The following is a 144,179-nucleotide window of genomic DNA, read 5'->3' as shown; positions in this document are numbered from 1 at the left end:
TGGGTTTAAACAGTGGTATAATCAACAAAATGAAGTTGATCGAGTGACAGAGTGTCGGAGAAACTCGAAAGCTCAAGTTCACAAAGTCGCACAGTGCTCGAAATAAAAATAGAAATCACATATCAAAGTCGCCATGAAAAGGCGAGTTGTAGCCCACCGTCTGAGTGTCATATGAAAGCTTATTAGGGTACAGACAAAAAAAATAGGCACACAGTGGGAAAAAAACAATGGGAAATTCACAATTTGGCTAATTCGCTTCACACACATAAATATACTATATTTAAAAGGAAATGCCATAATTGGTAGTTTATCCTAAGATTAGCTGTAAATCAAATAAAGAGGCTTTTCACCTAGTTGTCATGACTGGTATGATAATGCAGCAGACCTCCCTAACACTTCAAGGCTACATGACTGTGTTGGGTTACTCCAGCACCTCTATAACTTCCTTCTGTCTCTTTTTGCCAAACAGACTTCCGGCTAATCATACACAATTCAGTTTCTGGATATTAAACACCATACGCCTGTGCTTGCTTTTTTCATTGAAGAAAAAAAAGGGGGAAAAAAATCAATGTGTTTTTCATGAAATGGATTACAGGAGTGACCTTCTTCACTTTAGCAAGCAAGCCAAACTTTTTTTCTTGGTATTTAGAATGCAGAGACATCAGGCTTTGCATTACTGCTGCCTCATTTACTTTTAAGGCTTTTGACTGTAAAATTAATGCTCAAAATAGTGTTGACCATTTGAGTCTTCATGCTCCTTAATTTGTTAACCCCTACTATTCCATATTTTTTCATGCCACGTATGTTGGTTGGAGCTGGACTGATTTGGACAGACTGCATGCCATCGATCATCTATTGCTTTGCATTTCTGGTTGGCACTGAAGTCTGGCAACATCACAGCCTGGATAGAAACCAACCCTGGATGAACCACCAGACCTCTTTAATTACACTGAACAAAATCGATGACATAAGAGATACTGGAGAAAATCCAGACAGACATTGGAAAATGGGCAAAATCCAAATGTAGGATTTGAATTAATGTCCCTCAAGAACTACATTAAAAATATAGCTTGCTGTGTAAAATTTAAGTACATAAAACACAATAATATTCAGAAAAACACAAAGTTCCTCCTGAGTGACTTAAAACTTATTATGGTTAAGGTAAAAAGCATGGTTATGTGACAGCTAAACTGTGTTCAGTGTCTTGGGTTTGATTCTCAAGCAGGCTGTTGTATGTATTTTGTTCCCCTTGTCTCCATGGGTTTTGTTTCAGGTGGTCAATTTTTCACCCTACATCCTTAAGGACAGGCAGGTCAAGATAACTGGTGATTCCAAACTCTCCCAATGTGAATGGAGAAGTGGAAAAATTGGTGATTGGTCCAGGGTCATTTCCTGCCTTGGGCCAAATTCTGCCATGATAGGCTCCAGTACCCTATGATCCTGCATTGAAATGGGTACTTTGGAGAATGTTAAGTAATGTTATGTTAACTAAAGATGATGTGACAAATAGGCAGATTTATAGGAGACACAAGGGGAAGGGGGATGGCTGACCTTGACCAACGTCTCGAAGGGACACCAACTTCTACAACTAGCCTTTATATATAATACACTACCATGGCTGTCTGTTTGTCTGTCCAGGATTTTAAATCACCTGTAGCTCGCAAACCGTTTAAACTATTTGGTACACATGTAATACATGACGTCTACTATTCAATTTTGGGGTGATGATTGACCTCCAAAGTTAGTCCTCTTTTTATTTTTATTTTATTTTATTGTGAATCAACTCTTGCCAGTGACCAGAAGGTAGGCCATATGGCACATGTCTACGGGCGGCGTTCTCATCCCTACCACCTTCGCCATCACTTCCCCTACCTCTTCATATCTTAAATCATCCTTGAGGCAGATTGAAGACTTAAGTGCCAGCTTAAGTTAAAAATAAAAGGAAAACTTACTAAGTAATTGCAACACAAACACTGACTTAATCAGTTTTAACGCGAAAAGTTGATGACGAAAGAAGAGAAGAAGTGGGCCACTAGGGTGAAGAAAAGAAGAGCTGCTCAGAAAGCAGCAAGTACATCAACCTCTGAGCAAATGAATGCTAAACGTACAGAGAAAAAGGATGAAAACTATGAATGCTCAAGTCAAGTGTATTCACTGCACGTCATCGTGCAGTGCGCCATTACTGGTAGTCATAATAATGGTAGTAGTATTGTCAATAGCAAATGAGATGGAGGAAGTCCGCACTCTACTTTGAAACCAGGAGGAGGCAACTCAGCATTGCAGAGTGCTTGATCTTTGTTTTCCATGCAGACCACAAACAAAAGAAAAAAAACTGAGGTCTCTAGAGGGTACACATGGTTCTCGACTAGAACACTTGGGGCACTTCTCTTCCTAATATGGAGAGATAAACCTAAGCATTACATTTGCTAAGGGGCTTTTGAAGAACATTGAGCAGCTCTAGGATGTGGGGGCAAGAGAAGGTAAACTAGTTTGTTGTCCATTCGTTATAATGAAATTGTAAGCTAGGGTGTGTAAGTAAGACAGACGTTTTGAGGTAAGGTTGTTATAGTAACGAATCAGGGTAACTATGATTGATGCAAGTTGATTAGCACATGTAAGGAAGAATTTCTCTGTACATGTGACAATACTGACCCTATAAACCAAAAACAAACTCAGAATGACCTTTGGATCTACAGTACATCTGTGACAGCAAGTAATGGGGTGTGTTTTGCTGTGGGATTGTCTTAGGGAAACTTCATTTCCCATCTTTATTCTCTTTATTATGAAGGCCTTAACAGAGGACCTCAAATCTCTTACTCTTAGCACATTGTCAGGTAATGTAGTTCAGCACCTCTCCCTTGCTGTAACCTCAGATAATTAGACAGAATTAAATAACAGGCAAGAGAAAAGTTACCTATACCGTGTTTATTCGTGTGTTATAGATAAAATAGATAGTGCCATAAAAGAAAAGCAAAATAAAGTGGGACAGTAAACACTAATGTAGCCTGGTACTGCGAGATGTTAAGTTTTTTTCCAGGTGCCAGAAGTCTGTCAAAGCATTCCTGTACTGACGTACCCCCTTCCTGTCTTCTCTCTGATCGGCATTTTGCTGATCTATTTCCTCACTAATTAGTCAACTGTTTCACTGATCTTTTAAAGCCCTTTGCCATTTTCCAAGGCTCATAAAACTAACATCATGTTTCCAAAATCAGCTCCTTCAACTCATGCTTCTGCCATCATAAATGTGTGCCAGCAGTGCAGTGTGCTTGTATAATTTAATAAGAGCTTATGAAACCATACATATCTTATAGTATCTGTTTTTTATTATAGATAGCAGCAAAAGCAAGCATAGCTAGATTTACAGTGCATCCGGAAAGTATTCCCAGCGCATCACTTTTTCCACATTTTGTTATGTTACAGCCTTATTCCAAAATGGATGAAATTAATTTTTTTCCTCAGAATTCTACACACAGAACCTCATAATGACAACGTGAAAAAAGTTTACTTGAGATTTTTGCAAATTTATTAAAAATAAAAAAATTGAGAAAGCACATGTACATAAGTATTCACAGGCTTTCCCATGAAGCTCAAAATTGAGCTGAGGTGCATCCTGTTTCCCCTGATCATCCTTGAGATATTTCTGCAGCTTCACCTGTCCACCTGTGGTAAATTCAGTTGATTGGACATGATTTGGAAAGGTACACACCTGTCTATATAAGGTCCCACAGTTGACAGTTCATGTCAGAGCATAAACCAAGCATGAAGTCAAAGGAATTGTCTGTAGACCTCCGAGACAGGATTGTCTCAAGGCACAAATCTGGGGAAGGTTACAGAAAAATTTCTGCTGCTTTGAAGGTCCCAATGAGCACAGTGGCCTCCATCATCCGTAAGTGGAAGAAGTTCGAAACCACCAGGACTCTTCCGAGAGCTGGCCGGCCATCTAAACTGAGCAATCGGGGGAGGAGGGCCTTAGTCAGGGAGGTGACCAAGAACCCAGTGATCACTCTGTCAGAGCTCCAGAGGTCCTCTGTGGAGAGAGGAGAACCTTCCAGAAGGACAACCATCTCTGCAGCAATCCACCAATCAGGCCTGTATGGTAGAGTGGCCAGATGGAAGCCACTCCTTAGTAAAAGGCAAATGGCAGCCAGCCTGGAGTTTGCCAAAAGGCACCTGAAGGACTCTCAGACCATGAGAAACAAAATTCTCTGGTCTGATGAGACAAAGATTGAACTCTTTGGTGTGAATGCCAGGCGTCACATTTGGAGGAAACCAGGCACCACTCATCACCAGGCCAATACCATCCCTACAGTGAAGCATGGTGGTGGCAGCATCATGCTGTGGGGATGTTTTTTAGCAACAGGGACTGGGAGACTAGTCAGGATAAAGGGAAAGATGACAGCAGCAATGAACAGAGACATCCTGGATGAAAACCTGCTCCAGTGTGCTCTTGACCTCAGACTGGGGCGACGGTTCATCTTTCTGCAGGACAACGACCCTAAGCACACAGCCAAGATATCAAAGGAGTGGCTTCAGGACAACTCTGTGAATGTCTTTGAGTGGCCCAGCCAGAGCCCAGACTTGAATCTGATTGAACATCCCTGGAGAGATCTTAAAATGGCTGTGCACCGACGCTTCCCATCCAACCTGATGGAGCTTGAGAGGTGCTGCAAAGAGGAATGGGCCAAACTGGCCAAGGATAGGTGTGCCAAGCTTGTGGCATCATATTCAAAAAGACTTGAGGCTGTAATTGCTGCCAAACGTGCATCGACAAAGTATTGAGCAAAGGCTGTGAATACTTATGTACATGTGATTTCTCAGTTTTTTTATTTTTAATAAATTTGCAAAAATCTCAAGTAAACTTTTTTCACGTTGTCATTATGAGGTGCTGTGTGTAGAATTCTGAGGAAAAAAATGAATTTCATCCATTTTGGAATAAGGCTGTAACATAACAAAATGTGGAAAAAGTGATGCGCTGGGAATACTTTCCGGATGCACTGTACAATCCTACAAAGCTTTCACATTTTAAAGTAATTATTAAGCAATCACAAAAATATTAACAAAGTAGTCAAGTAACAAGCCACTTTAACATAGCACGATGCTTCAACATTACAAGAAAAATCCTTTCAGAAAATTTTTTCTGTCTTTTAAATATCTCATATGACGTTATAATATATAATTATCATATATATTACAAATACATAACAAAGTGAAACAAGAGCAAGTACATTAACAAAGCAATGTTTCAGAAAACAAATGCAGTGTTGCGCAGTCCTTTAATTTGTTTAATTTCTTTTTTGCATATTTTCATTTTGGAGCATATTTCAATTCCCAATACAGAGTGTGCAGTTGGGAAAAAACAGGGAACATAAGCTCAAACACTGGGAGGAAAAGAAGCCTGAAGATATGGAGAGAGAAGGGATGCAATATAAAAAGTGCTTTTGTGGTGGGTAAGTGGGCAAGTCATCTGACTGGTAGACCAAAGTTCAAGATCCATAGCCGCAGAGTGTAGTTATGAGGATTATTGTGAATGCAACATGGACCAGGAGATGAAAACACGTGCTATAATTCATAGTGAGGGACAGGCATATATTCAGAAACAGATGCTCAAAGCATTAGATAACCAAAACCAAAGGGTTGAAGTCAAGGACAAAAATAGGTTCAACAACAAATCAAAACCTGGTGTAATGACCTACACAAAATAAAGCTGTCACTAATTTAGATTTGCATAAAGCATAGTGTATCCTCCAAAGGATAAAGAATAAATGTAATGTCATCATATTTATATCATCTGTCATACACACATGCATGGGGGGGCATCTTTTACCATGGGTTAGCGCAGTCTCTCATATCTTTTCCTCTTGTGTCCTTGGATCAGTAGAACTCAGGCTGGACGGCAACTGACGTCACTCCCACTCATCCTCTGGAGGCCCCAACTCTTTTGGTTGGGACTTCCATAACTTGAAGCTCAACCGGAAGTAGGCAGTCATATCAGACTCAAGTCTGAACAAGACAATTCATCAGACTAGTGCGATGGCACTACTCATTTTCTTTTGTGCTTATTTTTGTGGCGCAATACCTGCCATTAGATATAATAATAATAATAATAATAATAATAATAATTCATTACATTTATATAGCGCTTTTCCCAGTACTCAAAGCGCTATCCACACAGGGAGATATGATTCACCCTGTGGTGCTCCAACCCTTTATATGTTTCCTTGTCTTCTCTTACACATCACTTTTTGTGACATAATTGTGTAGTTATATGAAAAAGCAATCGTGTTGTGTAAATAAAATAAAAATGTGATGCAATCAAAATAACATAATTCAGAATAAGTTGAAAATCAAAAAACTACAATCTACAAGGTAAAAAAAGTTAACTAAACCAAAGTACACATATAAAACATGTCAATTATTATAGATTTATTATTTTCATGTGTTTGTTTTGTAGGTTGTTTGCTCTTGTCATAGTTTGCCAACAGCCTCTTTTGGTGTATGGTTTTCTTCCTTGACATCATTCTTGATATACTTACTGTACCTCAGTGCCACTCCTTCCTGAGTGAAACCATACACATCTTATAGTATCTGTTTTGTATTATAGATAGCAGCAAAAGCATGCATAGCTAGATTTACAATCCTACAAAGTTTTCACATTTTAAAGTAATTATTAAGCAATCACAAAAATATTAACAAAGTAGTCAAGTTAACAAGCCACTTTAACATAGCATGATGAGTGGGCCTGTCACTTTGAAATGTCCTTTTTAAAGTCACTATTAATTCCTGTGCATCTTATGCATCTTTGTATTTCTTGTCAGTATAAAGCTAGCGTAAAGAAACACAAAGACCACTGTAAAGGTTTGGGGTTTTTAAGCCCCCTATACTATGAAATAATAAAGGTTTTGTCAGTAAATTCCAGTACAGACATCAACAACAGAAAAAAGGCTGGCAGACAATTTATAGCAACGGACAGGAAGTGATGAAATTGATGGGGTAGTCGTGATGGTAGATGGGAAATTGACGTCATCAGGAAGGGACCAGAGGAAAGAATGGAACCCAGAAGGGGGTGGGCTCAATTGTCTTCCGGGTATGGTCATGGCAGCGGTGCTTCGTTTTTTCTGGAGAGATAGAAAGAGAGGTTTGTACACCGCCATTGTCCCCCGGCACGACTCGTAGTGGCGCCCGTCGGGTCTTTAAGCCTCTCCCCATGCACTCGTGCGTGACACTAGCTATAACATTGTGATGAGCACTGTAAAAACATAAAATGATGTAATTGAACAAAATGTATGTGTGTAAGTACAGAAAATAGAACAGAATGATCAAACTTGTTTGTGTTTTGCGTACGTGACAAAAAGCATGTATACTTTCTGGAAGTTTTCTTTCAATGATGTGTGTGACAAGAAAATATACCTTTAGGGTAAGGACTTTACCAATTGGAATAATACAAAATGAGTCAGGACGCTATTTTTATTGCTTACGTGGTCAACGATCAGGAGACTAGAAAGGTATAAAAGAGCAAGGATATCTGCGCTCGAGGCAGATGAAGTGCGGTGTCCTAGGACTGTGTTTCTCTGTCATTTTACCCTTGTCTGGTATGTATCAATAAAAGGTTTTTACTTATTTTAATTTTCTTCTCTGTCTTCAGTCACAAAAAGTGTCCACAGTTTTTTGGCGCCCGGACGTGGGGCAAGAGACGGCCGGTCGACTCTTCCAGCGAGACCATTTCAGTGATCCGTCTTACCAGCGGACTGCCGTCAACTTGAGTACTCCGGCAGCAGAGCATGCAGCTCCGGCAAAAGTTAGGACTGCCCTGTCCTGAAACAGTTCTTGCGTGAGGAGTCCCTGGTCTCCTCTTTGCTACATCCACGGTGACTGAACGGATTTCCAGACAGAGCTTGCACACTTCCAGGCTGGGGTAAGCACCGGGGAATTTCCGAACATTTTTTTTATTTTCTAAATTACGGGAGGGCGAGTTTCCTGTTGACCGTCTAGTCATATTCATATCTCAACGGGTTGCTTAAGGTGATGGAGACTTGACCCAAGCAGTTTGACGCATACGAAAGGTCTGACGAAAGGATACTGGCCTCACCCATATCCTAGACTCGGCTGGACGTATTGATGTAGTATTCTGCTGAACCGAATCGGACACGAAGTCACCTGAGCTGGAATCCGGGGATGTGAGCGGACAGGCTAACGGGACGAGTAACGGGGTGGTATATATATATATATGGAAACATAAACAGAAAAAGAGCACAGATTGCAGGTTTGCTGTTAGGACGGAATAAATAAATCTACATACTAATAGGAATACCGTGTTCTCCTGGGAACTGGGACAGGACCGATAGTTAGGTGTCTCCCCTTGGGACTAAAGAAGGGAACAGTAAGGAAATAGTGAGTGGCACACTTAATACCTCGCTGATTCATACGTACAAGGGATTAGGCGAATCAGTATATAGTTGGAAAATTAAATACAGGACCCGGGAAGAGCAAGGGGACATAATGGGAACTTATAACAGTAAGCCTGTTAATCGCCGCACAGGGGGATCAAAATCATTAATGCTGGAAGAATTATTTTTGGAGGATCAACAGATGCCCCGTAAAAATGGGTCTCCTAGGAAATTTATAGAAAAGAAGACAGGTTTAGATTTCAAGAAGGCATGTAGGAAATGGAATAGACAGAGTGGTGGGCGTTGGCCGATAGAGGGGACAGGAGATGTAAGTGAAATACAGGAAGCTAGGAAGATCCTGTGTAGGAATAAGCAGGGTTGTTATAATAGTGGACCATATCGAATGGATAATGTTCGATAGATGGGAATTAGTAATAAAAGACAGAAATTTAGAAGCAGTACAGAAACAGAATGAATTGTTGCGGGCAAATGAGGGAAAGGCTAAAAAGGAGAAAGAGGAATTACTAATTACATTACAGAAAGTTCAGACAGGCACTGAACCGCAGGCAGACAGGAGGAAAAGGAAGAATAATCCAAATAAAGACCCCCTTTATTCCTATTATTATTTTTTTTCTCTCCTCAGTACCAACCTCAGGCACCTCCATTATCCCCTCCTCTATCCCCCATTCCGACTGCCCCCCCTGCACTACAACTGGCAGAAGTTTCCCCTGATGATCCCCCAGGCACAGATCACTATGACCCCTCTACCCATCGTGATGACCCACCCTGTACTAGACAAACCCCCGTCTCCAAATGCACTCGAAGTCAAACCTCCACTCACAAACCAGCTCCAACTTTTTTCTCTTCTGATCCTTCACCTTTACTTACTTGCCCTTTAATAGAAGTTCCCAATCCTCATTATAACCCTGCCCATCCAGCCGGACCCCAAAATCCCACAACAGTTATGATAAATCGGAACTGGGACATCCAAGAACTAAAGGATGTCGTGAATGCACTTCCAGATCCAAAGGAAGTAGGAGGACTAAAATTTGTTGAACAACTTGATCAGCTAGATAGCATGTATAAGCCTAACGCTGCTGAATGGACCCAGGTACTTCGTCGAAAGTTTGGGACCACATGGGCCACTGTTAGCAGGGGTGTCCGCAATGACGTTCCATGGGTATGGAACCCAGCTTTAACTCGAGGACAGGGGATTGGTGGAGAAGGCGAATTTAACCCACAATGGGAGGCGTTGAGACAAAATATTGCAGAAAAATATAAAAAAGGAACGGACTGGTCCCTAATTTCTGCTGCAAAACAAAAGAGAGACGAGACGGTTGATGAATGGGCACATAGGATTCAAGACCTTATGGCTAATCACTCGGGCTTGGAAAATGTTGATGACCGCACCCGAGCTGCAGTTCCACCTTTTGTTTCCGGTTTGCGCCTTGATATACAAAACAAGGTCCGCACTTCCTGTATTGAGTGGGAAAGTGCCGCGTTTGATGAAGTCAAACGACATGCTGAACATGCCGAAAAACAAACTAAGCAGAAGGAATCGGACTCTCATGCCAAATTATTGGCAGCACAGATGAACTATTATACCAGGAATACTCCTGACCGAGGCCGAGGATATGGCCTTAGAGGAAGGGGACGAGGACGAGGAAGAGGACGAGGTGGTTTTAGAGCTCCTCCTGATGACCACAATAAGAATCCTTTTATTCCCTCTCCCTTTAATCCCAATGTTAATTCCTACTCTTGCTACGCCTGTGGTGAAACTGGACATTTTCGTCGGGAGTGCCCTCACAGACAGCAACAGCCCCCACCTCCCCCTATTCCACCTGTTTTTTCTGACACCCCTGACCAACAGTACTGGCCATAGGAAAACGCAGGGACCTCCAGCCACTCTTTTCAACTACCTTTGCTCACCCATAATTCAGAGACTGATCCTTTACTGACATTGTTCGTTGATGGCACTGAGACTATTTTCTTAATCGACACTGGTGCCACTCGATCTACCCTCTCGCTGGCAAAGGTCCCTGCCTCGAACGAGACTGTTACTGTGCTTACTGCTTCTGGACAACCTCACCTTCTTCAAGTATCAAAACCTCTTCAAGTCCAGTCACGTCCTGGCGGACATACCTTACTGCATCGTTTTCTTTTAAATCAGCTCTGTCCAGTTAACCTTTTAGGAAGAGATCTCATGACAAAACTTTCTCTTTCTATTTCTATGACTGACAAAGGTTTTTTCTGTTCTACCCCCAAGTTGTTGTGTCAAATTGCCCCTTACCCCAAACCCTCTTTTGCAGCTTGGACTTTAGATATTTCCCCACACACCATTCTCCTCAAAGCCCTACACTCTTTTTCCCCTTGTCTCTTTCCCAATTTACAGGCCCCTGACATTTTACACTGTACTGCCCAGTACTTCCCTATAGAAGTAGACACCCCCTGGCTAGAATCTTTCCTTACTTCTGGTACTCGCCCCGAAACCCTTCACATCTCCTGTGTTTTTATTTCATCCACAAAGGCAGCTGCTTCTGTTCATCTTACATGCTTACAGCATATATATTATCTTGGCGGCTCAGTGCCTCATATTTCCTTAGCTAAATCACGCACTGTTAAATGGGGGGAAATAGGACCATGGGTAGAAAAATGCCTTGAAAGAACAGACTGGTTACAAGTTACTCCAGGTATTTTTGATACTCCTGACCGTTTAATAACTAAAGTGGTGCTTCAAACTGATTTTTTAGTACATCGCGCTTTGTGCCGTCCTTCCTCTTTTGCTTGTTCATTGCAAACCACTTTCCCTTCTTGGCTCTCTATGCTCCCTGATTCACTATGGTCCCAGGGAAAGAATGATTATGGAAGGATAGCCCATTGTGAGCCTCTGGTGATCCACCCGAAATCCTCCTTCCGCCCGCACCGTGCCCAATATCCTCTGTCTCCCGAAGCAGAGGCTGGCATCTCCGCCGTACATTCCGATCTCATCAAACGCAGTACCGCCGTTGGACATGGACCGTCATGCCTCAGGGATACACTGAAGCCCCTTGTGTATATGAACAAGCTCTTGCCCAAAATTTTAGAAGGCTTTTGGCCGGACGGGATACAGTATGTAGATGATATGTAGCGCTACGGAAGAAGATTGTACAAAAGATACCCAGAAATTGTTGCTGTTTTTGGGGGACAATGGCCATAAAGTTTCTGAAGTTAAGCTGCAGCTAATCAAAACAACTGTAAAATATCTAGGTCATGACATTACGTATGGAACAAGAGCTCTCTCTAGCGATCGCATTACAGCCATCCAAAATCTTCCTAGACCGGTCACAAAACAACAGGTTATGTCTGTTTTAGGTATTCTGGGCTACTGCAGACAGTGGGTTCTAAATTTTACTGAAAGAGCACAGCCGTTGCAACAATTGGCTAATACTCCTGGCATCCCCCTTTCTGGCCAGGTCCAATGGAATGAACAGGCTGAGAAGGCTCTCTGTAACCTAAAAACTGCTCTTCTATCTGCGCCCGCGCTTAGTTTGCCTGATCATTCTCGTCCATTCACTTTGTTCGTGGACGAAAAGCAGGGATTTATGAATGCAGTACTGACGCAACAACATGGAGATAAACAAAGACCGGTGGCTTATTTTTCTAAAAAAACTGGATCCAGTGGCCGCAGCACTTCCTCCGTGTCTTCGTGCTGTGGCTGCAACAACAGAAGCTGTATTAGCAAGCACGGATGTAGTTCTCATGAGCCCCCTAACAGTTAAAGTGCCTCACGCTGTACATTCTATCCTAGTACAAGCCAAAACTTCACATCTCAACCAGTTACGCAGTGGTCCAAGGGGACCGCCTGCTGGAAGCAAATCGAATTTCATCAAGCTTGAGTGCACAAGCAGCTGAACTCGTAGCACTCACTCGAGCATGTCAGATGTCCGAAGGGAAGATCGTAACAATTTATACGGATTCCAGGTATGCTTTTGGAGTCTGCCATGATCATGGAGCACTATGGAAACTAAGGGGATTTAAGACCAGTACTGGCAAACCCATCCAACATCAGAAATTGATCGAATCCCTTTTAGAAGCTATAACCAAACCATCGAAGCTAGCGATTGTTAAATGTCAAGCTCACACAGGAAAACAGGATCCTGTTAGCAAAGGAAATGAATTAGCTGACCACTTTGCTAAAGAGGTTGCATATAATAACACACCAATTTCTTTATTCCAACAGAGAAAATGACCAGGACCCTGATAATCAAATTATTTCTTTACAGAGTGCAGCCACGGATATCGAAAGGAGAAAATGGTCCAAAGAAGGGTCCCTCTCTGATGGAGTCTGGACTCATAAACACACTAACAAACCTTTTCTCCCAAAAGCCTCTTTCCCAGGAATGGCAAAAATCGCCCATGGCCTCGATCACGCAGGTAGAGATGCCATGGTTCGAGATGTTGAAAAACATTGGGAAGCTGTAGGTTTCTCTACATATGCAGAGCAATTATGCAGACGCTGTGCAATATGTCAAAAGTTTAATGTGGGAAAAGGTACCCAGGTAAGTCCCGCCATTACCCCTAATCCAATGGGTCCGTTTGAACACCTCCAAATGGATTTCATTGAACTAACCCCGTCTAAAGGGTACCGATATTGTCTTGTGATTGTCGATGTGTTCTCCCGATGGGTAGAGGCTTTCCCTTCAAAACACAACGATGCCAAAACAGTAGCTAAAGCACTAATTAAAGAGATTATTCCAAGATGGGGTATCCCTCAAAAGTTACAAACAGATAATGGCACTCATTTTGTGAACTCCGTTATAAATGAATTAACCACCTGGCTCCAAATTAATGTGCACCATTATTGTAAATACCATCCCCAAAGCGGAGGCATCGTAGAACGATGCAATGGCACTTTAAAAGCTAAACTCGCAAAAATTTGTGAACAAACTAATTTATCATGGCCAGATGCACTACCCTTAGCTTTAATGGGACTAAGGGGACGGACACACCGACAACTGGGACTATCGCCGTTTGAGATTCTGACCGGACGTCCCATGCCCATTGGCATGGTTGTAGGAAATGTGAATTTGCATACTGTGGACAATGATCTTCTCTCTAGTCTTGCAGGTCTCCGAACCTCATTGAAGGAAGTCCACCAGCAGGTTAATCAAGCCTGGAGGACCAGCCCACCTTCTAAGGATTTACCAATTCCCTTGGGCACCTGGATCCTGGTTCGAGATACTCGGAGGAAACACTGGCATCAGCCTAGGTGGAGAGGACCATTCCAAATTCTTCTATCCACACCACACGCCGTGAAAGTTGAAGGACTGCCTGCCTGGATCCACGCATCGCATTGCAAGAAATGGCTATCTTAAAAATACTTTTTCTGTTGACTGTTACCCGCACCCTCTCGGGCTACCCAAGGATGGGTGGTGATCTTTATCTTTATAAGGTAAAACAGAACCAGAATCAGAGATACCCGAATATCACAGTCACACAGGGACTCACCACTTCAGTGCAAATTGATTTCTGCTCAATTGTGGACTGTGGAGTCGGACGACAAGAACAATGGACCTGGTCTGATAAATATGTTTGTGTTTCAGCTCCTACGGATTACGAAGACTGGTGCAGTCGGTGGGGTTTAGTCTTTGCAAATACAGGGTCAGATGACTGGGGATATTCTCCTTATAAAAGCCTGCAATACAGCTTGAAGACCCGATTCTCTATAATTAAGGGGCATGCCGTTACTAAATGTGATGAGAATCAATGTAACCCTCTAATTATTACGCTTAAAAACCCTACTGTTCATGATACTGGCACTTATATTCTTGGGGCTTATGTCTCAGGAACTGACCCCTTAGGAAAATTTAATATTAGAGTACAGGACCCCCTTCCTTCGCCCTCCAACGTTTCCTTTGAAACCTCCACCCCCACCACCATTCCTTTACCTGACGATTCGGCCCCTATAGTTCGCGTGTTAAATCTAACCACTTTAACAAGCACCTTTTCAGTAGAAACTGGTTATGGGGATCAGAATAGATGGTTGCAGTGGGTTCTCTATTCAGCTAAGCAAGTTAATCGTTCTCATTGTTACGCGTGCGCTGCAGCCCGTTCCCATTTAGCTACAGTCCCTTTCCCATTATCTAACATTTCTGACCCCGCGGGGTTGCCCTGCCTTCTGTACTTATTCACTACTTCTAAGAAACCCCTCTCTGGTTCAAAGTGTTCTAATCTATCTATTCTTTTTCCCCCCACCCGTCACATGACTACCCCTATGTTTCAAACTCACGAAGGAAATTATACATGTTTCAAATCTAATGGAACGACATGGGTAGGAGAATTACCATTTTCTTTCTGTTCTCAAACTTTTCAGGTCAACTTTTCTCTGAATACCGTTCTGTCTTCCTTTCTCCTCTCCCAAACCACTCCTAGATCAGATATTTGGTGGATGTGCCGTAGGTCCAAATTATTTGCCACCCTTCCCCCTAACTGGTCTGGTACCTGTGCTCCAGTCCAATTAGTTATGCCTTTTAGACTTCTATCCTTACCTCCCTCTCACTCCCCATATTATTCCACCCCATCTTTTTATTTACTTCTATCCTTACCTCCCTCTCACTCCCCATATTATTCCACCCCTCCTTTTTATTTCCGACATACCCGCTCCCTTTTCCATATGCCTACTAATATCTCTTTACATGGCCCTGGAGTATACATAGATGCTATTGGAGTCCCCAGGGGTGTCCCAGACAGATTTAAAGCTAGGGATCAAGTTGCTGCCGGTTTTGAATCTATTATACCCCAAATTACTATTAATAAGAATGTTGACTGGATTAATTACCTTTATTATAACCAACAACGTTTCCTTAACTTCACCAAAGACGCTATTGAAGGCATACATGAACAGCTTGACCGTACTTCTCTGATGACTTGGCAAAATCGTCTAGCCTTGGACTTGCGGAAAAGGGAGGCGTCTGTGCTATGTTTGGCGATGCTTGTTGTACATATATTCCTAATAATACCGCGCCAGATGGATCAATAACTCGTGCATTGGCAGGCCTCACTGCTCTCTCTAATGAACTTACCACTAATTCTGGCATTACAAATCCCTGGGATCAGTGGTTTACATCCTCCTTCGGATCCTGGGGACAATGGATAAGATCTGTTTTCATTTCTTTGGTTGTGGCATTTTGCCTCCTCCTCCTGGTTGGTTGTTGTATTATCCCTTTGTTTCGCTATATAATATCTAAGTACTTTACCGCCTCTATGGAAAGGGCATATATGCTACATGAGGAGCACATGTCTCGTATAGCTTCTTCCATTTTCTCCTCCCCATCCCCTTCCCCCCCCCCCCCCTTCCCCTTCATCAACCATTTCAATTTAATTATATTGCCCACATCATTTTGTTCAAAAAGGGAGGAGTGTAAAAACATAAAATGATGTAATTGAACAAAATGTATGTGTGTAAGTACAGAAAATAGAACAGAATGATCAAACTTGTTTGTGTTTTGCGTACGTGACAAAAAGCATGTATACTTTCTGGAAGTTTTCTTTCAATGATGTGTGTGACAAGAAAATATACCTTTAGGGTAAGGACTTTACCAATTGGAATAATACAAAATGAGTCAGGACGCTATTTTTATTGCTTACGTGGTCAACGATCAGGAGACTAGAAAGGTATAAAAGAGCAAGGATATCTGCGCTCGAGGCAGATGAAGTGCGGTGTCCTAGGACTGTGTTTCTCTGTCATTTTACCCTTGTCTGGTATGTATCAATAAAAGGTTTTTACTTATTTTAATTTTCTTCTCTGTCTTCAGTCACAAAAAGTGTCCACAGCACAATAATAAAGCAAGTGATATATTGTATACTGTAGCCTAGGTAAGGCAGTTCGCACTTGAATTTTCTTACCTGTATAGTCCTTAACTGTTTTACACCCTCCTGACACCTTGCTGTTAGGACCATGGAAATGTGACTAAAGTAATCAACTACTGAAGTGCTGTAACCTGTTCTTGCTTTGTCTCCATTAGCTCCCTTTCTGTCCTCAACAATTGTTCTCAGCCTCCTCACTTAGACTCTCCACATTTGTCCAACTCATCCTAATCAAGCCTGGAAACTTTGCTTCTAGCAGCCATTTCTGCTTACCCACTCATCCTCCTGGCACTCCATGTGTTCTTTTTCAAGCAGGGTGTATTCCCTGGCTTTGGTATATTTTCATTATGTTTGTTTTTTTGTCATGTAGTTTTTGTTGCTATGCACTTTTGCTAATATTTTTGTTTATTTATGGTTTAGTATTTATGCATTATGTATTTGTATTGTTTGATCTATGTTCCTTGTTTTTGTGGCTGGGTCACCATTATGTTACTCCAGAGGGAACACCTCTGACTTTATATATCAGCTTGAGGTGTATTCCCTCACAAGTTCATTGATCCTGATAAAGGAGAGGACACCTGGTTTAGTAAAAATAGATATAAAAATAATTTGGGCTATACACCAGATTTTAGGAAGTTAGTGTGGTGTAGTGGTTAAGGCTTTGGACTTCAAGCCCTGAGGATTAGGGTTCAAATCCTGCTGCTGACACTGTGTGACCATGAGCAAGTCACTTGCCCTGCTTATTCTATAATTGGAAACCAAAAGAAATGTAACCTGTTGTATCATAAATGTTGTAAGTCGTCTTTGCATAAAAGCATCAGCTAAGAATGTAAATGAATGTGGTGGAGAGTGTTTTTTTAGTATGTACTGTTGAAGTTTTTAATTTTTTTCTTCTTATTCTTGGATTTTGATTAGATTTCAGATATGGTCCTGTTTGCATTGAGGTGCCTTTTTAGGCATACCCATTTTGATCATTTTTCTTCATTTTAATAAAGATTCATGGTATATCATAGTCTTATTAGACCAGAGGTTTATTGGTATCCTCTCTCTTCAAAGTTATTTCTTTGTATTTTTGAATATTTAGTCTTTTTTGAAATTGCCTCTCGAGTTTTGGGGTTTGGCTACTTGGGATTGAAGGGGTATTTCAGGGTCAGACCCCATGAAGTCCTGATCTGGCTGGTGGTATCTGAAAGCCTCATCTTTTTTTTGCCATTTTGTGTTGCTGCATCACTACATTGTGTGGGCACTGAGCTGAAGCACTTGTGCTATGGTGGAGCTCTTCTTTGCTGGATGCAGGGCGCATTATGAAATGAAGAGCTTCTACTTTGTGAAAGCCTTTGGTATATTATGTATTTTGGTATCTTGCCACTTTTGAGGGCAGTTAACAGATTTGTATATGGTAATCTGTTTAGCACACTGAGCCATTTCGCTATGTGAAACCTTGCAACTATCCTTGTACTATAACTAATTATACTATAGGGGTAGTATGAAAAATAAGATTAGGACTCTTGTGAGGGGCTTGATCTGCACACCATTGTTTGATTTAAAAAAAAGTACTAAAGGTGTTTGAAATATTAAAACTGATTTTCAATGACAAGTATGTTATTAAAAGCAGAACATGAAATTTAGCCTGATTGCTTTGTAAATGGCATTAAACGTCTGTTTGGTACAAATGTTGTTTATATGAACTCAACTGAGATTATGTTGTAAAAAGGCTTTGTGATGGGAATCATGACAAAAAAAGTTAACATGAAATAAGAACCAATGGCTTCTCAAAGTGCTTCACCGTCTTGAGAGTAAAAATGAAGATCTATAGCATTTTATTTCATTCTATGATTGTAAGGCACTATACAAAATTAAGATAGATTGACCTTTTGAGCATGTGAGTTCACTGTAGCAGCACAATTTAGAATAAAATGAAGATGGAGTATCTTTTCATGGCTTTTAGTGTAAGAGGCTATATACAATAAGAGTAGCTTCTTTTATGGAGTTATCTAGGATATCACTCACTATGAAAGACGCAAAATAAAATGAAAACACATTGCTTTGCAAATTTCCCTTCCATGGAGAGTGCTTCTTTAAATATTATACAATATAAAGATTGATTAAGTGAAACTTTGGATTGCTACCACTGAGATTCTGTTGGCTGTAAAAACAAACTGTTGGTTTATCTACAGCTGCAAAGAAGTCATTTTCATCAGCATCTTCTTCAGCTAGCTGCTGTTTTTGATTAACAATGAAAGCTTTCGATACATTCAATGACTTGTGAATGCAGTCTCGGAAAATATGAGGGGCAATCAAAAGCACTTCACATCAAGTCCCTGCGCTAAAAAGACAGCAAGTCGTCTTTTGTTTATCATGTCTTAGCAAGGTTAGCGGCAACTAAAGTTGCAAAAACACAAACAATCTGGGCCGCAGATGTGCTCCTCATCCATGAAATTAGGGTCATCCTTGATGTCTTGCCTCCATCTGTATGATTAAGGCAGTAGACCAGAATACTGTGAAATGTATTCTTAAACAGTAGGCTCCTGTGCTGAAGGAAAATTTGTTGAAGATCCCTCTCCATCATGCTGGAGCAGAATGCAGTTCCTCAGCAGGTTACACACCAATGCTGTTAAGCTTTCTCATTTTTAAACAGGGAAGCCAGCCGTGGCGTTAAATGAAGAAATCAGAAGTTCACTGGATTGTCTCAGTACAAAGACAAATCAGCCTTCAGAGTGCCTTTAAACGTTTAACCTAAATACCCCGTTTTAAAAAATAATAATAATAAAATAAAAACCCTTTCAGGCGAGTTGGTGTCTCTAGATATTTGACTTCCACTTTAATAATTCTATGTTGCATTTTCTATTGTCATCTACAGACAAACTAGAGGTTTTCATTTTCTTTCTTCCCTTCTTATTTTGGAAACAGCTTTCACTTTCAGGGCACAGAGAAACTGAGCTGTGAATTTGGTAAAGTGCCTCTCTGAAAACATAATGATGATCGCTGATGCAACATTAGATTTATGGAGAAGAGCAAATCTATCCATCCATCTTCTCAATCCATTAACTCCATACTGGGTTCTGGAGTGATAAAGCCTATCCTGGAAGAATAAGGCATAGGGCTGGAGACCATACCTAGAAGGGAAACAAGCCTGTTGGAAACCACACTTATGTATGCACTCACACCCAGTCTGGAGTCGCTTATCAACCTAACCTGTATGGGATGTAGAAAGCATCCAGAGAAAACTCACAAGGACATGCAGACAATGTGCAGGCTCGCTGTGGATGTAATTATTCTGAAACTTTGGAGAAGGAATACCAACCACTGCACTAATATAACATCCATAAGAATAAACAAAGGAAATCGCCAAAACAGAAACAGTTTCACATGGTTTAATCTAGCATTGCTTCTTTGTTATAATGTGTGTAATCATTACTGTGGCTTACATTCTCTGTGCCTTACTACTTTCAAGGTAAATGCAGCACTTCATCTTCTGCCTTTCTCCACCAGAATATATTTTTACACCAAAAAAGTATTGTGAATACAATATGGCAAATATGCAATTCATGTACATAGTGTAAAGCTCAGATGTTAATGACAAAGTATAGAGCTGGAGAAACAGCTTTGTCTGTACTGGGTCTTCATATCCTTGTGTGTACCCAGCATTTCATTTCACTTGGGCAGTAATGCCTGCATGCTGAGATGAGAGTCACGAGTGCTGTTTTGAAAGGGGATTTGAGTTCATGAGTTAAATGACAAGTGGACAAAAAAACAAGGTGGAATAGGAAAAGGACAGCATGCATTGGAACGAAGCAGTAGTAGAAGGCACACAAAAAATAGAAACACTTACCCTGAAAGACTGTGCAAAAACAAAGCCAAGTGGCTAAAAACAATTTGGTCAGAAAACAGAGAAAGCAAGGAAGGGCCCAAAGAAAAATAAGGAAAAGCACTGTTTCAGCCAATGGTTCCAACTGATTGTAAGGATTCTCCTTAAAATAACTCAATTGATGTGCTCTGGATGGTCTCAGATGTTGTCACCATACAATAGCAAACCTTGAGACTTAGTGATGAGAGTGGTTGAGGGCATGGCATTGCAATCAAAATGACATGTTTCTTCCTCACTGGAGGCAATTAATTCAGAGTTTCATGTGGAAAATTCCTTGGCAACCAATAACATCAGCTCCACTCACCCTCATTACTCGAGTCTGTCACAATCATGCCATATCAGATACTTCAGAGGAACTTATCTCTTACAAAGGTCCACGCAAGAGCTCTTTTTTGCACTTCAGCTCACAGGTACAATTCAGGAACAAGTCTTGTGGCTTTTGAGTTTTAAAGTATACTAGCTGAAATACCCGGCATTGCCCGAGAGGAAAATAAAGTGTTTTTTTTTTATTGTTTGAGAAAAATATAATAAAAAAAAAACACAACAACATAACAAACAATGAATACTCGCTAATGTGCTTGCATTGTTTACTTAAGTGCCTCGTTATTTATGTTTTAGTCTTTCCATCTTTTGCCAATATGTAAAGGTTGTTAGGACTTTGTACCCTTGAACATGCCACATAAAGTGTCCAAATTGATTCCAGCAATTTTCAATGATTGTGCAAATGTTCCGAGCATCAAGTGGATAATAATAGACATACAAGACTGAATGTCAAATTAGTCTCTTCCAATTGAAATTACTTTTACAATCAATTAAATGTTACATATTTTACCTATATAAATAAATATTATAAGTTTAATATCATAGCTATATTTGTTTTATACTTTACTTTTGATTTTGATAAGTTAATTAAATTAGATTTTTGATTATGAACGTATTAAAAAAAATTGATATTTGTTTTGTATGAAAAAATTGTAACACAAACACATTAGCTATGATGTTGTGAAACAAATGACATTTAGTTCTTAAATGAATAAACAAAATCACAAAGACAGCCACTGAATCCACAAATTAATATAGGATGTTTATGGTAGATAAAAATAAAGTTGCTTACTTATCTTATATATAATATAATAGACAGCCTATTTTACTCAAACTATAATCACAGAATACGTTCAAAGAAGTGTAAAAATGATGGGAAAAGTGAAGCCTTTTTAAAAGTTCTTTGACAGGTTAATTTTTGTTTTATGGTGTAGTAATAAGTTTTTACATGCAGAATTTTTGACGACGTAAAACATAAGTCAATTAAATTAATATTATTATTAGGTTGATTTAATTCTATTACCACTGCAACATTGTTAAAATAAGAATAATGCAAGATGAAACTATAGTTAACAAAAACAAACATTAAATGGCAAACAAATAATACTACGGATTTTTCATGATAAAACTGCCAGTTGCTTTTACGGAGCACAGCAGAAACATTCCGAGCATCAACTGGATGATAACATACATACAACACCGCAAGGTTGTTACAGTCTGCTTTATATATATATATATATATATGTATATATATGGCTGTTTGGGTCACAAAGACAGAATGAGTCCCAAAAATAGTTGGGATGCCAACCCGGCCAACTGTATTTAATTTCAAAAGCAATAGGGGCACGGTGGTGCTCAAACATAAGGAATGCTGGCAGTCACCTCCAGTTTGCCCTCTGGTGGTTATGCCGAGTGTCAACTGGATGATAACATGCATACAAGACCGCAAGACTAACCCCCACCCTATCCAGAAGGGGGTGGGTTACGGTTGATTTCACCCTGCAGTATTTTTAGTCGAACAATCAGAAACATGTGTACCAAGTTTCATGAAAATCGCTCCAGCCGTTTGGAAGTGATTCACACATACATTGACTTTTATATATATAGATACTGGCCTGACACCTGCCAAATAGTACAACATTTACACTGGAAGGTATTGGGAGCACACCAAAAACAAAGCACACTGAGTGCTGACCAGGAAATTGAGATTAGGGACAGACAAAAGAACAGATTTTAAACAGAAAAATGGAAAAGACTAAAGCAAAACTGTTTGCTAAAACCAAACAGGCAAAACATAATCTGAAGTTGAAAATAGCATCATAAAAGGTCCATTAACTAATTTTTATAATTTCCCCAAACTGACAGTAATGTTTTGTCATTTTTCTTTTAAAACGTATTCAATGCTCAGATAACAAGCAATTGTGTGTGTTCAAGGATGAAGTTACTCATACTGATGACATCCAATCACATACCTCACAATGAACGTCATGGTTCTAAACAACACTACCGATAACCACCAAAATGGCACCGTGACAATGTCACTGTTAAAATGAAAAAGAAATAAAATATACAAAAACACTGTAATTAGGAGAAATCAGTTGCTGTAGACTTTCAACAGAAGGAATCTCTTATGAAGATCACATTTGCTACATTATTAACCATTTTAACAAGTGTTCAATAATTTATAACATAAAAGTACAAAAATTAACTGAAGAATTAGTGATTAGACAGTATTAGACATCTAAGTGAACCAAATGGAACTTGTAATGGTGACTAAAAGTTACGAATGTTATGAGTCTTGCACTTTTAAAATATTGTTCAGGGCAGCGTTTCTCAACCTTTAAGTATCTGCGACCGAGTTTAAATAACAGTTTTAATCGCGCCCCCCTAACGTTTTTTTTTAAAAGAGCCCACTAATACCAATTTGTTCTTTTTTAATTAATGATATATCATAGATGCATATTTTATTATACCTACTTAACTTTTATCGACATTTATCTAACTCTATATTTATTTTTCTAGTATCAGAATGTAGTTTAAGTTAATTTGTTTTGGTTTCAATAGAAGTATTTTTCATATTTTCGATTCTTGTTTTCTTTTTTTCACATCTTCGCGCCCCCTTTTTTGTTACTTCGTGCCCCCCTAGGGGAGCGTGCCCCACAGTTTGAGAACAGCTGGTTTAGGGTATATTTTTTTCTGTCAAATATAGAGATGTACTTGGGGGTTTTGATATCAAGAAACATTTTTGGCTATTTATTTTTAGTCTTTACTTCTAGAACAAAGTGTACTTCATTGTTATTTCACACTATCCCAATGCCGTTTTATTTTATTTATAGGTGCTGCCATATCCTAGGTCCCATTGTCAGAACACAAGTTGACGGGAGATGTTGGTTTGAACATCACAGAATCAGGTATTATAGAGGCAATGCTTTAAATGTTGGTGTGGTGATCATTTATTATTCGTGATTAAGGTTAATAACAAAGCACTTTGTGTGTGTTTCTTTGTGAATTTTGTTTTTTTTTTCTTTAGCATTCTGATTGGACTATGTCTTTCAGTTATTTTTTAGGCTGTTTGGCAACAGATTTAGTGCCTGTTTCTGACTTTTCACTAAGGTTCCGCTCTCTGGTCCATTGTATTCATTCTTTTTTTTTTTCCTCAGCCTCCAGGCAGAACAATGACGTTGGCAGAAGCTCATCTGAACAAAGCAACTATGATTTTATGGGCTGCAGGCATATAAACAAACTGATAAAAGGTCGTCAAGGCTAAAATTTAGTCTTTAGCCATAATTTGTTTTTTAATTTAAATATTTTTCAGTGTGTTTATAATTGTGTGTTTACTTATTGAGTGACCTTTTCACATAAACCACCACAGAGGATGTTTAAATGTATTTTTTTCAGTAATCTTAAGCTAACTCTCTTAATTTGTTTAGTTTTGTAACTGAGAACTTTATCCACTGTTGAATCTGTACTCCAGGATCTGGAGACACCCAAGCAGCATGGCATAGTATGGTATCCAGTCTTAAGACATTTTACTGTATGTGTGTTAATGCTTGTTTTCTTCCCTCAGTTTACTTTCATTTTCATGTTATTAAAGGATTCACATGATTTGTAATCACATTTGTAACGTCATGGGCACCATTTGATTACAAGAAGTGAAGAACGGAGCATCCTTGGTGATCCTTTGTCTGCATTTCTGAGAAAAACTTTATGGAAAATGTTCTTTTTGGTGTTATTTAGTGTATGTGTTTTGGGGTCTGATTTACAGGGTAGGATGATCTTAATAAGCAGAAATAAGTCCGTGTTTTGGTGTGTTTGTAATTTAGAGCCAGGTTGTCCTTCACCTTTGACATTCCAATTAAAACAAAATGTCTGTGAATTTCAGTTTAGTCTTAGCTGTTTAGGTTATCCTTTGTGGCTCAAAACAAAGCATTTTTATAAATGTCTAGACCACGGGTGGGTAGATTCAGTCCTGGAGGGCCGCAGTGGCTGCAAGTATTTGTTCCAACCTAGTTGCTTAATTAAAAAACAATCCTTGTCAATAATTTAATTTCATGACTTGTTAGTGCTTTAACTCTGCCATGTCAAGTTATTCTCATATCCTAGATTTTTTTTCCTTTCTAAGGATATCATCCAAATGATTTGAAGTCTAAAACAGACGACTTATTCTCAGTGCATCACTTTTTTCTCTTCACTTTCCTTCCAAGTATTTAATTAAACCCAATAGTGCATGATAAACACACACAGGTGTAAATGGAAACAAGCTAAATGGAGAAATGGTGGTCTCTTTTGTAATTTCTATTTTATTGCTAATTAGGAACAATTAAAAACCAAGACTACAGCTGTTTAAGACTAAAATAAGCAATAAGGGTTCAAAATCTTAATGAACGAGACAACTAAAGTGAAGCAGAAGTGTTACTTGAGCAATAAGTGGTTCTTATTAAGCAATTGGATTGGAACAAAAACCTGCAGCCACTGCGGCCCTCCAGGGCGGAGTGGTGGCTCTGAAGCTAAGGATCTGCGCTGGTATCCCGAAGGTTGCCGGTTCGAATCCGGTTCGAATCCCCGTCAGTGCCAAAAGAGATCCTACTCTGCTGGGCCCTTGAGCAAGGCCCTTAACCTGTAATTGCTCCAGGGGGCGCTGTACAATGGCTGACCCTGCGCTCTGACCCCAAGGGGTATGCGGAAAAAAAAACTAACAAACACTGTTGTAAGTCGCTCTGGATAAGAGCGTCTGCTAAATGATGTAAATGTAGGACTGAATCTGCCCACCCCTGGACTCTAGACCATGATGTTCTTTAAGAAACCTTTTCAAAACTGCTAAATACTCTTCTCCGCGAACCTCAATGCTTTAACACTTTAAACACGGAATATGAGTTACGTTGTATCTCACTGAGCCTGTCAAGGCGCGACAGCTTGTTTGCAAGCTTTGCTGCAGCTTCTCAGTTATCTACTTTAGTGCTGCCTTCTAGTGGACAGTCATAGAAATTTTTTTTGGTGACAACAGCTTACGGAAAATAGTGCTATAAATAGACAATTCTTAGTTATGTCCTCGCAACAGTGGTATAAAGCTTCTGATGTTTTGAAACAACTATATTTATTGCAAGATGAATATTTTGATAATATTGACTGTGATGAAGATAGTGACAATCAATTGGATGATGTGGAACCTGATGTGGAACCTGTAGTCTCTGGCACTGATGTCAATAGCTACTCCAAAGGTGTTTCTTCATCACAATGCATCTGACTTGTCATGACTGTCAAGACAGAAGTATATGGACATTCTGTTGCCCACTGAGTGCAAACAATCACCAACTACCAAAAGTATTGTGTGCAATAAGTGTGGACAGTGCATAGAAACACGTTATAATTGTAGCACACTGCGTAGTGCCATGCTTCAAGTGCTCTCTTTCAAATGTAGACAGTTGCTGTTGAAAATAAAATAATTAACAGTTTCTTTACATTTTAGAGAGAGTTACTGTTGATAATAAAAACCGTTGCTTTCTAATACATTTCTTTATATTTTTTACAAATTTTGATAGAGCTACTGTATACTGCAGCATCCTGGTAATATATGGTTCAGCACTCAATGTGTCAAATAATGCAAGACTTCATAACAAGGCAACAATGAATGTCTCGGTTTTATGCTGCCATACTCGCAGTATGAGTGTAGTTCTCCTGAAATGACCTCCTGCCAAAGCTAAGAGAAGTGTGTGTTGAGCTGATGCTCCCATTTCATTTCTTGTCTGAAGTTCCTTGCTTCTACAAATCTATGAAGAAAGATGGAGCTCAAGTCAGAGCATACTTATATATAATGCAGGGCAGTGTATATCACACGTAATGAGTCCAATAATTCAAATAGTTCATTTAATGTCTTTAATGTACAGTAGTTTAATAAAAGATTGGTGATAACTGCCATTATGCTTAAACAGACGTTCTTTGATTTTCTGTGGCAGTTAGCAGGTCACATTTAGTGTAGTGTGTCTTACTACTGGTCAGATATTAGGTACACTCATAGATACTACAAATGCAGCTCTTTCTGGGGCATTTTTACTTTCCAATTTTTCAAGATATCCACATTAGGCTTTAACATCATATTTTGAGAGAAGTATTATAAAAAAAATGAAACAAATTCCTTACTTCCTCTTCTTCAATAGTGCACGTTGAACTTGGTCACCAGATGCTACCTCTCTGGCATGCTCTCTGCTTGTTTGTCAGGAGATTTTACATTAGTAGCTTCAAGAATGCCATCTAGCCATGAGCCCCAGTCTTCTTAATGCTATTTTCACATCACCCTGGAGACTGTTTCTCTGGAAACCTGGGATAATTTTCACTTACAAGTAAAGGCACCTGCCTGAAACGCTTTAACTGAGCTGCAAGTTTTGAAAGCCTCAGAGATCAGCTCCTTTACCCAGTTTGGCACTGTTTCACTTTCTAGAGCTTGAATTTATAACCTTCTTGGCAAAATATGTGTAGAGTATTCTGAAATGTGGTAGTATAAACCTAATAATCTACCTTTCTACAACCTTATCCTAGTTTTGCCAATTCATAATCATGGTGAACTAGAGTTTAACTAGTAGCATTAGGCGGAAGATGGGAACTGACCCTTGTATCAAAAAGGCACTATATCAACACCTGACCCAACACAGACAGACGTGAGAGGCACACTTATAAAACAAATAAATGATTTTTATTTATTCTTTACCACGTGGGAAACGTCTTCCCCATTTCCCAAAGGCACAACAGAGTCCCAATAAGCACTGAAACACATACTTTTCTTCTTTTCCTTTCTTCTCTACTCCTCTCCGGCAAGTTTAGTCCCTCTCCTCCTGACTCTGGCTCCCGGAGTGGTGCCTGCTGGTCCCTTATATAGTTCACCCGGAAGTGCTCCAGGTGTTTGATTACACATTCCCGGCAACACTTTTGGGTGTGACAGAAGAACTGCCCATAAGGGCTCAGCAACTCTTGCTGCAGCACCCCCTGGCGACACCTGCAAATCCCAACAGGGCTGTATCAAACTCCAAGTCCCATTAAGCCCTTCAGGAGGCACCGCTACAACCCAGGGGGGTTGTCATCTAGTGTCCTGAGGGAGGTAACGTTCCATCCACGCTTGCTCCCCCGGTCCTCCCAGCGTGGAGGCATCCTGCAGGCTACACCCTGGATGGGTCAATCACAAAGCTCACTCATGCACATACAATCACATCCACAATCTTTCGTCTCCTCGATGTCCTTTGGATGAGGGTGAAAAGCGAAATATCCAGAAGGTGTTCACACAGACATGGGGAGTATGATCAAACTCCACAGTGCCTATCCTGAATTAAACAGATGACCCTGGAGCTGAGGCAACAATGTTATTTGCAGCTCAATCATGCCAACCGAAGACAAATAATCAAAGACAAAATTGTCATTCATGAGTGAAGAAAAATGGAAGTTAAAGCATATAATGCAAAGTCACAAACTACTGCCAGGACATCTTGTGCTTTATTAAAGTATTGCCTCTTGGGAGGGCAACTAGACTGCCACATTATATAAACTTAGAAGCTCTCATTTACTGTTTAATGAACTCCTTTCTGGCTTTGGCTTTATTTCTCGTGTTACAATCATGTTTTGTTTGCCTGATCATTTAGCCTCTTTCAGAACTGACTTGTTTACCCTCTTTAGTCACTTCTAAGCTCTTATACTCATCTCCTGTTTATTTTCCCTTCTCACAATAATCCTTGGACATGGAGTCATATAAAAACCAGGACAAAACAGGCTCAATGTCTGAGCCAATCAAAGATCCAGAAGCTGCTTGTGAATGCTAGTAATATGGTTGGAACAGGCTCAGGTGACAGTGACATAAATGCAGTTGGCAGCAAACTTCATGCAGGGAACTTGGCTTTAGACAAAGTGTCTGTCTGCCCCCTTTATTAGAATTTAAAGAAGGAAAATTTCCTCTGTATCAGTTTTTTAATGTGAGAACCTTATTAGTTGAAGGAATGCTAAATATTAAATTGGTGCCTGGGCCCGGTGTTTCATTAACCCCCAATGATAAACCAACATAGACACATCCAGCCTGTCCTACTTAGAGTCTACTTGATTGAATTTTAATTAGATGTACAGTAATCCCTCGCTACTTCGCGGTTCACTTTTCGCGGATTCACGACTTTGCGGATTTTATATGTAAGCATATCTAAATATATAACGCGGATTTTTCACTGCTTCGGGGGTTTCTGGTATTTGCTTCCTCAGTTGGTTTGCCCAGTTGATTTCATACAAGAGATGCTATTAGCGGATGGCTGAGAAGCTACCCAATCAGAGCACGCAGTTAAGTTCCTGTGTGCTGCTGATTGGCTCAGCGACGGAGTGTTGCATTAACCAGGAAGTCTCATCTCACTCATTCAGAATTAACGTGCTCTTGCTACTGCATTCAGGGGATTATCACCTTCATCGTCATCATTTTTACTGCGCAGCATATTCATCACAATCATCACGTCATATATAGCTACGTGTACTTCGCTATACAGTAAGTGTAAACTTATCTACCGATTTCATATTGCTTAGCAGTTGTCCCTGTTATTAATAGAGTAAAGGGTGGGTTGTAAACAATACAGGGAGGGTTTAAAAACATCCAAATACACGTTAGATAATTAAATAAATATGGTGTCCCTACTTCGCGGAAATTCAGTTATCGCGGTCGGCCTTGGAACCTATCTCCCGCGATAAGTGAGGGATTACTGTATATCACTTTATGATCCCAACTTGGATTCTTTGACATAAACAGAAGTTCAAAATAGGGGTACTGTATTTTATTTGCCAAAATGAAACACCGTTATGGAGGGTATATTGAGAGTACCTTTGCAAGCTCTTTCTTTTAGAACAATAGAACAGTCTAGATGAGAACAAGCCAGTCAGTCCAGTCCTATCCATTTAATTCTTCCAAAATAACCTCGTTGAGTTTGGAAAGTCCCTAAAATCCTACTGCCTACCACACTTCTTGGTAGCTTATTCCAAATGGCTGTGGTTGTCTGTGTGAAGAAAAACTTCCTAATGTTTGTGCGAAATTTACACTTAATTAGTTTCCAGTTACGTCCTTGAGTTCTTGATAAACTCATTTTAAAATAACAGTCTCAATCCACTATACTAATTCCCTTCATAATTTTAAACACTTCAATTATGTCTCCACTTAATCCACTTTTGTTTAAACTGAAAAGGCTCAGCTCTTTTAATCTTTCCTTATAACTCATCCTCTGTAGCCCTGGAATCAGCCTAGTCACTCTTCTCTGTACTTTTTCTAGCACTGCTATGTCCTTTTTGTAGCCCAGAGACCAAAACTGCACACAGTGCTCTACATTAGGCCTTTGCAATGCGTTATAAAGGTTGAGCATAATATAATGGACTTGTACTCCACACATTTCAACATCTGCAATAAGATGCTGCAGATGTTCTATCAGACAGTTGTGGCGAGTGCCCTCTTCTATGCAGTGGTGTGCTGGGGAGGCAGCATAAAGAAGAAGGACGCCTCACGCCTGGACAAACTGGTGAGGAAGGCAGGCTCTATTGTAGGCATGGAGCTGGACAGTTTGACATCCGTGGCAGAGCGACGGGCACTCAGCAGGCTCCTATCAATTATGGAGAATCCACTGCATCCACTAAACAGTGTCATCTCCAGACAGAGGAGCAGCTTGAGCGACAGACTGTTGTCACTGTCCTGCTCCAGTGACAGACTGAGGAGATCGTTCCTCCCCCAAACTATGCGACTCTTCAATTCCACCCAGGGGGGTAAACGTTAACATTATTCAAAGTTATTGTCTGTTTTTACCTACATTTTTATTACTTTTTAATTTAATATTGTTTTTTGTATCAGTATGCTGTTGCTGGAGTATGTGAATTTCCCCTTGGGATTAATAAAGTATCTATCTATCTATCTATCTATCTATCTATCTATCTATCTATCTATCTATCTATCTATCTATCTATCTATCTATCTATCTATCTATCTATCTATCTATCTATCTATCTATCTATCTATCTATCTATCTATCTATCTATCTATCTATCGCTATATAACCTAACATTCTGTTAACCTTCTTAATGGCTACTGAACACTGTCTGCCAGCTGATAGTGACGAGTCTACTATGAATCCTAAATCCTTCTCATAAGGAGAACTTTTGATTATCAGACATTCCATTGTGTATTCAAAACTAATACTTTTAATTCCTACATGTAATACTTTCTGTCACAGATCTGCCCAAGGCAGTATATTGTCCAAGTCTCTCTTTAATGATTCAACAGATTCCAGATTATCCATCAATCTACCTATTTTGGTAACATCTGCAGATTTAATCAGATTGTTGCTTATTTTCCTATCCAAATCATTTATATATATTAAAAATAGTGAAGGCCCTAGCAGTCACACCTGAGGGACACCACTTGTAACATCAGCCAGTTCTGAAAAAGTTCCTTGCACCATAACTCTCTGCTTCCTGTATATGAGCCAGTTTTGCACCCATCAACACACTACACCATGAACTGACACTTTTTTTACTTTGATACTCAGCCTCTCATGTGGGACCTTAACAAATGCTTTTGTTTCACTCTCTATTCCCATTTTTCCTCTCTGTTGTCTCCTGTGCCTGGAAACACTTTCCAAAAGTTGTCCTTTTCTTCCCAAGTCTGGGCTCTGGTGACTGTGGTAGTGGTGGCCATTTTAATACCCTATAGACAGGTTCATATCACATTTCAGCACTGTCTGAGAATTGTGGTGGCTCTGTTCCCTTGAGAGCTGGTATCTTAATGAACACGCCTTTATAGCCATCTCACCAGGCCAGGCCAATAAAAATGGAGCTCTTCTTTCTGGTCTCCCTCTCACCAAAAGTCTTGGTTTTCAATGCACCTCTATACATTATCCAGGCCATTTCTATGGATCACCCTCTCCATCCACAAACTGTGTATGCTATAAAGGGAATGGTCCCTCATGAACTTAAACCTGCAAACTGGTACCATGTTACAGAGAAAATAAAATATGTTAAATAATCCTGCTGAGCTAATAAAATTGCTTAAAATGTTTTACTTGAATGCAGGTGTGATAATTTTGAGATAGTATAATAACTAACTATAGCCTTTCTGTTTTTGTATAGTTTAGTTATAAGAAGTGCACTTACATTACCTGTGTGGTAGGTGAAGAGACTCCATGAGAAATGGCTGAGGTAAAGTTATGAAGACATGGCAAAGGTGAAAGTGCTGCTGGTGGTTCAGCACAGGTGAGTAGGCCTGTCACCTATTTGGCTCCTCGAGCGTTACTTTGTGCCATACCGGTGAAGGACTGCATGAGTCGTGGCAGGGTAACTGATTGATAAAAGTGTCAAATAAGTTGGGTATGCAGTGGAGCCGTGAGTTTTGAAGTCCTGGAGAAAGTGTTGTGAAAAGATCAGACTCAACACACTTGAAAAGTTTTGGGGCAGCCACCTGTATATTATCCCTGGCTGCAATTAGTTGATTTTTCAAGACAAGTGTCTTGGTTGGAGTCTAGACATGAACTGCTGAAGGTTTGGCAAGATGGTGGTTTTAAGTGATCAAAGTGGAAGTGACATAGGGGAACCGAAAGTGACCTTCTTCTGATATTAGTCTGGGAGTCGGAACCGGAAGTGATGTCATCCTAGGCACCGGAACCAGAAGTGACATCATTCTGGGCGCTGGAACCGGCAGAGACATCATCCTGGGTGCCAGAACCAGAAGTGACGTCTTCAATGTTGAGTCAGATAGGTTTTCCCGCAGCTGGTCTGTAGAGATAACAGGAGAAGGTTTAGTGCACCCCGCCACCCCCTGGCCAGGGGTGGAATTACCTTCACTTGGTCCATACAACTTCCTCCTACTCGCATGTGCATGACAGTGTAAGAATGAAAGCATGCATGCATGTAATGTGTGTGCCAGAAGCCAAGCACATGCATGTGAGTAGTAGTGACGCCTGACAATTACCATATATACTTACATATAAGTCGGGTCTTGAAACCCGAAAAATTGATCATAAAATCAGTCCCCAACTTGTACGCCTGTTCAAAAATGCGACATTTATTTATTTATTTATTTTTTACATCTTCTTGCCTCCTCCAATCTTGCAGCAGTTTCTCAGACGCATCAAATTGTGTTGCAGTAGCGCAGTTACCAATTTCTTTTGCTACTTCAATGACATTTAATTTAAAACCAGCTTCATATTTTCTTCTGATCGAACGCTCCATCGTAGATAATGGATGCTCTTACGATAAAGGTGTATGAGGGTGTGAGATACAAAAAACACAAATCAGTGCAAACGTTACTTCGGAATGGTTTGGGTATTACCGTGTGGTCATGTAGGCACAACAGAGAGAGAGAAAGGTTAGGAGCACACACTGATACAGCGCATTGCCGCACCCACATAGAAAAAAAAGGTAGTGTGCTCCATGGTTACTCTCTCAGGTGGGCGTTAGCATATCCATTTTCTGCATTCAACTTATACAACCAACATTGTAAAATACAAGAAATTATATTGTAAAATCAAGTCCTGACTTATCCACGGGAGAATTTATCCGTGAGTATATACGGTAAAAAGATTGAAGCTGCAGGGGTGGAAGGTCAGTCACAAACTGAGGGAGCCCAGCAGGGGTCACCTTTTGACCATCTGGGGATAAAGAGGGAAGGTTAGCTGGGCAAATTCAATAGGGATTCTTACTGATCATTCCTGTATACTGTATAGAGTTATTTATATATATTTTTTCTGTATCTTTGTGCTTGTGCCATTTTATTCACTTTTTAATTTTGATAACTGTTTTTTCAGTCCTCTTGATTTTTGTTTGGTGAAAAGGAGGAGGAAGAGAAGTTGCCTTATCATTTATTTTTGCTATTTTTTTCATCACCATTGACTTGAGTCATTGTAAATACTATATGTATTTACTGCATATAAATTATGTGTCATTGGAGAGGACTGCATTTATTGTGAAGTGCATGACATCAGAATTGTTGGTCTTGCTGGCACAATAATGAAGAATTATTTTCTTTGATTCTGTGGTTTCACTTTTCCAATACTGGTCCGTTCAGTTATGTTACAGGGAAAGTTTGAGAATGTACAGAGGTGCCAATGCATGGGGCGTCACAGCAGGTCATGGCTTTACTTAACTGCATAGGTTCACTCCATAATTTTGTTATTCTATACACAGCACCAAACAGAAAATACCAATAAATAAAGCTCAATAACTTGCACCAAAGGCCGATTCTGGTAGCAGAGGTTAATCTTCATTTGTCTGGAGGTTCATTTCCTAATCACGAATGGAACTCAGCTGCTTGTTATTGAATATTGTGCTACACTTAGGCACACTTAAGCACCTTAAAATCTCATCATAATAATTAAGATTGTATTCACAGGAGTGAAAGATAGGCTAGCATAGTGCTTTATGAAGATACTCAAAGTACTTAAAGGCATAGGAACTGACCATATCAGCTGGGCTTACACCACAATTGCATGATGAATGACATGTTTTAAGTTTTATTCCAGCATTAGGAGCAGGTGGAGATGATTTTCCATGAGCAGCAGGCCAGCATTTAGTCATATCTCATTACTTTTAAGTATGCCTGTAGGACAATATTAGCATTTGTTTTCTTTGGATTTGAAAAAGCACTTTGGTCACTTACTTACAAGAGTTATTTTTCTTTAATAATATGTCAGCTTCTCTTAGCAGTGTATTTATTTTGTATAGAGACTTTCGTAACCTCACACTATTACGTTTCTGTGATATGTAAACAACATTTGCATTTATAAGCATATTTTTGTAAGTATATGGACTCTTTATATTGCACTAATGCATTCACTGAAGGTTGATATTTTTGCTTTTATTTCAAATGTTACATTAATAATGACTGAAAACACTACTCTGAATGGAGCTGCATTATGAAAAAAGGACTTAGGGGCAGTTTCTCAATAATGAGAGGTGATAGGAAACATCCATTATCCAACCTGCTATATCCTAACTGCAGGGTCGCGGGGAGCCAATCCCAGCCAACACAGGGTGCAAGGCAGGAAACAAACCCTGGGCAGGGTGCCAGCCCACCGCAGGGTGCACACACACACTAGGGACGATTTAGAATTGCCAATGCACCTAACCTGCATGTCTTTGGACTGTGGGAGGAAACCGGAGCCCCTCGAGGAAATCCACACAGACACGGGGAGAACATGCAACTTCCAAACAGGGAGGACCTGGGAAGCGAACCTGGGTCTCCTAACTGCAAGGCAGCAGCGCTACCCACTGCTCCACCATGCCACCCCAATGTAAAACAATGCAAATTAAATAATGAAATAATGAAGATATTCAAAATATCAATGTAGAAAATACTATAATAAATATTATCAATGCACTTGTGAGATGTACGAGAAAATTCATGCCTTATCTCTAGACACAAGACTGAAAGGAATCAAAACATAAAAATATAAATCACCACCTTGATGAAATTACTGACACCTGAAACATATTGTTAAAAAACATAAATGCATTCCAGTAAAGGAGAAGAGAGATACTACAAAGAACAAACTTTATGGTGAATGTGGAATTCCTGTATCGGTGACAGAAGTGGAAATATCCTGCGATATCTCACTGATAAGCAATTTTTGCAAAAGACAACACTGATGATAACCAGAATATTCTCATTCATTTTGCAGTACCAATCAACAATAAAAAACATTAAAAAAAAATTAAAAACGCAAATTAACTGATGGGGCCAATGCATGATGTACCAGAATAAAGTGCGATTATTTCTATAGCTGATGGAGATGCTGTTTTTCAGAATGTGGTTGAAAGAGAACAGGACTGTGCTTTTTAGTAATTAAAAGTATATTTGATTGCTTTTTTGTTGGTAGACATTTATTTAAATCAATTATAGACCGAGACAGTACTAATGTTAAGCATTGATGCTAATCGGGAGTCAAGAGGTTCAGCAGTTTTTAGCTTCAAAATAATCAAGTTTAAATCACCTTTACAATATACCAGTATTGGTGATGTCCTATAATATGAGGTTCTGCTGCCATTGCTTCCACATCAATCCCCATCTGCCCCTCTTGCTGTTCCTTTCAGCCCCCAACTGTAGATGTTTTTTTGCAGTGCATGCTGTACTTGTTCACAATGTTATTTCTTTTCACCTATTCTTTTCTATAAAATGTTTAAAAAGTTAACTTTGTTGCATGAGCCACTTAAATTTACCCCTTGTAAATATTTTTACTATTTGTAATAAGTTAAAAGTAAAATATGATTCAGTGTTCGAAAAATAATAATAATGCTATAGTACTGCATTCCCCCCCTGTGAACATATGGCTGGAAATAAATTCTTGAGTGTACAAAATAAAAATCCACATCTGAAGCCGAATTTAGTTCAGTTCAGTTTCTATAGTTGTGCGAAGCGTAGCATTGTGTACATTGCTTAGTTTTGCAGTTTCCTTAAATTTTTATTTCACTTTTTTAATCTTTTATTGAATTTATTAAAAGCATGTAAGAGGAAAAGAGGAAGGCCTAAGAAGAAGTTTATGGATGTGTTGAGAAAGGACATGCAGGTGATGGGTGTGACAGAGAAAGACACAGAGGACAGAAAGATATGTAAAAAGATGATCCGCTGTGGCAACCCCTAACAGGAGCAGCCGAAAGAAGAAGAAGAAGATGTAATGTTCCATACAATCAAGTCAAACTTAACAAAACTAAATTCAATTCAACCCCCACCCATGATTTCACTTTTGATCATTTTAAATTTTGAAACTTTTTTTGGGGTTCATTTCAGTTCTTACTTATTTTGAATTTTTAGTTCCCCACTTTCTCTGAGGTAGACTTTTGTTTCCCATACACTAGGCCTGTTTCAAAGTGTTTATTGTTTTACCCCTTCAAAACTTTGTAACAGAACAAGATTACAGATTGAAGCATTACATTCAAATCTGATTGAAGCTATCAATGTTACAAATTATGCTACATGTGAAATTATTTTTAGAACTCAAATTATTATTATTATTTTACCTATTTGAATTCAAAAGAATACAGTTTGGTATAAAATTGTGTTTTCCAGTGAACATCAACAGAATCCAAGGTCATTCACTAGAAAAAACAAGAATTCATCTGCAGCAGAAATGTTTTACACATGAACAATTGTGCATAGCTGGTTCAAGAGTGACGACATCCATCGAACTAACTCCTGGTTTAAAAAACTACAAATATTGTATACGGAAAAGTGCTCAGTTACTTACATAGTACTTCTGATACATCTGATTAACCCTCAGCACTATAACTGAAGTCCCATTGTCTTAGAAAATGTACACAGCTCCCTGAATCCAGCAGGGAAGGAGAGTCGAGTGCTCAGCTTGATGGATTCTTTTTTGGAGGACAATGTCACAGTGTTGATTGCATCTTTGACTGAACTGTGCTTCACTGCTTGTGTTGTTTTGATCCCTTAATAAAAAAATGTGTTTACACTACTATTTTCTTTATAATCTAGGAAAGCCATTTTAATTCCATCAGTTGTGTATATTGTGTTTATTTTTTTACTTTTAATTGTAGTATGTGTTTTAAATTAGCATGTACTACATTGTACAGCACAGAATTGCAGTATTGGTTTGTCTATCTGACACCTACAGGCTTATGAAAACAATTGCTCACTTTCTTTGTTGATCTAGTAAATGTCAGTAGCATGAAATATTAAAATAATACTGCCGTAAATTAGAACACAGGCAGACTTGTACATCATTGATCTGCTTATTCAGCTTTGGCTCTTGTTTGTTCTGTGAATTACATATTAACATACATTATTACATACAGATGAAATTGGCACATTAAAAAATATCACCAATATTTCAGTTTGAGAATGAAGAATTGTAGAGCTCAAAGTTTACAGTAATCTGAACACATATTGCATAGAGCAGAAGTGCACATTTAATGCCATGAACAAAATAAATCATCACTGTCACAGTATGGATTATATGTTGTAAGTAAATACTATCAATTGAAAATATTTTGCAATTCAAATAAGAGCTGCCTTACTTCACCTGTGATTTTGGATTGCCTTAACATTCATGAACTTGGATAAACCAGTTTGATTACATTTTTTATTGTGCATGCTATTAATCCAGTAAAATATGTTCTATTATTTCCATGACAATAGATAGATAGATAGATAGATAGATAGATAGATAGATAGATAGATAGATAGATAGATAGATAGATAGATAGATAGATAGATAGATAGATAGATAGATAGATAGATAGATAGATAGATAGATAGATAGATAGATAGATAGAAAAGGAACTAAATTAGATAGTTAGTGTCATGCATGGGCGTCTGTGAATCACCTTCTGGACTCTATAAAGGTGTGTATTACCACCGCAGAATGAGAGGGGGCATGGTCGATAATCATGCATCTCTTTTTGTTTCTGCTGTGTCAAGAAACTACCTCATGATGGAAACTGCACTGCACCCAAAACATCCCAGAGGCCCCCTCCATGTGGTTTGAGATGCCATAAAATCGAGACATTCTCAGAGGAGGGCATCTCACTTTGGGGTGAAGTCTCTGCATGTCGAAAGTCCCCCTGACTGATCCCCTCAGATGAGAGGGGTTGACTACAGAGGCATATTGGTTGTGCCAACAAGCTTTTGTTTCTGTTAATTTTTTTGGACAATAACTTGGCTCTCCAACTTTTCTTTGGGACTCCAGTCATCCTTCCCTTTATCACAAAAAATAGATAGATAGATAGATAGATAGATAGATAGATAGATAGATAGATAGATAGATAGATAGATAGATAGATAGATAGATAGATAGATAGATGTGGCCTGGATTTCTGGGATTGATGAAGGAGAAAATCACATATGCAGTGTGTAAGATGTAAACCATGATTATCCAACTCTGATCCCGGAGGGCTGTAGTGGCTGCAGGTTTTCATTTTAATTGCTTATTTAACTAGTGACCAGTCTTCACAGTTGATTAATTTCTTTTGCCTTAATTTTAATTAACTTGCTTTTTAAGACTCAGACCACTTATTTGTTTCTTTTTTTCCTTAATTAGCAGCCAAACAATAATGAGATACAAAACGAGCCAACACATAACCTATGTCTTTCATACAATATCTGAAAATAAAGAAAGGCAAAGTTCTTCATAATAATGATCTGCTGAGGTCTATAAAACATTTTGGCAGTGCTCTTAGAAAAAAGAAAATCAGCAGTTTTGCAAATGTCTGCTGAGGCAGAATGAGAGCAGCAACAAGCTACGGAATTAAATAAAAGGTTAAATGAACAACAAGAATCACCTTCTAATTAAGAAACTGGTTGGAGTGAAGTTGGCTGGAATTTGAGGCCTGTGACTTAGCTGATCATCTGTTGGCTCACTTCACATCTTATTTTTGTTGGCTGCCATTTAAGGAATAAGGAAATAACACAAAGAACTGAGTGTTAAAAAAAATGACACAATTAAAAAAAAAAGGGAAAATAATTCAATTAACCGCAGAAAGTGGTCAGTGATTAAGAAAGTGCCAGGAAGGAAATACACAATTGGTTGAACACCCTGATGTAATCTGACTATTTCCATGTCATATACTCTATCAAAAAATGTACAGGTATGTGTGTGGTACCTCATCAGGTTTTCATTTTGCCAAATTAGCTTTTCAGTATTTGGTTCATGCCCTTTTATTAAAAGATTTTTAATGGTGGCTATGACGACAAGAGAAACTGAACAAAATGATTAAAAAATGCTTAAAGCACTACACCTTCATTCTTCACAAATTCACTTGGCACCTTATGCAGTTTTATCTATGAACCAAGTAAAACGACAAAAAATACTTTTAATCTCATTTTAAATTATAGAAAAAAATAACTTTCCTTATTTTTGAGACATGCGAACACTTTTTTAGTGTGATCTCAGAAGACAGGAAGCTTTTTTCTTTTCTGAAATGCGTGACTAAATATATGTTCAACTGAAATGAATATTTTCTCACCTTCAATTTTTTGTTACTATAATCTTGCATAGATGAGCAGTTTTCTATAACAGTGTGATCTCTCGGTTTGGAGGTCTGTAAAGAGCCTCAGTGTGTGAGCGTGCGTTTGTGTGTGTGGTGTGCTGAGACATGTCTGTGTTTAATGCAAGGATGGGTTATTCAATGCCTCCCTGAATTAGGATTGACAGGCATGTAAATCTTTGGATGAATGTGCTTACTAATTTATTATCTCCATTTACAAGCAGGCAATAACAGTAGCAGAATTTTGAATGTACAGTTTAAACCTTTGCAACAATTTGGTAAGTTCTTATTTAATCTTTTGACTATTGCTACTGGATCTTGTTCCTTTAGTCAGTATGTGAGGATCCATCCGTTGTCACATTTAAAGAATGCTTTAAACACCACCATTTATGTTTTAATCAGTTTTACCTGTTACATTGTTGTCTTAGTTGGCTCTTCTGTACTGACTGTGCTGATCAAGATACTAGCTTTTTATAATCACGCTTGCTTGTGCCAGTTCATGTGACATCCTTCACATCTTCTACAACCCTGTGACAGCCAGTGCAGTTTTTTACAATGTGTTGTACAGGACAGGTAACATCACGTCAAGAGAGGCCCACTGAATCTACAAGCTTAATTGAAAAGGCAAGCTCAGTTATAGGGAGCACAGTGCATTATCTGTCTACAGCAGGGGTGTTGAACTCCAGGCCTGGTGGGCCACAGTGGCTACAGGTTTTCATTCTAACCCTTTTCCTAATCAGTGGCCAATTTTCACTGCCAATTAACTTCTTTTCCCTTAATTTTAATAACCTGTTTTTAAGGATTCAGTCCTCGGAACTGATTCTTTTCATCATTAAAAGACAGCCAAACTGAAATGAGATGTGAAATGAGCCAACAGATGACCAGCTAAATTGGGGCTTCAAACTCCAGCCAATTTCACTCCAACCACTTTCTTAATGAGAAGCTGATTTTTGCTCTTCATTAAACCCATTATTTCATTCCATGGTTTGTTGTTGCTCTCATTCTGCCACAGCAGACATTTCCAAAAATGTTTTTTTTTCTGAGAACACCATCAAAATTAGAGATCAATCTTACTGAGACCTTTCTTTATTTTCAGATATTGTGTGATGGGTGCAAGTGAACTGGGGGGTATTTTCCGTACGTCGCTTAAACCATCCGAAATCAGATCCCTTATCTTGGATGAGTTAATGCCAGTGAAACTCATCTGGGATAAGTCAGTTTTTCAAACGCAGCTGTGTAGTAGATTAATTTAGCTGGATCTAATCATCCGAGAAAAGCCCATATATATTGAGTCTTGAAAACATGATCAGCAAGTCTTTGATAGGCTGTAACAAAATGACGAAAGAATGGGCGCATTTTTTTTCACACAAGTGGTGCAGGACCTTTTATTCGAAGGACATGAAGAATTTCAAGATTTAATATGCACAAGGGGTAACATTGCAAAAGCAGCCCAAATTAGAAAAGACGGCTGGCAAAAAGTGGCCGACAAATTAAACGCTAAGTAGTGTGCAATGTACTTACTGAATGCAGTGTTTCATTTCCTATGTGTCAGATTAATTATTATTTATTATGTCATAATTCCAAACGTGAGCACAAGGAGAACATGGGAACAGGTTAAAGTGAAGTACAAGAATATACTTCAAACTGGTAAATATTGGTATATAACTATTTAAAGAATTGTTGACATAAAGAATCATATATAATATAAAAAACAACAATTTTAAAGCTAATAAGAAGGCAGAAAAGCAAAAAACAGGTGGAGGTCCACGCGGTCCAGACCTAACCCCTGCAGAAGAGTTGGCTCTCCAGCAAAATGCCCATCGCCCTGTTTCTGAGGGCATTCCAGGGGGAAGCTCCTCCTCAGAACCAGTGGCTGGATGCAGTGGTCACTTCATTTCAGGTAAAGGATGGTCATTGCATATATTTGTCCTCAATGTGTGCCATAGGTAGGCTCTATATAGCCCTCTTATTTTTTGTTGGGTCAGTTGCAGGGAATGTCATATCCCTAGAACCTGTGTCTGACCAGCGAGATATTGACAAAGGTCAAATATTTGATGAAGATACTGTCTGATTATTCATCAGGAGGAGAGGTACATTTTCCAAATGTTTGATCAAACTCCACTGTGATCAGTCCCGTGTGCCCCAATCACATTTGGAAACTCTGGGTAATGAGAATGTTAGGCTGATTGTGAGATTCTTTATGGAATTGTGGATATTTTTGCCTGTATATTACAGTACATACCTGCAATGGCAAACACCTCTTTTATTGTCTGCACACTCAGGTGTCCAGGAAACACTATGAAAACCCGAAGGAAATATTTCAGAGCCAAACAGACTTTACGAATTGCCTGGCAAACTGCACTTTTAGATAGATTTTCTGCATCGCCTACAGTATATAAAAAAGTACCGCTTGCAAAAAACCTCAAAGCAATGCATACTGTCTGTGTGGTTGTGAGAGCCCGACTTCGCCGAGTTTGACTTCGAATATAAGGTGCTAATAAATCTTTTAGGTACAATATTCCCCCCCCCCCCAACCCCCCGGCTAAAATCTGTATCTTTCGAAAAGAATTTCCTCCGGGAGCAATAAAGGATCTTGCTGATCTAGCAAAACCCTCCCTATATGAAATTCTCTTCTAATAATTTGCGCACCGATATCAATTGGTCGCTCATTCATGAACGGCGAAGTCATGACTGAATGAATTCCATGCACGGACACTGATTAAGTGTGTGAGCCAATTCTTGTTTACATCGAACAAACCTGCTCCGAGCAGGTTTGAGGATTTGGATGTGCTGCTATGACAACACATCCAGCAAGAGTTTTGAAAAACCAACAGATCCAGGATCAGGCCAAATCGTCAACAATTACATCCGGCTAAACGAGTAATCCACGTACGAAAAATAATCCCCTGGTCATGTATCCTCTTGTTTTGTGTCTTATTGTTGTTTGGCTGCTAATTGAGGAAAAAGAAACAACTAAGGGGCCTGAGTCAACTTAATTATAACGAAGGCAAAAGAAGTTAATTAGCAGCAAAAACTGGCCACTAATTAAGAAGATGGTTAGAATAAAAACCTGCAGCCCCTGAGGCCCTCCAGAACCAGAGTTCAACACTTCTGATTTACAGTTTTGATAATTTAACCTGTACTTTTCTTTGTCAAAGTATCAGACATTTACATTGTCAAGTATGGGCACTGTAACTCACCCAGCGAGTTGAATTTGTACACCACAGCCAACCACACAAGCGGTTTTCATCCACCTCCGCTCTTAATGCTTTGCTGCATTGGTCTTGTTGGTATATAGCAGCATAATGATACAGCCACAAATTGATTATCCATCTTTTGAGATCCAGGACTCCTTGAGAAGACCCCAGCTTGCCAACTCGAGTTCAGGACTGGGAGGCCTGGTGTTTGCGGATGATTCCATCATTTATGGTCAGCCAATCCATGCTGGGGATCAAAAGCTGGCTGGGAAGATGGCACAATTCATCAGTAAAGGTGTCATCTGGCTCATTAGGATGGTTTTTATCATGCAAGCAGAGATAGAGATTGGTGAGCAGGCAAAAGTGCAGAGACATGCTGTCCTGGATGCCAGAAGTGACTGCTGTTGTATAGAAATGGGCACCGTACTGCAATTGGTAGCCCTGCCACTTTGCAATGATTTAAACCCAGTTCCCAGTAGGACTGGCTTTAATGTGGCAGTTTTCACAGTACTCCCATGATTACATGTGGGGATGGGACCTTCCTTGTGCTCATAGCTTCTGATTTCTTGACCTCGTATTGAATATATTGTAATAAAAATTAGATAAATAGATGGTGTGATACACAATGTGAGATTAAGCCTGTTAAGATAAGAGTCTGATCTTTCCTCAGCAAAAGAATAAGAACATGAAGCTGAGTGAATGGTTTTCAAATTTAAGCTTGCTTTAGATATCTGTATAAGCTGATACTGTCACAACATATTATTTTAATGTGAAAACAGTTCTGATAGAAAACTTCATGTGCATTGAAACAGAAAGTCACCAGTCAGGGTAAGTCTTCCGGGGAACAAAGAGCACATTAGAAAGAAATAGGAGCACACAGGAAAAGAGTGTTTCACATCTCTTTTGTCCGAGCCCAGGCTCATTGCAGGAAGGTTTGAGAGACTAAATGTCTAGTATTATTCCACACAATGTAATCTTCCTTTGCTGTTTTGAACTCACACTTCTGTGCTTGGATACACAAGCAGTACATTTCTGTCAGTATATTGTGCTGGTGTGAATAAATAATCAGAAAGCAAAAGCTGTTTTAACCTGATATTAACTGTGGATAACATGTAGGAAATTATAATATATAAGCAATGTATCTACATGTGAGCTGTTACACAGCTGCCAAAAGACTACCAAAAGCGGTAGTACCACCAAGTTGGCAAAGGGCATGAGGATAACCTAAAAGGGGTCCTCTTGAAAAGAGAAAGAAACACAGGAGAAGTCTGCCTGTCAAGTCATGACTCAGCAGTTGGCAACAATCTTAGGCAGCATGTCTGGTGCCTAGAAAGGGAAACTTCCCAGGTCACCAGAGTGACAAAGAGGCAAGACAGATGGCACAGCATGCTTGCTGTTAAGGACAGCTAGGTGTCTAAAATTTCTGGGGAAGGACCCAGAAATTCTATTTGGAAATTCAGCACACAGTACAACGTAGGCACAAGCAGTACATCATACCTACACAGCATAAATCACATACCTAAAACAGACAGCATACATCTAAAAGAAAATTCAGCCTAACAAGGCTAGTAAGACAACATAGACACTAAGAGGTAAATTAGAGACACTAAGAGGTAAAAACACATTTATATTCAAAAAAACAGCTATATATAATACTTAAATAATCATAATAATAATGGGATAAGTACCAATTATACTAAACAAAACCCTTATTGTTGAATAAGATGAAAGAAATAGACAAAACTTTAAATTAAATTTTCCAATCATGAAATTATCAGAGAATTTCCAACAGACTATCATACAATACAATTTATTTTTGTATAGCCCAAAATCACACAAGAAGTGCCGCAATGGGCTTTAACAGGCCCTGCCTCTTGACAGCCCCCCAGCCTTGACTCTCTTAGAAGACAAGGAAAAACTCCCAAAAAACCTAGTAGGGAAAAATGGAAGAAACCTTGGGAAAGGCAGTTCAAAGAGAGACCCCTTTCCAGGTAGGTTGGGCGTGCAGTGGGTGTCAAAAGAAGGGGGTCAATACAATATAATACAATACACAGAACAGAACAAATCCTCAATACTGTATAAAAATAAAAATTTTAGAAGTACGGAGCAGAATTTAACAGAAGATCACATAAGAAGATTTGGATATATTTAGAGTCCTGGAGACCTCATCCATCAAGCTGCCTCCCCCATTTGGCCATTCCATGGCTCAAACAGCGCTGGGCCAGCCAATCCGATGAATCCTTCCCACGATTCCTGCGATCCTCCATCAGGGATGACTTTACCTTAGGTAGGCAAAACAACTTGACAGGTGGGTCGTGGCACCAAGTGGTTCCAATCATAGGTTGGAGTGGTGGCTCTGAGGCTAGGGATCTGCATGGGCAATCGGAAAGTTGCTGATTCGAATCCTGTAAACGACAAAAGTGACTCTACTTTGTTGGGCTCTTGAGCAAGGCCCTTAATCTGCAATTGCTCTGTCCTGGGTATGATGTTAATCTGCGTCCAGCCCTGCATGTAGGCCCTCCAATCTGCAGAGAAAAACCTGGGGTTTGGTGGCTTGGCACTCCAGTCACCATAAGAAACCTCACACTGTTCCTTTCCATCTGAACTAGTGTGGTGGGGAGTTGTCACCCGTTGTATGTCTGCATTCAGGTCCTAATCTGGGATCCTGACTTGGTTTGTCATGTGGTGGGTGCAGCAATGCGCAGTATTAGTGCATGCTCCTAACCTCTCTCTCTCTATCATACTCAGTATATCTTTTTTTTTAAAACATATTATTGAATTTATTAAAATCAAACAACATTCCATACAAGCAAGTCAAATTTTACAAAACTAGGTTCAAGTCAAGTCAACCCCCACCCATGAGAAAGAGAGCTAGGCCAACATAATGAAACTTTAATAGTAGAAAAGATAAGTAAGTAAATAAATAGAATAAAAAGAGGAAGAGTATCTGATTCCTCAACTTAAATGCTTATTCTAAAATGTTATTAATTAGATCCTGCCAGGTTTTAAAAAAAGTTTTGCACAGATCCTGTAAGTGAGTGTTGCTTATTTTCCAATTTCAAGTAGTATATAACATTGTTTGCCCACTGACTTAAAAGAGGAGAGTTAGAATTCTTCCAGTTGAGCAACGTAAGTCTATGTGCCAATAGTGTAGTAAAGGCAATTATAGTGTCCTTCTCTACTTTAAGCCTATATGGGAGTATACAAAACACAGATATTAATGGATTAGGTAGGATTGTAACACCAAGGCTGTCTGAAAGGCAGTTAAAGATTTTGGACCAGAATGATGTTAATTTGGTGCAGGCCCGAAACATGTGGCCAAGTGAGGCTGGAACTTGATTGCAATGTTCGCAGGTTGGATTTTGCCCTGGAAACATTTTGGACAACAGATGTGCTCGATGGATGATTTTAAGTTTAATGATTGAATGCTTTGCGCATATGGCATACTTGGTATATCTTCATAATGAGACAGAACCTCTGTGAATTATTGTGAGAGAACAAAAAAAACCAGGAGGAAAGAAACATAAAACAAAATGATTATTGAGGCCAGTCCAGGTCAAAACCAGATCACAAAGGTAGGGAGCAAAAAAAAAAACAAAGCAAAGCAAAAACCAAAGTCAAAGGTCAAAACTAATACCGAATTCAAACAAAACCTAGCACCTTGCCTACTTATAATAAAGTTAACTGTCACTAAATATTAAAAGTAAAGGTAAAACTTAGAATGGCGCTGCTGCCATACTTACACTGCCACTTCCTGACAATGTTACAAATACAACAGACCTGCTCACGTGACCTGTGTCCCATATTATGTAATTAAAGAACAGGAATAAAAATAAAAGCGTACTTAATGTGTACTGTGGCTGTGAGTGTATAAGTAAATCTCAAGTAACTTTCTGAGGAAATATTTTGGCTCTGGGGAAAAGAAAAATAAAACAAGTTAGACAATGTAGGCACGGTGTAAGATTCAGGTGAGTTTGCAGACTAAGTTAACTGATAAGAATGTTGGAATATTTCACATTTTTTATTTACTTCATTCAAGAGTCATTTATTACATTCTTGTCTCTTAAATGATTTGTAACAATGAGTCATGTTTAAAAATTATAGTGATAACAGAATGCAATTTCATGTGCATGCTTTTAACAGCACTTTACAATGGAGTTAAAAACAGAGCACAAATTGGCTCAATAGCTTTCATACAGTGCAGATTGCAATTCAAGGGATCTAAAAATGGTGTAGATTGATATGTGTTAGTGGTGGAGGGTCTGTGACTAATTGTTGTTCAATTTTCTTAACATGACATTTTTGAGAGTATACCCAATAGAGTAGTGTCCAATAATTAGCGATTGAAAAATACCTATTAATATAAAATGACCAATATAGCATAAGTATCAATATTACCCTATGAAAGGAGAAAAGGAACTGAAATAAGTTCCCCATCTAGCTATTAATATTACTTAAAACACTGCAATTCATTAAAGGTATATAAATAAGTAAGAAGTTGGCAAGGAACTGACTTATTGTTGAATGGGAAAACAAAAGGCACACAATGGGGGAGAAGATCAGGGGTTTGCCACGATTGTTTGTGTATATTTGAGAACTGAACATTCAGGAGCTGAGTGCCAGAGCTCAAGGGCTTAAGCCACTGAATATTGTTCAACAAATCCAGTCTTATATATTCTTACATGACTGCGTTCCCTTTTCATTTATTTCCAGAGAAGTGACTTTTCTGTATTTAATTAATTGACTTACTTCAAGAAGCAAAAGAAGGGAGATTCTGTGTGAGCTGTATGCCCGTGTGGTCTGCCCAGTGTTTGACTCAGTTGCATTGAGAATCTAAGTGGCTGTAAGACAAGTAAAAGAGGAAAATGCAGCAAATATAAAAGTTCAAGCAACCGCTCTCAACGTAAAATTGAAACAGCAGACTAATTCATAGTTGAAGTCGCACGGATGGGCATGTTTGCAAATTCACCAGTGTTTTTAATGTGAAGTTTTCAATCTACCAACACACCTTCCTGCAATCAATTTCAGATATCTTGAATTGCATTTCAGATATTTAGATGTTATCTTAAGATATCTCAAAATGTATTCAGCATATCTTAACATTAAGTTTAAATATCTTGACATTGACTCACATCTGAGATATTTAAAATACGCTTTTAGATATCTCAGTGTCATTTTCTTAAAATGAGTCTACTTCAGGTATCTTAAAATATATTTAAACATATATACAATTTTATCTAAAGACATTTGTAATACATTTTGAGATATCTTTAAAAGGACAAGAGGTTGTTTTATGCTATCTGTATATATTACCTGAAATATAAGTAAAAATACCTTAAAACTGTTTGCAGATATCTCAAAGTACTACAGTCTTGTGTATTTCCAGATGTCTCAAATGCATTCTGAGGTATCATAAAAAGACAAATGCCCCTGGAAATGATCAGAAATTTTAAAGGAAGTGATTTTGAGATATCTCAAAAGTGACTTTCATATATCATAAAATGTATACAAAGTCAGTTTGAGATATCTGAAAAGGTATTTGAGAGATCTTGAAATATATTTGAGATGTAAAGGTAACTTATTTTCAAATATCTGAAGGTTTCGTAAATTCATTTTGAGATATCCCTAAATGTTAATCTAGTATTAATAAACTGAAGACTGAAATTAACCACATCTTTACGCTGGTCGATAAGCTCAATAGGCAAACTGTAATGGATTGGGAAGAGTATTGGTAGAGGACTTAAGATAGGATCAAATCGGCCACTTAAAATATTCCATGACAAATGATTTCAGGGCCACTGGTCTGTAGTCATTAAGGCAGTTTATCTGATCTTGCCTTTGAACTGGAATAATAATAGAGGACTTAACACAAACCGGTACTTTACTTAGAGAAAAAAAAATATGTCACTGAAAAATGGAGATAACCGTCTCACACAGTGTCTAAAAGTGCCACATTAGATTCCATCTACACCCCCGCTTTCCTGATTTTCCATAATAATGAGAGGTATTGAACAACATAGCAGATAATTTACAATCAGTCACTGAATCATAAATAGAAGAATGAAAGACAACCATATGTGAAATTCTGATTGTGGAACATAGGGTGTTTAAGGTAACTGACTTCCATCCATCCATCCATTATCCAACCCGCTGAATCCGAACACAGGGTCACGGGGGTCTGCAGGAGCCAATCCCAGCCAACACAGGGCACAAGGCAGGAACCAATCCCGTGCAGGATGCCAACCCACCGCAGGTAACTGACTTTCAAAATGGAAATAAAAATGATTAAGCTGATTGTACAAATGGAGTGATTAAATCAATTGATAAACTTTCCTATATCATCCAAAATGTTTTAATGATCTCCATACCCCAGATGGATCCATCCATCCATCCATTTTCCAACCCGCTGAATCCGAACACAGGGTCACGGGGGTCTGCTGGAGCCAATCCCAGCCAACACAGGGCACAAGGCAGGAACCAATCCTGGGCAGGGTGCCAACCCACCGCAGCCCAGATGGATTATGATCATTAATATTTTCCTCTGATCTTTCCTTATATCTCAATTTTAACAAAATATTTGCTTTACCTGAGCTTTTGTTTAGCAAGTGGATAACCATTTGCTTTTTATAAGCCTGTTCTTCAAGTTGTCTTAACTGCCTGATCTGCTATGTAAATTATGGCTTACCATTACCAAAATTCTGGATAATTTACATTGGAAGACAACTTACTCACAAAAAGGTGGTTACAAAATCAGTTTAAGAAAGTCACAGGATTTCCAGTCCATGGTGTTCCAATAAACCTGAAACATCTCCACTGTCTTAGGTGTCCACCTTTTCACTCTGGGCCTAACTGTTTTAACCGTCTTTAACTGTTGATAATACATAGGCACCATCTGAACCATTGCATAATCACAGAAGTATCAAACATAACACAATTTAAAGTGGTATTTACCTTTAATAATGGAATGGAAGTGTTGCAAAGTGTTTTCCTCCTGTATTGGGTTTTTAATGATTTGATTGTATTAGATCAAATCATGTCTAAGGTGACAAGAATTATAGTAATTTCTGATTAAAAAGTACAGAGTTTGAGTTTGTTTGAGTAAATGATCAAAAACATAACCGTTACAAATGTGTGTTGCACATCACATTGATTGACAAAGTCAAAAAGCCAAGGAAAAGGGTTATTCTGTGAGGGAGAGCATAGCAGAGTTCAAATGGAATAAGTCTGTTATGGAAACAGATTCCCTTGCTGAGAAAAGCTTGAGTGCAGAATCAGCGGGCACGTCTTAGATGTCCAATCAGAGCAATTAATTGCAGGAGTGCCACTAGTCCAGATAGTCCAGCTTTTTCTAATGCTTTCGGTATGTCTCCTTTGTGTATTTTTTAGTAATTTAATTTTTTGATTTTAATGTTTGGCCCTGCTAATATCATTATAGGAGAAAAGGCTTGCAATGAGGGCATCCTGGCTAATTCCAGTATAAATAGTAACAGATTATGTGACACATAAAGAATTGGCAAAGGCATAAGAGACACAAGAAAGCAGATTAGAGGGTGCAAGCTATCAATATTCATACCTTCAAAGAGGAATCCTTCCAGTGTTGGTAAACAAGCATGGGATTGTTACACTATATTTGATGAAACGATTTCTTGAAATTATTACTCCATGGAAACATATGGAAGGGAAATGGACATGGTTTACTTTCAGAAAGCCAGAAGAATTCCCCCAGGCAGACAGGTGGAAACAAAGGATTTCTTCTTTGGACTTATTTATCCCAAAGGAATATTACAGAGAGGATGCAGGTTGAGGAGATACTGAGACCGCTAATTAAAAATCAGGGCGCATTACCTGGGACTACCATGTCTCCACCACCTTCAAATGATTTTTCTGACATTGCATGTAGTTTTGGAAATTACCTAAGGAGTAATTCCCGTTTGGGATTTAAAGGTCTTGCCCTGGCAATGACCTTTAAGTTTTGATAATGTGGGTTGGTTAGCAAAACCTAAAATGATATGGAGGCAGAGTTATGGAGAAGATGATTGGAAGAGAGTTAAGTGCTTGAGGCTGTGGGTAGTCTTTGACTTTGACACTTTTTCTTCCAGGAGACACAAAGATGTGCACCAAAACTAGACACTGTGGATCTCAAAAGTACTGAAAGTTCAAATTTTTGATTTGAACGCTGCAATCTGCTATGGTTTTGCCGGGGATCCTCCCTGACTTTAGTTTCTTTTTCTTTTGTTGTTTGTTGTGAATGATTCTGAAATCTTTATGACAGAATATCCATCCATCCATCCATCCATTTTCCAACCCGCTGAATCCGAACACAGGGTCACGGGGGTCTGCTGGAGCCAATCCCAGCCAACACAGGGCACAAGGCAGGGAACCAATCCTGGGCAGGGTGCCAACCCACCGCAGGACACACACAAACACACCAAGCACACACTAGGGCCAATTTAGAATCGCCAATCCACCTAACCAGCATGTCTTTGGACTGTGGGAGGAAACCGGAGCGCCCGGAGGAAACCCACGCAGACACGGGGAGAACATGCAAACTCCACGCAGGGAGGACCCGGGAAGCGAACCCAGGTCCCCAGATCTCCCAACTGCGAGGCAGCAGCGCTACCCACTGCGCCACCGTGCCGCCATGACAGAATATGCTGTTACAAAAGTGAAATTGTGTGTACAGAAACTATGTGCGAATTAGTAGTGGAACTGGATTACTAGTGGCTGGATTAGTGATGTTTGACCTGTATATTACTGTATAATAAAATTGGTTGTACTGTATTATAAAATCTTTCCTTTGATGATTTCCTATGGTATCACTAAAATGTAATTTACTTGGAAGTGCTGTATGGATCATTCCATATTGATTTTTTATTAAATGCAATAAATTAGACTATTATTATTTTTGCTTTTTGTGCCAGGGGTTTTGAAGTCCCCCCTCACCCCCCTTCCGTAAAATGCAAGACTCAGACCTGTGTAGAGTTTAAGGCCTAGATTCTCTTTTGAAAGATACAGGCATGTTAGACATAATAAATTGACTTAAGCTTTGAACAAAATGTATTTGTTTTCTATATGTAATATCTAGCATTTCTTATAACTGTTCGCAAAAAAATGTATTTAAAAGATGAGCCCAAATTGGTTGCTTAAATGCAGGAAGCAGTGGCAAACGGTGAAAAACAAAGTGGGCAGGGGTGCAATTATTGGGGGGACAAAATGAAGGAGCACTTCATAGCTCAGGAGAAAAGAAAAGAAAAAACGCACACAAACTGTAAATTTGCCAACACAATGCTCAGTAGCACTTCTTGAACATAAATGTTGTCCTGTTTTCCTTCAGGCTTGAAAATTTCTATTTTCTGATTAAATTGAGTCATTTCAGTCACCGGTCTCTTTGCCATTGACAGTATGGCTAATGCATTCAGCCTCTCCTGAGTCATGGTGTCTCTGAGAAAGGTTTTAATCTTTTTCAAAGCCGAGAAGCACCTCTCTGCTACCGAGGTGGTCATTGGTGTTGTTATTGGGATCTTCAGGGGAGTGACAGCCTCTGAAAAGACTTCTTCAAGATTATTCTCCATACACAACTGAAATAGCATCCATAGCACCATGACAGGCTTTGAACTCTTCCTAGCTGTAGAAGAAACTAAGCTCTGTCTTCAGCTTGCTTCTATTCAGCATTGGGTTGTTCAGTGCATCTTCAGGAAATGCTGTTGTACTGTTCAAACCTTTGCTCCCGTAGCAAAGTGGTACTCACAAGGTGAAGCTTTCCCTGGTGTGTCCCAGTATGGCATTGCAGACCTACAGAGAGATGAATAAACAAACAAAATATTTAGAGATGGCAAAATGGCACAGAGATTAAAGTAAAACTAGAAAAGCACAGTTTAAGAATATACTTTAATTTGGCTGGAACACATCATGGTTGCACAGAGCCATGTTTACGTGGATGTCTCTTTGTGTTGCTTGTTTAAAACCCAGAAATAAGCTATTTATTAATTTTTAAAATTTTGCTGTGGCTGATATGTCAATGCAATGAAATAAAAAAAAATGTAGAGATGACAAAATACAACAGATTAAAATATTACACTAATTTCTATAAAATAAACTCACCTCAGCTGCAGTCCTTTCATGGACCTCTCAACTAATGTGACTTGTGCCTCTTTTTTGCTTTTTTTTTTTGCCACTGCTTTGTTCAACCATGGAATGAACAGACTTTCTATAAAGAAAAATGAGAATTTATAATAATTAAAGATAAAGAGAGATAATAATGAAAGGGAAAGTAATAAATAATAATAATCATTAATTACATGAATACAGCTACTACCTGATGTATTGTGTATCCTGCTGGAAGTGCTGGATGATTTGGACCACATTTATGTTCCTGTTTTGGAGGTTGGCACAGAGGAGGTCCACATGTGGCATGATATTGATGAAATAGCTGCAGAAAAAATCCAGTAGCATAGCAAATGCTCCTGTTTCTCTGACAGTCAAAGTCATCGTAGTCTCTTATGTTCTCAAAACAGTGAATGACGTTCTCTTTGTGATGACATGGCTATGAAAATTCCATCTGATGTTGTTGGATATTGAGAGTCTGTACGCCACTACTTTATCAAGAATACCCGTTCATTTGGGTGATCTTAAAAAAAAGCTGGCAAATCCACCAAGGTCAGAAAAAAAATTCTTACTTTGGATATGTGAGAAGAGGTTAAATTGGTGTACGTAACAGTGAATGTAGTGGGCATTTGGGTACGCATCTTGTATTTTCCTCTGAACACCTGCTGTGGCACCCTTCATCACATTGGCTTCATCATATGCCTGGCAGATGAACTTACTTTTGTGATCCTCAGAAGGATGGAAGCAAGATGCTCTTTTAGTGCCATAGCTGATTGCATTTTGGATGATCTTTCCTTCATGTTTCCTTGTCATCAATGTAGTACAGCACAAGCACAAGTTCAGACTATGTGGCAATATCCATTGTCTCACCTGCCTGGATTGATAATGAAATCACTCTCCTGGGCTTCTTTGATGATTTCATCTCTCACAACAGACAACATACAGTGCAAAAGCTCATTCTGTGCAGTTTTTGAAGTTCCCTTAAATACACTGGCTTTCTAAAACAATACTAATTCGCTCCAATAAACGTGGCATAGTGCAGATGGTTGTATCCCTGGGAAAATCTGAAAGCAACCAATTAAAGGGCAGCCTCAGGTCACCTGCTTGCCAAAAGATCAAGAACTTCCATACACTCTCATTTGATTGACACCTTTCACTCAGGAAATATAGGTGTTCACACAGAAATTAAACAACTACATATTAGAACCAATTTTTAATGGACATTGAAATGTGCTGACACCAAGCATGTTGTTTAAATAAGCAAATGTATTTCATAATTATTTTGAATTACCTAATTAATTTAAGTAGAGTTTTTAAAATATTTGGAGGGTGGCACCCCACATTACAAACCGCCACTGACAAGAAATTCCCCCTTTGACAGTATGAATATTTTATTTTCTTGTTAACTAATGTTAGATTAGAATGACCAAACAGTTTTCAACCTAATAGCAAAGTGAACTGGAGAAATTTGTTTAACTAACGACATACCAAGTCAGATAGATAATGTGTGTTCTACTCGGAGAATACAAGAAGATCAGAATCAGTAATAACTGACCTCTGCATGCAAGTTGCAAACATATCCTAACCCAGGGGGCTGCAGTAGAAGGTGGCTTTGGCAAAAGTTATCAAGGGCATGCAGAAATAAAGGCAGGTTTGACCTAAGCTGAGTCATGCCTAAATATGACTGGTAAAAAGGACATGAGACTTTTACCAGGAGAGTCGGCCCTACACTGTGATAACCCATTAGTCCAAGAAGCATATCAAGGTAGCACAGGACATTCAGGCTAACAGAGAAACTCAGAATCTCTGACATTTCATCCATCCAGCGGCCATGGCAGAATCAGAGACTATGGCAGATCACAGACCAACAATCTACTAAGATGAAGAGCCACCTGGTTATCTAGGCATATTGGATGCCTGAAGTCCTACATCACACTCATTGCTCTGCCTCTATATTGGCCACATTTAAGAATTTTAAGTTAATATGTAATCCACCTTAAAATAAGGACAACTGGACAACTATCTATGTGTCTGTGTATCTGTGTGCCCATCTAGTTGCAATGTCTCTGTCACTCCAACAGATGATGCATCACAAACATTTGTAGAAATAAAATGCATTTCATTTTTCATTCCAACAGATGGCACATCACAAACATTAACACTGCTTTTACGAATCCCATAAAATATAATTGAATCTTATGTATTGGATTTGTAGTAGTCCATTTTATTACTATAAATGTGTGTGATGCACCATCTGTTGGAATGACAAATACAATGCCTTTTATTACTAAATGCATTACAAAATACAAAATACAAAAAACATTGAGGTCTAGGTTGATTACGTAGATTTCAACCCATCTTAGGCAAGTAGCAGAGCTAGTGCATGAATAAAAGTGTAAATCTTCTCTCTTGCTTGTTTTGTCACCTGGAGTTATAGATATGAATGAAAAGTGGATAAGTGGATGATTTTTAAAGATTGGCTGTGTACTTGCAAAATTTACAGAACCTTGTAGTTTCTTTTTTGTAAGATAAGGTTGCCATCTTGCCAACCTTTCCCACACCACTGGCTTATGAGAAAATACACAAAAATGGTTGTAAAGTGGTCAGATAATGCCATGAAATGTACTTTTCCCCTGGCTATTGGCCGTCTAATAACTTCCGTGATTTTATATTGATGTCAGGTTATGGCAATGGTTTTTTCTACAAGATTTGGAATACAATTTCAGTTACTCATCATTGTAAATTGTGCACACTTATGTAACCAAGGCATTTATTGTTTATATTTATGTCAATTCCAATGACCCGTGTAGACCTGTGAAATTCAGTGTATATTCAGTACTACAGTAGTTAGCACTAGTGTATCACAGTTTCAGAAGCATGAGTTCAATTTTGCCCTGGTTGTATGGAGTTACAATCTTTAGAACAATTTATTCTGATTTTCACTCCAAAGATGTGCAGATTAGCCTGGTTGTGGATTCTAATTTGGCCCATCATGCTCTGTGCTAGATGTGAGTTATGTCCAGTGTTTGTTTCTACCGTGAAGAAGTACAGAAGAAATAGTAAAATATTTTGTGATAGAAAAAATGCTTTCAGGTAGTTTATCTGAGGAAACATTTTGCTTCAGCTTAAAACACTTCAGATGGTGCCTGCACAAGTTCTCTATGCCCTGTCGAGTAATTGCTTGGGCTTTATAAATGTTAGCTTTCGCTTTCCCTGGGTTGATCTTTTAGTTTTAAATCAATAGCTTTTACAGAGAATGAATCAGTGACACCGACTGCTTGCTTCCTGACCCTGCATTCCCTTTCTGCTCCAGAACATTAATTGTCTTTTGATTAAGCCTTTGTCGTACAAATTGCGTCTGAAGATTAAAGATTAAGACGTGCCTTTTTCCGTCTGGACAGCAATTGCTTTATTATTTTTTTTTTAAAACCTGTCATGTTATTTTTTTATCCCTCCCTCTATCTATTATTAAAAGCTTATTCTTGTTTTGTTTTCCCTGGTGTTTTTTTTTTTTCTTTCATTATTTATTTATCCCTCAATGCCTTTGCTTTTGTTCAGTATTACATCTGACACCACTGAGATCTCAGTGCTGGATGGGCAAAATGACGCAAAGGTCCGTCTTTGCAGGCTTTCGCACGTTTCACTCCTAGAAGGTTATGTCTCTTTGGAAAACTAGGGGTCCTTTAGTGCATTGATTTAGCCTCAAGTTTATTACGCCATGCTGCTCTGAGTCCTTTTTACTTGGGAGTTCAGAAGACAAAGGTCAGTATACAATGACGCTTGTGAGTTTCAGATGTGGTTCTCCTTTTTTTTTTTTTAGCATTATTGATTGCAAGTGTTGAATCGATTTCTTTGGCTCTTTCTTTAAAATAATGTTGGTGCCAGTCCTTAAAAAGAAAGGCACTACACAGGAAAAGCATTGACTGATGTTACAATGTTTCTTATAGTGAAAAGTTGGTTAAAAATAACTGAATTAACTTTTTACCTCTTTTAGTAAGTCATCCAGCCATCTAATTTCAAATTTGCTTGATCCAGTTCATGGTCATGACAAGCTTGACTCAGCTTGGATAGGGAACACTTGCTCACTGCTGTAACTATTTAGATGTGTCCTTAAAAATGATTTGGTATATCTGGTAGAAAATGGAAGAGATTGATTTAAGGAGGTTAAGTATATAAGTATAACTGTAGTCAGAATGGAATGAGCACCAACACAGTAAATAGTTAATACTTATTTCTTTGTTTTAATTACAAAATTAAACTCAAAATCTACTAAACAATCCAAAGCTCAAGTTCTGTAATTTCCTTTATGATAGTTTAATTGCTCATCAACAATGTCGAAATACATCCTACAGAAGCACTGGGACACATATTCAGTGATGCATCCTTGGGTCAGTCCTCTCAACCAGGTGATCCAACCAGGGATGATCAGTTCCTGACTTGCGTCCCAATAGCTATAGTCCACGGATTGCTTCTTTTTATTCAGAGCCATCTTGAGGCTGTTTCTGCAGTTTCTGTGATGGCTCTGATTGCTCTTCTTTTTTTGACCCATGTCATGCCTAGCAGAGTGAAAGCTCTACAGAGTGAGTGGCTGGCAAAGCCCCTATAACCTACTTCCACTGGTAGGCAACAAACCTTCCATCCTTATCTCCGGCACTGCTTCAGAAAGTCCTTGTACTTCCTCTTTACTCTCATATGACTCCTCTATGAGATCTTCCCATGGAACAGTTCTATAATTATTAGTTGTTTCGTGACTTCTGACAGTAAAACTATATCTGGACGTTGCAATGTTACTACAATGTGCACTGGGAACTTAAGTTGTTTACCTCGATCTACTAATATCTGCTAGTCTTGTGCAGAGCAAAGTAGGCCTGCCTGTGATTTGGGCTGTAAATGTGGCTGTTCACCTGTCCTCACAAAGATGATGTTCCTGTCTAGGGAGAGTAATAATGCTTACTGGGGATGATAGCTGATTCGCCACTGCTTTTACCACCTGGTCATGTTGTCAACAATAGCGACTGTCTCCCAGAGCTTTTGGGCAGCTGCTGAGGATGTGTTCTAATGACCCCTTTCCTGAGCATAAGGGGCAAGTTGGTGTCTCACTCTTGCCACAGGTTTGCTGTACTTAGTAAAACATCATATACTGCCTGGATCAGGAATTTTATGCTCTGGGGCCCTGCCTGCCAGATGTCAGGCCAGGTGCACTCTAGCACACTCTCCTACCTAGTCCAGGCCCCCCTGCTGCCTCATCCCTACCATTCTATTCATGCTATTCCTACCATTCATTCCTCCTGGATGAGTTGCATCCTTTCTTTACCCTGGCTCTTCTCATACTGAGGCCTTGGGGAACTGCTCAGCCCTATGTACCCAGATGCCAATGTTCCCAGCAGTGTCCTTTGTCTCAACAGAGACTCTGCCAATTCTAACTCTTCCTGGGCCTTCCATTTCCTGTCAGTCCACACCTCTATGCCTGCTTTTGAAACCTTGGGATCTTGGGAGTTCTTGTACTGCAGCACTTCCGTCCTGTTGCAAAGAAGACTTTAATTTGTTTTGAAATGAACTTCACACAAACTTCTGAAGAGAAGCGTCAAGTGACTTGACTTGAACGTGGAAGCATGCTGGAACTGCAGAATGGAGCTGTCATATGTGAATAGCATCCTCCACAAAGGTGAGAAAGCTTTTATTGTTACATCAGTCACCTGGGTATGGAAAAGCATAAACATGAAAAACTATAACAGAGTAAGGAAAAAGAAAGCCAAGGCCACATGGCGTTCTATTTGTCTACAACAAAGAGTCAATGATAACTGGTCACAAATAGGCCATGACATGTTTCATCTAAAGATCTGAAATTGCACTGATGACATTGTTATTCTTACAGAGAGCGTTTGAAAACTAAAAAATAGAATAGAAAACTGTCAGCACTACATCCATATCTTTAATACACAAACTGATACTATATCAGGCAAGAAAAGCATATAAAGAATTTGAGAGTTTTGTCAAAGAAGGGCAAGATACCCCTTCGACAACCACCCACATCTCCCTCACAATAATGGCCTTGTTGAGAAGTACATTTTTGCATAGATTATATGTAGATTATGGATTCACTAATGGAAAATGCCAAAGTGGAGCAGAGAGCTCTTTACATTAGACTCTTTGAATAAGAGTCTACAAATGGGTTGACAATTGTAATTGATAATAACTCCTAGGATTTATTTCACTATGTACAAACCAACAGCATCACCCAGAAGTACAACTTCCGGTTCCATCAAGCATTAAATTCAAGATTCTGCTTCTCACCTTCAAATCCCTACATAACCTTGTCCCTCTCTACCTCGCTTAGCTTCCAGTTCCATACACTTGTCGCAATCTCAGGTCCTCGCGCAGTAATCTCCTTACTGTCCCACGCATCAGACTCTCCACTCTGGGAGGCAGGTCCTTCAGTGTTTCAGTGTTATGGCCCCTCAGCTGTCTCTCCAAGATTGCTCCTCTTTCTTCACCTTTAAATCTCAACTCAAAACTTTCATCTTTGGCAAACTTTTGCCTTCTGTGTGATCTTTTTTTTATTTCCTCCCCATCTATAGGTATAGTGACCTTGGGTTTGTGAAAGGCGCTCTATAAATGCAACTTATCATCATCATTATTATTATTATTATTACACAAGAAGGGAAAACATTGCTACATCCAGACCCACTTGTAAAAGCATGAGAGTCATCTTTTATCTTTAACTTGAATATCTCCAAGTATATTCACAATTGCCTCTTTTTTACATTAACAACCAATTCTTAGAGGGAACATTGACACAGGTGTCAAGGTTAGCAATGCCAGCCCAAAGACATGTTAATTGAATTAATTTGTCTATTAAGCAGCCAGCTATGATTTATGAAGTAACTTTCATTACCAAAGATCCTAACACACTGACATCCCTTGTTAACAAATGTCTGTAAATTACACAGAGATGGGGTTGGAAAGGTTTATGTAGAAAACCATTCTTCAATTGTTTTATCAAGCAATGGTTTAATGCAAAGAATCATCCAGATAGTCGCTGAAAAGCTGAATCGTTGCATATTTAGTCTGGTCTATTGCTTGGCAGTTCTGCATTGAGGTAAAATAATTTCTGTAATTTTTTATATCCAGTTCATTCAATTACATGGTCCTGATGAGATAGACCCTCTCCCAGAAGCATGCAGAAGGCAGAAACCAACAATACATAAGACATCAGTCCATTGACTTTAAGTAAGTTACACACACACACACAAGGCCTACTTGACTCCTTACTTGAGTGTTGTCAGGAATGTGGTTATACCCAGGATACCTCTGGTACTTCACCCTTGGGATAACAAGAAAGGTTTGAAATGAGAAAACATACTTGTCAATCTCTTTCCTCTACAGGCCTGACACCGTCAACCCACAACGAGATCCCAAACCATGAGATGACTGTCTTCCCACTTAGTCACATCACTGCAGCTCTGAAAGTAAACAGGGCCATTTATTGCTGGCCAGAAACACATGATGACCTGTTTCTTGTCTACACCTTTGCAAAAGCTATTATCGAAGACATCATTAAATGGGATTTTACTCAAGAACCCTTACCCTTTTCCCAGTTTCTTGTTTCTTTTTTTACAGTGCACAAATGTTATCATACCTTGCAAGAAATGGTTGCATGAATGGATGATGACACATACAGTGAACTTTGAAAATTGAGGAATGAGCTAATATTTGGGAAATATTAAACATTGTAATGGACTTTCATTAAAGTTGTCTCCTTGGAACTCCATGCATTTATTCCTAAAATGTCCAGATAACATTTCTGTAGGCTTTATTAAATACAATTTTTGGGAGTTTATTGAATTTTAATGGTTTTGTGGAATATTCACAAGCTGTAAAAAGTTAATATCTGTTGATCAATCACAAAAGCAAACACAATTTTAAAAAGTGTGGTACAGAATGAAGGGCATTTCCTTGAAAAATTACATCTTTTAACTTTTTGAACAATAGCCAAATCTCCTATCAACTGTACTTCCTCTCCAGAAGAGTTTTTGTTTTTAGCATTTTTAGTTTTGCCCTAATTTGATGAAATTTTTGTCAGCAAATAACCCAAATGTATAAACCCAGTTCTAATCCAGGTAACACTAATTCAGAATGTCTGGCATCCAAAATGTGTTTAAAAATTAGTTATTTCTAGAGCAGGCATGCTAATGTAAGATACATTTTTTGGTGCAATGTTGTGCTTTAAAGATGTAGTGTCAGCCCTCACATTATTTTATTACACCTTGATGTAATGAATGTGTTACCTGAAGACCTACAAAATTATTCCCGGTTATTAAAATATTGTGTATAATTGTGAAGACATCTATGCCTGTTGTCACACATGTGCGCATGAGAAACAGCTGAAGGGCCTAAACACTAGTAATTCTACACCAGGCCAGGGGGCGGCGGAGTGTACTGACTATCTCTCTCAGTCCCTTGCAGACCTTTCCTGGGAAATCCCACCTCTTGCCAGCCCCAAGGATGACGTCACTTCCGGGCACGAGGACGCCACTTCCAGTTCCTGCACTGTTGACGTCATTTCCTTTCCAGGCCTTTAAAACTGCCATCTTGCCTCAGTACAGGCAATTCTGTTCTGAACTCTGGTCTATACACATCATGTACAAAAAGAAGCAATTTTGCAGCCAAGCATATTATACGGGTGGCTGCCCCAACTCTTTATGATGTCTCGGACTCATTCTTGTTACACTGTATTTCCAGTGTTACTTTCCACATGCTGCCGGTATAGATTATCTCCAGGAAAAATATGCAGCATAAATGAATAGGAAACATTTTAATTAGAAGTATGAAAAAAATAAACAAAAATGATCATTATGAAGCAGTGATTTTTGCCACTGCCTCATAGCTCTAGAAGACTGGGTTTGAATCCGAGCCTGATCACTGTCTGTAAAAAGTTTGCACATCCCTTACTTGTCATTAGGCATTTTCTGCAGAAACTCTACTTTCTTCCTACTTTCTACAGAATTATGAATTAGGCTAATGGTCAGCTTTAAACCAACAAGGTGCGTATGCGTGAGTGAGTGTGACATGTAATAAACTGGCCCTCGGTCTAAGGTTGGTTACTCCCTTGTGAATGTTAAGATTGGGTAAAACTGTTTTAAGAAATGAAGGGATAGACAAAAAAAGCTGAGCTTTCAAGCTTGTATCAAAATAATTGAATGAGAGGACTTCAGTATTTAATTTTGCCATCACAAGACAAAACAGCATGTTAACGTTTTACAACATGTTTTCTCATTCTTCTTTTGTAGGTGCAGTTTCCATTGATTATCACATATAATCACCAAATACTGTTGATTTCTGGATTCCTAGCCTTATAATGAAATAATGGTTATTTTAGAAGCAAACAGCAATGACAATATCATTCTGCTAAGAGGGTGAAGTGAGCCTGTCTTCTCTTGAGATTCAGGGGTCATGGCTATGGACCATCACTGGAGAATCTGTAGTGGCTGGGTAATGGTACACAATGTTGGATCAAAAAAGGGAGAGATCAAACTGCCTTCTAATTCACAAAGAGATAAGGAATTGCCAACTGATTGATTCGAGTCACAATTTATGATACGGATATGTCATGATAACAGAACTGTTACATGATAACAATAAATTAGAGAAATGTGTAGTCCATGATCATCAATCTCTAATTGATAAGATGTACAGTATGTGTGGTTTCCTTTCCAAATCCTACTCTATTTGTAGAATTTTCCATTTTCCAAGAAAAAAATTGTAATATTAGTTTTAAACTCAAAGTGGAGGCTAATGTTGAAGCAGCACTTAACACAATTTTCAGTTCAATTAAGATTGTTTTTCCATCTATTAAAAGTATAAAACAAGTTGTAACGGCCGACCCCTTACCCAGCCAGCAGCTACACCTCCAAGACCTGTGGCCTGGATAATTTACTGAATATGAATCTAACTATCAAGCCGTACGTCTAACAAATTAAACTTTTCCCCACAATCGACAGTGTAAATATAAACACACAAAAGCAGGTATGTAAAATTAAACTCATTAAATGTATTAAATGAAACAACAAGATAAATGCAAAAAATAGAAAGATAAACATATATAAATATAAATATCCCTCCACCACAGCAACAACAAGACACCACCATATATAAATACAACAAAACCCTCCCTTGCCCTTGTAACATAACAAACAACACAAATAAAAACTGAATGAGATACGGAACTGAATGGCCGTGAACTTGAGTCCGAATATATAATTGTCCTGAAATGCAGCTGACTGGTTAACCGATACGTGGAGTGTTTGTATTTCCCGGAACAAGATGGAGCAACCTCACCATGAATCCTCGGCGCGTGGTGGATGATGAAGTCCGACCCCGGGGTCTCTTGTGATGAGGGTATTGAAGTAAGTCCAGCGGATTGAAAAACAAACTGGATGAAAATGCGTGATGTGGAATATAGCAGGTACAGATGGCTCGTGGTCGTGAAAATGAAAAGTCTCCTTCTCTCCTCTCCTTCCTCCTTTTTCTATTCCCTCCTGATTGCTTAAATAGTCCTGTGATGGATGTAATTGATTAATAGCGAACAGGTGTTTTCCAGGTTTGAGGCTGTGGTCTTCTTCCATCATCCGTCACTGATACACACATAGACAGTGTGACAGATAGAGGTTTTGTCCACCTCTTGAACCCTCAGGTACCACTCTGAACACGAGGTAAAAGTACAACAATATTTTATTTTGTTGTCACGTGCACAAAGCACTCTCCACACCACACTCATAAACACAATAAACTATTCAATAACCAATACAATCCTCCTCGCCCAGACACTTTGCCACCCTACCTCCCAGCTCAGCTCAGTGTTCTGGGCTTCCCACAATCCTTTTATAGCCCCTGACCCGGAAGTGGTTCCTGGCCAAACCCACAAGTTCGTTTTCCTTCCGGGTCAGGGCAAACAGTCCTCTTCTTCACCCCGGGAGCACGTCACTTCCTCCAGTCACGTGACTGTGACGCACTCCCGGGTTATAGGGCACACAAGAGCCCACTAGCCCCCCTACAGCGACTCCCGGTGGACCCCAAGGTATCCAGCAGGGCTGTGTATAGAAACTACAAAGTCCATGAGGCCCTGCTGGAACTCGGGGCACCATCATGCTGTCCGGAGGGCTCCTCCTAGCGGCCTGGGGGTGGCGACCGGAGTCCATAGCCGGTCGTCCATCACAACAGCAAAACGGGACAATAGAAACAAGACGCAGGCAGTACTAACATTTGACAACACTATAAACTATGTAGTCCCGCTACAAAGTACTTCAAACAGTTTTCCTTTTCTACTAGATACACTGAGTTATTACTAATCCACTAACAGCTCCATTGCCACACAAAACACTTTGGAAAATCAAAAACCTCTCCATACTTCTACTCATTATATATAAGCAGAAGCTAAAGAGCACCAAGAGCTGCTTCAAACTGATGGGATGGAGGATATTTAGACTCTACGACTGATCTTAAAGAGTATTTCACATCAATCCTATCTTATTTTAAAAACTGCCCACATGGCTCAGCTCCTAATAGGCAGATCTAGGTGTATCTGATAAGGACACAGATTTATTTCAAAACTAACAAGAATGATGCACTTGATTAAGGTGAAAACGGAAATGTGTAAAAAGTCAGGTATGACATGAAGTAGGTTATTACACAGGCTGAAATAATTTGGGTACATCAATTCTTAATGCACAAACTAGGGAGGTCGTCTACTGTAAAGTAAATGTTACTGGCATTCAAATTATCAACACCTGGGTGCTACGCAAACTACACTAAAAGACTTGTATACCTACTTAGAGGATCAAAACTATACATCTTTTAAGGGTTGCAGTGAGTCATCTTGTTGTATGCTTTAGCTCAGTATGTGAGGACCTTAAAGAAGGGAAAAAACACAGACAGAAGGCATCCCATATGGTGTTAGATCTTGTATGATTAAATCCTATACTTTTGGTATTCACTGACATTTTCATCTTCTCACTATACTTGAACTCTGTACTTACTCTATATAAAAAAAACCATCATTGCACCATTGTCAAAGAAAGCCAAGTTAATGCAACTGAAAGATCATCTCTTCCTTCTGTGGCTCTAAAAAACATACAAATGCTGGAAATGTCAGCATCAATTTTCCAGGTACCCGAGCCCTACTCCTCTTTTCAAATTATCAAGTCAGTGGATGATACCATATCTGTCAGTCAGTCAGTCAGTCTGTCATTGTCCAGCCCACTATATCTTAACACAGGGTCGCGGGGGTCTGCTGGAGCCAATCCCAGCCAGCCCACCGCAGTACCATATCTGTGGTAACACATATTGCATCTATTCTTTAAGAGGAGAGATACATTTTCCAAGTGGCGATGTGGTATACTCATTATACTTCACCAATTATTGTGCCAAATATAGTAAGTTTAAAGTGAGATACTTTTAAAGAACAGGTGTCTTGGTATTCAACAAAATCACATTCTGTCTAACTTTAAATGCAATAGCTCTGTTAAATCAACATCAACATAAACTGCCAACCAGGATCCTGAGCTGTTTGTCGGGTGGTGGGTGTGACAATGCACTGTACCAGTACATGCTCCCTAACCTGAACCTGAAAATAAACTTAAACTAGTCTATACTACCACTTCAGCTAAGTTGCAGATGGCACAACAGTGACTGCTCTAAGCAAAAACTACCAATGATATCTAAGGCCAGGGTTTTTATGCATTAACTGCGATATAAAATATATCTTCCTGTGATTTAATATTAAAAAAAAAACTTCAAGTGCAAAATCATCAGGAGTGCTCATATCCTTATCTAGGATAAGGAGCTTGCTACGTGACAGGGGGTTAGCAGCGGTGATAAGCTGTCATCTGGGTTTTAACAGGGAGAAAACACAGCAATGTGCCCAATGGTGTATTTTAGCATGTCTTTATGTGGAAAGTATGCAGCATGACATATTTTTAAAAACAAACTACACTCCACTGCACTAGTGTGAATGAGAGGCATAAGTAGAATTGATTTTAATGGTATGGTACAGATTACATGCTTTATGCTGCTGAACACAGGCAAAAACAAAAGTGTAAAGTGGGCATTAGGAATCAAATTAGTATTACTTGTTGTCTACCAAAAAAAAAAAAAAAACTTTAAACCCCCAAAAAATCTCTTTAGTGACATTTGTGTTTCACAATTGCAAAATCATCTGTAAAAAACAATTTTAATGTCAGTTTCACAAAGCTGTATACAAATCATGGACGCTGCTTAACACACTGCGTTCTGAACATTGTTTTACACCATTGCATGTTGTTTTCAGTTTCCACTTTTCCCCTACTTTTTATTATTCTGGTATTATCTGGTATTAAAAACAGGACATGTATCTCATTTGCCTTTTCCCTCCAACCTCCAAGCCTGCCCAAAATAAGAACTGTAAACCCCACTGCGGCTTTCATAAATATGTCCCTGAACAATGGGAAGACAGTTTGATAACCCAAGAATGAGAAGATTTGCCACAACAGTCAATATGAGGAAGGAAAACAGCCAATGTGCCAAAGTGACTGCAAGCATTAAAAGAAATTATTTCTGAAAATATTTTTGTCTTGCAACCCTAAACCTTGATGTTCTCCTTGGTGATTATTCTGCATTCTTCATCTGTTTATTTTTTTTGTGGTGGTGAAAATGAAGAAGCATGCCTAGTCTTGATGTCTGGAATAAGATCACATTAGGTATCTGGTGCATATGCTGTGATAAATCTGAATTGAAAAATCTGTAACAAAAAGAGTCTAGAATTGATGTATAGACAGATAACTAATTTAATAACATATGAAGTATTAGTATTAGAAAATCGTGGAAAAAGAGAGCTAATAGAGACTATGAAAATTTACCTGAAAAGTACATAGATGTAGAACCCTCCAGGTCCTCATTGTTGTAAAAACAATCTAAAGGAATTCAAATAACTGTTTATTCGGATGCAGGTTCTTTCACTTTTCTTCTCACTGTCAAAGGACATCTGTCCCAGATGTTGCAGCACTTTGGCCATCAGAATGTCATAATTGATCCCAAGAGGATTTTATGTTTGGCACCGTGGATAACAATTAGATAGATAGATAGATAGATAGATAGATAGATAGATAGATAGATAGATAGATAGATAGATAGATAGATAGATACTTTATTAATCCCCAAGGGGAAATTCACATACTCCAGCAGCAGCATACTGATAAAAACATTAATTATTCAGATACTGTAGATTTATCATTACATTAGACCTACTACAAAAATATATGACAGAGATAAATATTAAAAGCAGTCATGCATGTTGTAATTTGCTTATACATAAATTTGCAAAACTTTTTATTAAAAATCACTGTTGTATCACTGGAGAACACCTTCATACAAACATCTTTGTGGGATGGAAATCTGTGCTGACCCGGGGAGAATGTGCAAACTTCACACTGTATCCATTAGGCAATAGTGCTAACCACTGTGCCACCAGATAGTCAATTACTTTGCTTATGCAAATGTTTATTATTATAATTATTTTAGTATTTATCTCTCTGAATTATTTGTTCATGTATTTTTTGCTGTCTCATTAGCAATTTTTTGTTTATTTGGTTTTACTGTTTTAAATCTTCATATGGTTTGCTATTAATTCATCTAAAAATCTGCTTTATTTATTTTTCATATTTTTTTTGCCTTAATTAGTTGCTTAGTGTATCTAACTTTTTTACTTTCTCATATATGAAGTATAGGGAAAGTTATGTAATCGTCCAAAGATTCGATGTTGAGATTTTGATGAATCTCCATGTTTTAGACCTCCCTGACTTTCTCGTATATGACATACAGGGAAAGTATTGGAATCCTCCAAAAACTCAATTTCGAAATTTTGATGAATCTCAACGTTTTAGACCTCCCTGAGTTTGAAAATACCATTTGTGGAATTGTGTCTGTGTGTGTGTGTGTAAACATGATAACTTGAATATGATTTCACTTAGGTCAACCAAATTTTACATACAAGTATTAGGTACAAAATGTAGATTTCTATCAATTTTTGGGCCAATTAAGTGGTACTTTACCTTTACTTCATGCAGCTGCAGTGTCCAATTTATTCAACTTTACTTTTTTAATAAGTGTTGATATATTATTAATTTGATTTGATTTGTTGTTGATGGTTTTTTAATGTACATAATATAAAAATATAATCATTGTCTTGCAGTTTACTCCTCAAATATCCATCCCCATATCTGACTATACGATAAAGTCTAAGGGAGACCATTCCCGATTTTTTGTTGGTGTAATGAATGTGCCTCTCAATCACTATTTCCATGGGAGCAAAGGAAGATGTTAGAGTCACATGCTGGAAGTCTAAGTTTTTCATCAACTCCCTTGAACGGCACAGGGTTGTTAGAATTCACCTTATACTGCATAAGGTGAATTCTAACAACCCTGTGCCGTTCAAGGGAGTTGATGAAAAACTTAGACTTCCAGCATGTGACTCTAACATCTTCCTTTGCTCCCATGGAAATAGTGATTGAGAGGCACATTCATTACACCAACAAAAAATCGGGAATGGTCTCCCTTAGACTTTATCGTATAGTCAGATATGGGGATGGATATTTGAGGAGTAAACTGCAAGACAATGATTATATTTTTATATTATGTACATTAAAAAACCATCAACAACAAATCAAATCAAATTAATAATATATCAACACTTATTAAAAAAGTAAAGTTGAATAAATTGGACACTGCAGCTGCATGAAGTAAAGGTAAAGTACCACTTAATTGGCCCAAAAATTGATAGAAATCTACATTTTGTACCTAATACTTGTATGTAAAATTTGGTTGACCTAAGTGAAATCATATTCAAGTTATCATGTTTACACACACACACACAGACACAATTCCACAAATGGTATTTTCAAACTCAGGGAGGTCTAAAACGTTGAGATTCATCAAAATTTCGAAATTGAGTTTTTGGAGGATTCCAATACTTTCCCTGTATGTCATATACGAGAAAGTCAGGGAGGTCTAAAACATGGAGATTCATCAAAATCTCAACATCGAATCTTTGGACGATTACATAACTTTCCCTATACTTCATATATGAGAAAGTAAAAAAGTTAGATACACTAAGCAACTAATTAAGGCAAAAAAAATATGAAAAATAAATAAAGCAGATTTTTAGATGAATTAATAGCAAACCATATGAAGATTTAAAACAGTAAAACCAAATAAACAAAAAATTGCTAATGAGACAGCAAAAAATACATGAACAAATAATTCAGAGAGATAAATACTAAAATAATTATAATAATAAACATTTGCATAAGCAAAGTAATTGACTATCTGGTGGCACAGTGGTTAGCACTATTGCCTAATGGATACAGTGTGAAGTTTGCACATTCTCCCCGGGTCAGCACAGATTTCCATCCCACAAAGATGTTTGTATGAAGGTGTTCTCCAGTGATACAACAGTGATTTTTAATAAAAAGTTTTGCAAATTTATGTATAAGCAAATTACAACATGCATGACTGCTTTTAATATTTATCTCTGTCATATATTTTTGTAGTAGGTCTAATGTAATGATAAATCTACAGTATCTGAATAATTAATGTTTTTATCAGTATGCTGCTGCTGGAGTATGTGAATTTCCCCTTGGGGATTAATAAAGTATCTATCTATCTATCTATCTATCTATCTATCTATCTATCTATCTATCTATCTATCTATCTATCTATCTATCTATCTATCTATCTATCTATCTAATTGTTATTAGTATAATGTTTAGTCAGAGAAGCTAGAAATAGTTAGAATATACCAATTCAATTCAACTTATGGGGGTTGTAGGAACTTCCCATAGACTATGCACTAATATTTAGGCAAACATTTATGTAACTTAAATAACTACCAAATGGCTCTTACAATGACATTTTATTCTAATTGGACCCTGTGTGGGCCCTTACTAGGGTTACTGGCCTGGCAGGTTTGAGAGTTTTATGTGTATTTCTCCAGTACAAAGCATGATCGAAATGCTGAAATACTAAAAAAATATGTGTAATTAAGCTTTCCAACTTATATCGTTTAAATGGTCTGTAGAGAATTATTGGAAGTTGCATATCGGAATCTTCCAACACATACAGACTACTGATTTTTATTTTCATAACTTTTTAGCTGGGTCACTGAGCCACCGAGGCTCCAAAATGCAAAACTAATGTTGCATATATGATTTCAAATTAATTGCCACTTTAAGCAGGTAGAATATGACAACATTAGAGCAAACATCTGTCCTCATCATTTTCAATAAGCGCAATTTGTCATGCATGTAATCAAAAAAATCATACACTGTCAATCAAATTCTTTAAAATGAATGAAATTTCAAGCCAATAGATTTTTACTTGTGCAAAGGAAGTAAAGAAGCTTGGTAAGTAAACTCTCTCACTGTCAGTGCTGCCTCTTCTAAAGGGTGTCCTCTTCAGTTTTAACGCCTGATGAACGTTGCTTTCATGTATTCAAGAAAACAAGGAGATGGCCTGAGCATGGTGCTGCTGAATTTATTGACCTGAGGTAGCACCTTCTATCCTTTTTCCTCTTTTGCTGGTTTACAAACAACTTTTGAGCATTCTCCTCCTCTCATGGACTGGCTGAAAATATCTTTTATCATTCAACCAATAAAACTAAAAAGGCTCTTCAAGCACTTATGATGCTTTCAGTCTCAGCATGGTGGAAAATATTTTGAACATGATTTTCCCAATATTGCCTGAAAAGACAGTTCTCATTTATGGCTGGTTAAGAAGTGCCTAGTAGATGCACTGTCCAAAGTATAAACCAGGACTGGCACTGTTTTCCATGTCTTTGGCTACAAATTGAGGCTTAGATTTGAAAGAACAGGATGGATTATTGCAATATGATTTTTGCTCTTTCCTTAACTACTGGACACAGTGTAAAGAACTACACGACATACAGCTCAGCTATTCTAACCAGTAGGATTAAAGTATTTAGTTTATTGAGACATTAATATTGACTTTCTAATGCATTTCAGTTTTTTTGTCAAGCAATAAATCAGCTCCTTTGTGCACCATATTCTGCAATGAAACATAAGGATTAGAAGTCTAGCAATCTTAGAATCGTCAAAATGAGGAGGTGGAAATCGAAGAGAATTGCAGAGGAAAGCCGACAGATTAGGTTTGAATGGCAGCACGGTATTATGAACATTTGTTCAATACGGATGCTGCAAGAACAGCAGTCAAGGCCAAAATTAAATGTCCTGTATAAAGTACTGAAGAATTCAATCAATAGTGAGACTACAGTGCCTGTCAGAGCAACTATAGAAGCTGCAAGATTCCAAAATACAGGATACTTTGGGCAATTAATGACTTTCAGGAAAACATTTGGTTTCTTATCTATTGAGACAGTAGATGGTGCTCTCATAGCAGCCCTGAATACCTCCAAAATAAGTACAAGGAGAGGATTAACAAAGGGAAGACATGAAGTAACAAAAAATCAGACAGAAAACAAACCATGATGCTTCTCTTAGTCTTATGGCAGAATCTTGAACCTCTGTCTAGCCATTGAGATGGCATTTCTACTCGCACACTCACTAAAGTACTCTGTACTTGCTCTCATCTCTGGCCTTTCTGCAAAGACAGTGGAACTGAGGGGCTGGAGTCACCTGGCCCATGGCCTGGGTTACTTTTGGGCTATTAGGAAATCTGCACTACTGAAAAATTGCACTTGTTCCATGGTGCTCAAGAATGCTAATAAGAGTTTCATTGTACTCCATAAATCTGATCTGTACTAATTATACTAAATTAATAAAAGCTTGGCCACTTGCATGCAGCTCCCAAGTTTGCTATGACAATCAAAACTGAGCATTCTGTGACACATGCATGTATGATAAATAATACAGAGGAAAGAAAAAGAAGTTCCACCAGCCATTTACAGAGTTGTTTTTATTGCACACTGATTCACCTTTGTTGGGAAAAATAGCAAGAAAGTAAGTAAGTAACTTGTACTGTTTCTTGTCAGCAGACATTTATTCTGTTCCACAATATAATCAGGCAACTCATTTTTAGGTATTGAAGCCAATACAGAGATGTGATTTGTAGAAATTTAAATTGGTTTTGACTAATTATTAAATATCTTCATAACATTAATTAACAAGACCTGCTGGTGATGCTCTCTGTAGTAAGGAGTAGTCTGACAATCTCTGTGCATTCATTCACCCTCTGAAGGGGCATTATGTGGCCCGCCCCACTGCGAAAGCATTTTCTGGTCTAGGCCTCTCTTGTCCTTTTTCCCCACAGGTTAAAGGTTTTGCCAGCCTATTTATATCCAAGTCTGGGCCTACTTCCAGGTCAATTTTCAGAACTACTTTCAGGGTGAAACAGTTCTTGAAGTAGAAAAAAAATTACTAGCGATACTGTTTTTATTGTGATAAATGAATATTCGATTGCTGGGCTACATCAACACTTGATCAAAGTGGGGTTGGGTGCCCACTTGAAGGTTCTCAAACAGGTTCCAGTGCTCATTGATTGATCGTCATGATGCAGTGAAAGTCGAAAATCGATCGAGGGAGGGGGATCACCCTCAGGATTATATAAGAGATATGCTTGATGAAATAGGAAGAGGTGCCGGTAAGGCCTACTGGCGAATACCTGCCCACTTCAAGCAGTGGAGTGAGAGGCTATCTTGCTAGAGCTGCACCTTGCCCATGCACCCTATTCTGATGACTTCAATCTCTGCTCAGAGGGCTAGTCAGCACTTCACTTGCTGGGTTGCTACTTTTCTACTGTCCTGGAGGAACATTACTTGCTGCAGTCTAGCCCTATTTCACTGTCCTTCAAGGGCATGCAGCACACCCAAAAAGACATACTGCCGCTATCAGTAGTTTACCCACACTGACACACAGGGATGTTATCCTGTATCAGAAAAAGTATGTTATTTTTTTCTTCATTGTGTTTAAACAGGCCCATCTCATGTCTTTTGTGTTTTTCTTGTGCTTCTTTTGTCCTTGTCAACTCCTTATTAGCCTGGCATGCTGTATTTATATATTTGCCATACTTGTAGCTAGAAATCCACAAAGGGAGAAAATGAATCACATATCTTCAAATAGTTTTTTAGTCCTTAGCTTTCGATTCCTACCAGGAATCATCATCAGAGGAACATGATTAGACTTACAGGAATCCAAGGCAATATATAGCAAATAAGGAGGGGAGGATAGGTGGACAAATATGCGAACTGTATTACAGACATTCACTTCCATTTGTCATACTATATAAAAAATTAACTGTGTTTGCCAACTCCCACTAGCTGAACTTTTGTAATATGCCTGCTTATAAGCTTAAACACTTCAAATTTTGTCTGTAGAAAATTTCTACAAATGACATATAATAATTTGGTGTCAGGTACCTAATTCCAAAATCCATGTTTTTGGATTTTGATGGTTTCCCCACCATACCTTTATGATATTAGTGCCCTACTATCTCTTTCTGGTGTGGCTGACTCTTTAAGTGAACTCCCTTGAATCTCATTACACTATTTGAAACTACTGGAATCTCATCAAGGTTTGTGCCAGGTTTGAAATCGTTAACCACAGATGTTATAGCACTCTAGGAAATAGCCATATTAAAATCCAAGAAATGTGGCAAACATTTAGTGTAAAGAATCATCCATCCATCCATCCATTTTCCAACCCGCTGAATCCGAACACAGGGTCACGGGGGTCTGCTGGAGCCAATCCCAGCCAACACAGGGCACAAGGCAGGAACCAATCCTGGGCAGGGTGCCAACCCACCGCAGGACACACACAAACACACCCACACACCAAGCACACACTAGGGCCAATTTAGAATCGCCAATCCACCTAACCTGCATGTCTTTGGACTGTGGGAGGAAACCGGAGCGCCCGGAGGAAACCCACGCAGACACGGGGAGAACATGCAAACTCCACGCAGGGAGGACCCGGGAAGCGAACCCAGGTCCCCAGGTCTCCCAACTGCGAGGCAGCAGCGCTACCCACTGCGCCACCGTGCCGCCCCTGTAAAGAATCAGAAATGTGTATTTACTTACATGGTATTAACTTAACATCAAATTACAGAAGCTCATATCCAACAGATATCACTTTCGTATATACTTTTGTGTATTCTTGCCAAGCACTGGAAGGGCATGTGGACTGTACGTACACTCTACAAATGAAATATTTGCTTATTTTATTTGTGAACCAAATAATATCAAAAAAGTAATAACAAACGAATTAAAAATTTAAAATAAGAAAAGACACTTAACCAAATGAGATAAAGACAAGAAGCTTGCTAAATATATATTTTAAACGTCCGTTAGCATTAACCATGAATGTGAATTCTTTTATTACGGTTAAGCCTGAGTCAGACTCAGGAGGCTCAAGGAGGCTACAACCCTTAAGGAGGCTACATCCCTCAGTCCCCAAACAACAGTCATGTGTACCACTACGACTGAGTGATATGGCCTAAAATCCATAATAAATATTGTGGAAGTTCAGCCATGACATTAACAGGCACAGTGCCGCACAAGACCCAAGCACACACATTATATTTGCTTTTCTTTCCTTTTCACAGCACCAAGTGTCCACAATTAGATAGATAGATAGATAGATAGATAGATAGATAGATAGATAGATAGATAGATAGATAGATAGATAGATAGATAGATAGATAGATAGATAGATAGATAGATAGATAGATAGATAGATAGATAGATAGATAGATAGATAGATAGATAGATAGATAGATAGATAGATAGATACTTTATTAATCCCAATGGGAAATTCACATATTACTCAGTCCCTTTTTCTCTCTTCATTCTCTTTCTTCCTTCTCTGTTTCTTCTGCCGCCTTCACTCCTCCACACAAGCTCTGTCCTCCACCGCCCGACTACAGCTCTCTCAAATGGAGTGAGGCTGCCCCTTTTATATTGTACCCAGAAGCGCTCCAGGTGATATATATATATTGTCACACACGAGCGTTTAAGAAGCAGTCAAAAAGCCTAAAGGTGAGTAAACTATCACAAGACAAGGGGTTGTCACATGGTACTTACCCAAATCTCTTAATCTCTCAGCAGGAAAACTGAGGAGAAGTAAACACCACACTTCTGGGTTCCAAAAATGGCCGCTGCCACGTCACTTCTGGCGCCAGACATAACGTTACTTCTGACCCCTTCTGATGACATTACTTCCGGGTTTCTGTTAAGATGACATCGCTTCCATCTCCCCGTTTCGACGTCACTTCCTGCCAGCCATTTCCTGCCTCCATTTTACTTTTCTGTATAAAAACAGCATTTTGTTGACTGTAAATTATCATCTGCTTAAAATTACTTTTTGCTCTTGATCACAACGTTTCTTTTGGTTTTTCTTTTGTCCGGTGAACAATATACGGGGACGGTGTCCCCAAAACTTCTTTTTTGGTGAAGCTTCTTTTATTTACTAAGAAGATTTTACACTATATATATATATATATATATATATACACTTATACATAAGTATATTTGTGTATACTTTTCAGACTGAAACTTTTTTATTAAACTGAAACTTTTTTTAACTTTTTTATAAAGCAAATGTGCTATTAATTAATTGTGCACACATCTTATTCATCAAAATGCTTGCTAATGTCCTTCTACTCAAATGGATTTGAAAAGCAGTTATTCAGCTCCCTTCAACCAATAAAAGAACAGTTTCTTTCTTAGTCAGTCACTCATGCCACCAAGTGAACATACCACAAGACACACCTCCTCCTGTTCTCCTTTGTTGTTGGCATCAAATCACCAATCAGGTTGAACCACACATCACAACTTGGAAAATTCTTAAAAGGGTAGACTTGCTTATTAGTCAAAGTTCATAAACAAGTCCACACACAAAGACATTATTACCTTTAAGGTAGCTGCCAGAAAATCACATCTTCCATTACTGTTGTGATTATTCTGCCACCAAATATCAAAATGTGAGACGTCACCTGCCAGACTTTACTCACCACCATTTATTATGGTGCTTTCATTGAACATGACATGTGCTTCAAAGTCATTATGCTATATGTTGTGAGATATGGCCGGCCATTCATCCCGGCCAATACCTTCAGGCCGCCAGATGGAGCCCTCCTTACAGCATGGAGGTGCCCTGAATGCCAGCAGGGAATCATGGACAGTGGAGTTATAATGCACAGCCCTGCTGGATACCATGGGGGCCACCAGGAGTCGCTGCAGGGAGGCCCAGGGATTTATATTTTCCGTATAGCCCGGAAGTATTTCCAAGTCATGGGAACGGAAGAAATGATATACTTCCGGGCTGAAGAAAAAGAGAAGTTTTTACCTGACCCAGAAGTGCTGGATAATCACATGGACTGAGGGTTCAGAAGCACTTCCAGGTCGAGGACTACAAAGGACTTTTGGAGATTCCAGACAGACGAGCTGAGCTGGGTGGAAGGGTGGCAATGCGTCTGGGAGAGTGGAGGATTGTGTATTGTTTAGTATTGGTGATTTATATGAGTATTGTGGAGAGGATGGTGCTTTGTGCACATTTATTATTATAATAAATTCATTCTTGGGCTTTTATCTGGTGTCTGACGTATTGTCCGAGGATTCAAGGGAGCGAGAGCACCCCCTATCTGTCACAATGTATACGCATTATAAATGACAACGGAACAGCATTTCCTAACTTCTCATCATTACGTCCTGAAATGGACCAGGGGCCTCATGTATAAACGGTGCGTACGCACAGAAATGTTGCGTACGAACCTTTCCACGCTCAAATCGCGATGTATAAAACCTAAACTTGGCGTAAAGCCACGCACATTTCCACGGTAACTCATTCCTTGGCGTACGCAATTTATCCGCCCGGTTTTGCAGACTGGCGGCACCCAGTGTCAAAGCAGTGCTACTGTTCCTGTGTGGTTACCCTTTCTTAGATCCACATCCACGGCGGCGGCTTTATCAAATACACTGAAATTAACCGCATATCGTTCATAAATTTAATGCATCTGATTGTAATTAACCTGTAACAATATAATAGTCCACAGAATGGTCAAACTACTGTTCCTGTGTGCTCATCCTTTCTTTCTTAGCTCCACATTCCTGACGCGGCTTTATAAATATACTGAAATTAACTGCATATTGTTTATTAGTGTAATACATCTGATTGTAATTAACCTGCTGCAATATAATGGGCCAGGGAATAGCCATAGTATTCCAAATACCAGAACTGCTTTAGCGTTGTTACGCTCACTGCATCTTGTTCTTCTTTTTGCTGTTCCCGTTAAGGGTTGCCACTGCGGATCATTTTTTTCCATATTACTCTCACTGCACCACTCGGAGTATTTATATCACTGTATCTGAGTGTGAATCACAGCAGCAGATGATCGGAAAGAGAATTATCGGTATACAGTTTCAAGTACACACTACCTCAACCACGGCAAAAAGCGTCAAACCCTTTCCTGTACGGACCTCGCGTTTCAGAAACAGTTTCATCCCAAGAACTATAAACGCACTCAATCACCTCACTGTAAACTTGCACTACAGTTATAATATTGCACAACCTGCGCTACTTTATAAAGCGCGTATGATGACAATATCATTTTTAAGATGAAATGCAGCAAAATATGTTGGTTATAGTATACAGATAAAACTTTAACTTCATTTAAATAATCTGTATTGCTAATAATTAAACATGTGAGGACACGGTGCCGCAGCGCTAGCTAGTTCAAGGATAGCTCCTGCCTTGCACTGTATTCTTGCTGGTGCTGACGCGACACTGGAAGGATAGACGAATAGAATAATTAAACATGTACTACGAAGATATTTCAATGTTCCTTAAAAGTTTTGAAGAATCGGCGTTCTAAGCTTACAAATGGCTTCACGTCTATTACAGAGCTGATTGTGTGGCGATTGGAGAAAGAAAAGTATGGACAGGAATTGGAGGTTAGTACGTTTGAAAGAGACAGTACTTCTGTAATAAATTATTTCATCGAAGGTCACACATGGTGCAACAAGCCTCTTGCGTGAGATATGAACAATCACTGCGCCACCGTGTTCCCATGTTTAATAACATGCTTTCATTCCTATCATCATGAAAATGATATCACGTATACATCTCAGTATTTTAATTATTCAGAGAGCTGTAATATCTCGAATGTAATGCATTCTGTGTCCTGTCGGAGAAAGAGAAAGAACGGAAGCACGTAGTGATTCACACACATAGAGCACATAGAAGATCAAACACAGAAAAAAGCATTTAACATGCTACTTGAGAAACTACGGTAGTAAAATAAACGATTTTAAGAAATTTCGAGATTAAAGTTGACATTTCGTGCTTTTTTCCCACTGTGTGCCTATGTTTTTTGTTTGTACCCTAATACGCTTTCATATGACACTCAGACGGTGGGCTACAACTCGCCTTTTCACAGCGACTTTGATATGTGATTTCTTTTTTATTTCAGGCACTGTGCGACTTTGTGAATTTGATCTTTCGAGTTTTTCCGACACTCTGTCACTCGATCAACTTTCTTTTGTTGATTATACCACTGTTTAAACCAACAAATAGTACGTTTTTCCTTTGCCTCCACTTGGTATTTGCTGAAATTCTTATATTTTCCCCTGTGCTTTTCCCATTGTCTTTTCACAGAAGGCTATTTATATTGATTTGCATATTCAAAGAGGCGTAATTCTGGGAGGAGTTGGGGCGGGACAGAAGGCGCGTGCACGTGCGTTACTTTTCACGCAAATCGGGATTTATGTAGTGGAAGAACGTGAAAGTATGCGTGCGCACAGATTCCTGCATCTGGATTTTTCTGTGCGTACGCACAATCCCGCTTTTGTGCTTACGCCATGTTATAGTGTGAGTTCTACGCACGGCGTTATACATGAGGCCCCAGGAAACATTAATTCCAGGTATTTTTTTTCTTTCTTTTTTATTTTTGCTTTTCTTACATTCCAGTCAATCTGTGTTGTCTTTTTAACTTTCTTTTTTGACTCTTTTCTTTTCATAATTCCTTTTCATGCCTGCTCATTTTGCTCTTTCTCGAACACTTTTTGCATATATCGACTTCTAAGATACTGTAGCTACATGAAATAAACAGATACTGTTTCTTTAACACGCTGTCAGCTCTGTACATGATGGATGTTCTTACTATAAAAAGTTGCTCATGCTAACTGATGCTTACAAATTCCATTGCTGTCAGTGTCCTTTGACATGCAGTGTACTTTTACAGTGTAGCTTGTCTTTTGGATGAGTGTGGTTACAAGCAATGTTAAATAACCAGAACTGGAATACTGAAAATTTCCCTCTCATGAGCCAGTAAGCTATTGTTCAGACACAGAGTGAAGAAATTCCAAATACAACATCTCAAAGGCAGATAAATATTTAGCAGACAAAGAATACTTGTAACCAGTGCCTCAGTATTTCCTCTTTCATCATGTAGTATCAAGCAAACGATGTGAGGGACTGGGTGTAGTATATTCTACTGAAGACCTTCCAAAGAATTATAAAAGTAGTGCATAGCCCTAACTTGACTTTTGTGGACCCTGATTAGGCTATCAAAAGAAAGTGTGGTCATCCACATTAAAAGAGAAAGGAAGTTCACTGATTATCTGAGGAAATAAGACATGTCTTAATACTGTTATTTGGTTTTCACATCAGACTCCTCATTTCAGTTCTAAAGTTATCAGGGTGAGATTGTGTGATATCTTAGTATAAAATAACACCTCTCAGGTGAAGTCTACAGCAGCTCTTTATTGTTCTGATAAGTCTCAAAGCTCAAATGCCGTTCCCAGTTTAATCATGTAAGAAGAATGCCACATAGCCACTCGGGCAAGTTCATTTCCATGGGAACCAGAAGAGAGCATTATATTTGAGGGAGGGCAAAACAAATGAACAGAAATGACTTTCATTCACATTTGCACACACATATCGAAATAAATATCTGTTGACCAGACACACATCTCAATTAGAGATGAAAAAGAAAGAAGAGAAGAAAAATAAGAGAAAGAGGCAAAAGTGTCATCAGTTCCCTATTTTAAATAAATTATCCCTCTTGCTTGAAGGCTGTTCTGTAATTACATTTTTTGATCTTGACTATGTTTTAACAATTTCAGACATATTCCAAACTGAGCCTGCTCCACGATCAACTTCACCCCATGCACTCTGTTAATTACTCTCCCTCATTTTTCCCTTTATATTCTAGTCTGCTCCTAAACTTTATTGTATACATTCTGACTACAATTACATCAATCAATCAATCAATCAATCAATCAATCATCACAGTCACAATTTTTTAGCTTGCTCTCCCTTTACAAGGGACCCGCCACTGATGCTAATTCTAATTTATTTAAATCATCAGTAAAATCCATTTCTTCTTTGGAGAAATTAGTGTTCAGCTTCATCATAAAATTATTTTTCTTTTTTTCCAAGAGGTGTTTGTTTTATTTCATACCACTACCTACTCAATCAGGTCATTCCAAATAAAGAATCAAAAGCACCTATCATTTATGCTCTAGGCTGTAGACCTTAGGTGGAAATCCAACATTGTTCCAGATCTGCAACTTTCACTTCTGTCGTTTTGCAATTCAGCCAGAATTAAAAATAGTTAACAATATTTCACCTTATGGATAATGTATAGCAGTGCACATTGCCTTCAAGGACATAGTTTATTCCTTAATTTCTTTTTTGCTACTTATTTTTCATTCACTAAAGACCATACAACTCCAGATTTGATGTTGCTGATGGTTAACAAATGGCTAAGATTTGCAGTTTTCATTGGTCATAGTTGTGAGGATGCATGCTTTCTTTGGTTCCTGCTTCACTCTTTAGCTACAATAGACTAGTCTCTGCTCCAAGACTGTTTGGTTAAACCTGGTTTAAGAATGTCATGATATGTACAATAACAATATTGATTTAGATTGAATGTTTTCCCTAAGCATACTGTAATAGTTTCCTGTCTTGCACCCACTGTTGCTCCAATAGCCAATGCTGAGTGTGTTTACACACACACACACAAAACAGGGTAAGGTGTGTAACACGGTTAAGGCACAAACCTGGCTTCTTAAAACACAGAGTTTACATGCACAAGTCCACCTATGGAGTTCTCCCATGGCAAAATGCTCTGATGTCATTATGCTGTGCAAAAGAGTTAAACTTCATCATTGGGGGCTGTGAATCCGAAAACAAGCATGGAGCTCATGTCTCTCGCAGTTGTGCTGCTGAGCTTAGCAATGTTTGTTCAGCTCATAAATATAAATGTGGTTTATATATATGTGGTTAATATTTATATATATAAATAAGCTATTTCTGAAATATTGAGACAGATTATTTCACCCTGGAGATGGAATAATGTAATAATTCAAACACCTGCCTTGTGAAATGTTTCTGTTTACTGATTGCATTGGTTTCATCCATGTCAAAATATTAAATTCTTTTATGAGATTTATCATTAGACTGCTTTCAGAGTTGTTCCAAAATGTGTGGATTTTTTGTTATCCATTCCTTACTTGTTGCTTCCGCTCTCCATGTTCAAATTTTTATGGGGTCATAACTGGTCATGAACATGTGCAGACTAAGAAAGTACAACGGACATTCACATTCTACAGAATCATTAATTGTAATCTGGATAAGGGTTTACATTGCCAAATAACTGGGTTACTCATGGAAAAATGTATGCGTGTTAACCCGGGTTCTCAGAGACCAAAATACCAGCTTCTATAACCAAAATAAGGGTATGCTGGGTTTCTGTGAGTAACCAGGTTATTAAAGTGCATGTAAATGCACTGAATTCTGTTTTGTTATGCTATAACAGGCTAAGACCCTGGCCTGGTCACACTGCCTGTGTGGAGGCTGCACGCTTTTCCTGAGCCTGTAGATTGCAATTTTATTTCCACATATGACAAATTTGGATGTTAGGCTGTTGACCCCAAATTGCCCTTTTATAAGTGGATAGCAGTATGATTGTATGCAGAAGGGAGTGCATCTAGCAAAAATTTAGACTCTGCAAAAATGCATCTACTACTCATATACTGTTATGTAACAAGATTTATAAAAGGCTTTTGGTCTTAATAACACTTACAAAGCATCAGTAAAGTGGTTATTCATCTTTGTGAAGTGTGGCATATTAGGAGTCTTTGGATGTGAAAGATTCACAGGTATTGTACTAAAGTATGCTATATCAAAGTAAATATAGAATGTCTCACTTAAGCCACCACAGACCATTCCAAAGTGAAGTTATTTCAGTAGGTCACATTACAGAGATTTATAACCACTTTATTGGTGCTATGTGTTAATGTAAACCCTGTGATGGACCAGTGCCATGTGGTCAGTGGAATATGGAACTGAACTAAGAAAGTTCAAGAAGTGGAGTGGACAGACAGTAATCATAGCAGTAATGAAAGCAAGTGTGCGCAAGAACTATAAAACCTGTTTCAGGAGTGATGCATGGTTTACACATTTGCTAAATACCAGTTTTAATACCTTGATGTTTGCAAGCACTAATTTCTTTGAACAGTCAATTTACATTATCCTCAGGATTACGTTACTGAAGCAAGTCTGATAGGATGCCTGCTCTGGTGGAGGACCTACTGGATTAAAGGGGGTTAGGAAGATACGCCAGCCCTCTTCTCTCACCCCTCGATTCTTAACACAAGTTCATCTATGGAACCCTTGTTATGACTTCTACTTCCTCTATAGTCAAGTTCAATTGTCAACTTGGTGCTCAGTCACATTGACCACAGCAGTGCAGATTAAAGGATTCCACTTAACCATCCAGTCAGTAGTAGTGGTGTGTACAAAGGGCAGGAACTTAATCTGTGCAAGCTTAGATAGAACTTCATTTCTAACAAGAGGGAAATTTAGCTTTTTACAAGTCAAGACAAGTTGGGGAGCATGCACTGGTACAGTGCATTGCCGCACCCACTACACAACGAAACAACTCGGGATCCCGGTAGCCAACCTCCCAGGCAGACACGAGGTCCAGTCTCACCCTCTGGAAATGACCCTCTATCTGCCGCAGACAGGTGTTACATGGGCGACCCTTTGGCCTGGTCCAGCCACTCAGGTACCCAACAATGAGGATCTTACGAGCTGGATCACCCTCGGGGGAAACACGCCACATGTCCGTAGTGCCGCAACTGATGCTCCCTCACAATGCAGGAAATATGCCTTATTCAGGACTCCATGACCAACCGCTCATTCGACACAAATTCAAACCAATGGTACCCAAGGATTTTCCAGAGAAACACAGTACCAAAGGAGTCCAGCCTTCGTCTCAGGTCACTGGATAGCGTTTATGTCTCGCAACCATATAGCAAGACAGGAAGCATCAGGACTCTAAAGACTTGGACATTCGTCGTTTTGCATAGATATCGGGAGTGCCACACAACCTTTTCCAGTGACCTCATGACCCCCCTTGCTCTCCCAATATTTCTACTGACTTCATAGGAAGAGTCACCAGAGACATGAATGTCACTGCCAAGGTAAGTAAACTACTCGACAAGGTCGACACTCTCTCCGCAGACAGGCGCACTGCTGATGGCTGTGCCCAAGATGTTATTAAAGGCCTGGAAGCTTGGTTTTTATCCAGGACACTTGCAAGCCCAGACACTCAGACACCTCGCTCAGTCTCTCAAGCGCCCCGATCAGAGTCTCCAATGACTCCGTGAAGATCACAGCATCGTCAGTAAAGTCAAGATCCATGAATCTTTCTCCATTAACAGATGCCCCACAGCTGCTGGACCCCATGGCCTTGCCCAACACCCAGTCCATATAAGCATTGAATAGAGTAGGAGCAAGAACACACCCCTGACGAACCCCAGAATCAACTGGGAAAAACACAGAGGTTCTGCCTCCATTCTGCACAGCACTCACAGTACCAGTGTTTAGGGTGGCCATGATATCCAGCAACATCGAGGGGATCCCGTGAACCCTCAGGATGTCCCACAGGGCAGCTTGATCAACTGAGTCGAACACTTTACGAAAATCGACAAAGGCTGCAAAGAAACTTTGTTTGCGCTCCATGAGAACCCTCAGTGCCAGGATGCGGTCAATGGTTGACTTTTTAAAACCAGACTGTCTCAGTCGCTGGTCGGTGAGCAAATGATCACGGATCCTATTGAGGATGACCCTAGCAAGGACCTTACATGGCACCGAGACCAGTGTTATCACCCTGTAGTTGCCGCAATCCAGGCGATCACCCTTCCCTTTCCAGATAGGAACAACAAGTCCCGTTTCAGTCGGGATGATGCCAGTCTCCCAAATGGAAGCAAAGATTGCTTGCAATGCCAGGAGGACAGTCTTACCACCAGCCTGGAGAAGTTCACCCCGGATACCACAGATCCCTGCAGCCTTTCCACCCTTCAGCTGGATCACCACCTGTGCAATCTCAGTGAGATTTGGTGGTTCACAGCTAATTGGAGGATCAGCCTCAAGAACCGTGGACCCAAAATATCCAACGTCCTAGCTGAAGGATCATCTTTGAACAACTGCTCAAAGTAGCCAGCCCAGCGGGTCACAACTAGAGTGTCATCCGTAAGGACCATTTCATCAGCCGCCCTGACTGCGACTCTCTGAGAAACAGATTCGGATGTACGTAATGCCTCAATTCCTCTGTAAGCAGGACGTGGTTCGCTAGACCACAGATGGTGTGTCACTTGCACACAGATTCCTCTAATAAACGCCTCTTTATCTGCCCTCAGAGCCCTCGCAGCCGTCCTTCTCAGTTCCCGGCACAGACCAGAGTTGCCACTAAGCCGTGTGCTGCGACTCTTCTCGATGATATCCAGGGTGCCCTGCGAAATGAAACACCTCCTTCTGGGAACACTGGTAACACAACCCTCAGCAACCTTCAGGGTCTTGTCACGGAAGGTCTCCCACATCACATTAGGATCGTCAGTCGCTCCCAAATCTTCAAGTTCCTCACATATACTGTGTGCAAACTCATTAGAAACAGCCTGTTCTTGGAGTCTGGCCAAGTCCAGTAGTAGGTGGTAACCTGCTGGACCTAAGCTGGATCCTAAGAGTAGCAACAACAAGTCTGTGGTCAGAATTCACAAACTGGGCACTTCTGTAGACCATGCAGTTTTACAAGAGCCTCCAGCGTCTGCCCATGAGGATGTGATCGATCTCCTTCACCGCACCACCAGTATTGGAGTATCAAGTCCAACGATGCAGTTCTGACCGCTGGAACCAGGATCCAGCGATTTGCAGCCCCTGACCTTTTGCAAAATCAAGGAACATGGAGCCACTTTCACCACGGTCACCAGAACCATGGGGACAGAGACAATCCTCATAGCCAGCCCTGTTAGTGCTAGTGGCTGCATTGAAGTCACCCATGACCAGAGGAGTGTCACCTCGTGGGCACCCATCAACTACCGAGCGAAGCTGCAAGTAAAATGTCTCCCTTGCCAAGACGTCAGTAACCGCGGTCGGAGCATACACTGACACAATAGACAAGGCACCTAGGGAGTGCCGTAATCTGGCACCCAGGGAGTGCCGTAATAATAATTCTTTACATTTATATAGTGCTTTTCTCACTACTCATAGTGCTCTCCACACAGGAAGGACCCGGGAAGCAAACCCACAATCTCCTTACTGCAAAGCAGCAGCACTACCACTGCGCCACCTGTGACGTTAAATCTGAGTCTCATAATATGCTCGTTCAAAGGAGTGACATCGGACACCATCGGAAGAAGCCAATCCGCTACAGCAATAGCTGCTCCCTGAGTATGACAGCCATCAGAGCGATGCAGTTTAACGTCATACCCAGGACGCTTTTTACAGAAGCACTTTAAATACATAAACAAATAAGTAAGTAAATAGATAAATATACACACACACTTCTGTCTGAACACACACTGGAATGACTATAAAGCAAGAACATTCAAAAGAAAGAGAAGTTCTGACTTGGTTGTCACAGTCACAGTGAGGCATTATGCATGTGTATTGCTGTTGATATTAAAGGAGTCCCAGTGGCGTTTCCTGACACACTTCTGCTGAATAGTTTGTTGGCTGAAAGTCCTCAGTGTTAGTGTGTCAGAGAGAGGAGATGCAACACTGTTCATAATGGCACTCATTTTTGTATTAATTCTCTTTTTTGCTATTACCTCGGGGAGGTCCAGAGTCAGTCAGTCATTTTCTAGCCTGGTTAGTCCTGAACAGGGTTACAGGGGGTTGGGGGTGAGGTGCTGGAGCCTATCCCAGCCTGCATTGGACAAAAGGTGGGAACAAACCCTGGACAAAGCACCAATCACTCGCAGGGTGAACACACACACAACACACTAGCCATACATTAGGCCCAATTTATTCCTATAACTGAATTTACCCTTTTAATTAGCTTGTTGATTCAGTGGGCCTCACTTGAAGTGATGTTACCAGCCCAGAACACCACAATGTAGAAAATCGCATTGGCCATTACAGAGTTGTGCAAGATGTGAAGGATGCCACTTCCCACATTAAAGGAACTCAGTTTCCTAAGGAAAAAGAGCTTCTCTGTCCTTTCTTATATAGTTACTCTGTGTTTTGAGACCACTCACACCTGTCATCAATGTGGACCTCCAAGTACTTGTAGGAGTGGACTCTCTGAATAGTGACTGGACATAGAGGCTCTTAGGTACAGCAAAAGTCAATAACCAGTCCTTGATTCTGCTGATGTGAAGGTGCAGACAATTCTCTTTGTGCCAAGAAACAAAGTTCTCCACCTGACTACTATACTGTGTTTCATCCCCTTTGTTAATACACCCCTTAAGAGCAGAATAATCTGAGAATTTTTGCAATAATCTGAGTGTTTCTGTATAGCTCCCTTATGACTGTGAGTTGCATTGCCTTTATTAAATTGTAGAATATTTTATGCAATGCATTATTAAGAATTTTGTGATAAAAATTCAGTGCAGAGTTCTATACAAAAAAAAATATTTACTTATGCATATTAAAAAGCCTGAAGCTGTTGTAAGAAATGGCATTTTGGAAACTGTAGACATCACTGCACCCTAAGCATACAACGCATCTACAGTTGCAGATATACAAATACTACAAAACCTTGCTTTGTTTACCCAGCTCAATGGGTCTGCAGAAACTCACTGTGTGACAGCTAAAGGACTCTGCATCACTCATAATCATGCCTTTCTATATACAGTAGCTCCACTCAAGTTTTATCTTAAACCTTCATATCCCAACCCACCGCTGTTACTTCAGGTGTGCCCCAGGGCCCCAGGGCTCTGTCCTGGGGCCTCTTCCTTTTATTATTTACCTTCTTCCCCTTGGCAATGTTTTTCGTAAATATAACATTAATTTTCAGCTGTTATGCTGATGACACCCAGCTCTACCTTGCTAGTAAACCCACCTCCTCTTTTCCCCCGCCTTCACTTATTGACTGCATTGCTAAAATTAAATCCTGGTTTTCTTCAAATGTTCTTAAATTAAACAGTGACAAAACTGAGGATCTCCTCATTGGTTCAAAATCATCATTATCCAAAACCAATAATCTTTCTCTTATTATTGATAACTCTGTTGTTTCCCCATTACCTCAGGTCAAGAGTCTGGGTGTCATCCTCGACAATACTCTATCCTTCCAATCTCACATTAAAAACATCACCCGGTCTGCTTACTTCCACCTACGTAATATTAATCGCATTCGCCCCTCCCTCACTCCTCATAGCACTGCCATTCTTGTTCATAGTCTTGTTACTTCTCGGCTGGACTACTGCAATTCACTCCTCTTTGGTCTCCCTAATAAATCTCTTCCTAAGCTTCAGTTAGTCCAGAATTCTGCAGCACGCATCATTATTCGAACCTCATCTATTCACCATATTACTCCGTCTTGCAGCAGCTTCATTGGCTCCTGATTAAGTTTCAAACTGATTTTAAGATTCTGCTATTAACATTTAAGGCCATTCATAACCTCGCCCCTCCATATCTGTCTGACCGTCTTCATGTTGCCATTCCCTCCCGTAACCTTAGATCCTCTTCCTCCATCCATCTGACCATCCCTCTTGCTCGTCTAACCACCATGGGGAGCAGTGCATTCAGCCGTTCTGCTCCCAAGCTCTGGAATTCATTACCTACCGAGCTCAGAAACATCAAATCATATTCATTCTTCAAATGTAAACTTAAAACTGATCTGTTTAAAATGGCTTTTTCTTTTTCTTTATGATTACTGTGGTTTTGTTTGGTTTTAATTTTTAGATTTTCTGATGTTTTAAGTTGTTTATAATTGTGTCTTTTATTTATTTATTTATTGTTTGTTCTGTGTCCTTGAGTTCTCTGAAAGGCACCTTGTATAAATAAAATGTATTATTATTATTATCCATCCATCCATCCATCCATCCATCCATCCATCCATCCATCCATCCATCATCCTCTTCCACTTATCCGAGGTCGGGTCGCGGGGGCAGCAGCTTAAGCAGAGATGCCCAGACTTCCCTCTCCCCGGCCACTTCTTCTAGCTCTTCCGGGAGAATCCCGAGGCATTCCCAGGCCAGCCGGGAGACATAGTCTCTCCAGCGTGTCCTGGGTCTTCCCCAGGGCCTCCACCCGGTTGGACGTGCCCAGAACACCTCACCAGGGAGGCGTCCAGGAGGCATCCTGATCAGATGCCCGAGCAACCTCATCTGACTCCTCTCGATGCGGAGGAGCAGCGGCTCTACTCTGAGCCCCTCCTGGACGACTGAGCTTCTCACCCTATCTTTAAGGGAGAGCCCAGACACCCTGTGGAGGAAACTCATTTCAGCCGCTTGTATTCGCGATCTTGTTCTTTCGGTCACTACCCATAGCTCATGACCATAGGTGAGGGTAGGAACATAGATCAACTGGTAAATTGAGAGCTTTGCCTTACGGCTCAGCTCATTTTTCACCATGACAGACCGATGCAGAGCCTGTGGATGCCGCACCGATCCGCCTGTCGATCTCACGCTCCATTCTCCCCTCACTTGTGAACAAGACCCCGAGAACTTGAACTCCTCCATTTGAGGCAGGATCTCGCTCCCAACCCTGAGAGGGCACTCCACGCTTCTCGGGCTGAGGACCATGGTCTCAGATTTGGAGGTGCTGATTCCAATCCCAGCTGCTTCACACTCAGCTGCGAACCGTTCCAGACAGAGCTGAAGATCACGGCCTGATGAAGCAAACAGGACAACATCATCTGCAAAAAGCAGTGACCCAATCCCGAGTCCACCAAACCGGATCCCCTAAACAACCTGGCTGCGCCTAGAAATTCTGTCCATAAAAGTTATGAACAGAATCGGTGACAAAGGGCAGCCCTGGCGGAGTTCAACTCTCACTGGAAACGGGTTCGACTTACTGCCGGCAATGCGGACCAAACTCTGACACTGGTTGTACAGGGACCAAATAGCCCTTATCAGGGGGTCCAGTACCCCATACTCCCGGAGCACCCCCCACAGGATTCCCCGAGGGACACGGTCGAATGCCTTTTCCAAGTCCACAAAACACATGTAGACTGGTTGGGCGAACTCCCATGTGCCCTCCAGGACTCTGCTAAGGGTGTAGAGCTGGTCCAATGTTCCACGACCAGGACAAAAACCACACTGTTCCTCCTGGATCCGAGGTTCAACTATCCGATGGACCCTCCTCTCCAGAACCCAAGAATAGACTTTTCTGGGGAGGCTGAGGAGTATGATCCCTCTGTAGTTGGAACACACCCTCTGGTCCCCCTTCTTAAAGAGGGGGACCACCACCCCGGTCTGCCAATCCAGAGGCACTGCCCCTGATGTCCATGCAATGTTGCAGAGACGTGTCAACCAAGACAGCCCTACAACATCCAGAGCCTTGAGGAACTCTGGGCCTATCTCATCCACCCCAGGGGCTCTGCCTCCAAGGAGTTTTTTGACCACCTCAGTGACTTCAGTCTCAGAGATGTGGGAGCCCACCTCCGAGTCCCCAGGCTCTGCTTCCTCATTGGAAGGCTTGTTAGTGGGATTGAGGAGGTCTTCGAAGTACTCCCCCCACCGACCCACAACGTCCCGAGTCAAGGTCAGCAGCGCACCATCCCCACCATATACAGTTATTATTATTAATGAATTAATATTAATATTATATTTTAATATAATATATATATATATATATTATTTATTTATTTTTTCTGGTTGCCATACCTTACAAATAAAATGTGCATTGGTTGGACCTGTTTCTCACAAATTTTACATCCTAAGTTTCAATCCCAGGCTCAGGTACTGTCATTATGGTGTTGGCTCATTCCTTCACATCTTTATGGGTTTTCCTCCAAGTGTTAAGTTAATTATGAATGTGTACATGAGTGGGTCCGGCAGTGGTCTAGCATCCCATATACAGTTGTGCCTGATGTTTCCAGAACAGCTAATCCTTGAATTGTATTGGGAATGTCATGTTTGTTAAGTTAATTCTTACTGTTTCAATTCCTTTTTGCTCCAGTTTAAAGTGCATTAAACACCTAAAATAACATATAAAGATAAATGTTAGGAATGATACCTTGTAAGCTGTAAAACAAAAACGTGAGCAGGAAAAAAGCCAGAGTCATATGGCAGTTACCCGACCTCTGCTCATTTTGTGTCTGTCCATGGATCCGTCCTTAATTCAGTTTCAGTGGCTAATCTGTCGTTTTTCACTTTAAAAGTAATGGGATAATAAAAGACCATTAAGGCAGTCAGAGACCTTGTTTGACTACTAATTAATTTTCCATGACCCTGAAACACCATCTCTCACTGATTTCTGAAGGTTTGTAATGTATTAATAGCAGTGGCTTGTCAGGGAGGACCATTATGCAGATTTATCATACTATCAGCAAGAAAGATCTTTGTTGGTTTCATCTCAATTCCCGACCTCTTGTCCTGATTTTCTGCTGCTTGGTTTTCCACTTGCTCAAACTCCAGTGCCTCTTTTGGGTGACCAACGTCACCTACTGCCTCTGACAGTACTCTTGCCTTAAATTAAATTTCACATTTTAGATGCATGGACATGGCACTGGTAGATTCATTTTAAGTGTCTGCGATCATCCCTGACAAGGGGGTCATAGCCCAATACGAGCATTGGTTATAGCCCTGGAAGGTTCATAGGAATGTAATTTGGTAGATAGTAAGAACCTGTTAAAACCTCAAGCTGCAGAGTGCCTTTAGTTAGAAGACCATCATAACTGAAGATGCAAATACTTCATGCCTTACAATGGCGACCACAGAGAGCTTGATAGTAATGTGACGTAGATCACAGATTTGGTGGGCAGGGAATATAATATTGTAATGATGACAATAAAGAAAATAGGCTGATTTACCCAGAGATGTGCCAACTGGACACAATGGCTACCTTAAACCTTAAGATTTCTCAGCTTTATCTTCTTGAATCTCACAGCTCAAATCCATCTCCCAACTCAAAATTGCAATTATGTGACTACTGTATAAAGCCTAGGTCCATACCACTTAGCCACGTCCGTTGTAAGGAGCGAGTTGACAGGCAATTGGCTGATAGCATTGGTTTCTCAACCTGACTTTAAAGAGGGTCCTTTCATCCAACAAGATGGGATTTAGCTGCGATGAAAGAGAAAATACTGTAGTTCAAACTAACAAGTATTTTGGAAGACAACAGCATCTCCAGTACTTTAGTCTGACAGACTGCTGCACATTTCTTTCCTGGTCAAGCTGAAGGCTCCATTTTTTCCATTGACTCATGTGGTGAAGCACGCTAAGGTCCATGGCTGAAAGCAGGACTTTCACAAAATAGTGCAGCATAGGCTCCAGGATGTTTAATGAGCTGATTGGGGCTGACCACTCTAACATGTGAGTGTGTGAGTGGTTCCAGTTGCCTCATTGACTTTATGTGGGTCATAACTGAAACACCATGCTTACAGAGGGATAAGAGTGGCCTGAGCAGGATAGGGAAGAAAGAGAACATAGATCAATGGAAAAGGAAACTAAAGGCAGAATCGGGCAGGTGAGCCAATGCAATAGCAAAGAGGCAGAGTAGCCAGTGGCCCAGTGAGGAACAGTGATCCAAGGGCAGGTCACTCACACTGAGCAATCAGGTACTCCAACAGATCCTGTAAATACCAATGAAGGCAACAGAAATGAGGAGCACTGGCTGTGCCTGAGGTGACTGGGGTGAGAACCGAGGAGAGGCTGTCGGAGTCTTTGCCAGCTGCAAGACCCAGGATGGATGAGCTGGGAAGATGGGATGAAAAAGACATGATGGGATGACAAAGCAACAAGAAAACGAACAGCAGCCCGATGTCTGCATAGTTCAACTTATGATTTTTATTGATTTATTTATTTAGATTATTTGTTTTAATTGATGCACCCTGGGGTTTTGAACTCCTGGATTGTTAAATCAAAACACTGGCATTTTGCACCACACTCTTGCTGTGGCTGCTTGTGTCCTTCTTTGCTCTTGTTCATTTCAGTTTATGACTTGCAACAGTTCTGAGTTCATGTGTTCCCAGAGACCGTGGAGCCAACCCATACTGTCACAACCCATAATGAAGATTCGGAGTTCTGCATGGGGTCAGACACAACTTGTTTCAAATGATGTTCACCCAAATTCTTAAACACTACATTTTCAACACTACATCATATGTCTTGCAAAACTGGTATAGTGTTGAGGTTGAGTTTGTGTTCATTAACTAATAAATGTTTCCCTTTTAAATTTTAAAAACAGAACATTTGAGTTAAACAGTGCCTTGAAAGAATATCCTTCTTGGGGAACATTTAACTCAACTTTATGCCAGAGGAAATGAAATTTAGTGTGCCATGTTTCTGCATACTTTTATTAGCAAGAGCATAACATAATTAATCCAGCAAAGAAGACTGTATGGGAACTGAATCTTTCCAGAACAATGCAGAATTTTCGGAACACTCTCAGAAAATTAGGCACCCAACAAATGCACACACTGCGAGTTTCATGTGCAGTGTAATTAGGCAGTGCAGTGAAATGCCATGTGGCATGTGTGAAAAGACTCAAATCAGGTAACTACAGCGGGCAAAGTAGATAATGTGAATTACGGTATGTAGAAATTGTTATTCTATAAAAATATGGAGGAAAATGGAAGCTATGAGTATGATTATGGGCACTTTTTTTAAGTTATTTTACTGCGGTGCTTATTACTGAGCATTGTGTGAGGTAGACCCATTTAAAATTTCTTTTCTGATATATATACAGAGTTGATCTACTGGAAAAGTAATAGATAATTAGAACAGTTTACCTCAAAGAAAGCACTGTGATCCAGTCACTCAGGCATTTGACTATAAACCTCAAAGGTCTTAGGATCAGTTCCCTCATTTTGAGAAAGGTATTTCATTTGGTAGTGAACTATTCCTGGAAATAAAAGTATGGCTGCCATGTGATTTTTGGCAGGACTAATATGCCATGAATTCTCAAACCCATGTCCCCTAAATAAAATTACATCAACAATCCCATTCAATGCAATGTTTCTGGGTTGTAATTCATGTTTTTTGCAACTCAGGTATTGAGAAGAAGAAGAAATGCTTTAACAAAAACAAGCCATTTGGCTTCACATATTAAAGCTTCACAATCTAATTTAGATAATGTGGGTTAATTCTAGGGCAAAGCAATAGTAACACTCTGCAAAGACTCTAAAATGCACATAGGCAGTGAGAAGGTGTGTGGTATATTCTTCATAAATAAGCAGACCTAAGAGGTTTCCACAAATCTTAACTATTACTTTTAATGCATTTTCAGTGGAGGTTCACCCCATGATCTTCTAGTAATTGTTTATCCACTGGAACAAAGCTGAACACTAAACTGTGAACAAATGTGTGCTGCAGTTTGTGTCATTATGTAGCATATCATCTCCGCCTTATTTATTCACTGCCATGTACATTGCAACACAAGCTACCTCCATATTAGGTTGGTGCTTTCACAGTACAGATCCATTCAAGAGCAACAACAACAATACTTATTTATATAGCACATTTTCATACAAATTATGTAAGTCAAAGTGCTTTACAGGATGAAGAAAGAGAAAAAAGACAAAATAAAAAAAATAAAAATAGGCAATACTAATTAACATAGAATAAAAAAGTAAGGTCCAATGGTCAGGGAGGACAGAAAAAAAAACAAATAAAAAAAAACTTCAGAAGGCTGGAGAAACAAAAAATCTGCAGGGGTTCCAGGCCACGAGAGCACCCAGCCTCCTCTAGGCATTCTACCTAACATAAATGACCTCAATTAGTCCTTATTGTATTCAGGGTTCACATGGAAGAACTTGATAATGATGGTCATGTGGACTTCTGGCCTTTAATCCATCAATGTAGAGGCAGCATGGTGTTTTGATCGACTGGTGGTCGCCACCACAGAAAACCGGAAAAAGAACAGAAGAGAAAGTAGGGGTTAGTACAGATTTCGGAGCCACCATGAATGATAATGATAATTAAATGCATATACAGAATATCACAATTAAACTAAAATGAAGCTATGAGAAAGCCATATTAAAGTAATGACTTTTTAGCAGTTTTTTAAAGTGCTCCACTGTATTAGCCTGACGAATTTCTATTGGTAAGCTATTCCAGATTTTAGGTGCATAACAGCAGAAGGCTGCCTCGCCACTTCTTTTAAGTTTAGCTCTTGGAATTATAAGCAGACACTCATTTGAAGATCTAAGGATACAATTTGGAGTGTAAGGTGAAAGACATTCTGAAAAATAGGATGGAGTGACATTATTTAAGGCTTTGTAAACCATAAGCAGTATTTTAAAATCAATTCTAACCAGTGTAGTGACACTGGTGTGCTCGGATTTTCTTTTCCTAGTTAAGATTCTAGCAGCTGCATTCTGCACTAGTTGAAGTCGATTGATATGATTTTTGGGTAGTCATGAGAGGAGTGTGTTACAGTAATCTAGCTCACTGAAAACAGAAGTGTGAACTAATTTCTTAGCATCTTGCATTGTTATAAGAGGTCTAACTTTTGCTATATTTCCTAAGTGAAAAAATGCTGTCCTAGTAATCTGATTAATATGTGATTTAAAATTCAGGTCAGAGTCAATAGTTACTCCTAAATTCTTTACCTCTGTCTTGACTTTTAATCCTAATGGATCAAGTTTATTTTTAATACCCTCATTATATCCATTTTTGCCAATCACTAAAATCTCTGTTTTCTCATTATTTAGTTTAAGAAAATTACTACTCATTAATTCAGAAACACAAGTAAGACATTGTGTCAGTGAATCAAGAGAGTTGGGGTCATCAGGCACTATTGATAAAGCACATGTTAAAAAAAGCTGGATTACAACAGGGATGGAGTTCTAGTATAAAATGGAGTATCGACTTCTTAGTGACACATTAACATATGTGTCCTACCAAGCAAAGAGTAAAATGGAGATTCTAACGATAGCACCCAATGCATCCATTTCTCTTATTCTGGATGGATGTGCTATACTGTGGCTAAAATAAATCTTGCAAATAATCAACAATGAAGTCAAGAACTACATGCAGATAGTCATCACCTCATAATGGTTAGTGCTTGTATTGATCTGAAAGAAAGCCATATCTTATGTATATTTAAAAATTACAAGATCATATCTTCAGAGATGCAAATTTATCTATTATGGAGTAAAAGCTTGTGGCCACTGTTGCCCCATGAAACCCACCAGACAGACGTCCAGGACACACTTATAAAAGCACCAAGAAGAATTCTTTAATATTTTCTTCAAATACAGTGCACCAAGCACCGCACATCCCACAATTCTTCAATACTCAGTAATTAATCACAATAATCAATAATCACAATATAAATAACAATCCTCCACTCCCAGCAGCTTCATCACCCAACATCCCAACTCTGGCTCTCCTTGCTGGGTCTTCAGCAGTCCTTTAAATACTCCATGACCCGGAAGTGTTCCTACTGGGTCAAACGCCACATCATCCGTCCTCAAGTAGCCCGGAAGTACTGCGGGCTTTCATCCTCGTGACTCCGAAGTAGTTCCGGGTTGTAGTAACAGTAGGAGTCCCCAGGTTCTTTGTGAGCTCCCCCTGGCGGCACCCAACAGGGCTGAGGGAACGAACTCCATGTCCTAGGATACCCTGAGGGAATCCGGGGAACCGTTGCCGTCCAGGGGAGCTGCCACTTAGCATCCCGGAGAGGCAGTGTCCTGAAAAGGCTGCCTTCTTCCATTCATCCATGAGATTGGGTTGGAAGAGATAAAGGAATCAGCAAATGATTTTAAACAATCACAAAGCACTGAACACTATCACTTTACTAAAACATTCTTATGTTTTTGAGTCTTTTAGCATATGTCAGCATATAAAGTAAAAAAGTATTTTAGCATATGAAGTAAAAAAAAGTTATATCCATAACAAGTAAAAAAATAATGTGATTATTTATTTTGGACAAAAGTAATTTGTGTACAAATTCAATTTTATCAATCAAAACTGTAAAAGCAAAAAGAAAACCATCTTGCCTATAATTACTTATAGAAGGCATAAACCAAATCCTTTTTAAAGGATGGCTAGAGACCTAGACTGCTTCAAATATCATTGGGAATACTTAAATGAATATTATACCAAAAAATATATTTATGTATATACTTATATTTATTTATATTTATATTTTATGTGTTGATTGTAGGTATGGATTTAATGCAGAATGAAGAGAAAAAGGTTTATGATATAATAGAAATCAATAGTGACTAATACTGTAAACCATAAATGGTATGAAAAAGTCCATGAAAAAAAGAAAACAAAACTCCACTTTTTCACATAATCCACAAGTTAGTTATCCAGCTGTATGCTCAAAATATTGTAAAATATAATCGGCACATTTCAAGCACAAGAAAGCTCAGCACAAGAAACTAAAGCCTCATATGAATGACTTTTTCAACTGAGACCCACCTCTGCCCCTCATTTGTTGGTTATGAGTCCTGTCTTCAATTCAAAAAGTGGATCCCATGAGGGATTTTCTTGTCTTGTCCTATTTCATTTTTAGCAACTGTATTATTCTTAATTACTTTCTTTTAGTTCTCTCATTTTAGCCAAAATTATGTTCTTTCTAAAGGGTACCTGCGTGATATAATATTTTTTGAATAGTGGCTAGTAGTGATGTATGAAATAATTCATGCAAAACTGCATTCACAGTGAAACTCAGTGTTTCGCTTTGAAAAAAAAATTTCAAAATAATATAAATGGCATTCCACTTCCTATGAAATCTGTACCATTGACGCAAGAAGGAATTGGTTATTGACTTTCACTACACCAAAAAGCCTCTATGTCTGGACACTATTCAAGGAGTGGATGTAAAAGTGATACACTCCTATAAGTACTTGGGGGTCCACATTAATCAGGCTGGACTGGTCTCGGAACATAGAGGAACGATATAAGACAGGGCAGAGCAGGCTCTTCATTCTTTGGATACTGTGTTCCTTCAAGGCGGAAAGTGATATCTTTCACATCTTCTTTAACTCTTTGATGTCCATTGTGATTTTTTTACGCTGTGGTGTCCTTTATACAGGTATACAAGTTAAATTATTTTAATAGAATAGATCTACCCAAACTACAGTACATAGAATAATTTCTTAGCTGAAGCCCTCCACAGTACCTGCAGGCTTTTTTTAAAATGTCTCAGATGTGGTTATTGATAGTGTACTTGACATAGTAAACTCATCATTAGATGCGGTGGCCTTCCCTGACTGTCTAAAGATTGCAGTTGTTAAACCCATGCTGAAAAAAATAATCTTGACTTCTCTGTCTTTGACACCTTTAGACCAATTTCTAACCTGCCTTTCTTAAGTAAAATTCTAGAAAATTCAGTAAATAAGCATCCAAACGATAATTCTATTCTTGACAAGTTTCAGTCAGGTTTTAGAACAAACCATACTACAGAAACTGCACTGGTTAAAGTAGTAAATGATTTGTGGGTTAATGCATACAGGGGTCATTTATCTGTTCTTGTTCTTTTAGACTTGTGTGCAGCATTTGACGCCATACACCATAGCATTCTTATAAATTACCTTAGACAATGGGTGGGCTGCTCCAGCAACATCTTGAATTGGATTCAATCATATTTAACAAGCAGAGAGTTCTTTGTTAGTTGTGGTGATTGTACTAAAGAGACCCATGATATTGTATATGGTATACCACAAGGATCTATTCTGTGTCCACTGCTCTTTTCAATTTACATGCCTCCATTAGATCAGATTATCTCAAAGCACAAGGTGAGTTACCACAGCTATGCAGATGACACACAGCGATATTTATTGATAGCACCTGATGACCCTGATGCTCTTGGATCTCTAATCCAATGTCTTAGAAGTATTTCTGATTGGATGTGTAGTAACTTTCTCAAAATAAATAAGGAAAAAACAGAAATCTTAGTCATTGGAAAATATGGATATAGGGTTTTAGAAAGAAACTTGATCTCTTAGCCTAAAATTCAAGGCAGAGGTAAAGAATTTAGGGGGTAATCATTAAGTCCGACCTAAACTTTAAATTTCATATTGACCAGATTACCAGGCCTACATTTTTTTCATTTAAGGAATATAGCAAAAGTTAGACCGACAGAGACGAACTGACAGTAGGACCCTGAACCTGGGATTTAGTGGATGACTGCACCTGTTAGTGGGCGTCTCCTCATGCTGCCAGGTCCTGAGGGGATAAGCTGAAGAAACGGCAGATTTTAGAAAGAGGCATTAGGGCTTGTGTGTTTCTGGAAAAGAAAAATCTGCTTAGGATTTTAACCTTGTTTCAACTTTACTAGAATAATTTATGTATTGGTTTTAACCTCAGCTGTGAGGACTGCAGCAGGGTGTTGCCTTCATCTGTCCAGAGGGGAGGATTGGGGGGTGTAGCAGGGTGCATTCTGCTAAACCACATATTTGCAAAAGAAAAGCGCAGTGATAAGGAACTATAAGGAGGTCAGGGACAACTAAAAAAATCGTAAGCTTCAGGAATTCTAGTGTTAAAGGTATGTTCTTACATGCATTTGGGGGTGGTTTCAAGGGAGAAAATCTATTCCTGAAGTTAACTGAATCATTGATTATTGTTTGTAGTCAAATTTTTTATGGACACAGTACAGTAGACCCCCGCGAAGTCATGGTTCTGGGTTCACAGACTCAGTCGTTTGCAGATTTTTCCTTAGAATCTAACTATTAATTGTTAGCAAAAAGCGCAAATATCCTCCGCAATTTTTTATGGCTTTTTTCGTGTCAATACTGTGCTGTAAAGACAACAGGAAGCAACCGCTGAGGGAAACGCGGATTGGGATAGTGAAAGTAGCCAATCCGAGAGCGTTATTCATTTCTCCTTGCTGCTGATTGACTGCTGCCCTATGTCGCATCTCCAGCTGAGTAGGTTTACCACCGCTGAGGGAAACGCGGTTTGGGATGGTGAAAGTAGCCAATCCGAGAGCATTATTCATTTCTCCTTGATGCTGATTGATTGCTGCCCTGTGACGAATCTCCAGCTGAATGTCCTCGTGTTTTCCACTTTGTTACTGTATTCATTTTGTTATTCTTAAACACACAAGATGACGCCGAAATGCCCTGCACCTTCTAAGGCTTCTGGCACTAAGCCTAAGCATCAGAAAAAGTTTAAAACACTCCAGGGGAAGGTTGAACTACTGGATTTGCTCCAGGAACTAAAAAGTTATGCTGCAGTAGCACGCCACTATGGCATTAATGAAAGCACCGCACGCTACATAAAGAAGAACGAAGCAGTGATCTGGAGTACCGTATCTGTAAGTTTTTGTGATAGTGCCAAAAAGGTAACGACCATAAGGAATAAAAATATCGTCAGGATGGAATCTGCCTTGGCATTGTGGATCACCGACTGCAGGAAGAAGAACATCCCCTTGGATGGTAACATAATCCGTGAGAAAGCACGGAAATTGTACCAGCAGTTCGCTACAGGAGACAATGTAGCAACTTCCCATCACAATGTTCCTGAAACCTATAAAGAAAAACCAGCACAAAACCCCACCAGAAGAAGACCCATCCAAAGATATAACTCCTCCTGAAGCGCCTGAAGAAGTGGCGCCACCCGAGGAGTTTTAAATCCTCTGCATCGTACTGCACAGCTACTTCATCATCATCATCATCAATATCATTCATCATTGGTGAGTACCCATACATTTTACTGTATTTTAATTAAATGAAAGTATTATAGTCCTGCGGTGGGTTGGCACCCTGCCCGGGATTGGTTCCTGCCTTGTGCCCTGTGTTGGCTGGGATTGGCTCCAGCAGACCCCCGTGACCCTGTGTTCGGATTCAGCGGGTTGGAAAATGGATGGATGGATGAAAGTATTATATATTTACTCTACTTATACAAAAGAAAACACACTTGCATGAATTACAGTATGTATAGCGGTAACATCGGTATTTTACATTCTAGCACTGCGGGAGACATAGCAGTACAGTACTGTACAGTATACGGGTTTAACTTTACATCCTGTTTTTAGGTAATGTATTAAGGTAATTTTTTAGGTAATGTATTAATGTATTAAGCTGAGTTTGCAACGAAATTAAAGTGCTTTGGGGGCATACTGTATTTAGGGTTTAAACTATAAAAATAGGAATTTAAAAGGCATTTTTTAATCACATCCAAAAGTCGTGGTTTTTCACAATTCGCGGGTGCTCTAGGAATGTAACCCCCGTGAATTTTGGGGGTGTACTGTATATGTTTCTCCCATTGTTAGGTCAGTAACAGAGTTGTTTGGGGAGTTTCCTTGGAGGTCATGACCTCCTGATTACGATGCAACACATTAAAATGTCTTTTTGTATACTTCCTCATTTGAGTTTGCAGATACAAAATTCTTTTTGTTGGATATATTTATTCTCATAACTACTTTCTCAATGTTTTTTTTGGTGCCAACCCTTCATTTCTTATTTTTTGACTTCTTGTTTTTCTTGTTTTTGCTTCTTATTTCTGTTCTGATGCTTTCTTAAATTTTCTGTTTCAATCATTTTTGCCTTCTATGTCTTATTTCCTGGTTCTACTCAAAGAAATGTTCTTGCTAGTCCCAATAGGAAAACACTTTTTCTGATTTTGACTTTTTATTTTTGCGAATTGAGCTTTGTTACAATAACTCATTATAATGATAATCTAGTTTCTGACCTTTACCCATTTTTGGCTTTGATTTTCTGTCATTTGCTTGTCCTTTATTTGAATGGTTGAGTTTTTACCCTTTTTCACAGGTCACATAGTATAGAGAAACCTTTTTAACAATGCCATTCTACCAATAGGCTGCTATAAGCTAAACCATAGATTTCATGATGGTTTCACCAAGGATATTCACTATGAAATGGAAATAAGGAGAATCCAAATCATTGTTAACATTAAAATCCTAATAAGTGTACTGTAGTTCCTTAAATACCGTACTATACTAATGATAGGTTATTGGAAAAGGGGCTGTATACATAATAATACATATAAAAAGTGAAAAATGGGACACCCCTTTAGGCCAGGGTCAATTTAGAGTCACCAGTGACCTTGACCCGCATATCAAACCTAAGACTCCAAAGACATGAGGCATCAATGCTCAGTATTGTTCCCACCCACTTTAAAATTCTAATGGCATTGCAAAAAGATTAGTAGAAAAAATTAAATAGTAATAACATTTTACAATAAAGATCCTTATTTAAAAGTCAACCTCGTAAATTATAACAATTACCACAAATGTGTATGATTTATTAAAATTGGTTAAATTCTCAAATCTAGACCTCTTGCTAAATGTCAAATGTGCCAAACTGAACAGTAATTAATCTTAATTTAATACAGCATCTTTGGCACCTTTAACCATTGCAAATTTATTCTCAATTCAAAGCAAACAAGAATATACGAAGACACAACACATGATAATGAGGGAGTTTGTTCTGGTAAAGAAATAAAAGATGAAGCACATTATGGTACTACAAAGGTCATTAAAGTGTTATAGATCAAAGGGCAATTGCCCTACAGATGAGCATCCTCCTATAAATATAAGAAAAAACAATAATAAATTCCAAACACGTGTATAATATGCTCTTGATTTTGATGGTAATCCTTTTGGAGGTGTATTACACTGAAGTAAATTTTTCAGTAGAGAGATTAATAAAACAATAAAACTGAAATGATGAATGCCAAATACTTGGAGGTAGGGATAAAAATATTTGACTGATGGTTTTGACACATCCTTAATCACATTCGAGGCCAAATTGCCCATTAAGTGCACTCAGATTACTCTTCTGCAGGTGAAATATTTACAGTGTGCAGAATAGGCTCTCCAAAAAGTATCATTTCTGTCAAGGTCAAGGTGTGACAGAGATTGATATTTTCATGAATTACCATTTTAAAAAATGCAAATGAATAGTTATCCTGCTGATCTTCTCTTGTGATTTATAAGTATTCTTGTTTAACAAGTATCGTGGAGTTAGAGGCTCATGAGCACCAGCTGTAAAGCCCCAGATGGGGTGTACTGCTGGAATGTCTCGGGCCAAACCTGGCTTACGGATTGCACTGAATATACTGAATGTGCGGCACATAACAATATGTCTGCATACTGGTAGAGATAAGAACTAGATCTTGCTGGGATGCTAGTCTGTTGACAGAAAAATCTAAAATTGTATATTATGGCATGCTGTTGTGCAGCATAACAATAACATTAACAGCAATGTTTATTTATCTAGCGCATTTTCAGACATGTAGTTTAAAGTACTTTAGAAATAACAACAGAAAAATTACAACTGAAAAAAAAATTGTCTGATGATTACAGTGACACAAGTCAGTGTCCAATTTGAAAATATAATATGCTGTGGTCATATAGCGCATAAGGAGAGGAAAAAAATCCAACTGGCACAGACACTAGCAGGTCCCAAGGCCTAAGGATGGCCTAACCTGATCCAAAGGGTACTTACTGTACAGTAAAATAACATGACACAATTATTCATTAACATCTATATATGATACAACATCCTTAAAGATTTGATGCAGTAGGAAAAGCATTTTAATGGATTTCACAACTACATAACACTGCATATTACATACATACACATACTGTACATACATAGACGTAGGTAGGGTGTGGATTTTTGGCTTGAACCCTCTTGAAATATATTTTATGACAGTGCCAGCTGACTGATAATAGACAGAATTATCGTTCATTTACTTTTTCATCCCTTCCAAAATGAATTCCTGGCTATGTCCCTGTGCTATCCTTTACATCACTCTTATTATTGTAATTCCTATACTATGCCCAGCAATATTAAATGTGGTAAAAGATACAAGTTGTCACGCATGTTCGACCTGGGATCATCTCCCAGGCTCTACTGAGGTAAGCAATACCACTTTAAGACAAGAGGGGGCTCTGTTACTAACAGTATATTTTCTTTCCTCTACAGTTCCAAGAAGACCCCCAGTATTTTCATATTAACACTCCTTAACACTGAGATGAGTTTCCAAAGCATATTGTGGAGTGTAACAAACCTACTGCAACTGTAACTGATAAAACAAAGAAAAAAAGCTGAATTAATGGGTAATTTAAATTTTAAATATTTAATGTTTTGTTGGGTAAATAAAACAGTTATTGTCCCATGATTCTTTAGGTCATGTTTATGAATCCTGGTCAAATCCAACTGCACATTATTTTCACTACTATGGCTTGAAAAAAAGATCTCAATGATTTTGGACTTACCCAAAATACTATATATTCATTAAAAAAACAGCAGATTTTGTCTCTTTTTATGCCTTCCATCCAAACTTCAGTGACATTTTCAACTCATGAAAATGAATACTTTTGAAAACACTTTTGAGAGGGATACTTTTAACAATGCCAGCATGGTGCTTCAGTTTGGATGGGCAAAAATGAAGGTTTCTGAAAGCACGGATTGGTTTGTACTTACTGTATGACATAGCTCTTCCCTGATTGGATCCTGCTCATTACAGTGCCTCATTCCCTGAATGGTCCCTCTTCATGTAAGAAAAACATATTCCAACATAACAGGCATAGAAGAGATGCTTTCTATGTCATCTGTTGTGTTGCTTAACTGTATTCATCTAAATTGCATTTTGTGCGAGTTTTGGAGGATGTGGCCAAGTGACATATCATGCTAAACAAATAGGTTCACCAGTCATATTTGTAGTCAAATTGCACAAGTACAGTTGGTCCAACTGACTGTGGGTGCTAAGACTATATGTGATTAATGCACACTCACTATGGTCGCTGCACAATGAATTTCAGGAAATGTGATGGCAATATCAGAAAATCAGCTTGTGAGACAGCTGAATGAAATTTTTAACTTGACAGAAATTCCTCTCATTGTGAGATAGCCCTTTTGGAAGATGCAACTGGGCATTGCAACCACTCTCATACTGCATGTGAAATAATTGCCAGTGAAGATGAAATCTGGGCCGACTCAGACAATCATGAATGGTATTTCTTAAACAGGTTATGTGTGCAAATATTACTGAGTTCAGAGACCAAATTGATGTTTTAAATATTGATTGAACTTCTTTGCTTTTTACGGAGATCATTAAGTCCAAGCGAAGGCACAGGGATACTGAGAGACAAAAGGTACTAAGTGTGTGTTATAGTCTGGTTTCCTTGGATCAAGCTGAAGGAAGTTTCCTGGAATTAACTTCAGGGTGTAGATTGAAACACGGTTGGGAAAGTGTTAAAGCCTCCTCAGAGCCAAATGCCTACTGACTGCAGAATACAGAGGAGTATGGACAAATGCTCCAGAAAAGGGATGTGGATAGACCAGAGTCTAGGAAGGTAACAGAAAAAGTGTTTCTGTGCAGTACTGTAGTGGGCCAGTAGGTGAGCCTCCCTGCTATGCAGACAGAGATTCACAACCATGAGTTAAGTTTTTCAAGTTTCTATTTTTTCAATACCATTAACAGAGAATCTGGATCACAGCTGGTGTCTCATCTCATTCAAAAGAAGACCATTAAAAGTAATTGACAATTCTGACTCACATTTTTTCAGATTTCAATGAAGACCAATTTTATGGGATTAAGGACTTAACCTGAATTGGAGAGCAAGAGGTGTGGTATTTTTAATGACCAATAATCAAAATGATGTTGTAAATTTCAAGGAACCCTTGTTTGTAGCTAGCCTTAATAATGTTAATGATTGTATTCAATTCAGAGATTACTACAAAGTGGAATCATTACTAAGAAGACGGCCAACCTTGAAATGTAATATAAAAGACTGCGCCAACACTTGCCATTAGTGACTGGATAGTTTCAGGTTTAAATTATTAGAAGAAAAATAAAACAAGTAGAGGAACAGAAGCTGTCAAGTACTGGTATCCTGACAGACAGATGGCTCACAGGCTTAAACAAACAAACAGAAATTTTATGAGAATGGAAGCTTTCCTATTGTAGTGCAGTGACTACTTTGACTTTCAAAAAACTGTTCTTTGAGGTACTTTATGAGAAATGTTATCCTCAGGATTCAGGGCATAGTGTGCAAATTAGTATGGCACCAGATGAAGCACAATAAGGCACTTTGGGTTCTTGAGACACACCTGACTGTCTGATTTTCCGGGAGGAAGAAGGGGCAGACATGTTTCAGAACAGGAGCACAATGTTAAGAGTAAGGACTGGACTATAACTCTTGCTGTCAGTGTGCTTTTGCACATTTCTACTCCCATGCCAAGGATATAAAGAGAGAATCCTAGCTGGATCCCAACTTAGTTTTGCATACTCACTGCTTTTTCATAATATATCAGAAATATACAAAGGTTTCAGTGCTTTATCCATCAAGAAGAGGACTAAAGCTGCCCTCATAAATAGCTGGGATGGGTTGATCTCCATTGTAAGTTGAAATTTCCAGTCAACAATATGTTAAAAGCATGAATGTCTGTCAAAGATATTACGCTCACTATCTGCTTTTGTAATCGGAGCCACGATGAAATCATGAACTGCTTTCAAACTAAAAACACTACACCAATTAAATCTGTCTAATTTGCAGTACCACCAATCCTTTGCCACAGTGTCAGTACACATTCTTAACAGCATTTAAGTTCATCAATTATTCAATATTTTATTTATAAACCATCCTGCTTAAAAATATTTTAATAATTTGCTCCACTGTAACCCATGTTATTGCAATGGTGTGATTTCTAAAGGATGCTATACACAATTAAAATTAATTTGCAATTAATTTTATGCAATTATTCCAAAAAATGGTACTTTTTTTATTGTGTTCCAAAAATCACATCATCACAAGAATTTGCTAAAGCATAGTTTACAATATAATTATGTACATATACAATAGATATAATCGTGAGCCATATAAACCTTTGAAAGTCCTTATTATCAGTTATTTGCATCATTATTACATTTCACAGAAGGAAGCCGCTTTGCTTTGGATTGTCCAGTAAATGCAACACCCGGCTCTGTCCTTCCTAAATAATGACTATCCGTATACTTGAAAGAGAGTAGTTGTAGTTTTAGTACTCTTTAAATCACTTCCTGCAGCGCATACACAATCCTGATTGCATTTTCTAAGAGCCATTACTTTCTAAACAGTACTAAGTGGGTGCCAATCCTGTGTGATCTAAAGAAGCACTGCAGCCACAATGAGACAGTGTTCCACCATCCTTGTGAACACACTATACACCATTTCATTCAGTCTGGTCGCTTAATGATATTGTTTTTTACAAAATTCTAACTTACTTTTATTTACATGTGTGAAAGGATGAGTCTCAACACACTGGAAAGGTTTGGGACAGCCACCCGTATATTGTCCCTGGCTGCCAAAGTTTTAAAGAAAACAAGGAGTTGTTGTTTGGTTGAGTTCCAGGATTGAACTGAACTGGTTTGGAAAGATGGAGGTTTTATATGCTGTGAACTGGAAGTGATGTCATTTGACCGGAACAGGAAGTGACTTCAGTCTAGGTACTGGAACAGGAAGTGACATCAGTCTGGATGCCGGAACAGGAAGTAACATTAAATGAGACAGGTTTTCTCATATTTGGTCTGCAGAGATAACAAAAATAGGTTTAGAGCACCCTGCCACCTCCTAGCCTGGCGGGTAATTTACCTCTACTTGGTCCACTCAGCTCGCTCCTAGTTGCATGGCTTTGCTAAATCATTACACCAATAAAATCTGTTGACACAATGGCCACCTAGTTACTGGTAGCAGCACCGCTTAGGTGGACTGCAATTCTCAGTAGTGGAGTACTGCTTCTTCCTGTCGCCTGTGGCCAAGTGAAGGAATGACAGGTCATGGAGAGAATGAATGGTTGGGACACCAAAAAGAGTCCAACAAAAAAACATGGCCCTTGGCATCTGTTCAAGCAGCCCCTTGGGCAAATAGCCACAAAACTAATTGGCTCTTCGACAGTAGAAATGAGGGTCAATTACTGGAGTTCATTCTGGTAGATTGCTTTGTTTGCCTTCTGGACGGCGGGGCTTCTTATATTGCATGAACTGGAAGGGCAGGAGATAAGTTCCATGAGCTGCAGGGAGAGAAAAAGAACAGAATGTTAGTGACAGAGAACCCTCTCACCCCGGCAGTTTATCACATACCTCAACTGAGCTCATGAGGAGATCCTCAGACAAGTATGCGTGAACACTCGATTCAAGAAACTAAGAGTTTAGTTGGTACCTTTTGTGTTAGGTGATCTGATAATCATGATTAAACATGACCACATGTATTATTGACTTTTTATTACCTCTCAACTCCTGGTCCTTGTGATTTTTTGCACATTAGCCCTCTTTTTCTTTCACAGCAGAACACAATAACCGTCAGATAGATTTCTTTGGAAAGTGATAAAAAAAACAGAGTAAACCTACTGGAGCAATAAAAAGAATAAGACAAGAGTGGGATTTGAACCCTGGTTGTTGGGAGTTTAATAGTAAACATAATGACATAATCAATATGATGCTTCAAATGAGAAACTGCTGCTTTCCTTTTTTGAGAGGGCACTTGAAACATTAGAAAAATTGGAATGCGGCTTTACTTCAGCCATAATGAGCAGCATGGCCTCTCTGTGGGAAGTGATACAGTCTTACTGCTCTTGTGCTCTCCTTTTTTCATTATACAGTGCAATCGATCCTTTCAAGTCACACATCGTATGTGGGGTCGGCAAGAGAGCTGGGTCCAGTCTTAGTATTAATGCGTCTTAAAAAGAAAGCCAGCTGGTTACTGGTAAAAATCATTTACTTTCTAAACTTGTGTTTTATTTCTTCCTTGCAATAAGAGGAAAACCCACTGTGTAAGCCCTAGCCATCATGAGGCAATGACTGTGGAGGATTATTTTTAGAGGTTGGAATATACGTTTGAATCCCCCGATTTTTGTTTTTCCATCTTACAATACATCCACAGTACTGAGCCCATTAAAGACTGGAGAATTTAGACAAATTACTGTTTGAACTGCATTTTTAAATTGCCACTGATGTCTTTTGTAAAACTCATTAACATGCCATCTGCTTCATGTCTTTGCACTGCTTTGCAAATATTATATCCTACAGTGTAAGAAGATCAAGTGAGTGGAGATTTAAGCCAAGTCATTTTGCACATATTGTATATTCTCTGAGTACTCCAAGAAACTTCTTTAATTTCACTTACCTTACTTAACTAAAAAAAAAAAAAAAATCCCAAAAGTAGAGTGCAGTGAATGCACACTTGTATGTAAATAGTTTGCAGTATTTAAGTTCCAATCACTTGTAATGAAGGTTAAACACAATCCTCAAACTGCTGTCATATCCACTGTATCAAATATAATCAAGATGATTTTTTCTATTTCTATTACAGTAATTAGAACTAATCCAAATGATAATATTAGTTCTATATTAACATATGGAGATAGACTACTGCCAAATATATATAGTAACATGAAACATGACTAGCAACTCCATCTACACATAGAATGATATAAGTAAATGTGGCAAAACAAACTGAGTGATGAATCTTAAAAAAAGAAAATTATAAACTGTATAAAAATGTTTGCAAGAAAATGCCCATTGAACTAAAATTTGTGATTCTGAGCAGTTGAAATATGAAAGCAAAATGTCTGCATGACTAGCCTCCCCATAATAAAGTTTTTTATGATGTGACACTATTGACAAAACTAGACAGCTGGACATGTCAATGGTAAGCACATTTTTGTTGAAATGTTGATCAATTCTTCTGTCATTGTTTATTTAAATATAATGTATATGTCAGTGTTATATGGCTGTGGTATATACTCACTGTATATGTCACCGTTTTGACTTATTTTTGCAATATTTTAATTGATGACCCTAAATTGGCTTTTTATGAATAAGTGTGGTGGTGTCCTGCGATGTGCTGCCAGATTTATGAGATCCTGTACTCCAGATCTCCTCCATGCTTCAAATGTTTATTATGTTGTTCTCAACGAGCACGATTCTAACTATGTGGCTTCTGTATTTTGGAAGTCTCTAAGTATGCTGTTTAGATTAGAATTGCTGAAATCAAACAAATCATTGGGACCAAATAACATTTGCTCAATATTGCTTAAGGAGGTTAGTAAGTGCTTATTTAAACGTATTTTTCAAAACTTACTATACATTACGACAATCCCCAATGAATGGAATATAACAAATACTATTTCAGTATATAAAAAGGGAGATCAGACAGGTCCAGGTAATTATAGGTCAGTAAGCTTAAAGTGTATTACATGTAAATTAACAAAAGGTGTAGCTACATCTTTTCCATGTTCCGAAAATCTTGAAATTTCTCATTCTTTCAATTGGGCTTCCTGTTTATTTTAAGATATCTTGAAATGCACAGGAAGCTATTTTGTGATATCTTGAAATGTATTCGAGATATCGTGAAATGTGCAGGAGATGTTGAGATTTCTGAAAATGCATTTCAGATATCTCAAGATGAATTTGAAATATCTTAAAATAAGCAGGAAGTTATTTTAAGATATCTTGGAATATAATTAAGATATCTTAAAAAGTATTTAAGATATCTTGAAATTCACTGTTGTTTCAGATATCTAAAATACATTTTTAGATATCTCAAATTCATTTCATGATATATCTCAAATTCATTTCATGATATCTTAAAATGGGCCTCTGCTCCTTTTCAGATATTTTAGAATGTACTGTATTTCAAGATATCTCAAATTGTATTTCAAGATATCTAAAATACATTTTGGGATATATTTAAAAAGACACTAAATTATTTCAACATATTTCAATAGCATTGTCAGATATCTACAATACACTTTAAGATATCTGAAATACATTTCTTGATACATCAAAACAGCTTTAAGTCCATTTTCAGATATCTCAAATGCATTTCAAGGTATCTCAAAATCTCTTCCTAGTCATTTATAGATCTCAAATACATTTTAATATATCTTAACATAAACAGGAAGTCCTCTTGAAAGAATAGGCAGTTTTACAGGAAGTGATTTTCAGATACCTTAAAATGCATGAATGGTTGATATGATATCTGAAAATGTATTTGAGATATCTGAAAGTATATTTGAGATATATCAAAATGAATTGCAGATATCTTAAAAAGTAAATTGTATTTTAAGATATCTGAAAATCACTGAGATATTTCTAAATGTTAATTTGGCTTGCAATAAGGTAGTGTTATTATTCTATGACAAACTTACATATGCCTTACTTAATACATTCAGTACGTTCCATGAAGTACAGCACGTTCAATACGGATTGAAACTGTTTGCCGTCCATGCCTTACCAACTGCAAGGCAGATCATAAACTGACTAATCTGTAATCAGAGGGACAAGAAATAATTAGAATTTTCAATTTCAGTATAGCTTTGGGGGGTTGTAATATAATCTCCCATTGACTATGCATTAATATATAGGCAAACATTTTAACATAAGTAAGAAAATACTTCTATCAGTTTAGCATAACCTTATGAACTAGCAAATGGCTCTTACAGAATGAATTGTTAAGGAAAAGACTGAGCATTAAATTGCAACAGTGGCATGGGTTCACATTCATTTTTGGCTGGTGAAATAGTGAGAGAGACAGTTAGCTAGATGTAGTCGAGGGATGAGTAGGGGAATGGTATGACCAGGTTATAATGGGCAATTTAGCTAGGACATCAGTAAAACACCCTACTTTTTATGGCAAATTCCAAGGGATCTTTTCGACCACAGAAAGTCAGGACCTTGGTTTTATTCCTCACCAGAAGGACAGCGCCATTTTTGCAGCACAGTGTCCCTGTCATTGCACTTGGGTATTGGGATTCATATACAGACCACAGGGTAAGCGCCCCCTGTTGGCCTCATTAATGTCTCTTCCAGCAGCAACAAAAACTTTTCGATGTTCTAGGCCTGAAAATCCTTAGCTTAGGTGGAATTCCTATTTTGAAGTGCATGTGGTATTGCTGCATACCAAAGGTAATTAATAAAACATAATCATGGACACAAACGGAAACCTCTTTAGTGTAATTATATTATATCACAGGATTATCCACAGTTTTTATTTTTATTATTAGAACCTTATATTCAAAGTCAAACTCGGCGAAGTCGGGCTCTCACAACCACACAGACAGTATGCATTGCTTTGAGGCTTTTTGCAAGCAGCACTTTTTTATATACTGTAGGCGATGTGGAAAATCTATTTAAAAGTGCAGTTTACCAGACAATTCGTAAAGTCTGTTTGGCTCTGAAATATTTCCTTTGGGTTTTCATAGTGTTTCCTGGACACCTGCATGTGCAGACAATAAAAGAGGCGTTTCATGCCAGTGCAGGTAGGTAATATACAGGCAAAAACACCCACAGTTCCATAAAGAATCTCACAATCAGCCTAGCATTCTCATTACCCAGGATTTCCAAATGTGATTGGGGCACTGGATTGTACACAGATCCGAATAATCATACACAGTGTCTTCATCAAATATTTGACCTTCGTCAATATCTCGTTGGTCAGACACAGGTTCTAGGGATATGACATTCTCTGCAACTGACCCAACAAAAAAAAAAAAGAAAAAAAAGAGGGCTATATGGAACATGCCTATGGCACACATTGACGACAAATATATGCAATGACCATCCTTTACCTGAAATAAAGTGACCACTGCATCCTGCCACTGGTTCTGAGGAGGAGCTTCCCCTTGGAATGCCCTCAGAAACAGGGCAATGGGCATCTTACTGGAGAGCCAACTCTTTTGCAGCGGTTAGGTCTGGACCGCGTGGACCTCCACCTGTTTTTTGCTTGTCTGCCTTCTTCTTATTAGCTTTAAAATTAATGTCTTTATATTATATATTTATGTCAACAATTCTTTAAATAGTTATATACCAATATTTACCAGTTTGAAGTATATTCTTGTACTTTACTTTAACCTGTTCCCATGTTCTCCTTGTGCTCACGTTTGATCCTGAATTATGACATTAAATAATAATTAATTTGATACATAGGAAATGAAACGTTGCATTCAGTAAGTACAATGCACACTACTTACGCGTTTAATTTGTCGGCCACTTTTTGCCAGCCGTCTTTTCTGGTTTGAGCTGCTTTTGCAGTGTTACACCTTGTGCATATTAAATCTTGAAATTCTTCATATCCTTTGAGTAAACGGTCCTGCTCCGCTTGTGAGAAACAATGCACCTGATCTTTCGTCATTTTGTTGCAGCCTATGAAAGACGTGCTAATCATGTTTTCTAGATTCAATATATATGGGCTTTTCAATCAGTGCAGGCGCGCGCAATCATTTCAGATGTTTGGATCCAGCTAGACTAATCTACTACACGGCTGCGTTTGAAAAACCGACTTATCCCAGATGAGTTTCACCGGCATTAACTTATCCAAGATGAGGCATCTGATTTCGGATGATTTAAGAGACGTATGGAAAATACCCCCCTGTGCTCCGTAAAAGCAACCGACAGTTTTATCATGAAAAATCCGTAGTATTATTTGTTTGTTGTTTAATATTTGTTTTTGTTAACTATATTTTCATCTTGCATTATTCTTATTGTAACAACATTGTAGTGGTAATAGAATTAAATCAACATAACAATAATATTAATTTAATTGAGATTTTTTTCGTTGTCAAAAATTCTGCATGTAAAAACTTATTATTATATCACAAAAGAAAAATGTATCTGTCAAGTTGTGTTTTTTTAATGATATTTTTAATCAAACAAATTAAAAAATATATATTTTCCTCCAAGGCAATGCTGGGTATTTCAGCTAGTATTTAATAAAACTATGGATTTTTGATTATTTTTGTTTGCATTTTGTTTTGAAAGAGTCACTTATCAATAATGTCTTGGAAAATTTATTAAAATGTTTCTTGCAGCGTCATACCATGAGTTCTGTTTTATATAAGTGCCTCTGCCATGTGGCACTTTTCTCTTAGAATGTTCTCACAGAGGGAATGTTTATTTCTGTGTTCAGCAGCAAAAAATGTATAATAACAATAATTCACAAAAGAATACAAAATAATTTGTAAACTAAATAATATTAACAAAAAAAGATGATGTAATATCTGTTTACTTAATTATGTGTGTTGTTGACTATAACAGGTTTTTTATACAAGAGGAGTTCATTTTTGAACTTAGCTTATAGTTTTGTTTTTGTTTTGTGGATGTTGTTTTTCATTACTATCATTTTTTTTTTTATTTTTGACACCATGTTATTCACTCATCGTCATGTTTCCACTTGTATTATTTTAAGTTCTGTTTTTTGATCAGTTAATTTATTTCCCTGATATTTGTTACACCTGTTAAGGAGTACTAGGGTGTTGTACCATGTTAGCCATTATGAATGTAGAGAAAAGCCAAGCAAAATGACACCTTTTATTGGCTAACTAAAAAAATTACAATATGCAAGCTTTCGAGGCAACTCAGGCCCCTTCTTCAGGCAAGATGTAATGCAGAAACTGGAGTTCCCTATGTTTATATACACACTCTAGGACAAGAAACAACATTGGTAAATATTTAAATGAGAAATTTTAAATGTAAAATATTGATAGATTCATTCAGGCTAGGGTTAATTTAACAGGAGAGAAAAGAACAATGTATTGTCAAGATCTCTGGATAAGATAACTGTCCAACAAAGTCTTTTGAAGTTTGTAATGAGTTTTTCAAAACAATGTGGGTCTGTAGACAGGTTGTCTGTCATTCTGAGAGATGTAAACAATCCTCATATCTGGCCATAAAACTCTTGTCTTTATTCAATCCATGTTGTAAAGTATTAAATTTTAGCATGAGTTTAACTTCCCATTCTTTTCTCTCTTGCTGTGTTTTGAAGTTGCCCATTAGCACTGTGACTTTAAAGTCCTTCTCACAGTGTCCATGGCTGTTGAAGTGGGCCGCCACAGGAACATCTGTGTTGCCACGTTTAATGTGGAACCTGTGTAAATTCATTCTCTGGCGGAGTGTTTGTCCAGTTTCTCCCACATAGAGTGCAGTGTCAGGACATTTCATGCAGAAAATTAGGTAGACTACATTAGATGATCTGCAGGAAAATGATCCCTTTATGTGATGTTCAAGTCGGCAGTGTGGTATAACTATACGGTCTGTATATAGATGTAGGCACATGTTTTGCATCTTTTCTGTAGGCATGGAGATGTGCCATTTTCTGTTGGTTCACTTAGGGAGCCTCGGACAATTAGTTGTTGAAGGTTTGGTGGTTGTCTGTATGCCAGGAGGGGAGGTTCAGGAAATACATTTTTCAGTGTTTGGTCATTGTTTAGTATTGGCTGAAGTTCTTTTATAATTTTTCGAAGTGTTTCAAGATGTGGGTTGTAGGTGACAACAAGGGGGATGCGATCCTTGTTGTCTTTGTTTTTATATTCCAGAAGGTTGTCTCTGGGTATGGCAGTAGCTCTTCTTATTTGAGTGTCTGTTGTTTTGGGGGTGTAACCTTGTCTGATGAAATCTTGTCTGAGCTCCTGCAGTTGTTGATCCCGGTCTGTCGGGTCTGAGCAAATACGATTGTACCGTATTGCTTGGCTGAAAATAATGGAGCGCCTTATATGCTTGGGGTGGAAACTATCACTTTTCAGGTAGGTCCGTCTGTCTGTTGGTTTGTGAAAAATAGAAGTTACAGCCCATTGCAGTCCCCATTTGTTGCAAGTAGAAATCTTGTCCAAAAGAGAATAGATTATGTGTCAGAGTGAATTTTATCATTTCTATTACTGACTTTGTAGGTAAATCATGTTGGGCTGTCGGTTTGCACCTCACTATGCAAATCTCTTTATGGCAAAATTGGAGGAAGATTTCATGTCAATGTGCATCGTAAAACCAATGTTGTATCTCCGTTACATAGATGACATATTCATAATCTGGACTGCCAGTGAGAAGGACCTCCTCCATTTTCATAATGAATATAATTGTTTTCACCCCAACATAAAGCTGAAGCTGAATTACTCAAAAACAGAAGTCAGCTTCCTTGACACCACCGTTCAACTGAAAGACAACACCCTTGTAACTTCTATTTTTCACAAACCAACAGACAGACGGACCTACCTGAAAAGTGATAGTTTCCACCCCAAGCATATAAGGCGCTCCATTATTTTCAGCCAAGCAATACGGTACAATCGTATTTGCTCAGACCTGACAGACCGGGATCAACAACTGCAGGAGCTCAGACAAGATTTCATCAGACAAGGTTATACCCCCAAAACAACTGACACTCAAATAAGAAGAGCTACTGCCATACCCAGAGACAACCTTCTGGAATATAAAAACAAAGACAACAAGGATCGCATCCCCCTTGTTGTCACCTACAACCCACATCTTGAAACACTTCGAAAAATTATAAAAGAACTTCAGCCAATACTAAACAATGACCAAACACTGAAAATGTATTTCCTGAACCTCCCCTCCTGGCATACAGACAACCACCAAACCTTCAACAACTAATTGTCCGAGGCTCCCTAAGTGAACCAACAGAAAATGGCACATCTCCATGCCTACAGAAAAGATGCAAAACATGTGCCTACATCTATGATACAGACCGTATAGTTATATCACACTGCCGATTTGAACATCACATAAAGGGATCATTTTCTCTGCAGATCATCTAATGTAGTCTACCTAATTTTCTGCATGAAATGTCCTGACACTGCACTCTATGTGGGAGAAACTGGACAAACACTCCCCCAGAGAATGAATTTACACAGGTTCCACATTAAACGTGGCAACACAGATGTTCCTGTGGCAGCCCACTTCAACAGCCATGGACACTGTAAGAAGGACTTTAAAGTCACAGTGCTTATGGGCAACTTCAAAACACAGCAAGAGAGAAAAGAATGGGAAGTTAAACTCATGCTAAAATTTAATACTTTACAACATGGATTGAATAAAGACAAGAGTTTTATGGCCAGATATGAGGATTGTTTACATCTCTCAGAATGACAGACAACCTGTCTACAGACCCACATTGTTTTGAAAAAAACTCATTACAAACTTCAAAAGACTTTGTTGGACAGTTATCTTATCCAGAGATCTTGACAATACATTGTTCTTTTCTCTCCTGTTAAATTAACCCTAGCCTGAATGAATCTATTAATTTTTTACATTCAAAATCTCTCATTTAAATATTTACCAATGTTGTTTCTTGTCCTAGAGTGTGTATATAAACATAGGGAACTCCAGTTTCTGTATTACATCTTGCCTGAAGAAGGGGCCTGAGTTGCCTCGAAAGCTTGCATATTGTAATCTTTTTAGTTAGCCAATAAAAGGTGTCATTTTGCTTGGCTTTTCTCTATCTGTTAAGGAGAAAATACATTAATAATTTATAATGTAATTTATTTCAATGTGTCATGATTTTGTCTTGTGTCTTTCCTGGGGCATTTCCTGGGATTTGTTATTTCTTGTTGTGTATTATTATTTTTAAGTTTATGGCAGTGACGTTTTCACTACACCATTTTGAATGAATTTCTTACTGTGTTTGTGTCCATTTTATGATATGTTTGCATGGCAAAGGCCATAATATTTACTGTTTGCTGAGCCTGTTTAGGGTGCCAATGACTTGCAGAGTCCTCCCATGCCCACACTCACACTCACAAGTGGCTAATTTAGAATTGTCAATCAACCTAGCAGACACATCTTTGTGTTGTTGGACAAAAAGTGGTGTACTTGGAGAAAATCCTTATGCTGCCATTGCCATATCCATATTGTTATTGTTTGCTACACCTGTAACTATTCATAAACTGTAGAAGTCATGTGACGTGTTAAGTCATCATATTCCACCAATAGAGGATGGCGAGTTGAGGCAGTCGGCATGCAGGTGTTGGATGGATTTTGTAAAAATAATCGTCATGCTCTTTTTCCTGTTGATATTAATTACAGGTTAAAAACCAAAGTTAGCATTTGAATTTTTGAGCTTATGATCTCCTTTGCTTTTCACTAAGTACTTGCCTAATGTTTCTGATTTACTATTTTAAAATGATTTCTTTAGACTTCCCAGTTTTCAAACTAGCAAATATCTCTTGCTTACTCTTGTGCTTGTCCCATTCCCTGGTTATTTCCTTCATTCGCTTTCACACTTTAATTCCATTCTTAAGTCCATACACTATGCAGCTGCAGGAGTCTGTATAATGTGTGTTTAAGGGTGTTAACCTGCTCTTTTAAAATGAAATAAAAGGGTGCAAATCTATGTGTTACTAACATGAGTTGGCATGGCAGTGTCCAAATGTCTACAGAACACCTTAAAATGTTTAAGACACCAGCAATTCAAACCCAAATTTAGGGATTTTATTCGACAACAAAAAGTGAGTGCTGTAGTTGAGAAAATGCAATATGAGTGATATTAATTCCTGGAGAAGGTAATTCCACATTTAAAATGTCAGCATCTTAATGCAGCTGGAAATAAAAAATATATGTATGAGATATAATTGTCCTAATAATTTCATCCTGCTGATATTTAGTGAGCTTTAACTAATGACTGTTCTGAAATTAATTTCAATCTTCCAAAACCCAACAACTTCACTCACGGAGCAAATTACTAGGAACAATATGCTGATACTGGGAAAGGCCTTCTTTAATTATCAAAACAGCTTCAGTTCTTTGTGGCATGTATTCCACAAGATGTTGGAAACATTCCTTTGAGATTTTGGTGCATGATGACATGATTGTATCACACAATTTCTGCAGATTTGTCAGCTGCACATTCATGCTTGAATCTCTGGCTGTACCACATTATAAAGGTATTCCATTCGATTCAGTTCCAGGGACTAAGAAGCTAACTGAAAAACACTTAAATTGATTGTTATGTTCATGAAAGCAGTTTGAGATTACTTTTGAATTGTTGCCATTATAAGATGGGTAAATTATGGCCCTAAGGGGATGCATATGGTCAGCAACAATACTCAGATATATCATGACATTCAAGCAATTATTGTTTGGTTTTAATGGGTCCAAAGAGTGGCTAGCAAACATTCCTCACAACGTTACAGCACAAATAATAACCTGAACTACTGACACAAGGCAGGTTAGTAGCATGGATTCGTGCAGATTGCACCAAATTCTGACCCTACTATCTGTGCCTCACCAGAAATCAAGATTCATCACACCAGTTTTTTCCAATTTTCAGCTATCCAGTTGATGGTTCGCTGCACCCACTGTAGCCTCAGCTTTCTGTTCTTAGCTGACAGGAGATGAACCTGACGTGGTCTTCTGCTGTTGCAGCCCATCCGCCTCCAGACTTGACACAGCTGCCCACTGCAGTTGTACAGAGAGACCTGTTTGTCAACTCGAAACAATGTGACCATTCTCCTCTGACCTCCCTCATCAAGAAGACATTTCTGTCCACAGAACTGCCGCTCATTGGATGTTTTTCGTTTAGTGCACCATTCTGGGTAAACTCTACAGAGTGTTGTGTGTAAAAATCCCAAAAGCAGTTACAGAAATACTCAAACCAGCCCATCTGATGCCAACAATCATGCCACGGTCTAAATTACTGAAATCACATTTTTCCCCATTCTGGTGTTTGATGTGATGATCAACTGAATCTCTTGACCTGTATCTTCATATTTTTATGCATTGCACTGCAGCCGCATATCTGGCTGATTAGATAATTGCACGTATAAGCAGGCATATAGGTGCTCCTAATAATTTGCTCAGTGAGTGTAAGTTTCCATGCGAAGTGCCATGCTAACAATGAATCGGCAAGATTTTCAATTTGAATGTGACTTTTGAGAGATATTTGTGCAGAACACATCATTTTAAATTTGACACTCATTTAAGTATACTCGCATATAACTTGGCACAAATGCCATCAATGTAATCTCTTTTTCTTCTGAAAGCTTGGCAAGAGCAATCCCTAGACACATATCATAAAAACACACCCATGTTAATAATGCTGATGGAGACGGCACTCTGGCTACCTAATTTGAATCCCTGAATCTGAATTCACAGCAGGTGCATTCTCTTGTGTTTTGCTATAAATCTTCATACACATTCATGTGAAGATATCAGGCAGTTTACAAATGAAACCAATTAACATTTAGCCTTGATGAGCATGTAAAAAAAATAAAACAACTTTGCACTATACAGCATGCAGTGAAATAAGGATTGATTAGACTGGGATTTGCCAATGCAAATAAGGGTACAAAGATACTGTATCTGAGAAGATCATTTCAGAGAAATTAGCCATCAACATAATTTTGGGAAATAAAAGCAGTGAGGGAATTGCAAGTTGAATGCACAATTTTAAAAACTCAAATTATGTGAGAACTTATTGTTTGAGACTAACAGTTGGCTGTGCCAGGTATGTTCCTTTAACAGTAGGACTTTAATGTTTTCTCTGTGAACATGTCCAGCTTCCTGCCATGTTCCTGTCTGGTATAAATGAGTGGATCTGGAATGCCATCCAAATTTGATTTCTCTGTTGTTTTCAGTGCTGCTAGGATAACAATAAATAGTGTTTAGGAAGTGGCAGTATGCCCATATATTAAGGCATTAAGTTGTTTGATTGTACAATATCTGAGGGCAGGCTGCCATCTAACAAGAAGATTGCATTGTTCCTGCTGTTTAATTAGTAATCATGGACCACACTGCATTAAAGGGCTTTTCTTCTTGTACAGTGGGATGTATGGCACAGTGTTTGAACTTTGGAAAGAAGACGGTAGACATTGGCATCTACCTGTCTTGTGGATTACCTATCAGAAGCAGAGCCAGCTCTAGTTTTTTGGCTGGTCCAGATGAAGATGTAAATGCTTCCAGCCCTCCATGGCCAATCATATGACACTGTTCTATGGCAGAAAAGTTTCATAAATGTAGGAGTATTGGTAGTCTTCTCATTAACGTACCATTACCTGTATAACATTTTGTTTGTAATCTGGTAGTTTAACTGTTACATGACCTGAAATATATACAGTATTTACATTCATGAATGCATTTGTATGTATAGTACAGTACATATATATTTATTTTGGTGAATATCACAATTCTTGGTAAATGATGCCAAGGAAAACTAGCAGTTTTCCACAAAAATTAGGTAATTGATTGAAACTTTCACTTAAAGATGTGTAAACACAAATTTACTAATAGAAAATATAACAGTATAACTAATAAATATGTTAATTGCTTAAAGTTAGCTTTACTTTACATATAGAATACTAGTTAAAAATGTTAATAATAATAATATGTTTAATTAAAGTTCTTTACATTTCTACAATTACAAATTACTAAAATTCTTTTTTTTTTTAACTTTATCTTTGCAAATTTAGAAACATTTTCTTCTGAATCAATTGTTTTGACTCATTCACTCTCCACTAATAATATTGCTGAAAATTATATGAAACATATAGACATATTCATCCATCCATCCATTTCTTAACCACGAATTTATAATACATATGGTAAAGCACATGAATTAGCTGGCTTCCTAGCCAGGATGGATGATCCTCCCTTACCCAACCGGTGTCATAAGCACGACAAAGTGCCACACAAAAAAGGTTTGGAGCAGCCACCTGTATATTGTTCCTGGCTGCAATGGATAATTGTTAGGTACAGATTTGTACAGGTTCAAGTCCACAATCTGAACTGATTTGTGGCACAAAGATGGGTGCTTTAAGGGAGAGTGGAGGAAGTGATGTCATCACTGGGGCTAGAACTGGAAGTGGTGTCATTGGGGCCAGGACTGGAAGTGACGTCATCATTAGGGCCGGAACTGGAAGTGATGTCATTGTGCCTGGGACTGGAAATTACATCATCAGTGGGGGCGGAAACAGAAGTGGCGTCATTGAGGCTGGAACTGGAAGTGATGTCTTCGGGGCCAGGTGGGATTTCCCGTAACTGGTCTGCAGAGAAGTGAAGTGAGAGAAAGAGTTAGTGCACTCCGCCACCCCTGGTTTGTATGGAATTACTGTCATTCAGGCCATTTAGCTGCATCCCATGTGCATGTGTGTGACACTGGGAAACCCTAATAATGGTAAGACAGTGATGGCAGATTGGCATAATGTTCCCTTTCCTGCTTAGGGGCTGTAAGGACAGAAAAAGTCTGCCTCCCAGTGCCATGGTTTCCCCCAGTAAGTTGAAAAAGAGTAACCCTCTACATGGTTTCCATTTGGACATTCATAGGACTGAATGGGAGTTCTAGTTCGGCAGGGAAGATCGGTTGGGATATATAGGTGCTGCAAGAGGAAGATACTGGGAGGAGGCAATTTTGCTGTTCTACAGAATCCTGTAGAAGATACTTCTGTTAAATAAATAAAGATACTTTAACAGTAAACCATTGTCAGTACCGTTGTGTCTAGGATTTGGGTGCTTAAAATTCCCTCCCAGCACTCACAATATAGTGTATAATCCACACAAATCTTTCCTATGTTATATGATAGTGCTTTTCACTAATTCCACGCATTATATACAACATTACTAATATACAGTACAATACCAATTGTACTTAAAGTAATATAAAGCACACATAATTTACATCTCTCTATTATAAAAGGAATTCCTGAGACAAGACTTTCTCTGGATAATTTCAACTCCCGCGATCTTAAAGGGTGCTGCTAAGATCCTTAAAGTAATGAAGAATATATATATTATGGCAGGCGGCTGGGGGTCAGACCCAGCCGGGACACCTGGAAGGACCAGGAGGCAGACTGTACATCCCCAACCTCCCTGGTTAGTGTGGGGACCGCGGGAACAGAGCATGGAGGCTCAACCCCGTTGGGGCCCGTGGCCACCGCCAGGGGGCGCCCCAAGTTTCATAGAGCCTGGGAGGTCTGCACTTCCGCCACACCGGGGAGTGCTGGTGGAGGAACTTCCAGGGATGCATGGAGTGCTTCCAGGTGCTCATGCAGCACTTCCACCACACCAGGAAGTGCCGCCAGAAGGACGCCAGGGAGCACCTGGAGCACATCCGGGTGAATATAAAAGGGGCCACTTTCCTACAGTCGGGGAGCCGGAGTTGGGTGGAAGAAGGCAACGCTCGGGACTGAGGAGAAAAGGCGGCCCAAGTAGGGCCATTGAAATACCCAGGAAGTAAGGGTGCTTGGTGCTGGAGCACTGTGTGTGTGCTGGACTACTTGTGTCTGGGGATCTCGTTCAATAAACGTGTGTGTTTTTTAAGAACTGCCGGTGTCCATCTGGTTGTGTCCAGGCTGTCCTCTCACAATATATATATATTGTATATATATGTGTGTGTGTGTGTATGTATATATATATATATATATATATATATATATATATATATATATATATATATATATATACACTAGCCGACGCCCACCGTAGCATTCGGCGGTGTAAAAATAGGAACGGAAAACGGTGAGAAAGGACTTCAGAAATCAAGAAGAAATAAATACTTCTTGAAAGATGCAGTGTGTATGTAGAATTTCCGGCCAAGTAGGATTACATGTGAAAGTGATAAATAAATCAGGCTTTCCGAATTTACGTACTATGGCCATGGCATCCTGATAGTTTTGTTGCATGTATCTTGGACTTCCTGGAAATGTGGGCAGTAATATGATCATTTTGCCTACACGTACGTTGTTATTTTCAGCGTTTGCTTGCAGTGCGTCAGATAGCCCTTTGTATTGTTCCACACGCAGATCTTGTTGATGTAATTTGAGATAGTTGAGATAGCCCTTTGTATTGTTCCACACGCAGATCTTGTTGATGTAATTTGAGATAGTTGAGACGCGTGCCCTCTGTTTTAACATACGCATCTACGATGTACTGTTGGAATAGTTTGCCACTGGAGTGCAAAACACTAAATGCATTCCTCATTGCTAATCTGTACGCTTAAAAAGTGGCATTGAGTAAGCCTTATTCGCTTGGCGGTTCTTTTATTGGGAACATGTTGTAAATCTGTGTGCCATAGTGATGTGTCGGTCACGAACGAAACGGCTCTTGGAGCCGACTCTTTGAAGCGAACGATCGGAGCCGGCTCCTGTCTGTGAGCCGGAGTCGGAGCCGCTTTTTTTATTCCTCTATTTTTTTTTCCAAGCTGCATGGGATTGGTCAACTAGAAAATGCGTGTCTGCACTGAGCAGGAGCAGGAGGGGGAGGGGCGGTGCTACAGACAAACACCACACACGCTCAGAGAGAGAAACAGGAGGGAAGGACAAGCGCGCAACAAAATGAGTGACCGTAGGAAACGGAGTAAAATTTGGATACATTTCAATTACATTGATAATACAAAGGCAGAGAGTAGAGCGTGCAAGGTTAAAATCTCATATCGAACAGGCTCTACAAATAATCTGCACCGGCACATGAGAACTGTACATCCATCAGTGCAGTTCGGAGAAAAAAGACAAGCAAGTGAACCTGCTACTAATGAAAGTGACAGTTTGTCTACTGCAACTGTTGAAAGTGCCAGTTTGTCAATGTCTACACCGTCATCCAGACCTACACCTAGACCTACAACCCAGAGCTCTATGAGACAGTTTGTGCAAAAAGCCATAACTCCAGTTAAATAGAACACAATTGATGAGGAATTGGCTAAAATGATTGCACGTGATTTCCAACCATTTTCAATCGTGGAAGACAAAGGATTCAGGACCTTTACTCATGCTCTCAATCCATTTTATGTAATTCCAAGCAGGAAAACTCTCTCCCACACAATTATCCCAAACCTATATGACAGAAAATGTGCTTCACTGCAAGAGAGAGTTAAAAAAAGCCCCAGGGGTTTGCCTGACAACTGACTGTTGGACATCCCGCACCACCACATCCAACATGTCAGTTACTTGCCACTTTATTGAAAAATTACAAAATGGTGACCTGTCTTCTGGATTGTTTTGAGTTCAGTGACAGGACACACTTCTGATAACTTAGCAGAGGAGCTGCCCAAAGTGGCAAAAGAGGTGGGATGTGGAAAACAAAGTGGTTTGTTGTGTCAGTGACAATGCAGCTAACATAATTAAAGCAATTAAAATCCTGAAATGGACCCACCACCCATGTCTTGCACACACAATTAACCTGTTTGTGAGAGATGCTCTGAAGGTGATGAAACCCACTGTGGACAAAGTGAAGGCAATAATGGAATTCTTCCACAGGAGCACAACAGCCACAGAGAAGCACAAATCTACCCAACGACAGATGGGCATGCCTGAACTCAAGCTCAAACAGGAGTGTATTACAAGGTGGAACTCAACCTTTCATATGCTAAAACGGATTCTGGAGTCCAAGGATGCAGTCATCTCTACCCTGGCTGTTATCAGTGCACCAGTTGATCCTCTGAGCCAAGAGGAATGGGAGGTGCTGCAGGAGACATGCATGGTTCTGGAGCCATTTGAGCAGGTCACTGTGGAGATCAGTGCAGACAGGTACAGTGTACAAATGCTACTACATTATTATTATTGTTATTAATATCATTATTATTCAATTATTATTATCATTTTTATTAGTTGTTGTTGCATTATTGGTATGAAAAGTAGATTAGACATGAATGGGAATAATATATACTGCTAAATAAAACAAAGCATAATTTTAACAGTTATTCTTTACTCATTTTCAGCTATGTTACAGCATCCAAAATGCTGATCCTGTGCAAGGGTCTGCAGAGAGTAACAACTGAGCACCAGACCAGAGTAACCACAGGGAAAGTGGCAGAGTTAGTGGCTGCTCTCTGTGCATCCATGGACAGAAAGTTTCACAGAATAGAATACAACAGTATTCTTTCAGAAACCACCATGCTTGACCCAAGATTCAAAAGGTTGGCCTTTAATGAAAACAGAGCGGCTGATGAAGCTCTTCAGAGAATAAGTGCAGCAGCAAGATACTTCCAGCCAGCTCCAATGCCAGGGGGCCAAGAGGGAGAAAAGGGAACAGAGGATGAACAAGAGGAGCCACAAGCATCTGCTGTTTGGAGGTTCTTTGAAGAACGAGCAACTGGTCCTGGAGACACTCAAAAAAGAAGGAATCCCTCAGCAGATGCAATACTGGAAGTGAGATCGTATCTTGAGAAGCCTCTTTTCCAAAGAAGCGCAGACCCACTGAGCTGGTGGGAGACCAAGGCTTCAGTTTACCCACGTCTTATGCATATAATGGCACAGAGACTGTGCATTGTAGCAACATCAGTCCCCTCAGAGAGAATCTTCTCCAAAACAGGGCAGATAATAACAGAGAGAAGAAACAGTATCAACCCCTCAAAGCTGAGGCACTTGGTTTTTCTTAATGCCAACCTTCTTTAAAGACTAGCTAAAACTGTTTCCTGGATGCTACTTTTTTGTTTTACACATTATTTATATTTTGTTTTGTGATTCTCTAAGCTTATGTTGTTTCACTGTAAATAATTAAAAATATTGGATCTTTCTCAAATTGAGATGGTTTGTTTTTGTACCTCAAAATGTATTATTCTGCACCATGTTATAAGACATATAAATAATAAACATTTGATATAATGTATGTTTTGTACGTTAGTAATTCATTTCACTTATAATTTTACATTATTTTTGGTAATAATTTCATTTTAGCACCAAAAAAATCTGAAGAGCCACTTGGGAGCTGAAAGAGCCGGCTCTTTTAAGTGAGCCGAGCCATAAGAGCCGGCTCTCTTAAAAGAGCTGGAATTCCCATCACTAGTGTGCCAGCCAATGTCTCCGTAAGGGAATAAAAGTGGATAAACCATAGGATCGCAACTCATATTGAGCGTGGAAATCTGTTTACAGGAGTTGCCTATGGGATAGATGCAAATGTCCCTTTCGGCAGGCGTTTCGCCATCTTCTCCGACGAAAATCACTGCAACATCGGTGTGACATGTTGGGGCATTATATCGTTATAAATCCTGCCTAGGGTTTTCCTTGAAAACCATTCGTACAGATGCTTTTGGATTGGACTGAGCGATTTCATGCATGTGTTTGTATGATTTAGCGATGGGGTTGATGGTTCTGAACATGGAATCTAGCTGGAGAAGTACATTTTCACAGCATGAAGAGTTTGCTTTATTTTGTAAGCGTACTTCAGTAGCTTGCACTGTGTCAAAAACATACAACTGTCCATATCCTGGAGAGGTAGAAGTGTTAGCGTATAGTGGAGAGATTTGGTGATAAATTTGCCCGTGTATTTTAAAACAGTATGGTCCGTGGCCAGGATGTTGAGTTATCTGTGCACCCATGGAAGCAAATGCTAGAGAAGAGTTGTATTCTCGAATGTGTTCACGATAATTTTTAGCTTCTGATGTTTGCTGTGTAAGAAGCTGCTGTAAAGACACAGGTGGCTCCCGCAAAGGTGGTAAAGCTACTTTACGGTTGTGGCAGCACCTCGTGTACTTGTTGGATGTATTACACTCAGCAGGCCAGTATAGTGCATGACATGTAAGAGGACGAATAGGAATCGGGAAATGCCGTGTTGGCTGCGTGTGGGCGGGACCGGTTTTGAAGTGGAAGCAGGACGAACCAGAAGAGAAATATATATAAGATATATACTGTATATATATATATATTGTGGTATATGGCTGGCTAGTCATCCTGGCCAATACCCCCAGGCCGCCAGATGGAGCTCTCCTGGCAGCATGGAAGTGTCCCGAATTCCAACAGGGCCTCATGGACCTTGTAGGGAGGCTCAGGGAATACTACGTGGCCTATAACCCGGGAGTGCGTCCAGGTCACATGGACAAAATGAACAACGTACTTCCGGGATGAAGAAGAGGATTTTATCTGACCCGGAAGTGATAAGGAATCACATGGACTGAGGGATTGAACACACTTCCAGGTCAGAGAATATAAAAGGACCATGGGTAATCCCAGATGTTGAGCTGAGTTGGGAGGCAGGGTGGCTAAGCATCTGGGAGTGGTGGATTGGCTATTGTTTATTGTATATTGTATGAGGATAGTGGAGTGGAGGGTGCTTTGTGCATTTATTTATAATAATAAATTAAATATTTGGACTTTTATCTGGTGTCTGATGTCTGGTGTGAGGGTTGAAGGGGTCAACAGTGCCTCTATCTGTCACAATATATATATATATATATATATATATATATATATATATATATATATATATATATATATATATATATACTGTACAGTATATTTATGTGTATATATATATATATATATATATATATATATATATTATAAAAGGAAATCCTGAGACAAGACTTTCTTAGAGATAATGTCAGGTCCTGCAAGACGAGACTTTTTGCCAAGAGATTTTGACAAGTCCCACCCTCCTCCCAAACATTTACAAACACACCCACGGTCCACTCACTTCTCATTCATGTGAATGCTATTGTCAGACACAGTTCCTGCACTCTCAGCTACAAGTGGGGTCGGAAATAAAAGACAAAGAGTAAAAGACAAATGAGAACATCATAAAGAGGTTCAAAAACACTGGTGTGATACACATGCAGAGCAGGTTAGAGATTATGAAAGTAAAGATTGCATTAGCGCTAACAAATAACGGTGAAATAACAGCAAAAAGAGATCAAATATATGGGCATAGGCGATATGACAGAAGTATATAGATATTGTTCGACTTTAAACTTTAAGTCGGAGACTTGTTGGTCATCTAAATCTTGTTGCCATCAGGGAAAAGTAGTGTTTCTTCCCAATGAAGAGGTGTATCCACGAGAATTAAAAGATTTGTTGTTTGGTGAAAGTAAAATCCACATGCGCCAGGGGCAGAGATGCAAAGTGGCAGGGGCATAGTGCTCACCCAGGGGTTGGCGAGCAAAGCAAGCAGGGGGCAGAGCCCACTAGTAGTATTGAACATGTAACTCCATAAATGCCAAGGTTCTAAGGTATAAAAGCAGTGCTAGTTTGTGATGTGCCATCATTTAGAATAAAAAATGTAATGCATTTTATTACTACATGCATTACAAAATATATTCCAATAGATGGTGCACTACAAATGTTAACACTCAATACGTCCAACAGAGAGTAACTGCTGAACAGACAGAAATCAGCTGACCCAGCTTAATGAAAGGCTGTGTCTGTGTGTGTGTTTGTGTCTAAGAATCTGTGCATCTGTCCAGTTGCTAGGTTTAGGAAGGAAAATTTTAAAATAGACAAATCATGTACAAGAAAGGTAAAAAAATCTAAAATGATAATAAGAATACCAAATAAGGGTCTAAATAAAAGAAAGTTGGTCTTATCAACCTTTTCTGTTTTCTGACAATATACACCGGGAACAGCAGTCTGGCAGCGGTTTTCTTACACCCGCTCAGGCCATATGAACAAGCTTTATATCTGTAATGTTAATGACTGATAACTTTCCATGGCTGGCAAAGTATGAGTGAAAATAAAAATAACGATGCGTATGTCGGGAAACCAAAGGTCCAACGTGACAAGGCTAAAGTCACTAAACCATGTCAATGTGATAGTAGCCACAGCCACGTTTTCCCAGCAAAACACTTTGACTTTAAGAGTGGTCAGTTCAATGAGCGACACCAAGAGGAAGCAACAAAAATGGGTTGTCCCATCTGAAGTGGAAAGGCTGCTGTGAGAGAAAGGAATCAGAGGGGTATTATTATACCAGACCAAATGGACAGCGTATGTATCAAATAAAAAAACATGATGTCTACGTTGATTACTTAGATTTCAATCTGTCTTAGCACAGCTAGTACTAAAACAAAGTAAAAGTAAAGTAAATAAAGGAGCAAAGATGTTCAGCATCAAGTGAGCCTGGGACAAAGGATACCATGTGTTTTGTTACTAATGTATTTTATTGTGAATATTGTTTATTAAAAACAGATATTTTTAAAATATGTTTGGCATCATATGTGTTTCGTATCACTAACCAAGGGAGAAGAGTGGAGCTTACAGTATGAGACTGATAACCTTGGAAAATAAAAAGTCCTTGGGTTACCCCGATGACTATTATGTCAGTCTGGTTCTCAATGGACAGACCCTATAGCAAGAAATGAAACAGCAGAGAGCACAGAATTTCAGAAAAAAACTGGCATTAGGCTAATTCTCTAATGCCCAGTTGTATTAAAGGATTGTATAGATTTTTCAAATCAAAGTTATTTATTCAGAAGCACATACATTCATTTGTCAAGGGAAATTGTGTTGTTAAGTAAAGTATTTTTTGTACATTAAATATGCTGTGTCTGTTTTTGTGGTTTTAAAATATCTATGGAGCACCTGGCCAAACATGAAAACAATGCCTGAGAGCTTACCTAATGCATCCACTTTCAAGATAAGAATGTTCTTGAGTATTGATCCACCTCTTGTGATTGCACACATATTGTAAAGCAGCATATCCATGTGAGTTTTGGCCATTTAAAAAAAAATCCAGCTGTGCTTTTCACCTTATTGCCTGTCTTCCTCCATGGCAAACTTTGACACCCTGTGGTGTGGTGTCCTCTAGCTCATTTTGTGAATGTTGCAGCTCCCGTTGTTCTTTTGAGAGTGAATCAAACGCATAGGGTAAGATGATGATCAGGATTTAAACAAATATGCTGTCATCTTCAATGAGAAACATGTCGGACTATGAAGGAAAATGTCTCATTAAACAGTTTCAGACATATGCACAGTTTCATACTATTTACTTCTTTATTTACGTGAAAAGTACACACATGATGGGCATTGTGAACTAGGAGTGTATCCGTATGGTAGGGAAAATAGTTCTAAGAATCTGTGATAAAATGTGCTACTTCCAATTCCTTCTTGTTATCATTAACAATTCTAAGAAAGAATAAAGGCACACATTCTCAAATCTGCAACATTTGTCACTTCAAAGTGGACACATTTAGTAAGTCTTAAAGCTTTTGCCTTCACATTTTGACTGGTGCCCTAAAGACTCTATTTTAAATGATTTTAAAGACGTGTCATTTTTTAATCCATAAAAATTCTTCACATAAGCACACAAGAGCCTTCATCAGTTACACAGAGAGCCTATACGTATATACATTGTCATGCACACATATTATGGGAGTGTGCTGAAGGCTCTGCAAAGGAGGTAAAACGGGGGATGGGTTTGGGCGAGATGCGTTCACTAACCTCTCTCCTTTCGTCCACCTTAGAGTGGAGGACTAACCAATAGAAAACGAGTGACCTCACTTCTGGTGTGTTTCGGAAGTCCACTTCCGGTCTCATAAATATAAAAGAACAGAGCAAGCCAGATTTCAGGATTCTTTATTGGAATTGCATCTATTGGAGCCACATTTGCCAGCAGATGCCTCTACTTGGTGCCTAGCACTGAACTGTTTGGTTCAAGGTACTTTTTGTTTTTTATCTCCTTTCCCTAACATTTCTTAGCATTGGCGCAATTAAATGGGGTTCTCTGGGAGAACCCAACCCTTTTACATTGTATTGTCTCTTACATTCCCAAAACATATATATGTACTAGGGGGTTCCCCCCTGCTCACTACGCTGCCGCGTCTCTGCCGCTCATGTTGTGAAGAGGGGAGCTGAATGCACCCAAAGGAGATGCGGTCACTCCTCCGAAACCCTCTCTTATATGATGATACAATGGGAAATAAATAGTTTTTTTTTACCTCCTCTTTGCTTGATCAGGTTCCTGCTGCTGCCGTGCCGCATCATCTGCATCTCGCATGGCACTTTGAACATTTAAAAGCCCGTACAGCAGCGGTCCTACTCTTTGTCTTTTATTTCCTGCCCTGGGCATGGTTAAATCTATTGCCACAAATTCCCATCTCGCAGGACGTGAGTTCTTGATATTTTTTAGTTTATAGTTTAAAAACAGAATAAGAATCTGAAAATCCAACAACATCACATTAAAGTTCGATAAATTCTGAAAGAATGATACCAAGCATATATATGTAGGTTTTAAAATAAGATCAATTTAAAGCGTCACAAAAAATGTGACATAAAAACAATTCATAAAATCGTTGCACTTTTAGGCTTAGGATTTTATATATATAGAGTAAATATACAATCTTGGTGATGGTTGCAGAGGGAAGGAATTGGATGCATCACAGCCATTACCAGATTTTCAAGGTTTTGGCCTTGGCCTTGCAGAACACACCTCCCAGGAAGACCACTAGCATCACTTTCACTCAGCTTATAATCCTCCTCTTCTGGCATTATGTATAAAAACCTGGAGGAAACAGGAAGTCACCGTCGGTTATTTGACAAGCACAGAGGAAGACACATTACTACCATCACCCTAGTGACTTTGACTTTTTCATTCCTTTTTTATGTTTTCCAGGTTTCTTTATGGCTAAATGAATGAGAATTTTTCAATTGACCCCAACACTTTATATGCTTATTGTCAGTTTTGTTACTTCAGAATATGTAGTTTAGTTCTCGCTACTGGCTAAGCATGACAGCTTATTATTCTACTCTGGAGGCTTTTCAATATTCAACCTATGGATGAAAGTATGATACCTTAGCTGGTAAATGCACTTTATGTCTTTTGACTTCAGGAATGCACCTGTTTCCTCCCAGGATAGATTCAAGCCAACAGTGGTGAGCACAATTGCGTTCAAGATTTTAGAAGTGATCAACATAAAGTGCAAAACAACAACCAACCCAGTATGACATACCATCTATCAGACAGTATACTTTTGCTTACAGTCACAGAAAAAAAGACAATATACGTTTGTCAATCAAAAACACATTACACGTCTGTAGTAGGCATGAGGGGATGCCCCATCCAGACCGAGGGAAGAACATTCAAAGTCTTCCTAGAAAGTGACCAGGCTAAGACTGTAATTTGATCTCCTGTAGATGTCAGGTAGCAGTGTTAACCATTGCCACACACTGGCAGGGTTAAATTTTGTGCATTTTAAATTTGACATTAGGCAGCTTGTTAGCACATTTAGAGATTCATTGGCAGAAATCCCAGAAATCCTTTGGCTCTGTTCATTTAAGGTACAGTACAGAGTATCTTGTTATTATGAAGATGCTTTGACTTAAGACAGACATTTTCACTTTTGTGTAGGTGCCTTTTAGGAGTTGGGTGAGGATGATTATTTAATTTGTGTTAACAAAGTTAGTGGCCCTGGTGGAATATCAGAATGTGAAACTCAGAGGTTCATCTTTTCCTACTGCATGCATGATTGCTTGGCTTTTACAGGTTCATTTTTAGCAAGGAATGCATACTGCTTTCAAGCTGCTGAGCTTATTACCAACTTAGTGTATTGAGGTGGTTCAAGCCAAAGACAGCAGCTATAGCTCTATTCAGATAGGATTAGTTTTACAATTTGTAATTAGTTTTGTAATTTTAGTCCCATCCGAGTAGCTCATGTCAGTAACTTTTTACGCACTTTGCATTATCACACACACATGAGTAGGGGGCATTCTCAGGGCTGGTGTATCAATTGTAAGCAGGGGACCCTATCATTCACATTTTCTCTCCTTTCATCTGCTGACCACAGGTTTTGAAAGTTGAAGACCTGTGAAGTCACTTCTGCCTCCACAAGCAACCCCACCTTTCCTGGTGTTGAAACCATTTAAAGACCAAATCTACCTCAACTCCTCAGTCTGATTAGTGGACTCACGTCTGGAAGACATCTCATTATTTCTTATTTCGTTGCAACTATTTATTCTTTTGCAAATTATACTGGGATTACTGGCCAGTGCCCCAAAGTTGTATCGGAGTTTTGCCTAAAAGTTTACACTTTTCATGTCTTAATAAAGAGCATGGAGACTTTTGGCTTCAGTAAAACGCACATAAAAATAATCCCAGGTTAAACTAGTCCCGCAGAAATCAACATGTCAGTGAAATTACATTATTTCCTATTAAATCTCCCCCTTGTGGGATTTTAGAAGTTTAAACTTAAAAAATGGAAGCAGTCAAAGAAGTTGTCCACGCTCTGTGTGACCCACATTGAGCCATTTTAGACTGTTTCATACCTCGTCGGTCAACTGGACAAGTTTACAGACAAACACAGAATACTTATCAGTGAACTTATGCTTTTGGCATTGATAGGTGGACAACCCACAACAACCAATTGTTATCTTGTTTTAATTCATTAATAATGGAATCATTAATGAATTCTTCTTTTCCAGTTGTATTGCAGGTTGACTTGACTAATTTTTACCAACAAATTTATGTTCTCTACTTTTTCTTGTTATAGGGAGGAACAATAGTTATGTAGTTACAACACATGCAGCTGTTTCACGATGACAACATTGAGTACCACCTACCTCCATAGAATTTCCAGATAAATCGTATCCTGTGCAAATCCATTGTAAAAATGACTGACATTGTGTTGTAACCGTGACTGTACAGACATACAGTGTCCTGAAAGTTAATCCTGTCCGAATACAGCTTTAGAAGCAAAGTGGTTACAAACCACTACTTCCTGCAGCTGCAAATTTTCAGCCAATTTCTTAATTTGAATTTCTTTGTGCCAGTGTTGGTCCATTTGTTTGTTATGACTCTGAACCTTAATTGATTCTTTTAATCTTAAATAGTTGCAGTCTGTACATGTGTTTATTTTTTCTTAGTTAACCAAGTGCTAATTATAAAGAAAATGGAAAAGAAAAGAGATGAAACTTCTAACCAGCTAGTTGATACAATTTAAATTTGTATTTGTTCATAATAAAGAATATCTATCCATCCATGCTACATATTCACTCTGTAAACAGGACTGAATTTGAAGAAGGATGGAGCTAACCTTGACAGCACTAACTGGAAGGTGGAAACTAGCAAGGGTGCAATTTTCCCTTATGTATATACATTTTCAACAAAAGGGCACATGCTTATCATTTGCAGAATAATTCCAAAAGTACAACATAGAAAAGAAGTATGTGAACATATTCAATTGAAAATAAAGGCAAGGAGACATGTGATTTCTTCATAACAGCTTCACCCCAGGAGGACAGACCCAAAACTCAACATGCAGGCTTCAGAGCCTGCATGGGCCCAAAATGAAACATCTTACTTCAAAAATGCCATTGAAGGAAGAGAAAACTGTAAAACCTCTGGCTTGCTAAGAGAAAGGCAACAGTGAATCTTTGTAAGTGAAGAGTTTATTTCTATAAATGAGAAGGGGAAAAAGACAGAAAATCAGGCAAAATAAAAACAAAAAGTTTAAGCCTAATAAGGCAATACAAGGCACACAAGTCCTTATACATAAATCAGACGATAACATCTTAAATATCATCTATTATTGGCAAGGATTGTTTTTTCATGAAGCAATCAGGTTAGAACAAAAACCTGCTGCCACTACAACCCTCCGGAATTGACTTTGCCTATCCCTGATATAAATAAATCTTCTCTGTTTTACTGTGTCTAATGTACTTTGTATGTTGGGTAACACTCTCAAATAACGTTCATTAATAATTCATGAATACACATTTTATAATGCTTAACAGATTTTTAGTTCACATACAGTATATTCAAATTGTTCTAAATGTCATTAAATTATAATAACTAGTTGGGGCATATGTTTTTAAACAGTTACAAATGATTTATTAAATGACTAAGAAAACATTTTTCTGTAACACATTATTCACCTTGAGAAACTATTTATTATTGTCTAACTGATTAGTGACAATATTAGTAATACATATTTTATATATTGTATGCTGTGAATGAGTTAAAAGTCCATAAAACTGACTACTGAATTTTTTTGTCTACACTGGCATGCTGAAAGAACTTGTGCAGGCATTTAGATAGATAGATAGATAGATAGATAGATAGATAGATAGATAGATAGATAGATAGATAGATAGATAGATAGATAGATAGATAGATAGATAGATAGATAGATAGATAGATAGATAGATACTTTATTAATCCCAATGGGAAATTCACATTCTTCAGCAGCAGCATACTGATACAATAAATAATATTAAATTAAAGAATGATAATAATACAGGTGAAAAAAACAGACAATAACTATGTATAATGTTAAATATTAACGTTTACCCCCCCTGGTGGAATTAAAGAGTCGCATAGTTTGGGGGAGGAACGATCTCCTCAATCTGTCTGTGGAGCAGGACAGTGACAGCAGTCTGTCGCTGAAGCTGCTCTTCTGTCTGGAGATGACATTATTTAGTGGATGCAGTGGATTCTCCATAATTGATAGGAGCCTGCTGAGCGCCCTTCGCTCTGCCACAGATGTTAAACTGTCCAGCTCCATGCCAACAATAGAGCCTGCCTTCCTCACCAGTTTGTCCAGGCGTGAGGCGTCTTTCCTCTTAATGCTGCCTCCCCAGCACACCACTGCGTAGAAGAGGGCGCTCGCCACAACTGTTTGATAGAACATCTGCAGCATCTTATTGCAGATGTTGAAGGAAGCCAGCCTTCTAAGGAAGTATAACCGGCTTTGTCCTTTCTTGCACAGCGCATCAGTATTGGCAGTCCAGTCTAATTTATCATCCAGCTGCACTCCCAGATATTTATAGGTCTGCACCATCTGCACACAGTCACCTTTGATGATCACTGGGTCTATGAGGGGTCTGGGCCTCCTAAAATCCACCACCAGCTCCTTGGTTTTGCTGGTGTTCAGGTGTAGGTGGTTTGAGTCGGACCATTTAACAAAGTCATTGATTAGGTCCCTATACTCCTCCTCCAGCCCATTCCTGATACAGCCCACGATAGCAGTGTCATCAGCGAACTTTTGCACATGGCAGGACTCCGAGTTGTATTGGAAGTCCGATGTATATAGGCTGAACAGGACCGGAGAAAGTACAGTCCCTTGTGGCACTCCTGTGTTGCTGACCACAATGTCAGACGTGCAGTTCCCAAGACGCACATACTGAGGTCTGTCTTTAAGATAGTCCACGATCCATGCCACTAGGTATGAATCTAATCCCATCTCTGTCAGCTTGTCCCTAAGGAGCAGAGGTTGGATTGTGTTGAAGGCGCTAGAGAAGTCTAGAAACATAATTCTTACAGCACCACTGCCTCTGTCCAAGTGAGAGAGGGATCGGTGTAGCATATAGATGATGGCATCTTCCGCTCCCACCTTCTCCTGATATGCAAACTGCAGAGGGTCAAGGGCGTGTTGAACCTGTGGCCTAAGGTGGTGAAGCAGCAGCCTCTCCATGGTCTTCATCATTTACACTTCATATGTTTACAAATCATTTGCTTATTAACTGTAGTTTTTTTAAGTACATAATCTATAGTTATTTTTATACAATATGAAATTTGGTAAAGGGTTATTAATTAAAATTATGCCAAAGTGTTACTCTAGGTGAAAGTACGTAAATGTTGTGTGGTTTATCAATTTTCAGTCAATGTATTGAACTTGAGGATGTAATCAGTGAAGAGTGCTTTTAAAAAATAATTGAACAGAAATGAATTATCACACTGGAGCAGTGTGGCTTCAACTTTAAAAGAACTGCGAGAACAGCAAGGGAAAAATGTGTAACAGTTAGATGTAGACAGAGAACGGTGAATGAACATTGATCAATTGATGAGCAGTAGGACTTTGGGAATGGCAGCGTCACAGAAGGCCAGGTTAGGTGTAAGTGCATATAAAGAAAAATGACTGCCAGTGCAGCTAAACCTATGCATAGCAACAATGTATCAATAAGAATTAGGTCAACAAAGTCAAAATAGATATGCTAACAAAAATAATATGTCATAAAAAATACATAAACTAAATAAAGATAGTATTAATCAAGAAAATGAGAACAGTACATACATGTAAAATAGTAAAATAACATCGATGTGATAATGATCAGAAATAATCATATGAATAAAATAAAAGCCTTCAAAAACAGTTGTATAGCAAACAGGGTATTGCACAAAAATAATCAATCAAACAAAATAAAACAGAGAGATAAGTCACACAAACAATTAAGCAGAATATCATATAACACTTCTTAAATTGTTGTAGGTATATTGACATATAGCTTAATTAAACAATAAGGACACTAACGTCAGATCAGAAAAAAACAAAAAAAGCAAGTCAATAAATAATAATAACAAATATACCCACACGGTTGGAACACATTTTGACAAATGTTTGTCCTGCAAGAATCTTGAGATGGGTCCTCAAATTGTGGAAATGGATCCACTAGTTTCACGTTTTTGTCAGTTGTGAAGAAATGGTTTATTAGAGTTAACAGACTTCAAATATCAAATTCTTCAATAAAACATGGCCAACACATTTCAATGATAATTCTGACTCACATGATATTATTAAAACAGTCTTTGATTTTTAAGTTCATTTTTTTATAGAGGGATTACTCAAAAAAAAAAAATCGTATTATCTAATTCTTATTGATAAGGGGTCAGTAATGACACACCTTCCAAGGTGGAATGTCACTATACTCACCATTTAATACCAATATATATTATAAAGCTCTTAGCAGCAACAACAGAACAGAAATAATGGATTTGTTTAAAATAAACATTCCAATTTACATTTACTGTTGCTGATTGCAGTGTACCTACATAGTAATTAGACAGCAATTATTTAAATCATTTCAACTAGTTTAATGTGTGTGGCATACATGATGGTATAGTTAGCATACACATATTGTTCTCATTCCATTGGCAACATTATATTTATCTATCTCATAAATTCAGTTACTCCATAGGTACAGTACTTGATACAATAGTTATTATATGGTTTTTGTTTGCCTAACTGTCTTTAAATGAGTTAACATTCAGCAATTGGAGACACAATGAAAACTCATCAAAAACAACATCTTTCAATTGCACTTCGGTAGATGTAGATGCAGAGATTCTGGCTTAAAATGTTAAACATCTTTTGGACTCTGTATATGTAATCAACACTTGAAAATATAATAGGATGATAAGATTTCATTCACTCTAGTAACAAGGTGAGCAGCCTCCAGAGCTGAGGTGGCTACCTATATGGCCAAGGACCAGGTATTTCTCTTGTGTTTCACAGCCAAAATTCAACTTCTAAGAAGTTGTGTAATTGTGGTGACATTGAGAATGATTTGTTTTATATTTGGAATACTTCTTTATTCATAATTCTAGGATTTTATCTGGCTAAAACAGTTCTACTAGATGCCTGTATGAACGTTAGGTCTGTTAGCAGAGTGAGATAAGCTGTGATGACTTCTCATTTCCACCACAGGTCTTCTGTTCAGGCCAACACAATAGTAGCTCCAGGAGAATGGGTTTAACAGCTTGCCCATTCACTCATTGTGTGGTGTCTGCACATTGTCTCTCTACATGGGTTTTTCTCCAGGTACTTTGGTCTAATATTCAAAAGGCATGTTTAGAATGTGGCCCCTAAGAATGGACAAATGTGCACTATGCTGGACTTGTATCTTGATTCCTACCTTGAACCTGATACTGCTTGAAAAAACTCCACGTCCTTAAAGAATCAATTAATGAACTTGGGATCTTTGACAGCTTAACTCTGGCCAAAATAAAGCAAAGCAAAAGAAAAACTTACTTTATGAGATAACACTGAGAATGGCTCGTGTTCCAGGAAGACAGCCTTTCTTGTACTCAGTAATGTAAGGTTCCCTCTACTTTAAGTACAACAACAGAAAGCTGGTGAAAAGTTTTACATGTTTATCAAGTAGTTTGGATAACCTTCACTTCACGGTATTCCATCCAGGTCATGGGAACTAGTCAGAAATCTGGAGTACCTTGTTTTAAACTCAATTTAGTTTTGCCAATTACTCCACTTGCCATCAAGGTAAACTGCTACAAATTTATAGATCGGCAGTGAGGGGGCACTACCGCTAACTAGCTAATCTTCCTTTACCTCCACAGTGCAGAGAAATCGGCCAGTGTGGGCAATTGACTTTGACACTTCTGGTACCAGCCACCCAGAAGAAAGTGTACTTACTGACTGGAAACTGGAGACCCCAAGCAAAGCAGTCCAAGAAACCTTAACAGGCAGATAGAATGACTGTGGGTGACACATCTTGTTTTGTATTCTATTTTTATTTAAAGTTTAAAGTTTGTAAGTAAACGGGGACAGCCGGGTTGGTGCCCCAACACTTATCTTGTCTTTTGAGCTGTCATTACCTCCGATGTCTACACTGGCTAGGATAAAAATGGGCAAAATCTGAGGATGCAGTATACAGCCTAATAGATGTTGGCAAAAAGAAAGAACTCCACTGCCATCTCTTAGCTCATTATGGAAGATCAAATCATGGGCTTATCGTGCTCCAGTGCAATGCTATTATGGAGAGTATGGCCAGAAATAATAATTTTATTTTGTTATTATTTTCTTTTTTGCCTGTAATGTCTAGTCCAAGAACCGTTCAGCTATTTGTCTGTTACCCCAGCAGAAACTAATGTAGAAGAGTACACTAGCAATTAAAGACAGTCTGAAGCATTAAAAGGCGTCCTGAGAAAGAACAACTTGCTTTGATCCTTAGCTACTGCAGGCCTATGCTGTCTACCTGGAAGGTCTTGTTTAAAAATAATAATAATATTAATAAAATAATGCATTTTGTTTATATAGTGCTTTTCCCATAGATGGACTTCAAGTATTTGAAAGTCTACCCCACCTCCACCTCTTCCCAATCATGTTGAGTAATCTCAGGGGTTCCCTGGCATGTTAGAAGTCCACCACCAACAGCTTTATCTTAATATTTTCACATGAAAAAGGTTGTTCATGAACAACATGATGAAATATTCCTCCAACTTTCTATATGCCTCCTTATTTCCAATGCCAATGTAGTTTAAATCGGTTGTGGGGGAAAACTTGAAATACTCATATTTTCTTATGTGTATAATTAAGACTGCAGCCCTGTCTGAGTCAGAGTATTTTTACTTAATTATGTCTTGTTGTTATTTGTACTTTTAAATAAGCTGATTTTCTCTTTAAGTTGATTTACTCTTATATGTATCAGCTGTTATAAGCCATGAAGTACCTCCTTGTAATGGCAACTATTTCCTGTGCCAGGTGGGGAGTGCTAAAACCAGAAATAGGCTTTTGTTATACTGTATAAGGATTAAAAGTCTATATAATGGTTTTACTTATACAGTAGATATGTTTACTTGTCTCTACGCTAAAGCAGACCAAATTCTTCAAGAAGGAGAATGAGGGAATGTCACTTGCTGTGTGCTTTGCTTCTTCTTTGCAGTGGTGTGTGTTGTTTGTAAGAGACTTCAAACAATATTTAGAATACACTTTAACACAGCAATTGTGAAGTTTGAATTTTTACACAACAGAGCCATCTAAGAACTAAAGCAGATGACATAAATTAGAGCTGTGCTTAAAACAGGTCATGTAAAGTGTGAAGAGAAAGAGGAACAGGGGAGTTCCCTGGGGAGCTCAAGTGTTACTTAACGCCATCTCCAATCTGCGGTCATCTGTATGTTACAAGAGTCCATGACCCAGGACTCTGTCCTGAAATACCTTCAGCTTCTTCTCCAAACTAAGAAAGGCTAGGTTCTGTTAAGGAAATTGTAGAGATATAATATAATATAATATAATATAATATAATATAATATAATATAATATAATATAATATAATATAATATATGTCTCTTGTAGAGACTGCACAAAAAGGCAAACAAAACACCCTGTTCAAAGAAAAAAAAAACACACAGTTTGTTTTTAATAAAAATGCATGCAAAAATGGTTACATTTTTATCTTAAGCAGGACTCTTTTAAACATCACTGAAGCTTATAAAAGTGTGCCTTTAGTGCTAGAGTCTCCACTTGTTGATGTCAGTAGGTACCTTTAAAGCTGTTTGGTCGAAGGTGAAAGAACAATCCTGATGACTTGCATGTTCTCCCTGTGTCTGTGTGGGTTTTCCTAGTACACTGCCAAAGACATGCAAGTCCAATTAATTAGAGACCCTAAACTGGCCCTAGTGTGCGTAAGCATGGGGACCCACCCTCAGGGTGACTGGTGCCTTGTCATGGCTTCTTTTCTGCCTTGTGCCTGGAGTTGCCATTATAATCTCTGTCCCCAATGAATTCAATTAACTAGGTCTGAGAATGTATATATGTGTGTATAGTATAATGTGATATATTTTTCTCAAGGTACCATCCACACCCACAGCTTTTTCCTTGCAAAGTAGAGATATGCAGGAGGTAGCATTATATGTTGGCCTTTGACTTATCTTCAGGTCCACATTCCTTCTGCTCAAAGTCACAGTTTTGTTTGCTATTTTGAATAATTGCACTAAACCTGACATTTCCATCTTCCATCAGTAGAAAATAAAGGATGAAATGTGGCACAAAGAATAGCATAAAAAGAATATAAAAGTCGAAGTCATGCAATTTACAATGGATGTACTACATCCAATTTAAAAAACAACAGTGTACACAACAGTATATAACAAGTAAAAAAGTGTAATTCAGTTGCTTTTGGGGACTTAGTTAAGTGATTTGAAAAGTCAATCAATGCCCAGACAACCTTTTCACATCTTAGAGCATCATTCTGGATGGAAGGAGAGAATCACAGTGCAAGAACCATGAACAGTAAATGCAGCCAGAGAATGGGAAATGAGTGTGGACTTAGGCCAGAGACTCATGTTAGAGTACAAATTGCTAAGGCTATCTTGAGACTGGACATGACCCTCTGCTCTAAATCCTGTCAGTGTCTTCATCATAGAACTTATAGTCCAATGGGAGGATGTGGTAGAGGAGGCCTCCCAACGGAAAAAGCTGCATTATTCAAAATTTGCTACAGAAGCAGAAGGTTGTGGCTGGAATGTAAAGATTCACTCTGTGGAGGTGGGATGCAGAGGCTTTGTAGCCACTTCCACCGTAAGGACTCTTTAAGGAGCTAGGGATCAGAGGGCAGGCCTAAAGGAAAGTGGTGAAATCACTTTCTGATGCCACCCGAAAGGTACAGCCACAGGTTGTAGTTAAAGAGAGGAGACTACCATGTGGGCTGTTAAAAGAAATCTGATATCCTTAGACTCAAACCTGAGTCTGATCAACCTGTGGTGGGCCTGTTTAAGATGAGTGTGTCTTGTGATTAAAAGGCCAAAACACTCAGGGATGCTGAGAATCACAACTGAAGATGGATCTTATGGTCATCTACACCTAGTAGCCATAAATAGAATCCCAGTCAAGTCAGTGTCAGAGATTATAATATCTAGTTGTATAAATATAAATAAATAATGTATAATAATAAATTACAATCAAAAGTAACACCCATAATAGAATGTAATTACAAGAATTAGTAGAGTACATTAAATACATGCTTTTTCATAAAATTTCACAATATCATGTATTTAAAAACATAACCCAAATGGGTTTGCTGTGGTTGAAAAGCTATTACAGGTAGCAGATTACAGTTTGAGTGATGTAAAAATGGCATCCATTGATGTGCTTTTATTAGCTGGTTGTGGACTAACCAGCTTAAATTTCTTAAATGTAACATTTTTGAAACATGTACCTGAACAGTTAAAATCTGTTTAAGTCTCAAGTTAAAATTGTTGGCTGTTTTGGACCATGGTTGATAGCAGGTCCGGAGCTTTGCTGATAAATTAAACTGTCGGAAACATTTTGATTCCTTATGATCTGTAGGTAATGTAGCTGTGAGGTTGATTTTAGTCTGACACACTGTAAATACTAAGTACATATTTGCTCACTCAGTGCTTACACAGAAATGCTTTCTTAATTCATTTGCTCTTACGTAGGGTGCGCATACTTTCAGGTTTCCCCAGAAATTTCCTCTTTTAAGCCCCTGTTTCCGGACGTTTTTTCACAAAACTGTTAGTTTGTCTGGGTTTATCACACTTCAACCCATCATTCCCAACCAAGTTTTGTTTTTTTTCAATTCACGTCCTTTTTTTTTTTTATTTTACCTACTGTATAATTCTTAACAACCATCAGATAAACCCACTTATTGGTGGATGTCAATCAGACATGATCAGCCTCGCACATTAGGGAAGAAAAAGAGTAAATACCCTCGCTCAGAAACCTCCCCAACCCCCAGAATTTACATTAAGAAAAAACAGTTCTTTTTTTATATTTTTGTGTGACTCGGGAAATATGGTAACCCTAACCCCACTCTTACATTAATGTCTAGAAAAATTATATTTGCTTTTTTCTTTTCTTACTATTATGATTAACTTACCTCATGTCAGCTGGTGTAGCAAAGGCATGGCTTGCATGCTCACGTCTCCTTGCATTTGCCTAACTGGTTGTGAGATCCATTTTGTCATTAGGGGCAGCTCTCAACTGAGTAAAAATATACAATAGTAAACTAATTCAGTAACTGAGTAACATTGAGTGTTTTTCTGTTTGCCAATGCTTTTTATTTGGACTTTCAAAAATTTCAAAAATATGAAAAGCATACCGTATTCATGATATCTCAATGAAAACTGAACTTTCATGGCAAATTTCTTTAAAGGATAAGTGTAACAGATTTCAACAAAAACAAAATTGGATTAATGAGAGCTGAGTAGTTTCATGTGGATAGACAGACAGATGGGCAGACATGGTGATCACATTGGGTACTCTTTGCCTTTTATGAACACATCTAACAATGCACAGCACGACACGCAACAGACATGGCTGTTAAATTCAGCACTTAGTCAGTCTAAAAGCTTTCAGTTATTCATGACACGTATTGCTTCAAGCTAGAAAAACTGTTGGCTAAGTTTTGATACTACAGAGGTGCCTGGTGACTGTAAAGCTGAAGATAATTGTATTTGTCTTGCTGCAAGGATTCCTGTGTAATGGCACACATTTATTTTAGTTTGTGAAGATCACTTTAAATTTAGGTAAGTCGTTTTCTGTTAGGCTTTGTGTACATCCTGGCCACATCTTTTTAGATGGCCTGTTTGCCCTCTGTGTTTGTTTTAGATTTTTACAGCACATCCCATTTCAGGTGGAGCTTCGCAAAATGAAGGGTCTTTTTGGCTTTTTTAGCTTTGGCCACACTGTTGTGTGTTGAGGCCAAGTTGTGTGTAGTATCCTCTGCTTTTTCTTTTTGGTAGATTGCTCTTGCACTATGACACTATGAGTGTCGGTGTTAGTAGCAAGCATAACACTTCTGTCCTTTTCTAGAAGACTTTCTGCCCTCCTTCTACAGTTTTCTGTCACTGTGGACTGTGACATTTCAGCCACAATGTCCTGAAGAAGTGAATTGCTGTCCTGTAAGCATTTCAGGGTTTTCCAATACTGGTAAAAATGTTGTTTATCAATAATTCATTCTGAATGTAGTTTAGTGAGCCTGGCTGATTGGTCTACTTCTGTCAAAATGTTTTGTTTAGTGTTTAGATCACTTTAGTGTGGTAGTCTTTGTCATCTGTGGAATCATTTAGATTGACCTTTGTGTGTCTAGTCTGCATGTTCATTAGAGTTTTGTAATTCAAGTGTATATTCAATGGTTAGATGAGTTCAGTTTGTTTTTTAATAGTCATGAAGCCCAAAGTGGTGTCTACATCTTCCAATATTCTAATTGCTGCTGCTGTTCCTTTGTAACATC

This window comes from Erpetoichthys calabaricus, chromosome 11 (assembly GCF_900747795.2).
Source record: "Erpetoichthys calabaricus chromosome 11, fErpCal1.3, whole genome shotgun sequence".
Lineage (NCBI taxonomy): Eukaryota > Metazoa > Chordata > Cladistia > Polypteriformes > Polypteridae > Erpetoichthys > Erpetoichthys calabaricus.
Note: the sequence above shows the minus strand (reverse complement) of the source record.